The 126,237-nt window shown below is 42.8% G+C and overlaps 10 protein-coding genes across 11 annotated transcripts; 5 read left to right on the forward strand and 5 right to left on the reverse strand.

The window, feature by feature from the left end:
• Positions 1-11,430: 11,430 nt before the first annotated feature.
• On the reverse strand, positions 11,431-15,501 carry LOC128734102 (trimethylguanosine synthase). The gene is made up of 5 exons (XM_053828117.1): positions 15,426-15,501; positions 15,043-15,321; positions 13,624-14,977; positions 12,748-13,558; positions 11,431-12,681 (listed from the first exon to the last, which is right to left on the reverse strand). The coding sequence occupies exons 2-5, from the start codon at positions 15,233-15,235 to the stop codon at positions 11,989-11,991; spliced, it is 3,051 nt and encodes a 1,016-aa protein (XP_053684092.1). The 5' UTR covers positions 15,236-15,321; positions 15,426-15,501; the 3' UTR covers positions 11,431-11,988.
• Positions 15,502-19,214: 3,713 nt separating this feature from the next.
• On the forward strand, positions 19,215-20,333 carry LOC128737275 (transcription factor MafK). 2 transcript variants are annotated; one of them, XM_053831878.1, is made up of 4 exons: positions 19,215-19,353; positions 19,431-19,527; positions 19,692-19,721; positions 19,806-20,333. In XM_053831878.1, the coding sequence occupies exons 2-4, from the start codon at positions 19,489-19,491 to the stop codon at positions 20,169-20,171; spliced, it is 435 nt and encodes a 144-aa protein (XP_053687853.1). In that variant the 5' UTR covers positions 19,215-19,353; positions 19,431-19,488; the 3' UTR covers positions 20,172-20,333. The 2 variants fall into 2 exon arrangements, with proteins under 2 accessions (XP_053687853.1, XP_053687854.1); XM_053831879.1 differs by lacking the exon at positions 19,692-19,721.
• A 6,442-nt stretch (positions 20,334-26,775) lies between these two features.
• LOC128735288 (glutathione S-transferase) lies at positions 26,776-39,281 on the forward strand. Its single transcript, XM_053829780.1, has 7 exons — positions 26,776-26,849; positions 35,824-35,976; positions 36,917-37,084; positions 37,534-37,676; positions 37,747-37,911; positions 38,390-38,570; positions 38,627-39,281. The coding sequence occupies exons 2-7, from the start codon at positions 35,844-35,846 to the stop codon at positions 38,935-38,937; spliced, it is 1,101 nt and encodes a 366-aa protein (XP_053685755.1). The 5' UTR covers positions 26,776-26,849; positions 35,824-35,843; the 3' UTR covers positions 38,938-39,281.
• Positions 39,282-43,483: 4,202 nt separating this feature from the next.
• On the reverse strand, positions 43,484-44,532 carry LOC128737411 (enoyl-CoA hydratase domain-containing protein 3, mitochondrial). Its single transcript, XM_053832039.1, has 2 exons — positions 44,445-44,532; positions 43,484-44,387 (listed from the first exon to the last, which is right to left on the reverse strand). The coding sequence occupies exons 1-2, from the start codon at positions 44,460-44,462 to the stop codon at positions 43,575-43,577; spliced, it is 831 nt and encodes a 276-aa protein (XP_053688014.1). The 5' UTR covers positions 44,463-44,532; the 3' UTR covers positions 43,484-43,574.
• A 3,630-nt stretch (positions 44,533-48,162) lies between these two features.
• On the forward strand, positions 48,163-67,085 carry LOC128733887 (succinate--CoA ligase [ADP-forming] subunit beta, mitochondrial). Its single transcript, XM_053827737.1, has 8 exons — positions 48,163-48,340; positions 49,040-49,131; positions 49,817-49,969; positions 50,030-50,192; positions 50,261-50,389; positions 50,454-50,589; positions 65,581-66,005; positions 66,063-67,085. The coding sequence occupies exons 1-8, from the start codon at positions 48,275-48,277 to the stop codon at positions 66,237-66,239; spliced, it is 1,341 nt and encodes a 446-aa protein (XP_053683712.1). The 5' UTR covers positions 48,163-48,274; the 3' UTR covers positions 66,240-67,085.
• Positions 67,086-75,282: 8,197 nt separating this feature from the next.
• On the reverse strand, positions 75,283-80,395 carry LOC128733576 (transcription elongation regulator 1). The gene is made up of 6 exons (XM_053827259.1): positions 79,359-80,395; positions 78,216-79,293; positions 78,002-78,152; positions 76,411-76,683; positions 75,863-76,342; positions 75,283-75,800 (listed from the first exon to the last, which is right to left on the reverse strand). The coding sequence occupies exons 1-6, from the start codon at positions 80,329-80,331 to the stop codon at positions 75,507-75,509; spliced, it is 3,249 nt and encodes a 1,082-aa protein (XP_053683234.1). The 5' UTR covers positions 80,332-80,395; the 3' UTR covers positions 75,283-75,506.
• A 4,490-nt stretch (positions 80,396-84,885) lies between these two features.
• LOC128735289 (uncharacterized) lies at positions 84,886-94,036 on the forward strand. Its single transcript, XM_053829781.1, has 4 exons — positions 84,886-84,976; positions 92,816-93,416; positions 93,481-93,829; positions 93,899-94,036. The coding sequence occupies exons 1-4, from the start codon at positions 84,886-84,888 to the stop codon at positions 94,034-94,036; spliced, it is 1,179 nt and encodes a 392-aa protein (XP_053685756.1).
• Positions 94,018-105,123, reverse strand: LOC128733508 (insulin-degrading enzyme). Its single transcript, XM_053827140.1, has 8 exons — positions 104,968-105,123; positions 103,144-104,698; positions 102,729-103,079; positions 102,438-102,669; positions 102,134-102,340; positions 101,787-102,079; positions 101,510-101,719; positions 94,018-94,703 (listed from the first exon to the last, which is right to left on the reverse strand). Exons 1-8 carry the CDS (start codon positions 105,033-105,035, stop codon positions 94,455-94,457), a joined length of 3,165 nt encoding a protein of 1,054 aa, XP_053683115.1. The 5' UTR covers positions 105,036-105,123; the 3' UTR covers positions 94,018-94,454.
• A 3,976-nt stretch (positions 105,124-109,099) lies between these two features.
• On the forward strand, positions 109,100-114,910 carry LOC128735290 (uncharacterized). Its single transcript, XM_053829782.1, has one exon. The coding sequence runs from the start codon at positions 109,100-109,102 to the stop codon at positions 114,908-114,910; it is 5,811 nt and encodes a 1,936-aa protein (XP_053685757.1).
• A 7,926-nt stretch (positions 114,911-122,836) lies between these two features.
• LOC128737764 (protein regulator of cytokinesis 1-like) lies at positions 122,837-125,725 on the reverse strand. The gene is made up of 5 exons (XM_053832468.1): positions 125,703-125,725; positions 125,224-125,615; positions 123,837-125,167; positions 123,651-123,776; positions 122,837-123,148 (listed from the first exon to the last, which is right to left on the reverse strand). Exons 1-5 carry the CDS (start codon positions 125,723-125,725, stop codon positions 122,837-122,839), a joined length of 2,184 nt encoding a protein of 727 aa, XP_053688443.1.
• Positions 125,726-126,237: the final 512 nt, after the last annotated feature.

Consider the following 126,237-nt stretch of genomic DNA (forward strand, 5'->3'; position numbering starts at 1 on the left):
TGCCATTTTACGATGGCGTACTCATCATAGTTGGGTAGAGAAGCCATGTTTCTGGTTTTGGAGCAGACGCAGACTCTACTTGTGTTATCCACGTTATTTAGGAAGTGTCCCATGACCAAAGGAGCATAGGGTGGTCATTGTCGTAGCTAGAACAATTTTCCCCACTGGAATTCGAAAACCGGAAAACAATTCAGTGATTATGTTCCCACTGCGTAGATGCATTTTTGTAAACAAGCAGTTGGTATCGCCAGCAGCCTAGAGCAGAGGTGGTTCATGCTGTTTCAAGCAGTTGTCTCCAATCAACTTGATTTTAGGCCACTCGTCGCCAATTTCCTAGTCGTCTCAGAACAGAAGTCGCAAAATACTTTCGACCTGGTCGAGCCATTGTACGTTAAGTTCCCTTATTCCTGGTGCCGCACCGGTTGTTAAAGAGAACTATTTTCTTAGTACTGTCGTCCGGCATCTTGACGATGTGTCCGGCCCACCGCAGCCTACCGACTTTCTCCAGACTTTCGTCCGTTGATCACCTTACTAATGTTGTCCGCAGTCACCAGTGATTACAAACACACGAATTCAGCTACCACTTCTAGTTCGTCCCCGTTAATGTGGGAGGCACACATTTGTTTCCTTTGAGCCCCTTTATTTCATGTATTTGGTATTCGACGCATTTAGTTTTAGCCCAATCCTCCTAGATTCTGCTTTCAGTTTGGCGTAGAGAGCCGCCGCCATTCCAAAGTTCCTGGCTAAGATATAAAAGTCATCTGCAAATTAGTGGAATTAGTGAAAATCATGCCTCTCGTTTCGCTGCTCGCTTATCTGATTACCCGATCAAAAGCGAACAGCATGCAGGATAAGCCGTCACCTTGTGCCAATCCTTGTCGCGAATCGAAAGGACTCGATGGTGTTCCCGAAATGCGCTTGAAACACATCACTAGATCCAATGTAGCTCTGATCAGTCGCGTCAGTTTATCCTGAAACCCGTTGTAGCGGATCGATTAGTTAATTTGAATAAGTTTTGATATTTAATTTAAATCTCGTTAGGAAAAAACAGAATAAAGTAGGACGTAATTTTCATTAAACAGATCAGACAAAAAATGGAATTACTCAAGAAATTCTTTGTATCTAGACAGTAACAAAGATCACTTTATGAATCATACAGGCCAGGCAGAATAAAAGTTTTAACTGAACGTTCACAGAATATTAGAACAAAAGGGAAACAGACAATCACTAATGAACCAGTCTGCATCGGCACAGGTAGCCCGCTTTTGCGATAATCAGCCTGCATAGGGAGTTAGACTCTAGGGCGTAAATGAAAGTGAAATTAAACATAATTTAGGTAACCATTGTTGGAAGATATAGCTTACACAGACGAGTTTTATTACCCGCCAAAGGAGCAGGTAAAGAGAATTGATAAGACTAATCCTAAACAAACCTATAATAATTGAGTCCTTCATTTAGCTTGGGAAATACTTGTCTAACGACTTTGTTGTAATAGGCGTGGCTGCTGCGACCCTTTGAAAGGTTCAGTCACGGCTGCCCGATCGTCTCGGGCATTAGAAAACCAGTAAATGTTGTTTTCTCGTTCACCCTTTCTGGCTAGTCCGAATTTATGATTCCTCTAGGAAATTCAGGTTAGGTAAATTTTGTACTAATAAAGTTAGTCTTAATCGTAAACTCACGACCAGCGTTTCAATTATTTCTCTCTCACCAATTACCTACCTATAGCTTGTGCTGATAATCCGAAAGATTAGTCCGTCGTTAAAGACACTTCTAACTAGGTCTCTACGAAACAGTGCTAGAGAACCATTAGCGGTTAATTTCCTTAACGACGCTCTAATCCCTAAAAAATCAGTCAGCCATTTCTCAACACCCGTGTTCGTCCATTATCTGCCATAGCTGGCATCGATGGTCTGTATCGTATACTGCTTTGAAATAAATAATGATATGATGAGTGGGCATATTACACTCCTGACATTTCTGCAAGATCTGTCTATCACTATCGGTGCTATCGGTGACATCCACTGTTACAAGATCTGGGAGAATAACTTGTAGGCGTTTGCCAGCCGTTTATCACTCTTTTTGTAGATAGGAAAAACCACTCGTTGCATCTATTCTACCGGAGAAAAAAAGCCGGTAGGCGGTTTTTACCAAAGACTTTATTGGTCTTCAGCAATCCGATTTTTTGTTTATCTTCTTGTAGATCAGATGCTGAAACATTACTATTCGTTATGAGCACTCCTAGGTTAATTTCCATTCGGCCTCCTTCTGCAACTTCGCCAATGTGGTGTTCATCGCAGAACCTCGAGCTCGTTTATGATTAGATTCCCTCTCTCGTCCCTACACATATTAGGCTTTGGTGTGAAGCCCTTAGGAATTTAGTTCACGTTCTGCACACGAACTGCAAACTGAAAGTTTTTGCATTTGAGAGTTTTCCGCTGAGAACATTACATTTGTATAGTTACTAGTAGATCGATGTTTTGATACATAATGAAAAATTTTTTGGAAGGCACCCCCTGGTCCCCCTCGAGGGAAAATTCCTAGCTACGCCAATGAGGGTGGTCCGTCTTAGGATATGCTCAAAACAGCGCGTCTTCCCACGGATTGAAGGCTAGTACCGTACAACACCTACAAACCGTACAAAGTTCTTTTACTATATTCTCGTCACCATAAGCTAGAAGCAGTTTTTTAAGCGGTTTATTTTTTATGCGTATTTCGGAATTTACGCGGTTTTTTACGTTAATTTCGGAATTTTCGCAATTTTGGCGGATGTGCTCAACACGTCTATTTTTACACGTAGGTTTAGAATTTACAAGGTTTTTTTGAAGCGAATTTTGGAACATATCCTTCGCGTAATACGCGACTTGAGTGTAACCGTTTATGCACTGCAGTTTCTAAACTTTGGCTGTATGGTTGGAGTATCCTGTTCTGCAATGATTATTCTTACTTCTAATAGCATAGAGCCGGAGTGGCTCATGCCGCACAAAGCATCCACTATACTAGGTTTTGGGCTGCTCGTCGCCAATTCGTTGATCGTCTCGATACATGCAGGTCGGCTTCAACCTAGCCGAGCCATCTAGCATTCCTGATGCCGGTGAGTTTCTTGAAGAGAACGTATTTCACCGCACAGTCGCCCGGCATTCTAGCGACGTGGCCAGCCCACCGTAGTCTCCCAACGGTGGCCATGTGTACGATGGCAACCTCTCCAAGCCTGCCTGCAATGCCTGCAGCTCGAGCGCCACTCTCCGCTATAAACACCTTTCGTTCAAATACGGCAAGTGATGCATGTATGTCTTCCGTAAGCAAAGTTACAATCTCAATGCCGTACAGAACTACCAGTTTGATTAGTGTTTTATACATCGTCAGCTTTGTGCGGCGGCATATGCTCCTTGTTCGAAACTTCTAGCGGAGGGAACAGTAGATTCGACTTCCAGCTTAAATGCGTCGTTGAATCTCTTTATTCGTATCGTTGTCGCCGGTGACTAGAGAACCCAAATATACAAACGCATTAACGACTTCCAGTTCAGCAAGCATCTAGCTCCACAGAGGAAGGCAGAGCTTTATCCAGTACGCGTGAGTAGTTTTCGGCGACTCGCGGGTTGTCTAACTGCTTAATGTTTAACTGAAGAGGACGGCTTTGTCCCGAGATATAAACCATCGATAGTTTTGAACGCGCATGCACTGCTACTACTAGGTAGTGGTGCGTGCGCACCCCATAGGGAGCGTACGTTGGTGATGCTCGAGGAAAACCGGCCATCGATGAGAATATGGTCGATTTGGTTCAAGGTTCGTTGGTCAGTTGATCTCCAGGTGGCTTTGTGGATATCTTTGCGGGGAAAGAAAGTGCTTCTGACCAGCAGGTCTCGGGAAGCGGCAAAATTGGTGCATCGCTGGCTGTTATCATTGGAGCTGTAAAGGGTTTTGGAGTCTGCATTTTGTCCGCTGTGGCTCGAAGGTTCAATGCTACCAGCAATCGGCAGGGCCTGTGAGGACCAGTGGTTTCTAATCCGGTTATATTGGTTCCAATTATAGTTTATTGGCTCCCAATTATAGGTCCGATCCGCGGATCCTCCAGCTTGGATAAAAAGGAGCGACACACAACTTCTTACGGTTTCTTCAATGACCACCTCTTACCTAATTCACGCCTGGTCCCATTCTGTTAGATCCAATAAACATCTTTGTTTCACTACTTTCTCCTACCCAGGGATGGTTCGATCACTTTGACTCAATTTTGATTCATTTGACAGTACCGTCTCAGCCGAGCCAAATATGACAAAGTTATATATGGGACATTTGTAGAATAAGTTATCATCTATAATTTTGCTGAATAAAGTTTTGCTGTATCTTTTGTAGTTACGGCGCTACAATGCTAGTATCTTATTAGTGACTAAATGAACGTTCATTTAGGCACTGATGAGTTACTAGCATTGTAGCACCGTAACTATAAAAGATACAGCAAAACTTTGTTCAGCCAAATTGTAGATTAGAACTAGCTCTACAAATGTCTCATATATAACGTTGTCATATTTGCCTCGGCTGAGACGGTACTGTCAAATGAATCAAAATTGAGTCAAAGTGATCGAACCATCCCTGCTCCTACCGTTCCCTACTTTAATTATAAAATACTAACATTATAAAAATTTAATCTATAAATGAGCTGACCTCATTAAAGGTCAGACCACGAGGTCGGTCTATACATTGCTTCCCTACCCAAGTAATATTCCAATAGCAAATTGGTTTCAATCATTCCTTATGGTAACTTTGTCAAAGCGTTGTCGAGTTTGTTAGCCTTTTTTAATGGGTTTCCTCAAGCGAATTTTGTCTTATTTGATTATTAGTTCTGAGGTTTGATTGAAGAACACTTGAAGAATCGCTCATAAAATTGTATTATCAATAAGTATAACGTATAAGTATAATATTGTATTGACAATAGTTTTGACAAGATATATGATTTTCTTCTGCAAGATGGATTTATCTTAGCAATGCTGCCGTAAAATTCTCTTAAACCCTTATATTCTTGAGAAGTAAATCATACGTCTAGGGAAGAACATTCTAGCCAAAACAACTAATATGCCAAAATGAACGCCAAAGGCTGGAGGAAATTGAAAAAATGTGAATATTTGAAACGAAAATTAAGCGAAAATCTGTTCATAATTTTGAAGACGCCTTCATCTGAAGAATCACACGCTATGTTCGAAGGCACTTATTATTTAACTTTCAAGCACCTCAGGTTTCTTTTCACAGAATGTTGGTATTCGTCAAAACAATAAATTTAAAGCAGGTTTAAAATATTCTGTATTGTGTTTTTTTACAAAATCTTATTTTTTGAGTTTATATAGGGGTCACCCCATCTCAAGTGATCATATCCGTTGTAATCGACCACCTCCGATTTCAACTAAATTTGGTATAATTGCGCATTCCGACCCTACATTTAATTTCCCAAAGATTTTATACGAATTGATCAATCCCTCTTAGATAGATCATTAATGTTATAGGAAAACGGAGCGTATCGTGTCAGTAGGGCAAGGCACACAATAAGGATCATTAAGAAGCTTTAATCGATAATAATATTTAAAACGAATACGCTGCAGTCAACCACGCATTGTTTGGGAATACAATGACGGCATGATAAATCACACTAATATATCGCAGCTTCCCACTACGAGTGCGGTTTTAGTTGACCTGGAGTACTAATCGTTTACGAGCCTTAAAACATTCACGCAATGCTTATTTACGTAAATATCGGCGCCGTAGATCCGCGGAATTCAAACGTGAATATAAACGTACCAGTGACGAATATCGTCAGCTTGACGCCTCCCTGTATAAGTCATATGTTCTCCGTGTGCAAACTAACCTGCGAAGAAACTCGTAAGACTTTTGGAGTTTTGTAAACTCGAAACGCAAATGCAATTCTATTCCCGCCATCGTCTATCTTGATGGCTCAGAATCGTGCTCCACTACAGACTCCTGCGAAATGTTTGCATCCTTCTTCTCTTCGGTATTTGCAAATGAGTCCGCCTCCGAAACAGAAGCTGAATTGGCTGTAGTGAATGTTCCCGAAGGACTCGTCGACCTCGACACTCTCGAAATTACTCCAGCTCGTAGACTGAAGCGATCATTTTCCCCTGGACCTGATGGAATCCCAGCCGCTATTTTTTGTCACTGCGCATTTGACTTATGTCTACCACTTTGTTGTATTTTCAACAAGTCTCTTGCACAAGGCAAATTTCCTAGTATGTATTTGGAAACAATCCTTCATGTTTTCCGTTCATAAGAGTGGCGATCGTAGGAATGTTAGGAACTACAAAGGAATTACCAGCTTGTCTGCAGCTTCCAAGCTTTTTGAAATTTTTATGGGCACTGCCATGCTTAACCGTACCAAAAACTATATATCAGCCTACCAGCACGGGTTCATGCCTGGCCGATTGGTTTCCACCAACCTACCCGACTTTACCACCTTCTGCATCACGCAACTTGAAGAAAAAGCACGAGGCGACGTAGTTTACATTGACATAAAAGCTGCATTCGACCGGATCGATCATCGCATCCTTCTACGGAATTTGCATCGTTTGAGAGCCTGAGAGCAACTCAGAGCTCAGCCTCAGAGCTTGAATCATATTTACGCGATAGAGTCTTGCAAGTCAAGTTAGAATCTGCTGTTTCATCAGTGTTTACAAATAAGTCTGGTGTTCCTCAAGGGAGCAATATAGGGCCCTTGATGTTCATATTGTTCTTCAACGATGTAATTATGCTACCAGAAGCCGGATGCGCACTTATCTACGCTGGCGATCGTAAATTGTTTCTCACCGTGCGCTCCATCGACGATTGTCGCCGGCTCCAAAGATTGTTAGATGCCTTTGTGAACTGGTGCAAGTTCAACCACTTGATAGTGAGCATAGCAAAATGTGAGGTAATAACGTTCCATCGCACTCAAAACCCAATCATCTTTGACTACAATATTAACGGAAATTCTCTCCGGAGGGTAGAGTAAGTTAGCGACCTCGGCATCTTACTCAACTCTAAACTTATGTTTAACGCTCACCGTTCTGCTATTATTTCCAAAGCATCCCGGCAGCTAGGATTTATCTCCAAAATTGGAAGAGATTTTAGGGACCCTCACTGCTTGAAATCTTTATACTGTGCACTAGTCCGTCTTTTACTTGAAAACGCCTGCGTGACTTGGCAACCACACCAGCTCACGTGGATTCTAAGAATCGAACGCATCCAAAGACGATTCATCCGTATTGCCCCCAGAGATTTACCTTGGAGAGACTCAGAGAATCTTCCGTTGCGTGTTGTCTTCTGCTCGGTTTGGACACACTGGAACGGCGCAGAAAAGTTCAGCAGGCAACACTGATAGCACAAATTTTGAACAACGATATTGATTCTAATCTCAAGTTTTTAGTCTTTGACCTTGAAATGCGGTCATACATATATATTAATATTTTTTTGAAACGATGGTTCTACAATTGATGAAGGGACGGTAGGGAAAAGAAATGAAAATTTTTTGATGAAGAAGGGGAAGAGCGGAAAGGAAGGGGGGGGGGGGTATTGGTAGCTATGCTTGACAAGTAGTCATTTTGACTCCTACCTTTTGTCCAATGCTGGAAGGTGCATGAGGTTATAATCTCAGATTACAGCTTGGTTCGACTCATGCACCTTCCAGCATTGGACAAAAGGTAGGAGTCAAAATGACTACTTGTCAAGCATAGCTACCAATACCCCCCCCCCCTTCCTTTCCGCTCTTCCCCTTCTTCACCAAAAAAATTTCATTTCTTTCCTCTACCGTCCCTTCATCAATTGTAGAACCATCGTTTCAAAAAAATATTGATATTGATTCGCCGACGCTGCTTTCGAAAGTAAATTTCCGAGCATCGACAAGATCTCTGCGAACTACGGCACTCGGAATTCCACCGAACCACGTTTGGGTACAACGAACCAGTAACTTCAGCCATCCGGATGTTCTCTCGAGTTGAAGAACTGTACGAATTTGGAAAGCCTACTCGAATTTATTTAAAAATTGTCAAGATCTGATGCTTTGTAAGAGCTTGTGTGACCTACATTAAGACATTTACCCTTATTCTGCGAGGCGAGTGACGTGACTATGTTGCAGTCACCGCGAATCAGGTGACAATTGTCACCTAGGTGACTCGCCTTGTCACTTAGGTGACAAGGGTTTCTTACCTAGGTGACACGAGTGTCACTTAGGTGACTCGACTCGCCGTGGCGAGTCACCCAAGTGACAATTGTCGTATTGAGTCATGTGACTCGCAGAATAAGGGTGATTGTCAGACGAATGCATTAAATAAATAAAAAATGAAATAAGATAAATTTCTAGTGCCGGAGGGTGCTCCACGAGAACAGATTTCGCTGCACAATCGTTTGGCATCCTTGCAACGTGGCCGGCCCACCTTAACCTTTCAACTTTCAAGTGTACTATCACCAATTGCGAATCGATTTGTGGGAACTTATCAAGCCGGCTGCGTCGAATGTCGGTCTACAACGGATCAAATATTTACACTGCGGCAAATCCTTCAAAAGGGCCGTGAATACAGAGGTCCTACGCATCATTTATTCGTTGACTTCAAAGCCGCATGTGATACCATCGACCGGAAAGAGCAATGGAAAATCATGGACGAGAACAGCTTCCCCAGGAAGCTCATCAAACTGATTAAATCTACGATAGATGGTACACAGTGCTGTGTTCGGATTTCGGGTGGATTGTCAAGTTCATTCGAATCACACAGAGGGCTTCGTCAAGGTGATGGTCTTTCATGCCTGCTGTTTAACATAGCGCTACAAGGTGTTATGAACCGAGTGGATATTAACACGCGCGACACGATATTCAACAAATCTAGTCAATTCGTCTGCTTTGCCGATGATATGGATATTACCGGCAGAACATCTGTGGCCGTGGCTGAACAGTACACCAGACTAAAGCGCGAAGCAGAAAAGATTGGGTTAAAGGTAAATACGTCTAAAACAAAGTACATGCTTGCCAGCGGAACCGAGGCCGGACGACACCGCTTGGGCAGTAGTATATTGATCGACGGCGATGAGTTTGAGGTAGTCGATGAATTTGTCTACCTGGGCTCACTGGTAACGGCGGACAATGATACAAGCCGTGAGATTCAGAGGCGTATTATCAGCGGAAGTCGTGCTTACTATGGGCTCCACAAGCAATTGCGGTCGAGCAGACTAGGTCCCCGTACAAAGTGCACCCTGTACAAAACGCTTATTAGACCGGTTGTTCTCTACGGGCATGAAACATGGACAATGCTCGAGGAGAACCTGCGAGTGCTCGGAGGTTTCCAACGATCTTCGGCGGTATACAGGAGAACGGAGTATGGAGGCGGAGGATGAACCATGAACTCGCACAGTTTTATGGCGAACCCAGTATCCAGAAGGTGGCTAAAGCTGGACGGATGCGATGGGCAGGGCATGTTGCAAGAATGCCGGACAACTACCCTGCAAAGCTGGTGTTCGCTTCAAATCCGGCAGGAACAAGGCGACCAGGAGCGCAGCGAGCAAGATGGTTAGACCAGGTGGAGCGAGATCTGGCGGAGAGTTCTCGGTGTCCGAAGAATTGGAGAGCGGTAGACCTCAACCGAGTTGCATGGAGAAACTTTGTTCAACAGGCTTTGTCTTAGGACGGCAAACCACCTAAGTAAGTAAGTAAGTTAGGTAGATCATAGATGTTACAGGAAAACGGACGGTATCGTGTTAGTAGGGCAAGGCACACAATAAGGAACATAAGGAAGCTTTAATCAATAATAATATTTAAAATGAGTGCACTGCAATCGCTTTTTACGCGGTGCTTTTGCGGTATTTCTCAGTTTTACGCGAGTTTTGGAATTTTTGGGGAACTTATCCGCGTAAAAGGTGACGTGAGTGTATACACAGTTTATCGAAGATGAATATATGAGTAAAAATAAAAAAATCAGAGGTTAACCGACGTATTTGGGACCCCATTAGCAGCTTTACATAATTTGGACACTTCCATTTGATTTTGCTGGAAGTGTCCAAAATATGTACAGCTGCTGATTGGGACCAAAATACGTTGGTTACCCTATATGGGCAAAATTAGAACAATCTCACCAGCAATCCTTCGAAATATAATTGAGCCATTTGAGTTTCCTTCCAATTCAATATCCAATAATTAATTTAATTTTGCCTCCTGATATCCATGTGCATTATTTAAACTTGTTACGGCCAAAGTATTTACCTTACAGTAGGAGACGCCTAAAAGAGTTTCATGGTCGTTTTATCGGAGTTCTGTAAAATTACAAGTTTTCGTTTAGTTTTAAAGAGCAAGTGCTGAATATCTCTTCAAACCTACTTTGTTGCTTGGGCATGCTGACCTGGGCGTTCTATTTCTAGTGCCGGAGGGTGCTTTCGCTGCACAATCGTTTGGCATCCTTGCAGCGTGGCCGGCCCACCATAACCTTCCAACTTTCGCCAAGTAAACGAAGGGAATCTAGAAAAACTATTCTGAGCTAATAATACGCGCAAGTTTTACGAAAAGGTGATCCAATGTCGTAAGGGCTGCACACTGAGGGAGGGAAGCTGATCATACACGAGCGTGAGATAGTCGACAGGTGGAAGCAGTTCTTCGAAGAACACCTCAAGAAGCGGCGAAGATGCAGAAGGCAGCGGGACGGATTCTACACCGGCAATGGTTCTACAGCGGAGTATTTCCAAGATTTGCGAGAAGGGGAAGCTACCGTGATCGGATCGACTGGTCGCGATAATTGCACGCCGCCTACAAGGTACTCCATCTAACAGCTCTTGCAGAAATATCGGAAGTACAACGTGCCCGCGCAGCACATCTTTAGTAACTTCAAAGCAGCATACGATACAATCGCTCGAGACCAGCTATGGCGGTTTATGCACAAACTAGGGTTTCCGGATAAACTCGAGTCCCTTCGAGACGCTGCGAGGGTTGAAACAAGGCTTTTTCTGACTTGCCGAGCAGACTTCAAAACGAGAGGCACGATTTTCAGGAAAGGTGCGTTTAGACTGGACAATGTAAAATCGTGGGATCGTTGGTGACCACGGACAACGCAAAACGCAAACGAAGAAGCATACGCCGCCTTGCGAAGCTGACAATGTACAACATGTTCTATAACCCGGTAGTTCTTTATTGACTTGAAGCTGTGACGCTGCTCACGGAGGACACGTAAATCTGGTAAAAGTTGGTAGACTATAATGGGCCGGACACATCGCAAAGATGCCGGACGACAGTGCCTTAAATGCTGGCGACGACGACGACGATAGGAATTTCTTTAGGAAGTGTCTGTTGCAACCACAATCGTGCTCACTAGAATATGCATCTGAACTTTGAAAACTCATCCAAGACACAACTTTCACCTGTAGAAAGATTATATCATCGAAACGTTAGTAAAGGAAACAATAGACAATCAATTTCAGCTTATTTATTCATCGTACAGAACCGAGTGATGCGCTTGAGTGCCGTTTACATTGGTTATTTTTCGATTTAAGTTGGCCATAGTTTACCACACCATCTCTCGCGGTTTATGTAGTTTAGTTTAATGTAATAAAATTACAGTTTATACCGGTCGTACAAAAACCATGTACTGTCAGCATAGTTTGATACAATTCTGCCAAACTTTACTTTACTTTTACTAGGTATATTACGAATAAACCGAGACTAAACTGAGATTGTCGCAAAAATTAAGAATCAAGCAGCTACAAATCATACAAACTAGTAAGTTAAATGCGTTATTTTAACTAAAAAATTTGCTAAAATTTACGTTGACGCGTTGTGTGGTTCACAAATTTCGGCTATTTAAAATAAATTGGTTTGCATTTATTGCTATTGAATCGAGTGATAGGAAACACACTTCCGTAATTTGCGAATCCATTATAATCCTACTGCTGGATGTGCAGTATTGTTTTAAAAAAAGTTTTTATACTTACAAATCTAAAACATGTTTACTGTGCAATTGATTAAGTACCTGCTGGTTTCGATTATACGTTAACCAGATCTCCATAGTAAGCGGTGAGGGCAATCAGTTTCCGATCGAGGAAGCTCTGTTCCACCTCCACGGCATTGTTCAGTCCGGCCAGCATTGTCAGCTGCTGGGCGTTCGAATTACGCGGCAAATAGATGGCGATATTGCGGCTAACCTGCCGGGCCTTACGCATCAGCTCGGAAGCCGGAACCGGGATTAGAGAGCTCTCCAGATCGTAAACTTCATCCTTCATGTAGCTCGGACCGCCCCACGGGGGTGACAGATACACCACGTCTGCCCGAAGCCGGTCCGCTAGTTGTAGGAAATCTCCCGTGATGAACTCGATACGATCGGCTACGCCGTAAACGGCTGCATTGTGCTTGGCCATTTCAATCTTTTTCGGATCAATATCAATCGCAATCACCTTGCGACAAGTAAACGCAAATTGAATCGTATTGCCCCCGCAACCGCAGAATGCATCGACGATCAGATCCGTTCGACAACGTTCGGCCGTGTGTGCGGCCACCTTTTCCGGTGTAACGGAGAACCAGCTTTCTCGATCCAATTTTATGCCAGCGTCGAACAGAGAGAACAGTGAAAAGCGCTTGTACCAGTACTTGAGAAGTGACTTATCGTTCACGATTTCCGGTGGCAAGCTGGCCACAAATTTCGGTTTGCGCTTTTTCTTTTTCTCCTTTTTAGTTAGTGGCTAAAACAGAGCAAATGATGGAAGTAAAAAATAAAATTATTCAATTTGTGCGAGCAGTAAAATCACCTGAGCAACGTTAGTATCGCATACCGGTTCCTCTGGAGGATTTACATCCTGTTTGCGTTCGTCTTCATTTTCATCCTCTTGTGATTCGGACTCTTTGCCTTGCAGCTGACTGTAATCCAAAACGGTACTTGAACGTACACTGGATGAAACGCTACGTGGCGGGACAACCCCGCTACGATCATCATCATCATCCGACGACGTATGCATCAGTGCTTCCGGGGCGATGGTCTCCTCTTTTTCCGAGCCCGGTGGAACTGGCAATTCATTACCATCATCGTCAAAGTACGTGTGCTTGGGTTTGTGGTGCTTCATCTTGAGCACCCGGTTGTGCAGTCTTATGTGTTTCTTCCGATAGACCACCTCGCCAGTGATGTTGATAATCGACGTTGACGAGCTTCCCTCGCTGGTTGATTCCGGTCCATCACCCGGCGCTCGGTTGGCCGGATCGGAAAATGCATAACCCATCAGTTCAAAGGCTGCCTTCAGTCGATCATTTGGTGTTTCTTCGGTGTCACTCTCGTGGCTTCGTTTCATATTAACCGGACGTTCTTCCGGTGGGTCCCGATCTCCATCTCCACTGTTGGATCGGCCTCCCAGTTTTCTGCCGGATTTGCCAAATGTTGTCGGCAGGCCGTAGGCCTCTAGAGTACTGGCGAGATCTTCCACCAGATGGTCGCTGCCGGACTGCGTGTTCGATTTTTGCTCTTCTGCTTTGTCACCATCTACGGGTGCGTCCGGTTGGGATTTCTTTGTGGATAACTCTAGCTTCAGCTGAGCTACCATTTCAGGGAGTTGTTCAGTACCGGGTGGTCTGTAAAGAAATTTTTTTGTTATATTGCTAGTCTTCAGAAAACATTCTTCAGAACGATGACCTACCTGTTGTGCAGCCCACTCGAACCGCTGCTACTGTTCCGCTTGCGCTTGTGTAGCTTCGAGCGCACGTCGCAACCACTCTGTTCCCGGCTTCTTTCGGCCATAAACGAATTGTAGTGTTTGGCGTACAATTCCTGAAAATGTTTCTGCCACAGAATCTGCCAGTACTGCTCACCGTCCATGGTTGTCTCATCGTCTTGCATAGTTCCTAGAGCAGCAGCGGCAGCCCCGTGAGCACCGCTACTGCCCGCCACAAGACATTCCGTTTCCAGCATATCGGAACTATTAGAACTGTTTCCGCACGAGGACATCTGCTCGCTCAAGCTAGACTCGCTGAGGTTAGACGATTCCGAGCTAACTTTCGAACTGCAGAAATCATAGCTGGAAATAGTCATTCTTGTCACGTTGGTCATCGAATCGGTTGTGCCGATAGTCAGCGGAATGCTGGAAGTCACCGAGTCGCATCGTGGGCTCAATAAGGCTTCATTTTCAGCAGACCCGGAGCGATGAGCAGTCCATATATCACCATTGGTGGAAGAAATCAATGAGTTCCAGCCATCATTTCTATTATACGGATGTGGCGAACAGGATGACACTACAATCTCCGTAGTTGCCTTCGCATCAATCGACTCTCCCTCCATATTATCGAAAGAAAAACGTTTGGAAGCATCGTAAGTGGTGTCCGGTGTAGCTTCGCTTTTGGAATGTGATGAATTTTCGTTCGTTCCATGACGATAAGCTTCCTCCATGTACTCCGGATTAATATAGTCACTGTACTTCTCAATCCAAGACGCCCAAATAATCGACTCTCCGTGATGGCTCCAGAAGGTCTCCCATGCGTCCTGAAAATCTTCCCTGCCAAACACTTCCGGAAGACTATTGTTACGCTCCGCAAGAACCACCGAAGCAACATGACCCTCGTCGCCCAGCGCTTCCTTTATCTCAGCTAAGAATTCCTCTCTGTACCCGCCACTTTTACGTTCAAAATTTTTCTCCGAAATATCCGCTCCACTATCGCTCGAATGTAATCCGTGGTGACCCGTATGAGATCCGTGAAAAATATGCTCATGCTCATCAGTACTGCAGTAATTGGTGTCCGAATGGGATGCACTAGCACTAAAGTAACAGCTGACTTCACTTCCCGCGCCATCCCGTTCCCACTTTACAACACCTCTCCCGAAACTCAGTTGCTTCCTCACTGGCTCTTCGCTGAAAACGTCATCTTCTACCTCCTCTCCAGCATCACCAGTCGCAATCACTGCTTCAGCTTTTTCCTCTAGTTTCAAAGCGTTCCGCTCGGTTGCTTCTTTGGACTGCTGTTGCGGTTGTTGTTCAACAGCCGACGTTTCCGACATACCTTCAACAAAAAAACGAGAACTAAGTCAAACATCGTGTTACTTTCGAAACAAAAACCGAACTTACTTGGCTCTCCCCGTTCCAGAGTCGACACATAAACATCGTAATAATTCCTTATAAAAACTCGGCTGCATAGGCAGTAAATGCAGTTTTTCTTTTCCTTCCCTAGTCCGGAAACTGCTGACGGCTCTAGTGTTGTCGTGGGGTAGGACAAGTAGATCTCTGCTAAAGGTTCCCAATGAGCCTCGTTCGAGCTCATTTTGGCATTGTTCGTTCACAGGAACGATTAATGAAAGCCACCTCACTGAAAAATGGAGATTAGACACCCTGCTTGGGGCGAGGTATCTGAAAGAAGACAGTTATTATTGATAAAGAAAACAATATTCCAACATTACAAAAAGTCTTTTGCTAAAATAATTAGAAGTAAATTGATTTTTTCTATACTTTACCTAACATGGGAGGAGACACCAAAACAGAACGGACATTTTCACTTCTCTAGCCAATGGCTGCGATTTTGATTGGCCTCTCAGATTTTGACAGCTGATATTGACTGCGCGGCCTTGGCCAATTGCACCGTGGGCTTTTACACCGCTTTTTAAATCGAGTCACAAAGCGAAATGATTTTGCTTGCGATTTTTGATCAATCAGTCATTTTAGGCCTTAAAAGACCGGTCCGTTACCATCTATTTAAAAGTAATTTTGCGAAAAACCGGTTAAATGACACTGAGAGATGCGTTAACGCAAAATTTCTGTTTGTCTGGCATACACGTATAAGCGTAAAAGCACAGAGGGATGTCTGTTCTCTGTGCTTTTACGCTTGTACGTGTATGCCAGACAAACAGAAATTTTGCGTTAACGCATCTCTCAGTTCAGGAACAAATTTTTCGGGTATTCTTGGATAAAATTTCAAATTAAAATCATCTAGTATGCTAGCGTCACCACCACTATTTTTTCCCAACTAAATGATTCTTTTGATTTGCACACTGACAACCTTTGGTTCTTCTGGCGCTAGTATACATGGACTATAAGTGTTATGCTAGCGCCAGACGCTAGCTGTTGTGAGTTTAGTGCAGAATTTTATGCGCCTTTAGCGACATCATCACTATAGTTTCCCAACTAATTTGACATAAGTTTTATCCAAGTGGGGACCTTTCGCTTGGAGGTCTGTTCTCTGTGGTAAAAGTATGTATATCAAGGCATGTTGGGCTCGAGATCAGGAGTCTGACTTGAGCAGCGAAGCAAAGATTGAAACGAAACCCTACATCCTTTTGGAAATATGTCAACGAGCAACGGAAAGTTGACAGTCTACCCTCAGTTATGTTCCTGGGTGATATTTAAAACGGCGACAACTTTGAGCGGATTTGTGAACTGTCGACCAACATTTGAAACGTTCTGTCAAACAGAACGGGTGAGAGTTATTTTTTGCTGGAGCAGCAGTATTTTTCATATTAAAAGTTCTACAGTTGCTAAAAAATTGCTTTTTTGCTATGCTACATTCGGCAAATTTGTGTATTTTTACTATTTGTACAACTTTATAAAACATGGAAAAGCCACACAACTACAGTGGACCCCCGTTCGTTTGAACGATTCCTCATGCAAACTAGCGGGGTTACTTTTTAATTTGAACAATTGGCCACCCTAAATATGCTGACACTCGTATAAACTGGCCGCCCTGCTCTTTGTTATTGTTTTGATGGTTTGATTTAGTTAGCAGTTGCAAACAGCGAATATTTCATTCTCTGATCGAATTTCTATCGTAATCGTTGGGAAACAGATTGTGAAACTGATTAAACATGCTAGATCAGTACAAACAAATCGTGTTTATGTGCATTGTCTGCATAAGCAAATGATGCGATGTTGAGAATGACATTTGAACCATTTTTAATTTGCACATCGTGCAAACCAACGGGGTTCAAATTAAAAAGTGTTCAGATTAAAAACGGTCAAACGAACGGGGGTCCACGGTACTACAAAAAGACGAGGGGCAAGACACTGTTGAAAATATATTACTTTTCCCTATGGAAATATTTTTTCAACCTTAATATATTTACCTTCTCCACCCATAATATAACCTAAAGCCCTATAAAGTTATACATTTATAGGGCTTTAATAGGGCCTAATAAGTGTCTTGCCCCTCGCAAAAAGAGCTAATATAGAAAAACTGATTTCAATGATTCACAAATAAGGAATAGGATTTTTCTATCTTCACTAAAGAGATAGAAGGTTACTGTCTTCTGAAAAATTTCTTGTACTAATATGCTTTAAAACTTTACAGAACACGTCAATGTGTTTATTGAAACTGAAGAAAAGTAAATTTTTTATTTCACTTTTAGGGGAATTAATCAAAATTTTAATTTCACCAAACGATATAACTTTTAATTTCAAGAAACTCTTCCAAAAACTTCATAAACCTAAAATCAAGTTTTTCATCTCAAAACCGTAATGCGTACGTTTATTTGGTTTTGAACCACTGTGAAGCCCCACGGGAATATGTTCCAAAATGGCCATGCCGGGGCAAAATCATCAGATAGAGTTAAAACAATGAAAAACTACCTTCCGGTGTAATTTCATGAATTTAGATTCCCATATTGCCAGTGTTGCAATCCAAACAGTTCTGTGGCCACAGGAGGTCCCACGGGAACTTGTTCCAGAATGGCCATTCCAAGGATTAAAACAATAAAAAATGACCTTTCGGAGTTGAGGAATTTAGGATACCCATTTTACTATGATTACATCTAAAATCTTAAAAAGTGCTTTAATTCCGGAACACATCCTCGGAATACCGAATTTCCAGGAACCAAAAGGACCACTTCCGGTTCTGTTGTTACCGTCCTGGAAGTGAATAAGTTCCTGAATCTTTAGGTGGTAAGACGGTCCATATCGGTCGAATATTGCCAAAGTTACAAGCGTTTCAATTTGCGGGTACCCGGAAACCCTTGTCGAGCACTTAAAGGTGTTTTTTTTGTCGAACACATAACGGTTAAATTTGATTCCAAAATGATGTTTGAGTTTGTCTTGTTTGAACTAATATTTGCATTTTTAAAAAGTATTTCTCTGATAACCAATATGAGTTTATGGTTACTGAAACGAGGATCATGGTAACTGTTACCATATTAGAAGGTAAAATTCAGAGAAGACACCAGTGAAGCATACCTTGGGCAACTTTAGTCACAAGTTGATATTTCCAGCCTTGATTGTTGTTGTAGAACTTTCAAGCGTACGTGAGCGGAGTTCCCAAAAGCAAATAAACATTTTCGAAAAGGGTACCCACTAGCCGCCACGCGCGAAAAGGTGGATACAGCAAAGTTTCGTTAATTGGTGGTTCGTTAATTGGGCGGTTCGTTAATTGGGTGTTCGCTAATTGGGCTATGTGACAACTTGAATGTCAAAATTGTATGGAATTTTCGAGTTTAGAAATTTCTAACAACTGTCAGTCGGCCCAATTAGCGAATCAGCTAGAGTGCAGTCGTGGCCCAATTAACGAATTCAGGCTGTATAGCTTTTTCATTGTACTTTCGAAAAGCCAGCGTTTTCGGCGTTTTCAGAAAAATGGTACGAGAACACCATAATGGTTCTCAGGTTCTCGTTTCAGTGTGTATCTCCTGGAAAAAAAAGATGCTAACCGCCATTATTTCAAAAAAAATGATGAAAGTAAAAAAATCCACTAAACGCACAAGCAGACTTGCCGGATATATAAATTTTGCAAACTAATGGAGAAAACAATAATTCAAATACTTTTCGTTATTGCTAATTTCAAGGAAAATTGTACCATTCAAAGTGTGATATCGCTCATAAAAGTGCTATTTTACATTAATTCGTTTCGGTATCTTCGGTGCACTTTTTCGTTACATTCCAAGCAATAAGTGCGCCGAAGATACCGAAACAATTTAAGCTAAAATAGCACTTTTATGAACGGTTGCGCACTTATTGATTGGACAACTTCCCTTGCAATTAGCAATAATTTAAATGAACAATTATTCCATATGTAAAATACAATATTTTAAACCTTAGCAGTTTTTCCCGACGTTCCAGAAAAGTTTTCAGGTCCGATTTTTTGAATTCCTCCAATCGCTTTCATTTATATCATTTATATACTTCTAAAGACAAAAGTGTTAGAAAAGGTTAGAACTGGCATCTCTGTTGCCATTGCGCTTTTGTCTTTGTCGTCCTTCGTATCTCTTTTGTTCTGATCGTTTTGATGATATAGAATCATTCGCTGACTGAATCAGCGGAGTTCTTCAAATAAACAAAAACAATAATAAACACTAGTATTCTGAAAGTTTTGTGCATATTTTGCAGTAGATTTCAAATGAAATTGGTTTAATAATAAATTAAAAAGTGCAGAGGAAAGTTTCCCCACAAGCCACATCTTTGAATGTAAGTTCCATCCGTGTGTTGAAACTAATGGATATAAAATGACTTGCATATTTATCTTTCCCATTCTCTCGTTTCAGCTACCACAAAATCGATAAAAAGAACTGCACCCAGTTTCTAGAACATTTGCTCGTTGAAATGCCACAAGAAATCAAACGGGAACGCAAAGGTACCCAGGTAAGATAAGTTCGTCTATTGCTTGCCATCCTAGCTACCTAGTCTCCATGTTGCGTCCTTGAAGCAGCAGCATTTGAATAATAATTTGGTGACCCTCATCGCGCAGTACCGCTCTGTCATCGTTAGCCGAAAGTAGAATAAAGTTTCCATCTCTGTTCTTATAGATGCATTCGAAAAGAAGTCACTGGAATGAAGTAATTATTCGCCATTAGCACTGAAACCAAGGTTCAGTCCACTCAACTAGCAGTGTCTCGTTCGTTTGTACTATTTCTTTGCAGGTCCCCTTGTCGCCGTGCCCGATTCCGGACATAAGCGACGACGAGTTGGTTTCGATCTCGGTGCGGGATCTCAACCGGACACTAAAACTGCGCGGTCTCACCAGGGATGAAATCGTACGGATGAAACAGCGTCGTAGGACGCTGAAAAACCGAGGCTACGCCGCCAGCTGTCGCATCAAACGGATCGAGCAGAAGGATGAATTAGAAACGGAGAAATCCCAGGAATGGCGTGACATGGAGGACATGCATGATCAGAACACAAAAATACAGGAAGAGGTGGAAACGATGCGCAGCAAGTACGAGGCTCTGAGGAAATTTGCAATCAGCAACAAAATTCCGCTGCCTCCAGAGTTGGATGTTTTGTAAATTGTATAACTATATAAATTATTCCAGTACCTACATATATGTAAATTGTATATATAAGAATATACAGTGTGTTTAGTTCAAGGTTTGTGGTAAAAGGATAATTTTTAATAGGTACTGCTTTGGCATGGTAGCATCTGTTAGACCGAAAACCATGTTAAAATCTCTACCTCCTTATGTTTTAATAAATAGTTTATATACAATACAGATTAATTATTTTTCTTTCTTGGCGCTTTGAGGCTGGATATTTATCTTGGTGAATTATTTTCCATTCAGTACACGGTACCATACGACTAAGTCCTGTTTCCACCCCCATTGGCCATTGGTGCACTTAGTCTAAAGTTGGAGTACTGGGTTTTCCTCGTGATACATGCATAACGTATTCGAAAAAAATATTTGAAAGTATACCACTCTTTCAAACATTGTTGAATGCCATGTGCACCGAATTAGGGCCCCTCACGGTAAGCATTCTACGACGGGTCGGTCGTCTTAGATGGCAATCTGCATCCCTAATTGACAATTAAATAGCAGGAGCACCCAGGAACAGAATGTATGAGACTGTCTTCTTTTAATCCTTTAATAATCAGTCTTGTTCCTGATTCTGTCTAATCCAATCAAAGAATACCATTATCTACTTATGAATCGAAATATTCATAATTTTGGTTAGTCGGTCTAAATCATAATTTTGCTTCTGAGTTAGAAGTATTTCTTTAAAAACTTAATCATTTTAACCTAATCTTCGTGTATAGATTTCATGGGTTTTAATTAACTTCGATTGCAGAGTTTAAAAATATATGATTATTTTTTTACTTCTTAAAACAAGTTTAGCTTAAAATTGTACCAGATGACAGTAGAATTTGTTAATTTTTTGTACATTGTACCACGAAATTATATTTTCAAATCGCGGTTGTCTTCAAGAATTATAGCACGAAACTGAACGGAAATGTCTTCTCAGTTATCCAGGAAAAAATATCTGGAAAAAGTTTATAACGAAATTTTTACAGTAGGTAGTTGAAAATTCTGAAAAAACTGTTCTAAATTATGGAAAATTTCCCAAACATTTTTTTCCTTATTTATATATTCAATTAAGAATTAGATCAATTAAGAGGAAATTTATATGTATTAACCTTTAGAATTTTAAAAGCACACAAAATAAAAGTTCTGTTTTAAAAAATATATTCCCTGCATTATATTCTTGCCAATCTAAACACAGTGATTATATTTTAAGGACCAAAATTCAAGAAAACATTAAAATGTTGCCCAGGATGGTAAGTTGACTTAACTTGCAAGGGACGCTAGCCGCCTAAAGCATGAAATTCTGGAACTGGGTAAGGTCCGTTGGCCGGATACTGACAAACACAAGACAATACATCGTCCAGGCAAGTCTTACTCTACTCTGGCATACGAAGTAAAAATGCTACTCGAGAGAGGGATAAGTTGGATTTCTGTTGAACCCGGGGGCACTTGCGGCCCTTATGAACCGTTAAATGGGGGAACTGACAAACGAAAGAAAAATCGTGGCCAGATTTAGAACACGGGTTGAAAACCTTACTGCAATCCAGCGCTATGCGTCAACATGGTCATTGGTGGGTCGCTCTTTCTTCATAGACCAGCACATAAGGTCACGTGAGTTTCTTGCGACGGTCGAACAGAAAACCAAATTGACCACATATGCATCAGTCTACATTAAAGAAGGAGTGTTCTTGATGTACGCGACAAACGCAGTGCCGATATTGCATTCGACGTTTACTTTGTCATCGCTGAGATACGTTTGCGCGCCGTACGTGTTTAACAACGGAAGGAGAATGTTGGGTGTCGTTCCGACGTCTACCGATTGGAGAAACCGGGGGTGGAGAGGTCCTTTGTCGAATAACTTGAATCCTGAGCCTCGAAGATGCCACCTAGTGAAACCGTCAAAAAGCAATGGACCGGCATCAAGAACACATTCATCACGACCAAGGCAAAGTGCGCAGTGGACGGAGAGAACGCATCTCGGATAAAACTTGGAAGATGATCGACGAGTAGAGAGAGGCGAAAGCTACTGGTATTGAGCGCGCGAACCAGAGCGGATAAAACTGCTGCCCGACAACGATACGCCGAACTGAAGCCCTCTCCAGTTAGGTAAACAAGATTGTAGGCGGGACAAGAGAGCCTGGACTAACTCCCTAGCAGAAAAATGCCTCCCGACAATGGTGATATTTAGTGCCGCTTTAGTGGTACCCAGACGAATATGATGCCCCTAAAAGACAGAGCTGATCAGTTACTGTATTGACTGACCATACAGAATAGCTTAAGCGATGAACTAAACATTTTAACAAATCTATCGAGTTATAGATATCAGAGACCAACAAAACCAACAGCGCATAGCGCAATAATCGTGTCAACTTTGAGTTGCATTACTGGATGAAATTCAAGTAGCAATCTTACTTACTTCACTTTATTGGCGACGGTCCATGATCAATCCTGCGCCGAACTAATTATGGTCTTCCAGTAGTGTCGGTCCTGGGCTGCCGTTCTTCAATCCCCCGAACCCAGCTGAACGTTCCAGGAAGAGGCCGCGCCTCGTCCTCGACAGTGCACATCCATCGGGTGTGGGGTCTGCCACGAAGTCTACGACCTCTTCCAGGTTCTCTGCTGAAAATAGTGTTGACTACTCTTTCGTCGGGAATTCTGGTCACGTGCCCAAACACCGCAGCCTATCACATTGTACTACCTTCGCTATATCAGCATATGTATATACTTGACACCATAACTCAATTCGTTTGACTGAATAGTACACCGCCTTAAAGTCACCGTCGTGGAGCGACTCTCACGAAAACCAGCTTGGTACTCGCCGACGAAGAACTCCACTAACGGTCTTAGTGTACAGAACAGGATACGGAAAATCACCTTATAAGTTTTTTTCGTGCGCAGTATTTTAGGGTGATAGGAGATTTGAGTAGCGGGGATTTTCCCAGCCTGCGCACAGTACTTCGGATACACGGACGACTCGAGCTCTTAGGCACGTCCGATCGCATTGCTTGCAGGACAAAAAGTCTTGATCCGCTTGCCGTTCGAAGCAAATCGCACATTGCACGCTTAAGCGGAACTTCCTTGCGTTACGTAGCGGTAGAACTCTTCTGCTCTCGGTTGAATCGTGCGATGAAGCCAATGGTGACCGAGGCGTCTCAATAAGGGGATTTTATTTAATACTAGCTTAGCCGTCAAACTTCGTATTGCCAGAAATTAAACTGTGTTGTACATTAATTATGAATCTTGGTTGATCTTTGTCAAAATTTCCAGTTTTGCAAGTTTCTGAGGAGTTCAACCTTAGATGATTCATTTTGGCAGTTACGTAACTATAAGGTCATGGGTAGTTTAATATACAAATTTGCTATTTTTCCTCACAGTAAAGTATAAAACAACTCCCCCCATTGGTTAGCCAGAAAGCGGATAGCAATATTCGCCGTGATTGTACATATAACATTTCGCCGAAAACCATTTCGCGAAAAACCTTAAGCAGGGGTGATCCTCTCCTTACTCGCGGCCGCTCGTTCGGACTCAATTGAAGGAAAGTATAATAGAGGTCAGTAGACCTAGGAAAACAAATAAACCTAGACAGAGGTGATTTCTGCGGGAGGGCCATTGCAAATTATTTTTAAAGTTTTTGAAATTGGCGGGAAAAATCGGAGGGCAAAAAATAATTTTTTGGGATGCAAGTCGATTTTTTTTATTAATAAAATCAATTGGCTGTAGGTTCTACAGCCTAAAGAACTCGAAAAATGAGTGTCAAACAATAGAATTTGCAAAAATCGCCATTTTTTCTTTCTTTTCATAGATTTTTGCATGGAAAACAATAAAACATATATTTATGAAAAGCAAGAATAGACTTGGATTTCACGTTTAAACTGTAGGTAAAAATACATTATTTTTGCTCGATAAAAAAATCTACTTGATTAGTTTTCGACTTATGAGTTGGATTTTGCCAACAACACCATTTTGAGGGTAATTGTTACGTGGGATTAGAAATTTGCGGTATTATTGAGGAATATCTTGGTTTGTCCAAAAAGAAAGCTCTTGGTTGCAAAATTACAATTAAGCAAATCTTCAGCATTACAGGGTGGCAACTCGATACGAAAAATAAAATTCCCTGATTTTTCCAGGGTTTTGCAGGTGTGCTTAATAAAATTCCAGGTTTCATATTGCGATATAATGTTAACTAGAAACGTCTTTCGCTCATTCATATTTGAATTATTTTTCAATCAACGAGGAAGTGAGAAAAATTATCCGAAATTTTCTCGTCTAACTTTCTTCTATCTGTGCTTTCACATCCCGTATCTTCTACTAGAGCATTAGTAGCTGCTGTTCCTCCGCAATCTTGTTGTTACGAATTTCATTGTCTTGAATGACTATTGAATCTACGTTTCTTGCTTTCAATACAAGAGTCTTTAAAATGTTTTTCGACATTCTGAAATGACTTACACTTTCACGATCAAGTGGTTTTGGGCCCTATTCTCACAGTCACCTCACCTAACCTCACTTCTTTCACGCGCCCTATTCTAACAGTCACCCTCACCTCACCTTACAGACCCCAGTTGATTCGTACAGTCACCCAGGTGAGCGGAGTGACCCAGGTGACTCTCAGAATTGCAAATTGTCACCTTATCCAAAAAAATTTCATAGCTGACGAAGTGGCTTCAATTTCTCTTCGAGCTACATATTCGTTTTCCAGTCACCGATTTTAGCTAAACTTTAACTCTAAAATAAAGGCTAATGGGAAACTTTTACATTTTTTCCGTGTGCCAATCATCCTGCTAGAACTGTCAAGAACAACTCTCGTATATTTATCCCGAAATTCGTGACATGGAAGGTAGGATCGCTACACCCGTATTTCGGTTACAACTTGTAGCCTTCATCAGCCAGTTTAAGGACTGCTGTGCCGTGAGAGAGTGGAATTTCTCCTATATTTTTCTTGATTATTCGTGATTTTTACTATGACACTCGATTTGTAATTATTCTATAAAACGTTGTTTCGCAGAAACGTGGTTTTGGTCGTGGGTTTAAACATGGTTGATGAAGTTTTGGACTCTCTGTTCGGCGAAATTTTGCGTAAAGCCAAATTTAATTAACGATCATCCAATTTATCGCTTGTGCATCGTCCTTCTTTATCGATTTCGAAGTGTGCTTGGCTACTCAATGAATCGATCATAGCGGTTGTTTGAGAAGTTCCCTGATTTTGTTCAAAATTCCCTGATTATTCCAGGTTTTTCCAGGTCATTTTATATTCCCTGATTCCAGGTTTTCCAGGTTTTTCCAGGTATGCGATATCTACTGCCTTTTTAGAATGGCGTGGCTACGCGCGCCGGGGCCGTCTTGTAGAATATATAATCTTTTGCGTATTAGAACACTTGACATAAATTATAAACCCAGATATACTTTTGACGTCTAGTCATGTCTCTCAAAATAACAAATAATTTCAATCAGAAGCTAGAATGCAACCTTTGACACACCAGAGCAGCTAGCTGGGTGACTCTTATTTGGGCTTCGTCAAAATAGTCTTAAAAATGCGGTCAAATACATTTAGTTGACAACGAAAAATCTAATTTTAGTGATTGTCCACAAATTCAAGCCGTAGCCGTGATTTCGATTTCGCGCGTCGAACACGTTTTCCCCCCGATCATCGATCACGATTTTCCGAAGCGACTAGGGTAGGTAGTTGGTAAGTAGCATTTTATAGAAAAAGAAATAATGCGATCACAGATCTAGTGGCTTTAACCTCGAAAAAAGTCGGCCACCACAAACAACAATTCTAGTTAATGCATTGCGCTTTCGGGATGAATCGTTTTAGCGCACACCCACCAACCAACTGAAAACGACCGTAAGAAGATAAGTCTGATGCATCGTTTGAATCAGATGACTTATCAATCGTCGTTGCAGCTAAAATAGGCAGCGATGCACTAGCACAAACATCAGAGATTCTAACTTCGTTGGTTTTTTTTTGGTAGCGACTCTTTCGATAAATGGATGAGTTGCTCAAATTGTGGGTTCGGATACAAACATACACAAACCGTTATTATTTCACATGTATAAATTTAAGTACTGTCCTGAGCTCCACAAAAATTTTACAACAGTTTTTTTTTACTAAATGTTATGATAGAGATAATGTAAAAAATTAGGGACAATTTTGCTGATTTCCAAGATACTATCTGTCGTTTTCTTTAATTTAACATTTACCAATGGTTGTGCCGACCAATGTTATTCGGTTGTAATTTGGTAACCAATTTTATTTTTAATATTTTTTAAAACAGTCCTCAAGAGAAATTGTAAGTGAAAACCGGTAAAGTTGAAAAATGACTCAGACTACATCCAGGCGTAACCGTGTTCGTTGAATCGTGCACGAGCGAACTGCAACCGTAGAACGACTCGCGCGGGGCCGACAATGTATTCGCGATTGATAGACTACTCGGTGTATGGGATTCTTATCAGGTGAGTTTAAGAAGCTCAAACTCAGCGAGTAGGTATACGATAGGAACAAATACATAATCATCGCGGGTGGTTGGTTGATTCGATTCAACCGACGACGTCGCCCGATAGTGCAGATAGTCGTCGCCAAAAGCCGGCCGTATATAAATTGATGAGACGGCAGTTGATTTGTTTTAGTCTGACCAAACCTTTAGCATCAGTGGTACCGCACATCAACAGGTAGGTTTCGCCGGGAAGTGCCGTGCCGTGCGGCATTTTTGCATGTCGACGTGATAGTGTGTAATAGCCTACTTATATCGAGCGCTGGTGAAGATTGATTGATTGATAGTTAAATTACATAACAAATGAAAAAACGACTGAAATTAGATGGAAACTATTGTGCCAAAACAAGAATTTAATTCAAGTAAATCAAAAGCACAAGTGAATGGTATTTGGTATTTGAAGATGGAAAACTGTGATATCTGTGACTGTGCATAATCTGAAGAGATGGAATCATTCCATATTAAAGAATGAGGAAAAAATATGCCATATACCTTGCGGCGAATTGCGTCTCACATAAGAATTTAGCTGGAGCAATTTTGATTGACCTTGAGAGTGATGTCGATTTGTATTTTACCGAAGCAGCAGGAACGATACGTGCATTTGAACTCATATTAAATTTAAAGAAGTGTTTTACTATGAAAAATGGCTATAACAATACAAGTGGTGCCTCATTAAAATCTTCTCTTAACCATTATGAAAAGCAGAACAAATATACCGACCAAATTTATTAATTAATTAAATCAATTATCTGATTAATCATGCTAGTGTGGAATTTAAATTGAAATAATTTACACTACATGAAGTGCTTCTCGGTCGTGTGTTACTTACTATACTTATATTTTAGTCAGTTCTTCACATATTTTCAAGATTTTTGCATCAATTGATTGATGTTTTTCTACGAGTTAAATAGAGTTATTCTCCTGATGACATACCGGTGCATTGCCTCTATTGGTGGACTAATCAATTAAATAAAAGCACATTACTTACTTCCCAAACCCCTGATAATAATTTGATTAACTTTCTGCGGCTGAGGCGCCTTAATCTTATCGATTATGCTGACGTGGTAGTCTGCTGGACACCTAAACTTAACTTAATAATTCTTATTATAGAATTATCTTCAATTCAAATTTTAATTATTTTAGTATTGAGAACGAATATAGCAACCTATTAGATGTAATCTAATAATACCACAGATATGAGTCAGGAAGACACTGCAAACTTCAGTATCAAAATACAATACATAACTCATCTCTTGCATTTGTCTGATTTTCGGTAACTCGTGTCTGTCAGACTACCACCTCAGCAGGCGTTTATTATGGACCACTCACATACTGGACCACTGTGACACTTAATTAATGAATCATGATTGTGATTATAATGGAACAAAAACAATGAAAACCATTGTTAGGAAAATTCGGGAACACCGATTTTCTCAGCAAGCTCGAAAGGATTAGAATTTCTAGGGTATTGCTTATCAAAAAAATCAATTTTATAAACCAAGCAACGCAAAACAAAAAATTTGCTATGAAATTGTAAGAAAATTTTCTCAGTAGTCCAAAAAAACTTCACATCACACAATAACTGCGTCACAGAAAAATTTCCAAATATGTATCACATCTTTATTGTCTTCAAACCAGTATACTGCCCATAAATGCATAACAGTCCCATGTGACCTTTCACCGCTTTTGAGATAAACCTGGGAAACATCTTTGAATTATCCATTATTTCAATATTTCAAACTAAAAAGTTATGTTTGTTCCTAAAATTTTGAAAAAAATATCAAGCTATGTCAGTCCCATATTACAAATAAACGCATAACAGTCACAGTAGTGAAAATATATCAATAAGCATCTGTTTTTTGGAAATGCCTGGACTGATTCGACTACAACAACTGCCAAACGATTTTATAGCCTAAAAGAACACCATTGAAGAGAATTTGGATCGGTTGTACGGTTCCGAGGTCATAGTGGGAACAAGTTCCGAAATATATGGAACTTGAACATAGCAAAGCAAAACCTGGGTGCTAATTCCATTATCGAAATTTGACTTTCTGTTTTTTATACGACAGACTTCGCAACCAGCTGTTAGAATACAGGACAGTGCGGGGTCAGTGCTACGATCCTATTGACTCTAACAGCCTCTCCCAGCCGAGATTCGAGCATACGACGACTGGCTTATTAGACCAGCGTCTTAGCTCGAGGCCAACTCGAGGCTGAACTTGAACATAGAAGCACTTTTAATCACAACAAAACCATTATGTGACACCTATAAGTACACGAATTTGCAAATCTAGACTATTGGTAATCGTATAAAGTGTTCAAGACGTCATTGGCCACATCTAAACATGTCCGTGATTGTTCCGGATACCTTTACGGGGATCAGTTTCTGAATTTTTACTAAAATACAACATGTGACATCTCTAAGTCGGTACTCGGAAATTGCAAAACTAGTATGAATTAGTTCATTTATTATAATATATAGTATCAAGGATCACATTGGTCATATTCGGACACGTTCTGGGAGTGTTCCGGTCATACAGCAAAGCGACTAGCTTCTGAGTCGAACAAACCCCATCATGCGACCCCACTATAAACTCCAAATAACAAATTACAAATAAAACGAGAAAAGGCCAGGAAAAGATTTGAGTCAAAACGGACATTTTGAACAATTGAATTGAACGAGCACATGAACTTGAAAATACTGCCGAGTCACCGGCAACCCAAGGATCAAGGCATGCTGTGACTATGACTGTTATGCATTTATTATTGCTTATTCAAGCATAAATAAACGCATAACAGTAACTTCGGCAGTGTTTCTAAGTTTTGTAACAAATTTTAAGTCACTTGTAAACAAATTGGTTGTAAAGTATTTTGTTATGTACATCTAAGTGATATTATGATTTGGACGATTTGTTTCCAAAATCGATTCAATATTAAAGAAAAATCATCGCGGTTTCAACAGCGTTTTTCGAAGTTGCACGATTTTGCAGATGTGACTATCTTCTATTTATGGGCAGTATATATATAATACAGTCGATCTACACCAGCTCTAGCAGATAAAGGATGTCCCACATGAAATTGCACTACGGAAAAAAACGCTGTGAAAAAATACCTAATTTACCGATCCTTTCCAAACTTTCAGACAATAAAATATAACCCATTAGCGAGCTTTTGGGCTAGGGATGCTTTACCGGTTTTACCGAAACCGGTATTACCGGGCTATTTTCCAATGCCGAATTATCGGTTTTTCCACGATCGAAAACCGGTATTTTCGGTTCGGTATTTTCGAAATACCCCACCGCTATCAGCATACACTCTTAAATGATTCTACCTGTAAATAGGTCGGATTTAGTTAAAGCTAGGTTGAAACTACTCAAAATGCCCTTAAAGTGTACAAACTCAAACTTTGGGTAAAAATTTCAACCAATTTTGGCTACTTGCTACCAATAATTGAATTATTCTCTATGACAAATAACGCAATTTTAAGTTCCTACTACCAATTTTTTGGTTGAAAAACTACTCAAAATCTGAGTTTGTACACTTTAAGGGCATTTTGAGTAGTTTCAACCTAACTTTAACTAAATCCGACCAATTTACAGGTAGAATTATTTAAGAGTGTAGAGCCGGTGTGCCTTGCGCAAAGTCAAGTCAAACGGTGTGCCTTGCACAAAGTCGTATAGCTGCACGAAGCTTGTCGCGCTTAATCGGATCTTGTCGTATTGAAATACCTATATAAGTGTATCGCTCAAGATTATTCCTCAGTGCATATCTAGCCCCCAAAATGGTACGGATATACGGCTTTTGCGCGTCGAATACGATTTTGTTGGATACATATCAGTACGTAACTTTTATTTGTAATCTAATTACACATATGAAAATGCTGACTGGGATATACTCACTTTAGCCAGCTTACGATATCAATCTCTCCAAGAAGTGTATGCAGCTCGTGATTCATAAAACGTTTCCGCCACTCTTCGCTTTCAGTTTGTACTCCGCCAAATATCATCCGCAGCATCTTCTGGTCAAACACAACAAGGGCGCATATTTCCGTAAAGAACTATCGGTTAAATAAGGGTTTTGTACATTGTCAGCTTAGAACGGCGATGTATGCTTCTTGATCGTAGCGTTTTGCGAAGGGCAAAGTAGGTTCGATTTCATGCTTGAATGCGCCAATTAATTAAGAATATTGCGCAATACAAGAAATGTGCGATATACAGTGAAGCTGATCAGAAAACCTTCAGTGAAAATTAACGGATTACTCTAGAGAAATGTCAGAACACACCAAGGGTGAAGAATTTGTTCGGTTACTAGTACAAACTGGAATAAAAATTTGCTTAGAATAGCCTGTTGGCAGGGCTAAGCCAATTATACGGGTTCTAATCATCCCTTCGAACACCAATCTCCAATCCCCACGAACACCAGCTGGACATGCATCGTCTTCGACAGCACACACCCACCAGGTGCGAGGTCTGCCTCGCAGTCTACGGCCTCTTTCTGGGTTTTGGCAACTCTTTCATTGGACATTCTGGCAACGTGTTCAGCTCACCGCAGCCTGCCACATTTCACTACCTTCACTACATCAGCATATTTGTATGCTTGGTATAGCTCGTGATTCATGCGTCTCCGCCACACTCCATTTTCCATTTTGCCACCAAGTATAGATCGCAGAATTTTACGCTCAAAACCCCCAAGTACTCACCGATCAGCTTCCTTAGCGTCCATGATTCGTGTCCGTAAAGGGCCATTGGGAGGATTAGTGTTCTGTAGAGCGCCAGTTTTGTGCGGATTTGCAAACTACGGGACTTCAGCTGGCTGCGTAATCCGTAGTAAGCCCGATTCGCGGCTGCTTACATCGTTGTCAGATGTCACGAGTATACCAAGGAATATAAATTCCTCCACTATTTCATATCGTTCCCCATCTAACTCCACCTCGGCACCAACACCACTTAGGCTCCCACGTTCCCTACCAGTAACCATGTACTTCGTTTTGGCGGTGTTAATGGTAAGTCCCAATCTCGCCGCTTCCCTTTTAAAGGGACTGAAGGCCTCTTCCACTGCTCTACGGTTGATTCCGATGATATCGACGTCATCCGCAAAACCAAGAAGCATGTGAGGTTTCGTGATGATAGTTCCATTCCTTTCCACGTTTGCCCTTCGTAATGCACCTTCCAAGGCAATGTTGAATAGAAGGTTAGAGAGTGAATCCCCTTGCTTCAGTCCATCCGTCACGAAAGAAGCTGAGGTCTCACCCGCTATTCTAACGCATGATTTGGATCCGTCCAGCGTTGCACGAATCAGCGTAACTAGTTTCGTCGGAAAACCATGTTCTAGCATTATCTGCCACAGCTTATTTCGTTTAACTGAATCGTACGCCGCTTTAAAGTCCATAAACAGATGGTGTGTATGCAAGTTGTACTCCCGGAACTTGTTTAGCAACTAACGCAGGGTAAACATCTGATCCGACGTGGAGCGACCCTCACGAAAACCAGCTTGGTACTCGCCGACGAAGGACTCCGCTAACGGTCTCAGTCTGCAGAACAGGATACGGGAAAGCACCTTGTAGGCAGAATTGAGCAATGTAATTCCTCGATAGTTTTTACATTCCAGTCGATGTCCCTTTTTGAAAATTGTGCAAATGAGGCCATCCAACCACTCCTCCCAGATCCTGACAATGATCCGGTGGATTGCTTCGTACAGCCGCTTGCTCCCCGCTTTTAGAAGTTCAGCCGGGATACCGTCCTTCCCAGCAACCTTACCGTTTTCAGCTCACTGATTGCCTTTTTAACCTCCTCCTGTTTTGGTGGCTCCACAGCTTTACCATCGCCTACAATTCCTATCCTGTCCTTGCTGATCTCCGCATTTACCTCTCCATTCAACAGAGTCTGAAATTGCTCCTTCCACCTGGCTGCTACCGCCGTTTTGTCGGTAAGCATGTTGCCAGTACTACCATTGCACAGGCATGGCAAAATTCCTGCATCTCACCGTTTTATAGAAACTCCGTGTGTCGTTGCTGGCGTATCGCTCCTCTGCGCCGGCGAGCACGTGCTCCTCGTACTCGCGTTTCTTCAGACGATGGATTCATTTTTCCGCAGCTCTAGTCTCTCTGTACCTCTCTCTGTTTTGACGCGTTGTCGCAGTGAGCATGCGACTCCTGGCCTGGTTCTTTTCATCTGTCACTCTCTGGCATTCGGCATCAAACCAGCTATTACGCTGTCTTCCACGCGTCGTGCCTACCACCTCTCTCGCAGCTGTTTTGATGGCACCATGGATGTTCCTCCACAGCCCATTTATATCTTCTCCTTCTACCTGCTGTTCTGCAATTCGTTGGTCAAGTTTTCTAGCGTACTCCACTGCTACGCCGTCTGCCGTTAACCGCTGGATGTTGAAACGCAACGTCCTCTCAGTGCAAGCTTTCGTCGAGTTCGACAGCCTTGCGCGTATCTAACTCACTACGAGATAGTGGTGTAAGAGTCGATATTTGGTCCCCGAAAAGACCGTACATCGATAACATTCGAAAAGTGTCGACCGTCAATCAAGACATGATCGATCTGAGAGATAGAGTCTCCATTTGGATGCCTCCAGGTGTGTTTCCAAATATTCAAACGTGGAAAGTAGGTGGTACAGATGGCCATTCTTCTGGCCGCGGCAAAATTTATGAGCCTCAGACCGTTATCATTGGTCGACAGATGAAGGCTATGTCTTCCAATGACTAAACGGAAGAATTCCTCCCTCCCGATCTGCGCATTTGCATTTCCGATGATGATTTTCACGTCGTGTTTTGGGCACTCTCCACAGGTTGATTGGGCTGTAGTTGAAGAATTTGCCCTTAATCCTCAACACGCATATACGGTCATCTACGGGCCTCCACCGAATAGCTCGTTGCTTTTGTTTTCCCAGCACTACGAAGCCGACTCCATGTTCTGCTTTTTTGTCGCCATTGTAGTAGATGTGGTACTTGGAAGAAGTGTCTGCAATGGGGTCTACTGCACGGAACTCCCTTTCTCCGGAATTTGGCCACCGAACTTCCTGAATAGCAGCGATCTCCACTCCGAGTTGATGCAGCTCTCGACCAAGCAAGCCAGCCCGTGCCGGTTCATGGAGAGTTCGGACATTCCAGGTACCAAGTTTCTTTTTTTCTTCGTTATTCGTGGTAATTGAGTTTTCGGTATACTACCTCACCGGGGTCGCGATACCTACATCCCGCTGGTCTGCCATCTTAGGTATAGCTTGCCGGATACAGTATTTCATATTCAGCCACCCGTTTCGAGACAGACGCTGTGTGATCCGTCCCTCACCTGGAGAACAGGCGCTCTAGTTCGCACCTCCTAGCTTAGCTGCTTCAGTAAGTACATGAAACATTTCCGGGTAAGGCCATCGACCGTCATCATTTGACTTAGATCTGTGAGGAGGTGCCAGGTGGGAGCTTGACAGAGCCAGAACTATGTTTGACGCTCCTTCCAGGTAACTCTCTCCATTTTATACCCATACCCACTCTAAACTACTCCTACCCAAATTTTCAAGAGGAAATACCCAATGGGTAATTTTCTATCCGTGGTGCAATTTGATGTGGGACACCCTTTAATGCACGAAGAGCTGATGAGAGCTATATTGGATTGCTTCATGCGGCCAGCGTTGAGTTATGAGTCATGTAATCCAAAAAGCCGGCATCAAAACAAGAAGCATGATTTCTACCAAAGGTAGCCAATTGCTAGGCTTCACAGATGACTTTGATAACATAGCCAGGAACTTTGCAACCTGACGATGTACAAAACTTTCACTAGCCCGGTAGTTCTTTATGGACTTAGAGCTGTGATGCTACTCACGGAGGACATACGCGCCCTTATCGTGTTCGAGTGGAAGGTGCTGCGGACGATATTTGACGGAGTTTAAAATGAAAGTGGAGAGTTGCAAGCTACATGAACTGCTAGGCGAGATTCCCATCGTACTTTCGGTGAAAGTCGACAGGCTGCGGTGGGCTGGACATGTCGGAAGGATGCCGGACCACAATGCGACGAAAACGGTTCTCTTCAACAATCCCACCGACCCCAAGAGCAGGGGGATCCAACGTGCAAGATGACCCGATTAGATCGAAAGCGACTTGCGACTTCTGAGACGCCTGGGAAATTGGTGACGAGTGGCCCTAAGTGATTTGAATGGAGACAACTACTTGAAACAGCACGAGTCAAGATTTGTTCCTTATGACGATGACTTAAGTGGTTTTAAAGTGGGAATTCCTACTACCACATAAAGTCATATGAATTGAATTTTTTTACATGGAGTACATTTTTTTTAAATATTAGGGGGTTCTTGGACAAAAAAAGGCTGGGAACCGCTGATATAGGATGAAAATAAGCAAATTTGACAGTTAACTCAAAAGCAGTGAAAATTCGTATAGGACAGATATGCGACAGATAAACTTTTCTAAAAAATACAAACATTGCAATATCGAATTGTCAAACACATAAATTTATAAGTTTCGAAACAAATCAGAATCAAGTGATCATCAATTTTTTTACTCCAAAATCAAAAGAATATTCAGAATTTTATGGAATAGTTTCTGCGTTTTGGAACAATTAAAGGCCAGTTCCTCCCCAAACCAAGAACCCACTATCCAAGTCCCAGCTCATCGACGCTTTTTCGATTAAAGGTTTTCAAATGACTTGCTTATATTTGTATTATGAAATGTTTGTTTTACGTTGCCTCAAGAGTGATAATTTTTTGGAATAACTAAAGCCCTAGAAAATCGTAATTTTTTCATCATTTATCATTAATAAATAAATAATCATTAATTCATCATTTATTATTAAGTCCCTGCCCGTATACCAAATTTCGCCCCAAGCCTGTACGACAATGCCAGAAAACTATTATTTATTAGTGGTGATATTTTTTCATTTTTTATGTTTGTTCTTGAATAATATCTTGTTCTTGAGTAAGAACAACCGTTATCTTATTACGATGGTTTAGTTTACTTTCAGAATAACTATTTCTAAATACCCAAAGAATATGTAACAAAATTGTTATTTAAACAAACAAATTACGTTAACCCCGTTTTTTCCATCATTATATTCCTTGGGCCCGATTTGTAGCACAATTAGAAGCTTCTATTTATTTCTCGTAAAAAAATAATTCCAACATTTTATCGCACTTTCCAGCACATCCAGCCCGAATCACCATGCCGGATTACAAAGTATACTACTTCAACGTCAAGGCTCTGGGCGAGCCGCTGCGATTCCTGCTGTCGTATGGCAATCTTCCGTTCGACGATATCAGAATCACCCGCGAGGAATGGCCAGCACTCAAACCAAGTGAGTTTGCTATCAGTAACTGTAGACGGTTTTTTTTTATTTGTTGGCATGATTTGCAGTTTTCTTTTTTCGTAATGACATCATGTGTTTGTCCGCTTATCACTGACATTGTGTAACCAGAAAGCTTCTTCATTTGATTGCTCTAGACGTAAATAAATAACCAATGCCGGTGTAATTCAAGCGTTCAACATGTTTGTTTCGCTTCTATATGACATTATTTAACCAATCATCTCGTGTAATTGAAACTGCACCTGATCGCATGGTTCATGGTTGATTCACAGTATAACATAACTAGATTGTACTACTAACCATCAGTGTTGACTATAATAAAAGTAGTAAACTAGCAGTTCAACTGCCAGCTCAACTTCCACAGAACATTGCTTTCAGAATGGTCATATGCACGTGTTGAATTCACTAACCTAGTTTGATTTATTTTTGTCTCTAGTTCTGGTGCAAATCTAATTTTGTTATATTGCACGCGACTTTAATTGGTAATCGATAGCGTTGTATAATCCGGATCACTCAATCCGTCTAGTATTTTAAAATGCATGCATTTGAATAAATTTGTTGAAAAATAAATAGGTAATGTGCAGCAAGGAAAACTGATATAATTATTGTCTGAATTATATTGAAATTTTAATATATGCTGGATTTTGATTATTCACTCATGCTCACTCACCACTCAACACATAACTTACATAGCGGCTTCCTCGTCACCTGGTTACCCCTGTCCTGTCGCAAATTTAATTGACGTCCAAGCACGTCTTATCATTTATCTGCTATCGCATTATTTTGCTTGCTCTCTGTAGGTGATCACTTACTTGGTGGGAGGCGTTGATGTTATCACAGTGCTAGAAGCAATTAAAGTCTCCCAGCCAAAAGCAACCATAACCAAACAAACAATTTGCTTTTCTTCTCTTTTTCCCCAATTATTTTCCAGCAATGCCGATGGGACAGATGCCGGTACTGTCGGTGGACGGCAAAAAGGTGCACCAATCGGTTGCCATGTCCCGCTATCTGGCCAAACAGGTTGGCCTGGCCGGTGCCGACGATTGGGAAAATCTCATGATTGACACCGTCGTCGATACCGTAAATGATTTTCGCCTAAGTAAGGAATAATGCAATCCACGTGGTGGTCATTGCTCGTTCTCGTCGTCGGTTCTCTGTTATTATCTCAATTATTAGTAACTATTGATTATGAAAAACAATATCTAAAATCGTGCTACTTAACTTTTCATATAAAAATGACGGCTTTGACAGTTGTTGAATAAAATAATCAACTTTACAAACAAACAAAAAACTAATCGGAACGTATGGCCTACTGCCGTCCTTTTATAGCCTGTCGCAAAAACTTAATCTATCGATTTGAAACTCGTTCTCTGGCCTCAAATTTGCAATTTAATAATGAACATATGTATAAAACCGATTATTTTACCGATTATCAGGGAAAATCAGAGAATATGGCCGACATCTTCATGAAAACTGCCACTTGAACAGAGAATCGACGACGACGATCGAAGTCCTTTTCTAGGCCCTGATCACTTATGCTTTTTGCAGAGATCGCCGTTGTGTCCTATGAGCCAGACGACGACGTCAAGCAGAAGAAACTGGTCACGTTGAACAGTGAGGTCATTCCATTCTATCTAGAAAAGCTGGATGATATTGCCCGCGAAAACAACGGTCACCTGGCGCTATCGAAAGTAATTTTCCAATAAATCTAATTGGCAATTTTCCTAGACACGTAAGTACTACATTCGTTCTTCCTTTCAGCTGACATGGGCCGATATCTACTTTGTGGCCATTCTGGACTATCTCAACTATATGACCAAGTCCGACCTTGTCGCCAACCACCCGAACCTGCAACAAGTTGTTGACAATGTAACGAGTATCGATTCGATCAGAGCTTGGATCGACAAGCGACCGGAAACTGAAATTTAAACTATCCTCTACGTACGGCACAGAATACAGGAATGAAGCATTAAAACTCACATAACACCGCCAAACCAGCACACACTGCAGAATCATAACCGATTGAGTAGAGAAGCATCAGTTCATTTTGTTTGTTAAAGAAAAAGATTATAGAAAGCTGACGAATATGATTCAATAAACTAAATCATCACATTCTCACTGGCGAGCAGCCAATAAAAAACATACAAATTTTTCCTTGCTGCACTTAAACTGTACTAATCTGTTGATTTTTGATAGCTATATGTTCCCTGCTGATAACATTTCCGCCGCCTGAACCAGAGAGCAGTATGTAAGTCCGTTGTAACCGAGGAAAAGCTGTAACTTTCCAGACACACCCTCCAACAGAACACTCTGCCCCATCTTGCATAGATAATGCTGAATTTGAAACAAATCCAGCTCATATTAAAATTTAACAAACATTTTTCTGTTTTCTTGCCACACTCTCTGTGCCATTCCAGCAATGCCCATGGGCCAGATGCCGGTACTGGAGGTTGACGGCAAACGAGTCCACCAATCGTTGGCTATGTGCCGTTACGTCGCCCGGCAGATCGGTCTCGCTGGCGCCAATCCCGTTGAGGAGCTTCAAGTCGATGCAATTGTTGATACCATCAACGACTTTCGTTTGAGTAAGTCTCCCTTTACAGTGGTTTGTTCTGTATGTTCATCAATCGTCTTTCTTCAGAAATTGCCATCGTTGCCTACGAACCGGATGACACCGTTAAGGAGAAAAAGATGATCACTCTGAACAACGAGGTGATTCCATTCTATCTGACCAAGCTTAACGTTATCGCGAAGGAAAATGACGGCCACCTGGTGCTGGGTAAGACAACCTGGGCTGATGTATACTTTGCCGGCATTTTGGATTACCTCAACTATCTGACCAAGACCAATCTGCTGGAGAACTTCCCCAATCTACAGCAAGTCGTGAACAATGTCTTGGAGAACGACAACATCAAGGCGTACATTGCCAAGAGACCGGTGACCGAGGTCTAATACGAACACACAAATTTAAGAAAAAACAAACAAACATTACTTATCTATGGGAACGCTGCACGCGATGACGACAACTTATTTACGTGGGTAGCGGTTAAGGTTTTTATTTATTTTCTGTGCTGTTCATTTAGGGTAAGTCGCGCGTAGGAACCAACTGTTTGCAAGGAATCGATAAAACGCATCTATTCCTGCTCATGGTGGCATCTTTGAAAATCCGTATTTCACATTTCGTTGATCGTACATCTCCAAACAAACTAAAACCTAGCTAGTTAATATCCGTACTTTATAGAGGGTAAAGAAATATTTTAAGTTATCTCAAGGGTCATTAAATAAATCGTGTAAGTTCAAAGCCATGAAAAATGGTCGACTGTTCTGTAACAACTGAATCTCAATGTTTTTTTATTCAGTAGATTTAGCCATGTGATACCAAGCGTAGTGTTGGATGAAGGTGTAGAACCAACTGAAGAGGAAAAATATCCGAAATTTCGTTTGGATGCCCATCCGAAGGCTTTAGTTGAGCTGGTTTAAAATATTTTATTTATTACTTTATTGATTGAGACGGCGAGTGTTCGCCGGCGACCCACCGGTCGAAATCACCGACCGCTAAGCCCGCTGTCTCCTGTAAGCAAAGTTACTGTTTTAAGTCCCTAGATGATTACCGGTCTGATTAGCGTTTTATACAATTGTCAGCTTTGTGCGGTGACGTACGCTCCTTGATTGAAGCGTCTTGCGAAGGGAAAAGTACGCTCGACTTCCAGTTTCAATGTGTCGTTGAATCTCCTTATCACTCGTATTATTGTCGGCGGTGACCAGAGATCCCAAATATACGAGCTTACCAACCACTTCCAGTTCATCGTCGTCAATAGTCGCTATTCGTGGGAGGTAAACAATGTTTTCTCTGGAGTTCGTTCTTACCATATATTTGCCAAATCCTCCTAGCCTCCGTTTTTAGTCTGGCGTAGATTGCCCCCCCGCCATCTTCAGCTTGAATGAGGTTTCTAATAAATAATGATGTTAAGGTCGTTTGCGAAGGCAAGGAGTTTGTTTTATTTTATTTGTTTGTTTGCCCTTTCAATAGCGATGTTGACAGAACAGCCCATCCCATCCATGCTGCAACCCTTTGCGCAATTCGAAAGGACTCGAGAATGCCCCCGAAACATGCACATATCACTCATTTCGGGGTACAAAGCCGCTGATCAAAGTCGCGTCAGTTTGCCCGGAAACCCGTACTCGTGTATTAACTGACACAGCTTTTTCCACGAAAATATAATGCTTGGGCGCGTTGTACTCCCGATATTTCAGGAGGATTTGTCGGAGAGTGAAAATTTGATACGGCCCCCATAAAGCCCGCTTGGTACTGCCCTACGAATTCTCTTATTGGGGATAGATGACGTAACAAAATCTGGGAACCTTCAGCACCTTTTAGGCGCGATCAATGTAGTTCATTGTACGTTGGTCGGCTGATCTCAAAGAGACTTTGTGGATAACTTTGCGTGGGAAAAAGGTGTTTCGTATCATCAGGCTTCGGGAAGCCGCAAAGTTTATACATCGTTGGCGGTTATTGTTCGTGTCGTTATGCAGGATCTGGGGCCCTATCACCGGTCTATACATTTCTTCCCTATCGAAGATCTTAATGTCTCGTGGGTCGGGTCTACCTTCGTGCCAGCAGTGCATGTTGATGATGCTGTAAATGAATTTACGTTCCTAGAATTCGAGGATTTTTCACCCACACATGATCGGCCATCACGGAACCAGCTTGCTGCCGTCGGAGAGTAGCTTCGATTTTCTCCTAGATCCGTTTAAGGATCACATTGCAGAGTACCTTGAGAGCGATCACAGAACAAAATGCTACCGCCCCAGTTCAGATCTTCAGATAGGTACCGTAAATTCGGATGAAATCGATCATTTTTTCGAGTATTTTACTTTGAATACAAACATATTTAAGACGCTGTCGTCTGGCATTCTTACGACGTTTCCGGCCCACCGGAAACCCCTACCCCTACGGTAGCCTACCGACTTTCGCCAGATGCACGATGGGAGTCCATCGCACCAAGCAGTGCCTGTAGCTCGTGATTCATACACCTCTGCCTCTCTCCGCTTTCAGTTTGTGCTCCGCCAAATATCGTCCGCAGCGCCTTCCGCTCGAACACGGCAAGGGCGCGTATATCCTCCGTTAGCAACGCAACTACTTCAAGTCCATAAAGAATTAGGTACTGGTCTGACAAGGGTTTTGTGCATTTTCAGCTTCGTATGCGCGCTTCGTAGGCGACGTATGCTTCTTGATCGTAGCGTTTAGCGAAAGGCAAAGTAGGCCCGATTGTCCACTTGAATGGACCGCTGGATATCCTTACTATTCTTGTTGTCCGCGATTATCAGCGATCTCAAATGCACGAGTTCATCTACCACTTCTAATTCGTCGCTGTCAACGGTTACCGTCCATAGGAGGTGCGCGTTTGTTTCTTTTGAGCCTCTTCCTTTCATGTAGTTGATCTTCGACGCATTTATTTTTAGTCCATTCCTTTTAGACTCCGCTTTTAGTCTAGCGTAGATTGCCTCCGCCGTCGCAAAGTTCTTGGCTATGATATTTAAGTCATTAGCAAAGCCTATGCATTGGCTAGCCTTGGTGAAAATCGTGCCTCTCGTTTTTCGAGAGTGTCCCCGACATGCGCACGAAACACATCACTCGATTTAAGATAGCTCTGATCAGACCCTCGAGCCGAAGCATGTCGGGATAAAGAAGGAAGGTTCTTGACAGATGAATGTGAGGTGTGAGGGAATAACATGCCCAATATACAAAAAGGGTGCTATCGAGCGGTCACCGTTCTCAACGCTGTTGTTACCGTTCCCAACGCCTCAAGTTCTTTCTCAGACAATCTTTTGCCATCTATCGCCGCTAACAAGTAGATTCGTGGCAAGTTGTTAAGCCGGTTATGTAAACGGGTGATCGACTACGGACCAAATCTTTGTGCTGCAGCAGATCCTCCGAAAGTGTCGCGAATACCAAGTCCCAACACACCACCTATTCGTAGATTTTAAGACCGCCTACGATACTATCGACCGTGAAGAGCTATGAAAAATGATGGACGAAAACGACTTTCCCGGGAAGCTGACCAGACTGATTAGGGCGACGATGAATGTTGTACGGTGCTGTGTGAGAATATCAGCCGCATTATCGAGTTCGTTTGAAACATGCAGGGCACTTCAATAAGGCAATGATCTTTCCTGTTCAAAACCGCGCTAGAAGGTGTTATGCAACGTCTTGGTTTTATCGTGCGGGTCAAAAAAGCAAAGCCATGGGTATGAACGTCCTGTTAAGAACTTGACCCTTTTTTATCGACAGACTTCGCTACCTGTTATTACAGTACATGACAATTACGGGGCTAGGGCAACGATCCTACTGACTCTATACGGGGCATGATCTACAATAAATTTGGTCAATTTATCTGTTTCGCTGACGACGTGGACAATGTCAAAGTATATCAAACTACCAGTATATCAAACTGAAACGTGAAGCAGTGAAGGTTGGATTAGTGGTGAATACGTCCAAAGCCAAGCATCTGTTAATAGGAGGAACCTAGCGCGATCGAGCCTGCATAGGCAATAGTATGGTAGGTGGACGAGTTTGTATATCTCGGGTCATTGATGACGTCGGATAACAACTGCAGCAAAGCAATACAAAGACGTATTCTAGCCGGAAGTCGCGGTTACTACGCACTCCAGACCTTACCTTAAGATCTGGTAAGCTTCACCTCCGTAACAAATGTATCACGTACAAAACGCAAATAAGACCGGGTATGAAACGTGAACAATGCTCGACGGGGACTTGAAAGCACTGGCCATTTTTGAACGTCGTGTGCTTAGGACAATCTTTGGCGGCGTATCTGAGAACGGTGTATGGAGGAGAAGGATAAACCACGAGCTGGCGTAGTTTATCAAAGCTGTGTGACCCTCCTGTGCTCAACAGAAATTGCAGGCATACACGTGTTGCGTAAGTTTCCAAGGGTGCTCTCTTTGGAAAGTTTATTTATAAAAAATGTACGTACTTACTTATGCATCCATGTCCGCCGGTCCAACAGAACAAAGGGATGAAATCAGAGATCTCCACTGCCGACGGTTACCCGCCATAGCTTTTACCTGTCGCCAGGACAGGTTCTCGTCTACAACCTGGACGTCGTTGGTTAAGCTGCATCGACATGAGCGCTTCTCTATAGATCTCGTTCGCTCCTCTCCTTAAGGTGTGTCCGATCCACTTCCACCTACGTTCACAAATTTCTGTTATTATCGGTCCTTGATGACATTGACGATGGAGTTGAAAAGTAAAGTAATTGAACTACAGAATGTTTGATCTACATGGCAGGAAGTCACAGCATCTGGATCTTTTTTTTTTTTTTGTAACTATGCTTTAAAAATATTCGGCGCGGTAACACAAATTTGAATAATTTGTTGATAAACTACCCTTTCAAAGTCTTTGTTTCAGAGACAGCATATAAAATGATGAAATAGGGTCTTTATATAAAGAGTATAAATTTATTTTAAATGCATCAAAACCATTTCAGAAGTTAAACTTCAGATCACTTTAACATATAAAAACTATCAAAAACACTTCATAACAACAACCTCATTATCAGCCGTACTTATCACTGGTGTCTCCACAACGGCTTTCGTTTTTCTACAAAACTTCTGATGCCTTCCTGCCCATCGTGAATGGCCAAATTATCGGCCATTATTTTGGCTCCTTTGCTGTAGGCAGCATTGATGTCCATCGCAAGTTGTTCGTAGAAAAATTGCTTTCCCAATGAAATCACAGCTCGGCTTTTAGATTTAATTGCACTGCAAATAGTCTCAATCTCGTGATCTAACTGATCTTGCGCCACGACTTTACTAACTAAACCGGTTTCTAGTGCTTCTTGTGCACCAATAGGTAATCCTGTGAATAGCATGTAGGCGGCTTTCATTCGCGGAATTGCACGGGCCACAGCAATTCCTGGGGTAGAACAAAAAATTCCAAAGCTCGCTCCCGGTGTAGAAAAAGAACTTCGTTCACTGCATACCGCCATATCACAAGAAGCAATCAGCTGACAACCAGCAGCAGCCGCTAGACCGTCCACTTTGGCAATGATCGGGACAGGAGCTTTTAGAATTACGTTAATTAGTTGAGAACACTTGTCGAACACAAACTTGTGCGATTCGTATCCCTTATCCGAGGTAAGTTCCTTCAAATTATGCCCTGCTGAGAAAACATTTCCTTGCGCAGACAGCACAATGCAACGTACTGTTGGATTGTCCTGGTTATCCAAAATGTTACGCTGTATGCTGTCCATCATCTCAAGCGAAAGAGAATTACGGGTCTTGACATTGTCCAACACTACGTGTCCTACGCCTTCTACTTCGGAATAACTACTTAATTTTCGGCTGCAGGTCAGTGGAACCAATAAAGATCGCGTAGAAAGCTGGAATAAAAACTCATTTTACCCGAATTCAAAATGATCGTTTTCGTGTACACTAACAAAATGTCTGCAAATCATTTTAACTATCTATATGGTTTAAATACCGTTAAAAAATACGACACCCGCCTGAGAAATCGGAAAAACACCCGTATTGTGAAAATAGAAAAATAATCAACATGAATAAAACAAAAATAAAAATACAAAAAAAGTTGTGCCAACACATTTCCTCATGAAGTTAAAAGCAGACATGCTGTACACGATAAAGATGGTTCAAAACTATAACAAAGGTTTAGGAATTGGTCGAAAAACACGAAATTGATCCGAGGCCCGGAGAGCCGAGCCACATATACCAATCGACAGGCTTCGACGAACTGAGCAATGTCTGTGTGTGTGTGTGTGTGTGTGTGTGTGTGTGTGTGTGTGTGTGTGTATGTGTGTGTGTGTGTGTGTGTGTGTGTGTGTGTGTGTGTGTGTGTGTGTGTGTGTGTGTGTGTGTATGTGCAGGGCGCAACTTTTATATCGCCTGTTTCTCGGAGATGGCTGAACCGATTTGTTCGCTACTACTTTTGTTTGAAAGGTATTATTGCCTAGTGCGTGTGTGTGCGTGTGTGTGTGCGCGTGTGTGTGTGTGTGTGTGTATGTGTGTGTGTGTGTGTGTGTGTGTGTGTGTGTGTGTGTGTGTGTGTGTGCATGTGCATGTGTGTGTGCGTGTGTGTGTGTGTGTGTGTGTGTGTGTGTGTGTGTGTGTGTGTGTGTGTGTGTGTATGTGCAGGGCGCAACTTTTATATCGCCTGTTTCTCGGAGATGGCTGAACCGATTTGTTCGCTACTACTTTTGTTTGAAAGGTATTATTGCCTAGTATATCACTATTGAATTGCTTCGAGGTCCGACATTTCGTTTAAAAGTTATAAGTAAAAAAGCTCTTGTTAACGCTAAATTTTTCGGGTAAATTTTATTGAAAACAAACAAGTAGTTTAAAAGTTATGCTTAAAAAACCTGTTTTGACAAGGTAATAATTATCGCCTGTTTCTCAGAGATGACCAAACAGATTTATGCGCTATTAGTCTCATTTGAAAGGTAATATATCCTAATAGATCACTATTGAATTGTTTTTTGATTGGACGTTTAATTTGAAAGTTATGAGCAATTGAACAATACAATAATTGATAACGATTTCATCTAAGATGATTTATCTAGTTTGAATTATTTTGGCATCAAATTAGAGATTTTAATGCTGCAAATATATCTGAAAAATTTCAGAAGAATCGGTTTTGCCGATCAAAAGATATAAACCCTCCAACACTCGCGCCAATTTTTGTAATACGGTTACTCACACGCACAGTAGCCCAAAGCCAAAAAGACATGCGCACTAGAACCTTCGAAAGAATTTCTTGAAATTGAAAGTTCTATCGTCTGGTGCAATTTAAATTTTGATTAATCCCCCTACAAGTGAAATAAAAAAAATATTTTTGTGAAGTTTTAGAACATATTATTACAAGAAATTTTGTTGAATACAGTAACCTTCTATCTATTCAGCGAAGATAGACAAATCTTATTCATTGTATATGAATTTGTAAAATCAGTTTTTTCCATTTTAGCTCTTTTTGTAATTATTGTATGATGTTTTCATGTATTACAAAATTGTATAAATAGTTAAAAAAATTAATATTTTAATAATTCGCGACTACGAAGTTGCTGATGTTTTTTGTTTTCACGCAAGTTTTGACAATTCGGCATGGATTTTCGTGTAAGTGCGAACAGGCTTAACGGGAAACTAGCAGTCATTAACTTTTCGTCGGAAAGCCCAATTTTGGATGCAGTTTTTCGGTCCAAAAGCGGGATTCTGTTTATAAAAATGTAAATACTGCATTCTTTTTGTCAATCTGAACACAGCGAATATATTTTCATAAACAAAATTTTTGTTTTAAACAAAAAAACTGCTTTTGAAATTGGCACAATTGATGACGACTAATTTCACCTTAAAAATCTCTTTTACTTTCGTAGTCGCGAATAGGGATATGCATGTGGCGCTTGCCACACTGAGAAAACTTTTCGTATCCACCTTTTCGCGCGCTTAATGGTGGTTAGTGAGTACACCTTTCGAAGATGTTTTATTTGCTTTTGGCAAAGGCTCACGTACGCTGTACAACATTGTACAACAATAATCAAGGGTAGAAATGTTAAATTGACGTGAATAAAGTTGCCAAAAGCATGCTAATATTTTCCGAAAGTTGTACCCACCAGCCGCCATTACGCACGCGAAAAGGTGGATAGTTTCACTGTGTTCCACACATATATTTTTGCAATGTGCCCGGTAAATTAACTTTATGTGCCAAACATGATAATTCTCATCTTTGGTTGAAATTTGCCTTTCATTTGTAAAAGAGTCCCACTTTTCAGAGGTAGGAGTCTCGAAGGTCTCGAATTGTCATAGAAACATTTCCTGCCTTTAAAAAGCTTCAAATGTCAAATTTGGTTTCATTTGCTTGATTAGTTCTCGAGTTATGCAGAAATTTTTGTTTCAGTTATATGAGAAACTCCTCAACCCCCTTCCGTTCCACCCTTCCAAAGGATGGAAGGATCTCGAATCACCATAGAAAAAAATCCGGGCTCCAAAAACCCCCACATGTCAAATTAGGTTCCATTTGCTTGTTAGTTCTTGCATTATGCAGAAACTTGTGTTTCATTTGTATGGGAGCAGCCCCTTCCAGAGGTAAGAGGGGTCTCGAATCGTCATAAGAAGTAAGAACCTTCCTCGGTCCAAAAACCCATGCATACAACCGATTTCACACTGATCGGTTCGGTAGTTTCCGAGTCTATGAGGATCATGATCAGGGATGCCACATATAATTCTGTGTTTTTAGTTGGAAAAATCTTGCCATCTATACAGCGAGGAAAAATATCTGTGCAAAAATCTGTCCAATGCAAAACAATGAGAGTGAAAGAGACGGAGAGTCATTTTGCTGACTATTTCCGTCTCGTTCACTCTCATGTAAAAGTACAAAAATCTGTTTAATCTGTATAATTAGTATAATCAATATATATAGAATGCCAGTGTCGCTGCAGTGCGCGTGGTAAACATCACACATGTTCAGATAATGTATTTACATTATATATGCATATGTGTATGTGCCTGAGATTCATCAAAAGGGGAATCTCATTGTCAAACTTTGACAACCAGTTTGAAATTTCAAATATGGCTGCCAAGTAATGTGATTGGAAACTTCGCTTGCTTCAAATTTCTGAAAAAATCGGTGCAACAGGCCGCAGTTGTGGGATTCAATTCATCCGGATGCAAAGAAAAAGAACGTTTAAAAACATTTCACTGGCATGAAAACACAGCGATGAGCGCACTGATGACAGCAGCAACCAGCGCACAGATTTAGAACAGATCAAGAACAATGAGCAACTTTGACAATGAAGTTCCCAATTCACAGACTTGATACAGATTGTTAGCATCATGTTTACCACAATGAGTCCTGTAGAAAAACAGCGACACTGGCATTCTATATATATTGATTCTACTGTATAATTGGCGAAAATCTGTATTCTATGCATACAGATTCTGTACAGGCGATTTCATTCAAATATTTGTTAAACACAGAATAATCTATACATGTGGCAACCCTGATCATGATACGGATTACTTTTTTTAGTGCAGTTCACGACGTCGCATAACTTTCAAATCGGCTTGCATCTCGATTTACTGTCACGCAAAGGTGTCAGTTTAACGTCAAAATTGTTCGCTCTCGTCATTTTTTCTTCAGAACGAGACGGGCTTTTCTGTGTGCAGATCATTCGCTATTAGAATCCGCATTCATTCAAGGGCTAGTAGTAGAGAAGAAGTGTGTTGTCCAGTGTGGTATCAGTACCTTTAATTTGCTAGGAAAATGGCGTCAATACTGCGTAAATCCAGCCTTGCCCTGGTCGATCTGGCAGCAAAATCCTCTCCCAGGGTAAGCCACTCCGTCCGCGAAGGTCATTCAGTACGATTTGCACAAACGCATAAGTGAAAACCGTGGTCGAATCGGTTTGACTTTGAACGAACGACGTCCAGCCTTTATGTAACATACCACACGTCGCATTCGCGACTGCATGCAAAGCTCTCTTCACCGCTCCGCGGGTACTCGGACTGCTCTCAAGATTTTTATTCGGTGCTCTTTTTCTGTGCGCTAAATTTAAATATTTGTTGACAGATTCGCGCAATTTAGCAAGTGGCAGGGATTCAAGTTGTAAACAAAACAAAACAGCTGTTTCTAGTAAGTATAGTAAACCGAGGAACCAGTTAGTATCACCTAGTTGATAACCCCAGCAGATGACCTGCTCGATAGACTCAGGGGACAATTTGCAAATGTTTTGCTTACGCAATGTTTGCATACAATGTTGGACTAATAAGTGTTTAGTGAGTTGGTCAGGTGCCTCAGATTCCGCAGCTTGTGACGTACATTTGCCTATATCAAAACGGGATTTTGTTAACGCTTCACGACACGTATGTGATAAGAATAAATAGTATACGAAGAAAGTCGAAGTCTGAGCATGTGAGAATGAATCACCACATGTGTGTCGTCACGTCAGCATCGTGCATCAATCGTTTTGTGATCAACGTTCGTCGATATCAAAACCGCACACTAACGGGGGTTTTACGTTTTTTTTAGATTCTGGGAAACGCTGGACAAAGACGTCATCTTAATGTACAAGAGCATATCTCTTACACATTTCTGAATGAAGCAGGTATTCCAACACCAAAGTAAGTTCATTTTTGTTTGTTATTTGAACTAAAAATCCAAGTGAAATTAATGTTTTTCTAAAGAGACATTTAACCAAACGCATTAGTTCCAAAAGCCGGACGTATTTTTTTATATGGGCACAGTGCAAAGTTGATAAGTTTATCAGTGATTTGTATTTTTTATTCTATGAGCATCAAAAACCGATAGGAATATTGTGGCTTTGCAGTCCGAATTCCTCATAGTGACAAGTCAAAGTCCATGTACCAATTTTGCAGCTCACGGGGAGTTCGTCAAATTATCTCGAACTGACCTTATAACGTTTGCGGGTTCAACAAAGCTGTAAAAAACACTGAACGAGTCTGTCGTGCAGCAGCACGTTGCTCACTCTTTGGAAGGTATCACTGTCTCAACCAATTGGATGCCACGCACATCTAACAGCCGGGTGAACTTTGATCACGCAATGGTTGTTTGTTTGGACGCCGATAATGCTCTGCAGTGATAATAGAAATGCTGCGCTTGCGTGACTCTGTGTCATTACCCGCGCTAATCGTGTTAATACGATGTTTACGGTACGGTGATAGATGTTTGCAGAAGAAACCTGCCATTAATTGACCGAGTAAATTTAATCGATTGATCATCAAGAGACAAATTTAACTGAATGATACCTAAAAAAGTAAGCATTTCTAATATAAGCTAATTCTTCAGATTCGGTGTTGCTACATCGGCCCAGGAAGCGGAGAAAATTGCCAAGGATCTGAACACAAAAAATTTGGTTCTGAAAGCGCAGGTACTGGCTGGTGGCCGTGGCAAAGGAAGCTTTAAAAATGGTCTCAAGGGTGGCGTGCGGGTTGTTTTTTCGTAAGCTTCAATAAACCCGTATCAAAAACTGCCCAATGATAACGTAATTTTCATTTTCAGCCCACAGGAGGCCAAAGATATATCAGGGAAAATGATCAACCAGCTCTTGGTCACCAAACAGACGGGGGCTGCTGGTCGTATTTGCAACTCCGTAATGGTTGCTGAACGAAAGTTTCCTCGCCGTGAGTTTTACTTTGCTGTGATGATGGAACGTGCCTTTAACGTAGGTCACAAACTCAACTCTGTAAACTAACTTTAATACGAGTTTTTGCTCTGTAACCTTTCCTGCAGGGCCCTGTACTAATTGCCTCATCGCAAGGAGGTGTTAACATCGAGGAGGTGGCCGCTGAAAACCCCGATGCTATCGTTTACGAACCAATTGACATCAATACTGGATTACAAAAATCTCAAGCATTGGCGGTAAATTTACTTTCTTCTGTTAGCTTAATGTTTACTATTCTACATAAGATTTGCGACGTTTCAGATTGCCAATAAAGTTGGCTTGTCAGACAATGCGGAAGAAACAGCCAAAATGCTGCTCAATATGTACGATCTTTTTGTTAAAAAAGACGCTCTGCTTATCGAAATCAATCCCTACGCTGAGGACGCTGGAGAAACATGTAAGTGTTATTTTTCGTTTTCAATTTGTTCAAGAAAATCATATTTCGGGCGTCAAATTTCTTTTGTTTGACAAACCTATTTAATTGGCAACGAATAATTTATAAAAAAAAAATATTTTTTTCTCCTTTTCATGCACAATCATCATAAAACAAAAACATCGAACATACTCAAAATACATTACCACACGTAACTATTCAAACGCGGATCCTCTCAAACTCTTTTACTGTTATTACTGGGCATTGTGTCGTGTGGATGTGCTGCCTTTTTCGTTTGTGTGTATTTTTTCGTTTTGCGTTTCATGTCCCGCACACAATTGGCACCGCACTCGAACTTTCACGCATCACAATTTTACTCACGACATTTGGAATATCATGCACCAAAAATGAAAAATAAAACAATCATGGCACAGGTGCACACTGTAAGTATAGCTCGGCAATACGAGATACGGTGTTTTTGGGATGCTTCGCAGTGCCTTTTCGGTTGATGCTCACATTAGAATGCATGCCAACTTAATTTATTCGGCTTTAATGCTTTTTATAGTTTTGATTAGAGTAAAATAACGCGGTAGTTTTAAAATTTTAATTTAATTAAGACCGGTTTTTTACGCTGTTTTTTCATATAGGAAAACATCTCAATAGAGCGACCAGTGTAGTTTGTTGGCATAAGGCCACTCCGAATATTTTAAAACCACTTATAAACTCAACGAAAAACTTAAGAGAAAATTCTATTTAATTCTGCTATACAGCCCGGACTCGATTATCCGGGTGATCATTTTAATTTTCAACCCGGATAATCGAATCACCGGATAATCGAATCATCATTTTTGGTACAAATTTTTTTTGGTATGTCAAGTTTTTTGACTTTTAGGTATCAGAAATGTTTTATTTATTATTGATCTATCTTCCCAAAAGTCAGAAAAATCCTTTCTTACGATTTTTTCCACTGATGATTTTTTTGGCACAATATTATCTTTTGTATGTTATGTTTTTCAATATTTAGGTATTATAAATGTTTTTTTTTATCATTGATCAATCTCCCCTAAAGTCATAAAATTCTTTTTTTGCAATTTTTTTTATTGATGATTACGATGATGATGATGATAATGATGATGGTGATTGTTGCCAACATTATACACACGAATAATACAAACGTGCCAAACCCCGTAACCCTGGTTACCGCTTGATTTGGAAAATAACAAATCAAAGCAATCGGGAGTGAAAATTTTCACTAATTTTTCAAGCACTCTCGTTGAGATAAGATTGTTGTAAATTTGCTCTGCTTAAGATTGTTAAAATAAATTACTAGTTATTACCTAAGATTGTTACCTAATTTGCTAAAAAATACAAAATCGTGGTTTTGTGAAAAAGAAATCTTGAAGTCGCTGTCCTGAAAAACTGTCCTGTGCCTAGATTTTGGCCCTTCTCTCCCAGGTAAGGGAAGACTTCGTCCTGCTGCTAACTGTGCCTACATTTTTGGCCCTTCTCTCCCAGGTAAGGGAAGACTTCGTCCTGCTGCTAACTGTGCCTACATTTTTGGCCCTTCTCTCCCAGGTAAGGGAAGACTTCGTCCTGCTGCTAACTGTGCCTACATTTTTGGCCCTTCTCTCCCAGGTAAGGGAAGACTTCGTCCTGCTGCTAACTGTGCCTACATTTTTGGCCCTTCTCTCCCAGGTAAGGGAAGACTTCGTCCTGCTGCTAACTGTGCCTACATTTTTGGCCCTTCTCTCCCAGGTAAGGGAAGACTTCGTCCTGCTGCTAACTGTGCCTACATTTTTGGTTGCAGGTTGGAGGATGAAATGGACAATCAACTAGCCAGTTTAGATCCTGTCTTCGGAACCAAAAGACCGAACTACTCATCGAAACCAAAGCAAATGGTACTGAATGTTAACAACCGCGTCGTAGACACAACATCGAAGTGTCCTCTGTGCTCAGCTAAGACGCACTTTAGCCTGGATAAGTGTGATCAATTCCGTAAATTGTCAGTAGCTCAACGACGGTCTGTTTCAAATTCTTGCAAGGTCTGTTACATCTGTTTGAGGTCAGACCATACAAGACGAACCTGCAAATCGGATAAGAAATGTTCAATTTGCAGCCAAAACCACCATGACCTGGTCCATGACGATGAACTATCGAGATCGAAGCGTAACGATGTTCGAGTCAGTCAATCGAATGTATATAATGTGAACGGTAAAAACGTTAATACATTGCTGCGCGTAGGAAAAGTCAGGATTGAGGGTCCTGCAGGCGTCGAAGAAGTATTTGCTCTCTTTGATGAAGGTTCTACATTGTCGATGATGGATGCTGCTGTCGCCAAAAGAATTGGCTTGCGGGGACCGACTTCATCCGTGAATTATCGTTGGACAAATGGAATTTCGCATCAAGAGGAAAAATCCATGCTATTATCATTCCGAATTTCCGGACCGTCTACACAGGCTAAATGGTTCCAAGTAAATAATGTTCGAACTGTACAAAGCATGGACCTGCCTCCGATGAAGTTTGACGCAGAGAAGGTGAAACTGTTATATCCAATGCTGGACGAGGACAAGCTCGCTGCGATACAGAATGCTTGTCCCTGTATATTGATAGGTTCAAATAACGCTGGACTAATAGTTCCACTGAAGACAATCCAATACTCGTTGAACGGCTTGCAGTTGACTCGTTGCCATCTAGGGTGGACTATTCACGGCGTTATAGACTCAAACGTTTCTATCTGTGGTGATCATCATCATGCTTTCCTGTGTGCTGAGGACGATGATGTTGAGCTGACCAGCCTGGTAAAGCGTATGTATAAAATTGAAGATTTTGGTATTACTGATCATTCTGCAAAAATATCGGACGAAGATCAACGTTCGTTAGATATTTTGAGTCGTACGGTTACTCGTGTAGGAGAGCGTTTCGAAGTAGGGCAACTTTACAAATATAGCAATTTTACTTTTCCGGATAGTAAACCTCAGGCGTTGCATCGACTGCGCACAATTGAAAAGAAGATGGATGCTGATCCTGCATTCGCTGAAAAATACTGTAGTAAAATTCAAGATTATGTAGATAAGGGATATGCAAGAAAACTGTCACCTGAGGAACTAACTGAACCTGCCAACACTTGGTATTTACCACATTTTAGTGTGGTAAGCGGTGAAAAATTTCGTTTAGTTATGGATGCTAAAGCGAAATCGCATGGATTCTCACTGAACGACTTGTTGCTGAAGGGGCCCGATTTCGTCCCACCATTGATTGCGATTTTGATGCGTGCTAGAAGAAAGAAGGTTGCCTTTGTCGCCGACATTAAAGAAATGTTTCATCAGGTTGTTATTCGTAGAGAGGATCAGGAATCTCAACGATTCTTTTGGCGCGGTATGGACCGATCTGCTCCTCCAAGTGTACATATAATGATGGTAATGATATTCGGTGCAATGTCATCGCCGTCAATGGCACAGTTTATAAAAAATTTCAACGCTAAGGAACTCGAAGAGCAATATCCAGGGGTAGAACGAGCGGTGGTAGAGCAGCACTATGTAGATGATTATTTTGACTGCACAGATACAGAAGAAGAAGCCATCGAACTGGTCGAACGCGTCATCAAGGTACATGATCAGGGAGGGTTTAAACTTGTCAAGTTTTCCTCAAATTGTGAGGCTCTGCTGAAATCTCTTGAACCCGCTTTGATAGCCGAACGTGCAGAAAATTACACCCGAGTATTAGGTATCATGTGGGATCTTCAGACAGATCAATTCGTCTTTCCTTTGAATTTCCCTGCACTAGACAAGACGATTCGGACCGGTCAGCAAGTACCGTCGAAGAGGCAACTGCTAAGGTTTATGATGAGTATTTTTGACCCACTAGGTCTACTTAGTCCAATCTTGATACATCTGAAGCTTATTTTCCAAGAACTTTGGCGTTTGCAATCAGGCTGGGACGACGATATTCCTGATGGTCTCGTCACAAAATGGAAGGAATGGTTAAATGAAACTGAGAAGCTGAAAGAGATCCGTTTATTGAGGTGTTATTTCCCCAGACAAGACAACGTCTCAGGTATTGAATTGCATGCATTTAGTGATGCAAGTGACAAAGCTTTCGCCTGTGCGATTTATATGGTCTATCGTACGAAAGGTGAATCGAACGTGGCATTGGTATACGCTAAGTCTAGAGTCGCCCCGTTGAAAGCCCAAACTGTACCCCGACTAGAACTTCAGGGATGTGTGCTGGCCAGTCAAATGATGAAAGTGGTTCAAGATGAGTTAAAAATGGTAGTAACAGGTATATACTTTTGGACAGACTCTAAGATTTGCTTGAGTTGGCTAAACACAAAGCAAAAACTAACGGCGTATATTGGCTCGAGAGTTATGAAGATCAAGGATAATGGACATGGAAATGAGCTGTGGCACTGGATTCCGTCGCATCTAAACGTGGCGGACTTAGGAACAAAATCGTCTAAATTTGGCAATATGGATGAATGGATTAGAGGTCCTGAGTTTCTTCAAAGCAGTGAAGATGTTCGACAGTTGATTAGTGTTCCTCTAGAAATGTCATCTGCTGAATTGGTGAATTTCCATGAAGAAATAGTCGACTATGCATTAGGTTCATTTTGTTATACCGTTTACCACACAGAAATAATTGATTTACCCGATATTGAAAGGTTTTCTGATTTCAATAGATTGATTAGAACTACGGCGTACGTTTTAAAAATGAAAAAGATTTTGCTGTTGCCAAAACACAATCGACCACAGCGCTTGACGATTGATGTCCGTGATATAAGTGAGGCGAGAAATGTTTGGTATAGAAAAGTACAGCTGGAAGTGTTCAATGAAGAGTTTCGGAGTCTAAGCCAAACTGGATACGTCAAGAGTAGCAGTCGTTTGAAGTCCTACTCTTCGTTTATGCACAACGGAATCATTCGCATGAGAGGTCGTTTACAAAATGATGATAAACCTTTTGAAGTCAATAATCCTGTAATCCTGCCTAACAACCATCAGTTTTCAACATTATTGATTCGAATGTACCACATTGCCAATGCACATCAAGGGCTAGAAACCGTGATTAACAATATCAAAGAACGTCATCGTATCCTGAAGATCCGTTCGCAGGTGAAGAAATACGCAAAGTCCTGCATCAAATGTCTAGAGTTAAGAGGAAAACCGACTGTTCCGCAAATGGGTAATCTGCCTCCTGAAAGGACAACTCCCTTCGTGTTTCCTTTTACCAGTACGGGAATTGATTACTTCGGTCCCTTGTGTATAAAAATTGGACGCCGGTTGGAAAAAAGATGGGTAGTACTATTTACCTGCATGACTTCAAGGGCCATTCACTTAGAAGTCGTACCGTCTCTAGACACTAACAGCTGTATAATGGCGATCCGTTGCTTCATGTCAATTCGTGGTTTACCACAGTGCATTATGACGGACAATGGCACTAATTTCACCGGCGCAGATAAGGAACTAAAACAATTGGTAAGAACATTGGATCAGCCGCAAATTGAAAGTTCATTAAGCGTTAGGGGCGTCGAATGGAAATTTATTCCCCCTGGAGCACCGCATTTCGGAGGATGCTGGGAGCGGTTAGTGAGAACTGTGAAAACTGCACTTCGAGCAATGCTACGGGAAACACATCCAACGGAATTGGTCTTACGGACAGCTTTGTGTGAGGTAATGAATGTAATTAATAATAGACCGTTGACGCATATATCCAATGACCCTCAAGAGCCTGAACCACTGACGCCAAACATGTTGCTGCTAGGTCGAAACAATTCAATTCAATTTGATCACGATTTTGATGAGCGAGATCTGAACTGTCGTGCAGCCTATAAGCACGCACAGGTATTTGCAGATAGGTTTTGGCGTAAATGGATAGCTGCATATCGACCAGAGCTGATGAGGAGCCGGAAGTGGCCGGATAGTAGAAACTATCGTGAATATGGCATTGGAGATCTAGTAATGATCGTGGATGAATCTCTCCATCGTGGAAATTGGCCAAAAGGTGTGGTAGAAAAAATTTTTCGGGGAACAGATGGAAGGGTGAGGACAGTTTGTGTAAGAACATCGAGATCAGTGTACACGAGACCAGTTAGCAAAATTATACTATTGCAAGCGAACTCTGTTCCTGGCCCGGAGAATGTTGCCAACATTATACACACGAATAATACAAACGTGCCAAACCCCGTAACCCTGGTTACCGCTTGATTTGGAAAATAACAAATCAAAGCAATCGGGAGTGAAAATTTTCACTAATTTTTCAAGCACTCTCGTTGAGATAAGATTGTTGTAAATTTGCTCTGCTTAAGATTGTTAAAATAAATTACTAGTTATTACCTAAGATTGTTACCTAATTTGCTAAAAAATACAAAATCGTGGTTTTGTGAAAAAGAAATCTTGAAGTCGCTGTCCTGAAAAACTGTCCTATGCCTAGATTTTGGCCCTTCTCTCCCAGGTAAGGGAAGACTTCGTCCTGCTGCTAACTGTGCCTACATTTTTGGCCCTTCTCTCCCAGGTAAGGGAAGACTTCGTCCTGCTGCTAACTGTGCCTACATTTTTGGCCCTTCTCTCCCAGGTAAGGGAAGACTTCGTCCTGCTGCTAACTGTGCCTACATTTTTGGCCCTTCTCTCCCAGGTAAGGGAAGACTTCGTCCTGCTGCTAACTGTGCCTACAGTGATGATGATTTTCAAGTACCGTCATCCGGGGATACTTGCAACACTTTTGAACTTTGACTTGGTATAGCTTTCGAAGTGTACTGCTTAGGTCCAAGTGTAAGTAGCCAAAACATGCATAGTGGTCAGTACTTTTGATTTATGATTACGAGAAAAAATATCAGCTAAATGAATCTGTAGAATGAACCGAAAATAGGGGTGTTGCAAGTTACCCAGTAAACGGGGTTACTTGCAACACTTTCCTGATTTTGCATTTCTTATGATTTTTAACTTAATTTCAAACCGCGAATAACTATTTTTAGATATTTTGAGTGTATTTGTAGTAAAACAAGGGTTACTGGAGGCATGTTTTGTTTCCCAATTTCGTCTATCGCTTTTTAAAAGATATTCGGTGAAAATGCAGCATGTCAGCAAACTCCAAATTGCCGTTTCAAGGCACGTGGAATTTTTCACAGTTTTAATTTTTCTAGAGATGGCAGTAGACAAAATAACATCGTACAGGTGCAAACTTACTTTGTACATACTGTCTATTACGATAACTATCTATTTTACAAGTGCTGCAAGCTGCGCCATATTGGAAGTAACAACACGAATTCATCGTTTCTTCTCCAAGTTCAAAATATAAACAAAGCTCAAAGCTGCTATTTGTTAGCTCATATGATGCACTAATTGTATACAGGAACCATACGATAAAAAATAATTTCATGTCAATGAAATGGTGCAACTTTGCACATTCATTTTTCCTACTCTGAGCGTGAAATTACTTTCCAATCGTATAATAACAAGCAAAACAATGATATAATGGATTAGACTTAACTAAACAATAGGTAAACGTCCCTTCTTTAAAACGGCGTTGACCACAAATGGTTATATAAACAAACAAATGCGTTAGAGCTGTCAAAAGCACCATGCGCAAAGGTGTTGCAAGTAACCCCGGTGTTGCAAGTATCCCCGGATGACGGTAAAAAAATTGATTTCATCATCGCAGGATTTATTTTTGTTTTTTCGCCGATAAAAGGGATATAAGAAAGGAATTTTGTAGCTTTAGGGAGGTTAATCAATGCTTGTCTAGGTGGAATCATCATGTAGCATGAAAATTATAACATTTGGGTTTGAAATAAATCAGTGAAAAAAAAATATTTTTTTTTCACCCGGATAATCGAGTCTAAAAACCCGGATAATCGAATCCCCGGATAATCGAGTCCGGCCTGTACTACAGATATAGGTACTGATCATTTTAGATAGGCGTATTTCGATTATTACTTTTAGTTTTCTTCAGTGTGGATGGATAAATACGTTCCTTTTATTTTTCAAAATCTCTTGAATGATTTTTTTGCTATAACCATTCAGCGTCGCAATTTTGGAGATAAGTTGGAATCATTTTGATTTACCCGTCATTCTCATGAGGCAAATGTTTCTGTACGGCAGAGATGCTAGAAGTGAAGACATGTCTTCATTTTGAAGACATTTTTGTTACAAAGAAGACTTTTATTTTGAAATGTCTTCACTTGAAGACATGTCTTCACCATGCAATTCAAATGGGTAAAAAAATCTGGAAAGCCGGAAGAAGACAAATGAAGACATTTTTCTGGATTTGTGAAGACTTTTCAAAAAATCACCAGGCATCCCTGCTGTACGGTGAACCACATGGTAAAATGAGACTATTCTGTATTGAAAAGAACGCTTAGAAGCGTTGAGGATAAGTTGATGGACTTTTTTTTAACTAGGTATAACAACTCAGAACATAATTTTGCTATCCTGTTCTTGTTTAACATAAAAAGCCTGTCGTGGCGCAAACATCGATTCTGACTCACATCGATTTGGTTCGTTAAAGTGCACCAAAGACTATCCGTTGTTAATATTTTTTGAAACAATGGTTCTACAATTGATGAAGGGACGGTAGGGGAAAGAAATGAAAATTTTTTGGTGAAGGAGGGGAAGAGCGGAAAGGAAGGGGGGGTATTGGTAGCTATGCTTGACAAGTAGTCATTTTGACTCCTACCTTTTGTCCAATGCTGGAAGGTGCATGAGTCGAACCAAGCTGTAATCTGAGATTATAACCGGATTCGAACCCACAACACCCGCCAGGGCATGTGGTTCGCTGGCACTTGTACCTTGTCGGCATAGTGTCGTCGTCCTGAAAGTAAACAGTAGTTAGATTAAAACTTCTCGCTCGATGGTAATCTGCAATTGATGTAGGAAGCGGCACAATATGTGTCGATAACCCAACCAAACGCGTCGCTATTCTTGAAAAGTGGATTTTGCGGTCTCCTTTTGCCCAGCGCCTCTACGGTTCAAAGGTACCCCTACCGTCCCTTCATCAATTGTAGAACCATCGTTTCAAAAAATATTAATATATATGTCTGACCGCATTTCAAGGTCAAGATTAAAAACTTGAGATTAGTCTATCCGTTGTTACCAACATTCGGTACCGTTACCCGCCACGATACACTCTGAAACGACTCAAGTTACCTGAAGTCGCTATTGAATACGCGCAATACTTTGTGCCTGCGATGCTGGGTGAGAAAGATTTAAACGAAGTCACTCTTGAGGAACTAAAGAGAAGTCACGTTCGACGAGGATTGCCAAAGGATGTTAGATAAGAAGAATGCAACGCGGGCGTCGATGCTGAAGCAGGGGACCCGTCAAAACGTGGAACAATGTAGACAGAAACGAAGACAGCAAACAGAGTTTTTCCGGGATAAGAAGCGCAGTCTGGAAGAAATGGAGTGCGAGGACATGGAACAATTGTATCGTTCTTAGTAAATGCGTAAATTCCACAAGAAAGTGCCCGTATCCTCCAAAGGTTTTGTGCCGCGAGCCGAAGCATGGCGGGATAGAAACGGAGGGATCTTGTCGGATAAACGTGAGGTGATCGAAAGATGGAAGCAGCACTATAATCGCAGCGGATGCTATCAAGACGGGTCCGGATGGGTTGGTTACCTGTCTGCAACGGCTTATAGTCAGGATATGGTAAACAGAACTGCTACCGGAGGAGTGGAAGTAGGGAGTAATATGCCCAATACACTAGTCGACCATTCTCAATGCCGTCTATAAAATGTTTTCTCAGATCATCTTCCACCGTCTATTGCCGCTAACTAGGGCGCTAGGACGCTAGGCTAGGTACGCTAACAGAAAAAGGGGACACAGTGGCTCCCACCCACATTAAGATGGCAGCCCCATCAGCGGGATAAGGACTTCAGGTTAACAGCCTACTGTAGCGGAACACAAAAAGGTAATGAAAATGAAAGAAGAAATCTCTCTGGATTATTGGCAACGACCTTTAGCATGAAAACACGGACACGAATCGGAACATGGAATATACTAACCCTTGCCCAGCAGGGCAAGCTGGCTCAACTTGCAAGGGAAGCTAGCCGCCTGAAGCTTGAAATCCTGGGGCTAAGCGAGGTCCGCTGGCCGGGTACTGGCGAACACAGGACATCATCCGGGCAAGTCTTGCTTTACTCTGGCATACGAGGTGAAAATGCTACTCGAGAAAGAGGAGTTGGATTCCTACTGAGCCCAGGGGCACATGCGCACACGATAAAGTGGAAACTGATAAATGAGCGAATAATCGTTGCCAGATTCAGAACACGGGTTAGGAACCTTCCAGCAGTCCAATGCTATGCGCCAACAGATGCTGCCGACCTGCAGGAGAAAGAGTTTTTACAGCCAGCTGAACAGCGTGGTTGATAAAATCCCGAAAGGGGACATCAAAATTCACATGGGCGACTTCAACGCGAAGATTGGCTCAAACAACGCGGAACTTGAACGCGTCATGGGACGCCATGGGCTAGGAGAGATGAGCGAAAACGGGGCGCTGTTTACAGAATTCTGTGGTAATAACAACATGGTCATTGGTGGATCGCTCTTCCCCCATAGACCAGTACATACAGTCACGTGGGTTTCCCGCGACGGCCGAACAAAAAACCAAATCGACCACATCTGCATCAGCCGGAAATGGAGAAGGAGCCTTCTTGATGTACGCAACAAACGCAGCGCCGACATTGCATCCGACCATCATCTTGTTATCGCTGAGATACGTCTGCGCGTCGCACGTGTCCAACGACGGGAGGAGAAAGTTGGGTGCCGCTATGACGTCCGCCGATTGGAGAATCCTGAGGTGAAAAGGGCCTTTGTTGAACAACTTGAATCTCGAGCCTCGGAGTTGCCACCTGGTGGAACCGTCGAAGAGAACGCCTTCATCACGACCAGTGATGAAACCCTCGGCAAAGCGCGCAGTGGGCGGAGGAAGTGGATTTCGGATGAAACTTGGGGGAAGATCGACGAGCGGAGAGAGGCGAAAGCCGGCATTGATTGAGCGCGGACCAGATCGGCTAAGACAGCTACCCGTCAACGATACGCCGAACTGGAGAGGGCTGTTGTACGTGCTTGTAGGCGGGACAAGAGAGCCTGGACTAACTCCCTAGCCGAACAAGGAGAAACCGCCGCCGCCAATGGTGATATCCGTTTGTTGTACGAAAATTTTCGCCGCCTTAGTGGTGCCAGGATGAATACAGAACAGCTTAAGCGATGGACTGAACATTTTGAACAACTCTTCCGAGTTTCCAATGTCAGAGACCAACAAAACCAGCAGCGTACGACGCCTACAGTTCGTCGAATAAATCGCGTGAACTCGGAGGCGCCATCGCTAGATGAAATTGTAGCAGCCATCAAGAGTATGAAATCCAATATAGCGCCAGGGATAGATCGTATTTCAGCCGAAATGCTCAAAGCTGACCCATCTTTGTCAGCCCAGATGATGCATCAGCTTTTCAGCAATATATGGAAAACCACAACTTTTCCGGTGGACTGGATGCAGGGCATATTGGTCAAAGTTCCTAAGAAAGGAGACCTAACTGAATGCGGTAACTGGCGTGGCATCACGTTGTTCTATATTACTCTTAAAGTACTCTGTAAGGTAATCCTTAACCGCATCCAGAAGAAGATCGCGGCAGCAAGATGGATTCCGTGCTGGCCGATCATGTGTAGATCATATCACAACGCTCCGCATTATATTGGAGCACATCAACGAATTCCAGGACTCTCTTCTGCTGGTGTTCGTTAACTTCGAAAAGGCGTTCGACCGACTCAACCACGAAAACATCTGGGGTACACTTAGGCCTAGAGGAGTTCCAGATAAGCTAGTCCATCTCATCGAGGCTCAGTACGAGGCGTTCTCGTGCAAGGTTTTGCACGACGGCGTCTTGTCCGACCCCATAAGGGTTACTGCTGGCGTGAGACAGGGCTGCATTTTATCACCGTTTCTGTTTCTCATCGTTATGGATGAGATATTAGTTGGAGCAATTGACAGTAGACCAAATCGAGGATTGCCTTGGAATCCTCTAACGATGGAGCAGCTAAATGACCTCGACCTAGCCGACGACATTGTCTTGCTCGCACAACGCCGAAACGACATGCAGAGCAAGTTATATGACCTCTCCGAGAGCTCCCAAGCAGCAGGTCTCACAGTCAATGTAGCGAAAACTAAGTCTATGGTAGTGAACACTGACAATGCCACCAACTTCACAGTAGCGGGACAACAAGTTGAGCAGGTAGACGCCTTTCAATATCTTGGTAGCCAAACAACGCCCGATGGTGGTACCAAGACTGATATAGCCACACGGATCAGGAAGGCCAGGGGTGCCTTTGCAGGTCTGCGAAACATTTGGCGCTCAAACCAGATCACTCTACGTACGAAAACCCGAATCTTTAATTCAAACGTTAAATCCGTACTGCTGTATGTCTGCGAAACGTAGTGCGTCTCAGCGGAGACAACGCAAAAACTGCAGGTATTTATTAACCGGTGCCTGCGATATATCATTCGTGCCTGGTGGCCTGACAACTGGTTATCCAATGAGGAACTCCATCGACTGGAATCCACAAGGACAGCGTAGGAGAGACTCATGGCGACGCAGCTTAGCCAACGACATCCGGGCTGTAGACAAGAACCTGTCCTGGTGACAGATAAAAGCCATGGCGGGTAACCGTCAGCAGTGGAGATCTCTGATTTCATCCCTTTGTTCTGCCAGACCGGCGGACATGGACACAAGTAAGTAAGACAGACCCTCCAAAAGTGTCGCGAATAGCAAGTCTCTACGCGCCACCTTTTCATAGATTTCAAGGCTGTCTACGATACTATCGCCCGTAAGGAGCTATGAAAAATTATGGACGAAAACGGTTTTCCGGGGAAGCCTACAAAAATGATTAAGGCCATGGTGGATGGTGTACAATGCTGTGTGAGGATTTTGGGCGCGTTATCAAGCCCGTTTGAAACGCGCAGGGCAAGGCTATGGTGTTATGAAACGTGCGATCTTCAATGGCCGATCTTTATCTGTTTCGTTCATGACGTTCCGAAGAACCGAGCGCGATCGAGCTCGCCTCTTCTTGCAGAAAATCGTGCTTATTATAGACTCCTAAAGACCCTATGATCTGGCCAACTTCATCCCCGTACCAAATGTACCATGTACAAAACGCCAATTAGGTCGGTAGTTCTCTACGGGCACGAAACGTGGACAATGCTCGACGAAGACTTCAAAGCACCGACCATTTTTGAACGTCGTGTGCTTAGGACCATCTTTGGCGGTGTATTTGACAACGGTATATAGAGAAGGATGAACCACGAGCTAGCGCAGCTTTTCGGCGAACCCAGTATCTAGACTAGAAAGTCGCTAACGCTGGAAAGGTATAATGGGCGGGACATGTTGTGAGATTGCCGGACAACAACCCCACCAAAATGGTGTTCGCTTCGCGTTCAGTTGGTGCGGAGTGTAGTTGATGGTTAGATCAAGTGGAGCAATATCTGGAAAGTGTGGGACATTCGAGAAATTGGAGACGGCCAGCCAAGGACCGAGTTTGTTGGCGGAACATTGTTATGCAGGTGAAATCCTAAAGAATATCGCATCAGGACAAACAAGCAAATGACAATATTGCTTGAAAAATTAACTCAATCCTCACAAGTTCCAAAAGGCGCATGAAAGTAAATGCGATATATTCCCAGGAAAGTGTTCATCGGGAGGCTATTTTGAGGCCGTGTGAAAGTGTTCTGGAGGCTATTTTGAATTCCCATGTGTTGCGATCGAATTTCGATTATTTCGAATGGTATATCGAAATTTGTCCTGGTAACCACAGGCTTCAGTTGAAAATCGTAGATTCGTAGGTTATTGGTTTTCTTTGTCGTTAAAATAGATCCTCCCAGTTTTGCTGTTATTATATGGTTGGTTAGCATAAGTATGTATCCAATTAACAACGCACTTGTCAAAACTCTGTTTTTCCATTCCTTTATTGAATTGTAAGAGGTGTTGTCAAATGCTCCCTCAATATCAACAAAAGCTGCAAGTGACATTCCTTTATCGTTCAAAGACTTCTCTATTTTTGAAACCAACCTACATCACAACAGAGTTATTAATATGTTTGTTATAGATAATAAACTTGGCTGAAGGATCCTAGTTAGTTTCATTAACACTAAATGTACCGACTGAGTTCAACGAATATTACGTTTTAAATATATTTTATTTTCTAATAAAAATAGTTAAGCGGAATAGTGTTATGACGATGTAACAACTAGCCAAAAAAGCAAGTCTACAGTCGAATCACGCCTTTACGTTATGTTTAGTGCACATAGTTGCTAGTTATTATATAGAATAATTTATATAGAAGTTAGTTTTCTAGTTTAAAGACCATATTTAACAGATCGGGTGTGAGCGAATATTCATTACAAAATCGGTGTGTAGTAGAAGGGAAAAGTTTATACATTCCAATCATATCGGAACCCGTAATGTAGTTTAATTGGTGCTGGTTGTGAGTGTTTGTACGTGAATATTTCTATTTGCCCCATTTTCGCTATTTTCCAACATACAACTAACTTTTTATCTTAAACCTCATGAAACCATGGAAACCATAGGACCACCTCTCACTGATCATTTTAGTCCTATAAATCGATCAACTTATTTCTAAGTTTCTAAAAGAAAATTCGCTCTGTTTGCATATTGTTTTATCTAACAAGACTCGTCAAGAAATAGGTCGTGATCGATTCGCGGCGTATTTTTTCCACACATATAATATATCTCATACGTAGATTTGTAAAGTTTATACGCTGTATGAGTTTTTTAACTTTACCGTTTCTCGAGAAAAGAAATCGTCGTTTGTAGAGTATTAAATTATGGTGCAACTATTCTTTCACTTTCTAAACCAATTCCATGTTAAGTTTGTTTTACTAAATTCTACGGTTTAATTTCATATTTATCCAATCTGAAAATAGGCTAAAACTTTTCTGTTGCAAAGCTGTACAGCATCTGCTTTCGAAAAGAAACACTATTACGCTATGATTCTAACAAGTTTTTGTCTCCGCAAGACTTCGCACTGGATGCCAAGATGCGCTTCGATGACAATGCCGAGTTTCGCCAGAAGGAACTGTTCGCCAAACGCGATCTGTCCCAGGAGGACAAGAAAGAAGTGGAAGCATCCAAGTTCGATCTGAACTACATCGCGCTGGATGGTTCGATCGGGTGTCTGGTGAACGGTGCCGGCTTAGCCATGGCCACCATGGATATCATCAAGCTGCACGGTGGCGATCCGGCCAACTTCCTGGACGTCGGTGGCGGTGCCACCGTGAAAGCCGTTAAGGAGGCATTCAAAATTATTACCTCCGATCCGAAGGTGCACGCTATATTGGTCAACATTTTTGGTGGCATTATGCGTTGTGACGTCATTGCCGAAGGTATTATTCAGGCTACCAAGGAACTGAACATTAAAATGCCCATCATTGTTCGACTTCAGGTAAGTTTTACGTATTAACAGTGTCCATTCGTTACGATTGATTGTTTTTTTCGACAGGGCACCAACGTAAACGAAGCAAAGGATTTGATTAAAAAATCTAAACTACGCATCCTTCCGAAGGACGATCTAGACGAGGCCGCTATGTTGTCCGTTCATTTGTCACAGATAGTTCACTTGGCGCGTGAAGCTCATCTGGACGTTAGCTTCGAGCTGCCTGATAGCTACGCAGCATAAATCTTTCGTTCGTTCGTTCAGTCAAATCGATGTAGTACAACCACACTACCCAGCAGCAACTCAATCATCTTTTATTCATCTCCAGTAACACCCAAACGAACCGACATAGGGTACATTTGCAGCCTTTAGCCTATCTCAAATTTTAGGTTACATGTGAGTCCTAATTTATTTAAAACTGAACTCCAACGCCTTGAGTTAGTTAATTTAGCGAATTGTTGTAACAGATGTTTTATTCCTGCTCAGAGAATAGTAAAAGCAAATAAGATTACTTGAAAACTGCCGTTGCGCGGTTACGCACTTTACGAGGAGGAGCTAGCGAAACCAACTCCAAATTTAACTCGAGTCTATGCCTATTATAGATGTATGTGAAACTATCAGCACCAACGTATTAAAAAGCACCATGGACGTGACACTTGTAGAGCTAAAACCGACAGATTTTGTGTACGCAAGAGAGTGAAATAAGCTGTCTCGCCCTTTACTACCGTAATCACTCACATTTTTAAATGGAATAAATTATTGTTGACATTTAACTTTCGGTTTTGTGCAATTTAGTTGTTTTTCTATTGCGCTAAAATTCTAGTTTTGGGAATGACTTCTAACTGTCTTTGCACAAAACACCTTTCGAACACATTTCGGATGGAAGCAAAAAATCAGCCAAAAGGCCTTAAAAACTAGTAGCTTGTATACCTACTCTAGCGAAAAGCAAAAACGAAATTTTGCCCAATACACAATGGTGCGATTGATTGGACTTACTATTGGAAGCGCGCGTATATCTACATGTGTTTTGAAATTTTTTGTATATTTATTTAACTAAGCCAACATGATGTTACGGAAAATAATAAAAATACAAAAAAAATTAAATTTTATTTTAATTCCTTTAAAACTATCCGTAGACATCCATGTAAATGTCATATGCATTAAAAATGGACTGATTCTAGCGATTTTCCTATGCATCCCCATTCCCCATTCTACCTCGTTGTCGCGGTGCTACTGGAATGTCTCTCTGAAGGTTAATTTGGTCGAAACTTAACAGGACTCTTGTGTGCATTGATACTTATCGGAAGGTGTATTTCTTTCAGGCACTCTTCTTTATAGAACTTCCGGTTCATAGGCTGATTTGTAACGAAAACCTCGTTTTTATGGCCGCAACAACAGATTCCTCAGATGTCAGATCAGGTGTTTCTTGCAAATTTATCAGCTTACTTATTTAGGTAGCTTGCCGTCCTAAGACAAAGTCTGTTGAACAAATTTTCTCCAATTTACTTGGTTGTAGACTTCCGCAAACCAATTTCTCAGACACCGCGTACTTTCCGCCATATCTCACTCCACCGGGTCTAACCATCTTACTCGCTGCTCCCTTAGCGTTCTGTTCCAACCGGATCTGAAGTAAACACCATCGGTTGTACAGCATTCTGTCCTTCATACTCCATTCTCCTGATACGACGCCGAAGATCGTTTTTAATACTCGTTTTTCGAAAACTCCGAGCACCCTCCTCCTCGAGCATCCACGTTTCATGCCCGTACAGATCAACCAGACTAATAATACGCCTCTGAATCTCACGGGCGGATTGTAGTGCCAGGATTTGGTTTGTGCACTACATTCTTCCGTCCGACAGATCTTGCAAAAATGTCGGGAATACAACGTGTCCACGCATCACATCTTTAGTGATTGCAAAGCAGCATACGATACAGTCAATCAAGATCAGAGCTACATTGGATCGAGTGATGTATTTGGTGCGCATCTTGGGGACATTCGAGTCCGTTCGAGACACGGCAAGGATTGAGACAAGCACCCCTGTTCTGTATTTCGAACGGGTTTATGTTTCGTTCGAAACTGATATTTCGTTCGAAAAAACAGCGGCTCGAACGAAAGATCTTCATATGAAAAAACAACTCGAACGTCCAAGTCGATCGAAATATTTCAACTCGTTCGAAATACAGAATACCCCTAGAGGTGACGGCTTATCTTGCATGCTGTTCAACATCGCTCTTGAGGGGGTGATCCGACGAGCGGACATCGAAATGAGAGGCATGGTTCTCACCAAGGGTAGCCAACTACTAGGCTTTGCAGGTGATTTTGATATCACAGTCAGGAACTTTGCGACGACGGAGACAATCTACACCAGAATGAAGGCGGAGTCTAGGAGGATTGGGATTTACATCTGAGACGACTGGGAAATTGGCCAAACGTAAGAAAAAAAATGAGCTTAGGAAAATAAAGCTTACTTACTTAATTGGCCTAACGTCTTACGACAAGGCCTACGCAGTATAATTTCTCCATCTGTTTCGGTCCATGGCAACTGATCTCCAGTTCCGCGGGCACCCAGTGCTCGCCAGATCTCGCTTCACCTGGTCTGGCCACCCGACTTCCGCTGCTAATAAAACGCCTTTTAATCTCACGGCTGGTATTGTTGTTCCTTGTTACCAGTGAGCCAAAGTACGAACTCGTCGACTACCTCGAACTCATCCCCGTCGATTACTACGGTACTGCTCAAGCGGGCCCTGTCGCGCTCGGTCCCGCCCGCCAGCATATATTTCGTTTTAGACGTATTTATCTTCAATCCAATCTTCTCTGCTTCGCGTTTTAGTTTGGTGTACTGATCGATCCACCGCCTCAAATGTTCTGCCGACTGCATCCACGTCGTCGCAGATAAATTGACTGGATTTATTGAAAATCGTGCCCCGCATTTCGATCGCCGCTCGCCTTATAACACCTTCAAGCGCAATGTTGAATAGCAGGCAGGAAAGACCATCTCCTTGTCGAAGTCGCCTGCGAGATTCGAATGGGTCCGACAATCCCCCCGAGATTCTCACACAGCACTGGATCCCATCCATCGTAGCCATGATAAGTCTAGTAAGCTTACCCGGAAAGCCGTTTTCGTCCAAAATTTTCCATAGTTCTTGTCGGTTTACGCTATCATATGCGGCTTTGAACATGTGATGCGTGGCACTTCTGGAGGATCTGCCGCAAGTTAAAGATTTGGTCCGTTGTAGACCGACCCTCCATGAAGCCGGCCTGGTAGCTTCCCACAAATCTATTGGTTATTGGCGATAGTCGATGGAAGATGACTTGGGATTGGGACAGCACTTTGTAGGCGGCATTCAGGCATTTCCACTCCTCCGGTAGTCGTTCCGTATCCCAAATCTTGACAATCAGTTGATGCAAGCAGCCAGCCAACTTGTCCGGGCCCATTTTAATAAGTTCCGCTCCAATGCCATCCTTTCCCGCTGCTTTGTTGGTCTTCAGCCGCTGGATAGCTCTTTAACTTCCCTTATCGATGAGGGTGGCACATCTTCGTTCCTTGCTACACCAATGTGGTCACTTCCTCCGCTATCATGGTCTTCCGCCTGTACGCCATTCTGATATTCATCGTAGTGCTGCTTCCACCTTTCGATCACCGCATGGTGGCACGGTCGTCAGTCAAGATACCTCCATCTTTATCTCTGCACATTTCGGCCCGCTGCACCTTTGCAAAACCTTTGCGAGATTCGTTGAGTCTCTGATAGAACTTCCGTGTGTCGTGAAAGCGGTGCAGTTGCTCGAGTTCTTCGCACTTCTTCACCTCTTGGTGGCGCTTCTTCTCCTTGAAGAGTCGGGTTTACTGTCTCCGCTTCTGTTTGTATCGCTCCACATTCTGACGGGTGGCTCTACACAACATTTGTACCCGCGCTGCGTTCTTCTCAGCCAATATCTGCTGGCATTCTTCGTCAAACCATTCGTTACGTTGATTCGGTGCAACACGGCCTAGGACATTCTCCGCTACGCTGTTAATGGCTGTTTTCACGGCACTCCAACAGTCCTCACGAGGGGCTTTTTCCAGCTCACCCTCTTCCGGCAGCGCGGTTTCGAGATACGCGTAGCTTTCGGTGACATCCGGTTGCTTCAGTCGCGCTAGATTATACAGTGGCGCCGGTATCGTAAGCTGTTCACAACAGATAGTTTTTGACGTATCCTTACCATCACTAGCTAGTGATCCGAATCAATGTTAGCGCCCGGATAGGTTCTGATATCGATAATGTCTGAAAACTACCGACCATCTATCACAACGTGGTCGATTTGTGATTCTGTCTGGTTGAGTGATCTCCAGGCGGTTATGCTGGAAGAAGGTACTACGTATGGCCATGTTTTAGGAGGCGGCGAAATCGACAAGTCTTAAGCCGTTTTCGTTCGTTTGCGGGTGTGCGCTGAACCGTTCAATCACCGGTTTGAATTCCTCCTCCAGACCAACCTGAGCATTACAGTCCCCGATGACAATTTTAACATCATGTCTTGGAAAGCGGTCGTATTCACGCTCCAGCTGCGCGTAAAATTCGTCTTTGTCATCTTCGGTACTTCTGAAGTGAGGGCTGTGTACGTTAATTATGCTAATATTAAAGAATTCGGGAGCTGATCGGCCACCACTCGCTCACCTGCTTCTGCGTCTCGCCCATCACTGTGAAAGGTGAAAGCTGTGCCCAGCTCGTGTGTATTGCCGCAGCTCTGGTAGATGGTATGACCATCTTTGTTTATTTGTTTGTTTATTTGTATAAAAATATCAACAGGCCTACTGGCCCTACTGATACACTTAAACTAGAATCTACGTGCTAGTGCCAGGAAACGAGTTTTCAGTACCTCGCGGCTGACGTTTAAATCGAAGCAATGTGTGAATCGATTGAAATGGCGTTGCAGACCGATGATTGTGCTAAATGTGCTATAGTTGGTTCGCCGATGCGGTACACGCAGAAATGGACCGTTGCGTAGAACACGACTTTGGGCGTATATGTTGAGGTTCGCGAGTAGACATGGGCAATCCACTCTCGAGGTCAGCATGTCGGCGACTGCCATTACTCTGATCACGTCGCGACGAGTGTTCAACGGGTTAAGATCGACGAGTCTGCAGCGCTGTTCATAGCAGGGCAGCTAAAAGGGGTCGTTCCAGGGCAATCTTCGAAGTGCAAAACGTATGAATCGGCGCTGCACTGACTCGATTCGGTCAGCTCCATTTTGGTAGTACGGACTCCACACAGGAGCACAGTACTCAAGGTTGGACCGGACAAGAGCACAGTAGAGAGCTTTGAGGCAGTAGATGTCGTTGAAGTTCTTGGCGATCCGCATGATAAATCCCAGATTCCTGCAGGCCTTATCGACAATATATGCGATGTGCTGTTTGAAGTCGAGCTTAGAGTCAAGCAGTATTCCCAAGTCCTTAACACAATTTTCGCGGCGTAGAGGCACGTCTGATAGAATGTAGTCGAAAACGAGAGGGTTCAATTTCCTTGAGAATGTAATTATTTCACATTTGTCGGAATTTAGCAGCATGCGGTTGTCTGTGCATCATTTTGCAAAAATCAGCAGCTGCTCTTGCAGGAACGCGGCGTCGGACGGACTATCGACTTTAGCATACAGCTTCAGATCGTCGGCAAAAGAGAGTCGCGGGCATTTAAGCAGGAAGTTGACATCGTTGAAGTAGATGAGGAAAACCAAAGGTCCGAGATGGCTACCTTGTGGAATTCCAGAACTAGCAGTGAAAGGTCTGGAGGTGAACCCGTCGTTACTAACTTCTAGGTGGCGATCGGAGAGGTAGGAATTAAACCATCGTAGCAACGAGCCTCCGATTCCGAGTTTGTCCAGTTTGGCGATGGCGATTCGATGGTTCAATTTGTCGAAAGCAGCGGAAAGGTCCGTGTAAATAACGTCCTTCTGCGACCGGTCGTCGAAACTTTTTATCATGTCGGACGTAAGAGTTAGAAGATTGGTTGTCGTGGACCGCTGGGGCATAAAGCCGCGTTGATCGTCTACGACATATTGCTTAAAGAATGCAAATACAGGTGCATACACAACAAGCTCGAACAGTTTTGATATTGAGTTTAGTGCAGAGATGCCGCGATAGTTATTCACATTTCTCCTATTCCACTTTTTATGAACAGGAAACATGTATGCCGATTTCCATATTGTTGGGAAGACACCTGTACTGATTGATAAACTGAACAGGTGGCTCATCGGAGCAGCCAAGGCGTTGATACACTGTTTCAGCAGAACAGACGGAATACCATCCGGTCCAGAAGAACGAAAGGATTTTAGCTTCGCGGCGGCTGATATGACCATCGCGTCGTCGATGGAAAGGTGAGTTAAGCAATTGCTAAGTACGGGGATGCACTGGATGGCTGCGGAAATTTCTTCTCTTGTCAATCTTTCATCAGTAAATACGCTGGAGAATTTCCGCGCGAATAGTTGGGAAATCTGTTCTGTGTTACTGGCAGGCACTACCCAGGAACATTACCGAAGGAAGCCCGTTGTCCTTCCGCTGTTCGTTGACGTGCTTCCAAAAGGATTTGGGATTCCTTTTCAGTCTACGTTCGATGTTGCTCAGGTAATTCCGGAAACAGGAGCGACTCAATCGTTTGTAACGCGTGTTGATCGACAAGTAGTGGTTACGGAGTGGCAACGTTCGATATTTTGAAAATTTCTTGAAAGCGGTCTTTCTCTCGGATTTCAGACGTCGTAACATAGCGTTTACCCAGGGTATCTGCTTCAGAGCGGGCATGGTTCTTTTTGGGACATGTCGATCGATAGCGTAGTTCAGGATGTTGGAGAAAGTCATTGCGGCAGAATTAACATCATCCTTGTCCAAAACTGCATCCCAATTGATGCTAGTCAGGGTTCTTTGGATTTCCCTGAAGTCCGCACGGGCGAAATCATAGTAGACGATCGGTGGTGCACTAGTCACGTCAAGACGTATTTGTTGACGGATAGTAACCAGCAAGGGTGGATGATGTGGAACGTCCTTAACTAGAGGGGAAGGAGCCATCGCTATTATACGTACGTACCATCGCTTCTTTCCAGCATACCTCCTGCAGCGCTACGATGTCGAAGTTGCGGCTCTTCACTTTTTTAGAAAGCACGTGGGTACTTCCGAGGAAATTAAGGGACCGACAGTTCCATGTTCCTAATTTCCAATCGTTAGTCAGTTTTCGTCGCCTGGGTCTTTGCCGATTGTTTCGATTAGAGTTATTATTATTACTTACGGAGTCCAATGTGACTACCGAAACCTAGTACGAACAAAAAAATCCAAGCTCCTGGCAAAACTCTATAAACATGAAATGTACTTCACTGAATAATTATTGAAATTTGGAAGAAAGGAGTATCTACCGGAGAAATGGATGGAAGGGGTATTTGTCCCATCCACAAAATATTCGATCGCTTGGCGTGCTGTAATTACTGCGGCATTTCGCCAGTTAACGGCACAAACAAGGTGCTCTCCCAGATATGGCTCTTTCGGTTATCTCCAAAAGTAACAGAAATCGTTGGACAATTTTTCACACTTCAACAATTCTTTCAGGAACGTCGAGAGTACATCGTGCCCATGTATCATGTTTCGAGAATTACAGGGTAACTTACAGCCGAACGCGAAAAGCTGGAGAATGGATTTCCAGATAAACTGAGCGGGTGTAAAGGCAAAAAGCAGTAGATTCTGCAAGAGTAGCCAACTTCTAGGCTTCGCGGATTATTTCGACATTGGTACTATAAAGAAGGTTTGTGAGAGCGGAAGCGATCTCCGCTAAGAATTTGACTAAGAATCAATATGCCGAAATCCAAATATATGATGAACAGATTTAGCTCAAGAGGAAATGGCGTTCGCCTCTCACGGGCACTGACTATGTACTGTCATGAACTTAAAGTGTTTGAAGAGTTCATATATTTGGAATCTCTGGTTTTACTTTACTTTATTGGCGTCATCGTTTTTGCGCCGAACTCCTCCAGTACTGTCGGTCCTGGGCTAGCGTTCTCCAATCCCGTCGAACACCTGCGCATCTGTCCGTGCGTCGTCCTCGACAGTGCACATCCATCGGGTGCGGGGTCTGCCCCGAAGTCTACAGCCTCTTTCTAGTTCTTTGCTAAAATAGTTTAGGCTACTCTTTCGTCGGGCATTCTGACCACATGCCCAGCCCACGTAATCCATAGTAAGTCCGATTCAGCGCAATTCCTCGTTTCACTTCGCCGCGCACATCGTTGTCACATGTCACGAGCGTATCAAGGTATAGGAATTCCTCAAGTAGTTCATATCGTTCCCCATCTACCTCCACCTCGGCACCAACACCGTGGGAGTCCAACGTTCTCTTCCAGCAGCCATGTACTTCGTTTTGGGGATGTTGATGGTAAATCCCAATCTCGCCTTTTCCCGTTTAAAAGACCACTTCCATTGCTCTACGGTTGATTCCGATGATATCGACGTCATCCGCAACACCAAGAAGCATTTCGTGATGATAGTCTCGTTCCTTTCCAAGTTTGCTCGTCATATTGCCCCTTCCAAGGCAATATTGAATGGCAGGTTAGAGAGTGCATCCCCCTGGTTCCGTCCGTCCAACATCACGAAAGCGGCTGTGGTTTCACCCGCTATTCTGACGCATGATTTTGACCAATTCAGCGTAATTAGTTTTGTCAGAAAACATTATCTGCCACAGCTTATTTCGTTTGACTAAATTGTACGCCGCCTTAAAGTCCATAAACAGATGATGAGTCTGCAAATCGTACCCCCGGAACTTGTCTAGTATCTGCGCAGGGTAAACATCTGATCCATGGAGATAACGAAAATCAGCTTGTTCTTCCTCCCAGATCTCGACAATAGTCAATGCTTTGCACAGCAGCACGCTCCTCGCTTTGAGAAGTTCAGCTGGGATACCGTCCTTCCCAGCAGCCTTACCATTACCAGCTCACTGATTGGATTGCCTTCTTCTGCATCTCTGGTTATCAGCAACATTACGAGTAAGGAGATTCTACGACATATTTAAGCTGGAGATTACGGGGGGCTGACCGAACTGGACCGTCAGGTTCACACAAAACTCGCCATGATTCTATCCTTTGGCCATGAACCATATAATTGAAGGATGCCAACCGTATCACGGATAGTTTTGGCACTGGGTCAATAAATGGCCTGTTGCAGGCAAATTAAAGTGAGTAAGCCTATTTAATGATCAAGGCTAATCTCATTCGTAAGAATGTCATCGCAAGCAAAAACTGTCTTTTTTTCAATTCTGTTAAAAGAAGACCCTCCTCAAGCCAAGGATCTCAAGCAGTTTATTGAATTACCGAAACACACCGTTGCGCTGTTTTCGCTAGAAAACATGATTAATTAGTCTAACTTTGTAATCGTTGCCTATATGTTAGATAGATTTTTATTGGGAGTCATTCTCATGTCTTTACCGGCTGCACCCCGACGGACCCCGATGGTAAACATGTAATGAAAATGTAAACGTGGAAAAACCTACTTACAAAAAATTGCGTGCACATTATTTCCTCCGTGACGACTCGCTTGCAGTCGGTGGTGGCGGCGGACCGCGTTTATTTAAATCTTCCAAATAACCGAGAATCATCTGCGTTCTCTCCGGGTGCATGTGGCTTAGTACAAGGTAGCGTTTGTCGTTGCGCAAAATATCCTCCACCTCGCGCAGGTGGTTTGGGTTGTCCCGATAGGTATCCCAGCTCTTGTGGGTAATAAACTTACACTCCTGTAGCAGCTCACGGAACGAAATTTTTGCGTTCATTGTCTTGTCCTTAATGTACTCCCGAAACTCGCGTTCACACTGAAATCATACGGAAACGTAAAAATTGGACTTTTATCTATGCTAGAATACCAACGACTCACTCTCTCGCTGCTGTTATACTTCAGATAACGTGGATCTTCGCGAATGCCCTTTTTAACCTCTTTCCACTGACTGGTCAGTTCTAAGGAAGAAATTTCATCGAGCATTTCGCGGAATTTATCACGCTTCTTCTTAGCTAAATTGTTGATATGGTCGCTGAACAAGCGTTCACGATCGTCCCGATCCAGTAAGGCAACCAGCTCCCAGCGGTGGTCCTTCTTGAGCTGCTTCTTCACCTCCTTCCAGGTAAGATCAGCATTCCTCACCAGATCGGCCAGCAGCGCGTTAAAGTGACGAATCGCTTCATCCCGCTGATGGTGCTGCCGTTCCTTGTCCCGATCCCTAAGATGAGTGGCCAGCGTACGCTGGACTTCTTTCTCTCGCTCTTTAATACTTGCCTCGGCGCGGAGTCTCTTCTCGCGCTCCTTCTGCTGGCGCTCCACCTCGTCGTCCGACGTCTGCGGATGTTCACCGTCTTCGTCCTGCAATTGTACAGTTTATTTTAATTCTTCTGCTAGGGGAAGGCAAAAAGTTCCAGTTGAAATCTTACCCAATTTTGCTCCCTCGACACGCTACGCTCACGAGATGGACCGCGCCGATCGCTGGATCGCTTTTCGTGGCGTTTTTTGTCCTTGTCTTTCGATCGCTTCTTCTCGTCTTTCAGGATTTTAATGTACTCCTCGAACAGGTCCTCGCGGAGGGCCGAATCGCTGATGGCTCGGTAGCGACCGTCCGATTCCAGACGCTTGCGCACGTCGTGAAAGCGGGTGTGTCGGCTGATTTCGCTATGTTCGCGCAGCATAGCCATAAAGTCCTTGCGTATCTATAGGATAGGTGGATGAATGTCCAAGGATTCGAAAAAAATAGGAGAGAAAATAAAAACCAAGAAAAATGGGAGGATTAGTTTATCACAGTCAACACAAGGAACCTTAGCCTAGTCGTAAAACGATATGATATTTAGTGTTTGAGCATGAAAGATAACTAAAAATGTTTGAATGCATTTGCTGGGTAAGAGCATTCAAACATTTGTCTGAAACTTAAGAAAGACAGTGAATATTAGGCTGAAACAGGTAAGGATTACTTCCTGAAACGAACAAATATTACTGAACATAATGGCAACATCCAGCGTATGTTGGCAATAAAGCTTCTGTTGGTGAACAATTTGTACGAAAGCTATTTGCGTCTCTGGTCTCTGTCTCTCTGGCTGGATACTCGATGCTGAGTTGTGTACTGCAATTTGAGAAAAATTCGTTCCGGACAATGCTTTAAGGGAAATAAATAGAGTGTCATACTTGTTTTCAAACTCATGAATCAACTTAAAAAAATTTAGAACTTGAAAATCCAATTTGATTGTAAAATGATGGGCGATGGCGACACAACTCAGCCCCCGAGTATTCCGCAAAACATTTGAATCACAGATTTAAAAATGGTACTATCGTGCTCCCTCGGAAGAGACGCAGGATATGCACCGTTTTTAAAACGATCGATTCATATGATTTCAGCACTGATAGACGATCACTTCTCTCATTAATACAAGACATTGTTCGAATAGTACCATTGCATTTCTTCCTAAACACGCCCGTCCGATCGGAAGCACCTTCAAAAGACAACCTCGATCCCGGATTGGTTGATTGGTGGTACCACTGGAACTGGATTTGCGACTATTAGCCTCCAGACAGCACCCACCACGGACGAAGCGCTGGATCGCTTGGTTGCTTGTGGAAACTGTTGCACCTGCTGGAGTTACATAACGTTGGATAACAAAAGTTGGCATAAAAAACAGATGGTCAACGGTGAAGTAATATTCAGTTAGTCGAGACTATAAATGGTAGTTGGTGAAACATTTGCTAGCAGACTGCATTGAATTATAGCGACTGGAATAACTGCTGCTTATTGCAGAGTGCTATTCTTTCAAAGCAATATTTTTTTAAAATTAAAACAAGCACAGCATCGGATTCTCCGATGTCGCTATGATTCAAACAGCCGCACGCATCTTGTATGGCAAGTCAACACAATAACCAACTAATGCTTTTGCCCTTTGTTCTTTGTTCAATGCAGCTCTAAACGTTACTTCCTAATAAACCACGGCAAATTATAATAATTAGTAAACCCGGGAAGTACCGCCCAACCAAAGCACTAACCTGTTCGCGTTTGTTCTGCTTGTCCTCCTTTTCGCGCTTACGCACTTCCACTATGTACTCGTTGAACAAACTTTCCCGCTCGCGTATTTTTTCTATCACTTTAAAGCGATCATCTTTGCCATACTTTTGAGCGAACTCACTAAATGATGATCTGAAAAAAAAAACAAATAAATTACAAATATGCCCCATTCTTTACCCGCTAACAAACACCTACTTTCCATGCAAATGAGCTGCCTCCAGCAGCGACCGGTACTCGTCCCGCTTCTGGCGCATTTTATTCTTCTTTTCCTTGCGTTCCTCTTCGGCCCTATCTTTGACATACTTCTCGAACACCTGCTTCCGTTCTTTGGACGTCAGCAGCAAATATCTGGGATCGAACACGATTTTGTGTAGTTCCTTTTCCCAGGTGCTAAACGCAGACACCTCTTTCTCCTTCAACATTTCCTTGAACGATTTCATACGCACATCCAAAGGAACCAGGGCTCGCTCACGGGAAGCGCGGGCTTCCGCTTCCATTGCCAGGGCTTCCTTCTCCGGATCGCTACCACCCTTAGAGCTTGCAGCCGCGGCAGACTGCGAAGTTTTGATGGCAGCTTCTACATCGGTTTTAAATTTCTTACTAGGTATCTCCTCACTTTCCTCTGTACTTGACTCCGAGTCCGAACGTTTCTCTGCTATATCGTTCGTAACAGCGATTGGAATGGTTTTGGAGCTCTGCGCCGGCTCATTTGCTTCTTTTGGCACGTTTCCAAGCAACTGCTGTGGGGGAACAGAAATAGCTTTATCGACGTCGGCTCTTTCTTTGAGATCCTCCGGTCGTTCCCACACGGAAGTTCTTGAAGAAGGATTGTAGAAAAACACCCGACCATCACCGGTCCACACCACACACCAGGGTGTCCCACTAATCGGCGTACTAGAGATTGGACGACTCTTGTCCAACGGTTTAGCAGCTTTAGCCTTTTCCTCTTCCTCCTTTTTCTTTTTCTCAGCTTCAGCTTTTTTCTTTTTTTCCTCTTCCTGCTTATCGTTTTTGCCATGAGCCATAAAATTAATCTGGTCAAATACCAAGCCTGGTGCTCCGGCTATTTGCTGTAACCGTATTGGAGCACCGGCAGTAGCGAGCTGTGGGGGAAACTGTTGAATTTTCACACCAGGTCCCAAAGCTTGCGGCTGTAGCTGACCTCCGCCGGTAAGTGGCGGAATAATAGGCATCTGTGGTGGTATTGGTGGAGCAATAAACGGTGGGAGTGTTTTTGGTTTCTGGCGTGCATTATACACAGCTAGTTTGGCCACTAAAATAAGAAACGAATTAAAATTACTTCTCCAAAGTCTAAAAAAACATATAATAAAAACTTACTCTCCATATCCTTAATGGCCTGCGGTTTCTCCCATACACTTTCACCTTTAGAGGCATTATAGTAGTACGGTCTACCATCCGGTGCCTTGTGCTCAGTCCACTCTACGGCTTTAGCAGCAATAATTGGATCAATTTCATTGATCTTGATCTCCGCGATGGCTTTAGACGGGTCCATCAGCGGTGATTGCATTGGGGGCCACTGACCGGCACTGGCCGCTGCGGCAGCATTCCATGGTGGAAAATTTGGAAACGATGGCGGAGGCATTCCGAACGGGGGAATACCACTCATAAGAGCTGGCGGAGGTCCCGAAAATCGTGGTACGGAAGCCGTCATGGTAGGAGCAGTTGTAGCTACAGCAATTTGAGCAGTTACTGGCACTGGAACTAGTCCGGCTATTTGGTCAGGCTTTTGTTCTATCAATGGCTTCTGTTGAGCAGCTGACGCTACCTGCTTGTTCATGGCTTCAACCTCGGATTGTGTCATAACCTTGATGTTGGGACCATCCGGACGGGTCCATGTTGTTTCCCGTGTCAGAGCATGGTAGTAATATGATTTTCCCTCTGCGGTTTTGGTTTCAACCCACAGTTCCTGAGGTTGGTTCGAAGGCGTGGCTAACAGAGGGGGAGGTGCATTCATACTGTTTGTTATACCCGCAACTTTATTAACAACTGGTGCCGCAGCTCGAGGAAAATTCGAAACAGCTCCAGTCGGTTTCAACAGTGACGGTGGATTAGCCAACAGTGGAATTCTTTCCCTCGTTTCAATTGGAACCTGAACATTCGGAGTTTCAACAGCAGCACCTGAAACTTCTTCAGTCGTTTCAGGTTGCTGGGGTTTTGCATCTGATACTATGGGGGCAGCTGAGTAGCTATCATTACTCGGCGTTTCCTCTTCGATGTCCATTGTATCCATCTGTTCTACTGGTTTTTCCGGTATTTCCTCACCTGGTGCATCGTTTTCACTTGTTTCCATCTTAATTTTTACAATTAAACTTGTAAATCGAAGCGAAAATTCACACTGCACTAGTTTTTTTCAGCACCGATTTTCAGGTTGTCAAAATAAAGTTTACGCCCAGGTGGTATTTTAAGAACAAGACAAAATGGAGCCAATGTATATAAAAGTGTAGGTATACGATATACTACATTAAATTTAAATCGCGATTCATGATGAATACTGGATGAATACAGAAAAATATTTATTTAAATATTAAACTAAAATATGCTCGTGTTTTACTCAAAGCGGCAATTCGGTATGCGGCGGAGGCGAAGGGGATAGGCGCTCTTAAAGTTTTACATTTTTACCTAAATTAACCGATTTGATTTTTACCTAAAAGCAGGCTCCATATTTGTGAACTACCTAATTATTGTCAATTGCAAGGAAAATTGTACCTTCCAAAGTGCGATATCGCTCATAAAAGTGCTATTATGCATTAAATCGTTTCGGTATCTTCGGCGCACTTATTGCTTGGAAGATAACGAAAAAGTGCGCCGAAGATACCGAAACGATTTAATGCAAAATAGTACTTTTATGAGCGATATCGCACTTTGGATGGTACAATTTTCCTTGCAATTGACAATAAAAGTTATTACGTTGAGTGTCTTAGCAGAATCTCGAATCCAAGTTAAGTTTGGAACTAAACCAAAATTAACTCGGATTAATTAAAAAAAATTAAAAATTATTAATAGAATAAAACGGAAAACCTTCCAAACTTAACTCGTATTCATATTTGTGGTTTTTTGCTCTGTAGGTTAACCAACATATTTTCGACCCCGTCAGCAGCTGTACATAATTTGGACGCTTAAAGCAAAATCAAATGGAAGGGTCCGAATTATGTATAGCTGCTGATGTGGCCCAAAATAGGTTGATTACCTTATTTCATGCTCATTGGACTATAGACCAAATCAAGATGACGTCATCTGGCAGATACTGGCGCCCTTGTTTACAAACAGACCGCAGAATCCAAAAAAGTTTCAACTGTTTAAACAGCAAGTTTGTTGTTTAAACCGAGTTTAAACAGCATTAGGACTAAATCTAAAAGCCATTATGCCTGTAAAATGTTAAAAAACACGCTACATTCGCTATAAACGGAAAGGAAAGTTTTCTAAAATGTAAACAAGGGCGCCAGTATCTGTCAATTGACGGTATGATGATTTGGTCTATAGACCAAATCAAGGTGACGTCATCTGGCAGATTCTGGCGCCCTTGTTTACAAACAGACCGCAGAGTCCAAAAAAGTTTTAGCTGTTTAAACGGCAAGTTTGTTGTTTAAATCGAGTTTAAACAGTATTAGGACTAAATTTAAAAGCCATTATGCCTGCAAAATGTTAAAAAATACGCTACATTCGCAATAAACGGAAAGGAAAGCTTTCCAAAATGTAAACAAGGGCGCCAGTATCTGTCAATTGACGGTATGATGATTTGGTCTATAGTGCCAGCGCCAGTAGTGTAAAGGTCAATAGACCAAATTTTATTTTCAAATTCAAAACGCGAATGTAGCGTATTTTTTAACATTTTACAGGCATAATGGTTTTTAAATTTAGTCCTAATGCTGTTTAAACTCGGTTTAAACAACAAACTTGCCGTCTAAACAGCTAAAACTTTTTTGGACTCTGCGGTCTGTTTGTAAACAAGGGCGCCAGTATCTGCCAGATGACGTCACCTTGATTTGGTCTATTGTAGAACTAATTATCAACTACATACAATATTGTTGAAGAAAGTATAGTTTTATCTTTTGTATTTATGGCGCCATGCGGCTGCTACCCCGTTCTTTTAAATCACCCCATCGGCAGGCAACCATGTTTTTGGCGCCAACATCTCGTGTGTGCGAAAATGAGATAGCCTGTCAGCACTGCGTTTCACTCAACTGCCAGCAGTCTGATTTGGGCCCACTGTCAAATTTTGAGCCCAGGACATGCTGTCGCTGACGTTCACTGCAGCTCGTTATAGAGGTGTTTTAAATTCATGAAATTGTTCCAAAGGCTCAACGAATCATGGTTTCGTAATCAACACTTAGACGATCTTTTATTTCGATTTTAAACCACTGTGGGCGTATGGCAACATGCTTCCTGTCAGTAGTGCTGCATGCTGCGGGACAAATCAGATTTCCTCATTAGATCCGCGGTCCGGAATGATCTTTGATATTAATAAATTTCACCTATAGTTCCCGTGCACCATAGATCAGGTCAGTTCGCGAACCGCTCAAAACTTTGAGCCGCCACAAGTTATATTGCTTGCATGGCTTGGCTATTTCTGGTTTGCTATTCAATGTTACTAGTAATGTAACGATTTCTACTGAAAAACATTTAAAATCCTCAACTGGATGCGGCCCAAATGGCGCTCCTTTCATAGTATCTCGTATCTCTCGCTCTCCTGATCAGCATGGATTTATGTCAAAGCGCTCAATGACAACCGATTTAATCACCTTTACGTCGTTCATTATTTGTGCAATCGGTGCAATCCAACAAGGATATCAAGTTGACACCATATCACCTCTATTCTGCATTTTGAACAGATTGGTTTTTCGAACGAAAGTGGATGGATGGCCGCCCGCAGAATGGGCAAAACCACTCGTTCGAAAAATAAGTCGAAGGAAATAAAAATCCGTTCGAAATAATCATTAAATAGGGATGAATATACCAGCCTTTCCGCAGCTTTCGACCACATCATAAACCACGAGATAGCCATCTCCAAATAACGTTTGCATTAAAAAATAAACTTTTTTCGGATGGTGACAAAAAAACTAAGACACCAATTGAGTTTGCCCATGGAAGGTAGTTAAATTAGCTTACTTGCAAAAAAATTCTACCCCCTTGCAAGTGGCCTTCCAGTAGTTAACCGGAACATTCGCCATGGCGGACGAAAACATGCGTGTAGGCATGTTTTGGAGTTCTTTCTTCGTTTTGTTTATCAATTCCTCCTCAGTTTTCGCGACAAAATTGTTGGTAATATAAATTTCCCCGTCCACGGCCAGTCCGAAGCAGAAGAAGAGCGGCTTTGACATCCCCTTCTCGCTGATTGTCAGCCACAGACGTTACCACAAAATGGCAATTCACGCCAATCGGCTGACTTATAGCTTCGCTCCTACCTCACTGGCAGAAGGATGTTTATCAAAATCGGTGAATACGCCTCCTCGCCCTTCGTAGTTGCATCCGGCGTCCTGCAAGGCAATCATTTAGGATCGTTCCTGCTTCCGCTGTACATGAATGACGTAAACATGATTTTCAAATGTTTAAGATTATCATATGCTAACGACTTGAAAAGAGTATACTGCATAATATAGTAAAAAAAACCCTAATAACGTCCACTTTCTGCAACAGGATCTAGAAACCTCTTACCAATAATGGTAATGCCTAATTAACAAGATATCACTGAATGTGTTCAAGTTCAATAAGTGCTCGGTCACCTCTTTCGGTCGTAAACGTAACATTAATCTGCATGATTACATCTTTCGTGAGACGCACCAAGAACGCGAAACAACTGTAAAAAGCTTGTAGGTTATGCTTGACTCGAAATGTGGTCCTTTCGTTGTTTTCTCACAACTACAGAATTTCTGTTCCGTTTTGCTAAAAGCTTCACGGTCTTACAGGACTTGTATATTGCTTGGAAACTTTGTATTGTTCGCTGGTTCGCTATTCTGGAAAATTTGAAGTTCTTCCCAAGTCTGTAATATTTGTTGCTTTTTTAGACCTCCCAGTTGATCTCGTGGGACGACTCTAATGTAACTAGCCAGTCGTCAAATGCTTGAATCTCGACTGGGGGAAACTGCTAGAGTCAATCGTAGCAATACTCTCCGCAATCGTCCTCTGAAAATCAAACAATCACCTGAATTCTACTTCCCGATCGGATCACAATCAGAAACCATATATTCCGACCGTCGTATATTACAAAAGTTTGATCGGAGAGATCGCCGATCGAAGTGAAATTTCTAATCGGAACAGGTCCGATCGGTATGTACATCAGAAAGCGTATGTCAATTTCCGAGAACGTAATGAATGTTGTAATTTCACGGTAAAATGGAGTTTTCCATGAGTATTCGCAAATCGATGATTAAACCATATAAACAGGTCAGGCTTAAACCATTAAATTTATTAAATTTTTTTGTTATAGTTATAATTGAAATAAAATGAAATATAAGTACGCCACCTGACCAAATAGGATGCAAGAAAATATCCTACTTTCACCTTCCTAAAATGGTAGCATACTGGATGAGCATGGATTTAGTATTAGCGTTGGAATACAAGTGAACTCGAAATAAGTTCCATTCGTTCAGTTCTAATTCTACCGCCAAACAGGGAAGTTTGTTGTTGGCAATCACGCGTGAGTGATTCGACGAGTAGTGTTCATTTTTCGTGTGCGCTTTAAGCCGTAGCACACTCGAAGCGTGAAATCGCAAAACAAAAGAAAGCCTAATAGCTTTGTAATTTAAATATTTATTCTGGTCAACCCAACGGCGAAAATTCCATTAGTAGAGGAATAATCAGAAACTAATTTGAATCTTCAATCGTAGCTGCCGGCGGGGTCAAGATCATGACCACACTTGCGAAAACAGTACCATTCGGTTTCGCCATACTCATCGCATTTGCAGCATTTACCTGTACTTCCGGTGCAGACCTTCAAGGTAAGGAAAGACGTGTGAATCCCACGAAAATCGGAACCGGTTTATTGCTAATACAACTGCAACTCACATATAATGGAAATAGCGTAAACCCCCTTGTAACTAGTGCACAACATATTGAAAGATTACACCCAATCCAATCCGAGCGTACATAAAATAAAGAACTATACATTCGCCGATGAGCTAATAATAACAAAACCTAAGTATGTAGCACCATTAGGTATTTATAGATCAAAATAAACATTCCTGAATGTATCAAAAGCATTACCGCTTTCTGGCGATTCTCACGTGTTTACATATAACAAGACATCTGCACCTTGTACGATGTAAGCAATTTGATAAAAAGTTGTGGAAAGTTGTTTGAATGTGCGGAAGATGCTCAGGAAGAGACGCTATAGTTGAACCATTGCGTGATGCTGTGCTCGAGATCGATGGAAATATGTTTAATCGTTATTGCCCATACTAGGTTCTTCGCTTTGTTACTTTTAGAGACAGTATAGAATTCTTATAAACAATATTTATCGAGCGTCTTAGCAGAGTTTTCAAATTAACAAAAAAGTTTGAAGATAATTTCATTGATTTCTACTATATTAGTACTTTTTTATTGTAGTAAAATTAAATGGAATTTTATTCTAACCTCGTCGTCGAATATCAGAAGAACAATGTATATCCGCGAAAAAGTAGTTCTGCTTAAGAATTTTTCTGACAGGTTAGTTTGGTTTGGATCAAATGGTACAACTGGTAAACTCGAAATCTCGCTGAATTCGTCGGATGGCGGTTTGATTTCATATCAATAAAACTCGTTTTCACCGGACGTGACACTCAGTTGATCACTCAACTATCCGATAACTTAACATCAAACTTTGAAGATCGGAATTGTCGTTGGCTCGTACTCTTTCAAGCAGTCGTTACCATTCAACTCAATCTTGGTCCACTCGTCACCTATTTCCCAGGCGTCCCAGAAGTTACCAGAGTCGCTGTCGACGTGTCGACGCTGCATCGTTGCGACGTGTCCGGTTCACTGGAGTCTACCGACTTTCGCCAGACCTACGATGAGAATCTCTCCAAGCAATTCGTGTAGCTCATGATTTATACGTCTCTTCGTTTTCAGTTTGCACTTCGCCAAATATTATCCGCGTCCGTCACTGCTTCAAGTGCATAAAGAACTACCGGTCTAATGAGGGTTTCGTACATTGTCAACTTCGTACGGCGGCATATTTATGCTTTGTGTTTTACGTAAGGCTAGTGTTGTTGTCAATGGTCTCCAGCGATCCCAAATATATGAATTAATCTGGTTCGTCGCCATCTACGATTACCGTCTATGGGGAGCGCATGTTTGTCTCTTTTGAGTCTCATCTTCCACATAGAGGACACATTTATTTTTAGGCCAATCCTCCTAGACTACGCTGTTCTACAGTTTTAGTCAAAACTGTCAAAAACATCTGCGAAATTTAGGAGTTTATTAGCTTTGCTAAAAATCGTGCCGTTCGTTTTGACACCCGCTTTTCGAATCACCTCCTCAAGAGCTATGTTGAACAGCATGTAGGATAAGCCATCACCTTCTCACTAGCCTCGCGTCTCGAAGGGACTCGAGTGCTCAGGAGATTCGCGCGAAACACATCACTCGATCCAATAATCAGTCGTGGCAGTTTCTCCGGAAAATCGTGTTCGTACATTATCCGCCACTGCCGGTCTCGATGAACTGGATCGTATGCTGCCTTGAACTCAATAAAGATATGACTTACGCATCACGTTGTATTCACCGCGAATATAGATCCGTCGGACGGTAAAAATTTGGTACGTAGCGGCACAAGCTCCCATGAAGCCCCCAAGGGTGTCCCACATCAAATTGCACCACGGAAGAATCGCTGCAGTAAATTACCTAATTGACCGATCCTTTTCAAACTTTCAGATAACGAAATAAAACCCATTAGTAAGCTTTTGGCATATTTGTTTCATTCAACTTCAATACCATAACCGTATGCTCGCCCCTTACGCTTAACTCCACTCAAAAAGTTTTGTACAACCTAGCTGCGGCTTCATCTGTACGGAAATTCACTTTTTCTTCATGTCTTCCTCAGACTTGACCTCCTTGGGTTCTTGGGATGCTTCCGTAGAGCCTGCTTCATAATAGCCTAGTATTTTTCGATGGGCCTTAGTTCCGGTGCGTTGGAGGCGTTCATGTCCTTAGATACGAAAGCGATTCCGTTGGCTTCGTACCACTCCAATACATCCTTTGAATATTGGCACGAAAATAAATCCGGCCAGAAGATCTTAGGGCCCTCGTGTTGCTTCGATAGAGAAGGCAGATGCTTCAGTCTTAAACACTCCTTGATGTAGATCTGCCCGTTTACAGTCCCGGTAGACACGAACAGCGGCCTCCGTTTGCCACATGATCTATTTCTTGGCCAAATCATGTATTTTTTGGCAAACTGTAAATTTCTGCATCCTGACTTCCTCCGGAACATCAAACTTGTGCTAGGCGGTGCAGTACAGTAGCCCCGGAAGCTGCCGGAAGTCCGCCTTAACTTAGGTCTCATCATTCCTGAGGAGAGAATAGAGGATTTTCCCGGTATTTGCGCAAAATAAATTCGCGACGTTGCTTTTCGGGTGACGCCATTTTTTCCAATTTTCAAAAAACTGATCGCGATAAAAATAGAGTGTAAGCAATACACTTTAAACTACTTCTACTCAAATTTTCAAGAAAAAATCAGAGGGGTTGTGCACAAGACACGACCGCATAGGTGACGTAGGACCACGTAAGTCTCTTTCTAGCGATAGTAGGATGTATCCATGTATGATGAAATAATATGATTCTTCATATATACAAGCTATATACGTAACGTTTATCAAAGTAGAAACATTGTATACATTCAATCCTCAACCGATTTTGGAGTTATATCCATGAATTGATTGAATCTATTTTATTAAAACGAGCCCAAGTCAGTAACTAAACCAAACAGTAAATAAATTTTTATGATATGTTTCTACGTTGAACAGTGCTTTTCCTCTGGTAATCGGTAGACGGTACGCGCGAGTTTTCAAAAAGTTAAAAATTTTGCGCAAGTTTTCTGCGGCTTACAAAGGAACACTGATAAAGCATTTACAACCTGCAGACGTTTTGGAAGTCGCAGAAAATGTCGCCCGTGACCAGAAAACTTATTTCCGTCATTTGTTGGTCGTCCGCAATGGCGAAAAATTCAACTTTTCCCTCGTTGACTGTGTTAATTATGGTATTAACTGGGCAAGAAGATATAATAAACTCTTCAATCATTGTGTGATCCTTAAAAGAACCGATTGTTTGATTATCATAACTCCTGCTTGCAATAAACTTGCACTAACGCATTTAACGTAATTCTCTGTTCGGTAAATTGGAGTACCGATAACCGCTAACCAGGCACGGCGTGTTGCAACGGACCAACCGGAAAGCCTCAGCAGCTATGCGATCAACGAAACCGTTCGTGTATGGTCCTAAATCACGATGAAATACCACTCCAAGTGGCCAGCTGCAAGTGACGTAGGATGCTTCTGGTCGTTTTGTTGCCGCGAGCAGCATATTTCCTGCCAATTCCAGAACTTCAGCAGCCAGATATGCCATCACGGCAACGAAATGAACCACCAGCAACAAGCGAACAGAAGCGCGAGAGGTGATCGGTTAAAATTATTTGATAAGAAGCGAACATTCAGATCAATCTAAATTAAATAGAATTAAAATCAGTGAGTGAAAAATCCTTAAATCTTCATGAACATATGTTTCGTTCTTAAAAGAACGGTTTTTCGACGTGATATGCTGGAAATTTAAGCCTTCTTTTCCGTCTTCTTGGGCAGCAACAAAACAGTTTAGATGTTGGGAAAGACACTTCTCATAGCAGTGCGGATTGCCAGCTGCAAGTGACGATAATTCTGATCGTTTCGTTGTCGCGAGCAGTATATTTCCTGCCAATTCCAGAACTTCAGCAGCCAGATATTCCTTCACGGCAGCGAAACGAGTGCTCCAGCTTCAACACCTCGCTTGGTGAATTTGCTTGTTTTCGTTGCCTTCTCCGTGGGAAGCAGCAACAGCTGAAGCTCAACAATTTTCGATTAGATTCTATAGGGCGCAAATTAAATACAATCATAAGGAAGCTTAACCCATAGCTTATATCGAATATATTTCTGTCATCCGTGCTAGGGAAGCACTGACGAGGGAAGGCAAAAATATGAAAATAATTCAAATTTTCAAAATCAATTCAAAAACAAATTTTTTTCAAATTCAATTTCAAAAACAAAATCAATAGTTTTCTATATTTTCAATCGATTTTCCGATCAATTGGTGTAAATATCTTGGAAATCTATTGACTGAATTATAAGCCGAAGCGTGAAAACGCGTTTCTACTTTGATGACGTCATTTCCAACAACCAATCACGAAGCGAGAATTTTGGTAAAACATAGGTTCATTATTTTCAATTTTTCAATAGTTCAACATCAAGAATCCACACTTTACTTTATTTGGGTCAATTCTTAGAAGATTTTCCAATCGATTGGTGTAAGAATATTGAAAATCGATCGGAAAACCACTGAGCTATTAGCGCTCAAAACCTTTCATTTTTCGTGACGCTCGCATTTTTCGATTTTTTGGAATGACACCCTATCTCAAAACTTGCCGTAAGACGTAGTCCTACGTCAAAATAGTTTTACTTATTTTTAATTACTTACGAAATCTTATGCTGTCGGTGATAGTATCTGGGACGTTTGAGGCGACGTACAGCGTTATGCCGCGATAGTTGCAGCAATCGAGCCGATCACCCTTTTTGTAGATGGGACAAATGGATCCTTCCATCTCTTTCTTCGGTAGCTTCTCATCCGCCCAAATATTGAAAACACCCTAGTATAGAGCCATTGGAAGCGTTTCTCGATCGTGTTTAAAAATCTCGTTCGACTGCTTGAAGATCGAGCTTGGGAAAACTTGTGCCTTGCGCGTATCATTAGTCCGGCACAGTTGTTCTGATTCTTCTCTATCCTCCTTCTGGCGCTTTTTATTCCTCAGGATCGTGATCACAGACTTTAGTATGAAAGAGGATGAGCATTTCCATCTGTTACACCTGTGATGGCTAGATGCGGTCCGCAGAATACTTTGTGGAATGATGAGGCACTAGGTATTGAGCTTCGGAGTACACAAAATGATTGGTTTGATGGAGAATGCCAACAAGTGCTAGAGGGGAAAAAACTGCCTGGAAAAATTATCTAGGTAGTGCCACTAGAGAGAACCTGGCCAAATACCGACAAGCTAGGAACCAGTTGACCTCGATCCTGGGGAGGAAAAAGCGCCAAAAGGAGGACAGAGATCGTGAAGAATTAGAACATTTATTCCGAGCTAATGACACGCGCAAGTTTTATGAGAAGGTGAACCAAACTCGGAAGGGCTCCACACCGAAACCTGACATGTGTAGAGACGAGGGAGGGAATCTAATCACAAACGAGCGCTAGGTGGTCGACACATGGAAACAGTTCTTCGATGAACACCTCAATGGCGAAGTCGCAGAAGGTGGCGGAACGGAAATTAACCTAGGAGCGCCCATGGAAGATAGTAATGTCCTCGGCTAGAAAGGTGATCGGCTAGACTGCTGCAACTATCGCGGTATTACGCTGGTAAACGCCGCCTACAAGGTACTCTCCCAGATCCTGTTACGCCGGCTGTCACCGATAGCACAAGGTTACGTAGAGAATTATCAGGCGGGTTTCATGGGGGCTCGCGCAACTACGGACCAAATGTTTACTATCCGACAGATCTTGCAGAAATGTCGGGAGTACAACGTGCCCACGCATCACATCTTTATTGATTTCAAAGCAGCATACGATACAGTCGATCGAGCTATGGCAGATAATGCACGAACACGGTTTTCCGGACAAACTGACGCAACTGATCAGAGCTACATTGGATCGAGTGATGTGTTTCGTACGCTTCTCTGGGACACTCTCGAGTCCCTTCGAGACGCGGCGAGGGTTGAGACAAGGTGACGGTTTATCCTGCATGCTATTCATCATCGCTCTTGAGGGGGTGATCCGACGAGCGGGCATCGAAACGAAAGGCATGATTTTTACCAAGGGTAGCCAACTTATAGGCTTTGCAGACGACTTCGATATCATAGCCAGGAACTTTGCGACGGCGGAGGCAACCTACGCCAGACTGAAAGCAGAGTCTAGGAGAATTGGGCTAAAAATAAATGCGTCGAAGATCAAATACATGAAAGGAAGAGGCTCAAAGGAAACAATCGCGCGCCTCCCACGGACGGTAACCGTTGACGGCGACGAACTAGAAGTGGTAGAGCCCAGGTAACCAATAAGCATTAGTATAAGCAGTAAATCAATCGTTTATTAACATCGCTGGCGGTTTATACTGCAGGTTGCTGTTTATCAGCCTTTTGACTGCATAAGTGTTGTAAATTGGCATCCACAATTCTATTTAAATTCTTCTTGTCGGTAACTAGCTGCAAATAAGCATTGCCAGCACTATATGAGGGCTAGCAGCAAAGTAGCCGCATATTTTGCAAAAATAGCGTTTAAGTAGCATTTAGGGCAACTGAAATGTTGATTGGCTTGCATTTAAATTGCATCGGAAATGCTTATTGGTGACTTGGGAGGAGTTCGTGTATTTGGGATCGCTGGCGACCGCGGACAACAACACTAGTAAGGAGATCCAGCCGCGCATCCAAGCGGGAAATCGGGCCTACTTTGCCCTTCGTAAAACGCTACGCTGGCCACCATGTTTTCGATGATATGTTGGAATGCGCCTAGTGCTGACTTGACTCAAGAAGGAAGTCGGTTGTATTGAAAGAGTCTACTATATGCTTAAGCAGTACCACAGGACAGTAGACAGGACGTGCATCGGACTGCAGGTACAGCTACACTTGCGTTTTCGTGCACTTACCCAGTGTGCTTTGAAACACTTCCGGAAGTGGTGCTTGATATGGTTGATGAACTGATCTTGCGTTTGTTGGATAGCGTTGACGTTGACCACAGATTGAAAAAATCCATAGCCTCGATTCCCAAAACGTTGAGTTCCGAAATGAAGATGCGACCAGTTTTGGTGACGTCGCCGATGGTGTTCTCGGTCTGACACTCAGATAAGAAGATTTAGGATACCTCCGGGAGCTTGTGACTGCTGACTCTATCGTCGGTTGAGTGGATGGTTGCACGATGCTAATCCACGTTTAGTTCGAAGTGATGGTGATGTCGGATGAATGATAATAAATAAAATAACATTATTATCATTGATATAGGACGCCGTGTCTTGTTGAAGCTTGACTGCTACGCTGTTGAGCTTAACCGGAACGAGCTTTCGCTTGCTTCCAATTTTGCAAACCGTGAAAATAGCTCACGTCTTGTTCTCTTTGGGTTTTGACTGCTTCGTTGGGCCGTTGAAAATTCAGCGATTTATGAAGGACCTCAAGATGCTTCCCAATTTTTCTCTGGTCGTCAATTGTTGTAGCCGTTCTTACCATCAAGGCAATCACAGATTCACTTGGCGCATATCATATTACTCGGAAGCTTTGAAATTAAGTGATGTAACATCTCATTTGTTCCTCGTGCCGATTCAGGGGTAGCATCAATCTGCAGATTTCTCCGTTTTAAAGCTACTATTGCTCTATATCGCTCTGAGAACCGCTATTTTTAAATAACCTATAGTTCAAATCTGAATCCAATCGGACTTCGCGGCTTTTAATCAACTGTTTCACAGCCGCCACACGTGCTAACAGGCGGGATTTTCAAATGCTAGATGGGACAAATTTACCTATTAACATAGACAGTGAGTGGCATTTTGGAAGTTATCTAACGAGCTTTTCTACATATATTTCCTATAGTTACCAATACAACCAACATCGACGATGGTACCCCAGAATCTCCCTATGAAACCCAAACCGCTCAGTGTACGATCACATCTGGCGAAGTGGAAGCCAGTGCTCAAGCAACAATCAGCAAAACTCTCGTTGGTGTTTGCGGGACAGAGGAAATGCTGACCTCATTTCGTACTCTGGAAGCGAAACTGCTACAAGAGCTGATGAACATCCGAAGGATGATACGGGATCCTAGTTTCAATCCTCCGCCAATATCAGCGTCTGAGTTTAAAGCAATAAAACGTACCAACACCAACTTAGGAACCAGCACCGGTACAAAACTCACATCTCAGGAAACCCCAGCGGTAATTACTAGTAGTAGTACTACCGCTAAACCAGCGACGAATGGCGGTGATGTCTACTTCCCCTCAGACGATCAGGAGGATTCGTTTTCCAAATCAAATGCGGATTTAGTTAAAGAATTGTCTCCACCTGGACCACGTAAACCTGTTTCACCCCTCATCCGCGTCGGAGATCCTCAAGATGATAAAACGAGCAAACCTACCTCGAACTCACCTGTGCTGGATTTCAAGCCAATCGACAAGCCCGTACAGACGAGATTTCTAACGTTAGTAGAAACTGACGAACCATCTAACTTGGCTAAAATAACTTGTTTTTTTTTCGTTTTTCAGTGGTGGCCTACGTGATTACGAAGTGTATCGATTCAATAACACCATCGTATCGAGCGGGGATGCCAAGGTGTTCAAGTACTTCTGGAAGATCGAACACTTCACCGAGCGGCTGCAGTCGAATGTGAGCATATTAACGAGTCCGGTGTTTGTGATTTCCGGTTTGAATCTGCGACTGAAAGCTACACTTAATCACAACGGAAAGGACAACATATATCTGCAATTGGAGCAACTTTCCCCGATGGATGACGAACTCAGGAAAAAGCCGAACGTGATTCTTCAGGAGGGTTCTCTGTATGGTGGTGTCGAAACGAAGAAATACCTTCGCCACAAGATTATTCTATTGAACCAGGTAGGTGTCGCACTCGCTGGTTGGGTGATTCGATTTCTCCACCTTTGTCATACGTGTCTTCTTTTACAGGGAGTACCGTTTAGCGATCTGAATTCTCACGAATTTTGGAACACAAATACAGGGTTTACAATTCCTTACCGGGCACTTCTGACTAATTCTTATTTAAAGCAGGACAAAATACTTGTTGAAGTAGTCATTTATCTATAAGTAGTGGGACCAAAACAGGTTGTTTACAATTTTTTTTTCATGATAGTAGGTGTAATGTGTGCAAAACTGTCTATACAGTTTTAAAACAATAAACTGATAAGTACCTACACAATCTGTTTGAAATATTTACTTTCCATGATCAAACAAAGCAGCCTTGCAACATAGAATTTACAATAGAACCTATAGTGCCATAAAAGAGTATACTGTGTGTAACTAATAACTGTCCTTCGTAACTACATAGAAAATTTCAACAACTATAATACCTACTTTTAGTACAATTAGAAAAGTAACTATAACATACACACATTTCAACGAAAAGTTATTTACAAATAGAAAGTGCTGTGGTGAGATTGTGTTCACAGTTCCGGTCCCACAAAACAAATCAACAGGATTTCTTCGATAACCAGTCAACTGTCGATTACAGTTTGCACTTGCTACCCTTTGGTTTTATGTCGACGTATGGTTGCACCACCGGGTACAATGCGCGAGCCGATTTGAACCCAACTAGGTCGCAAATTTTAACGAAGTCCTTCACGTTTGTGGTATCATTTGCATTTTGTTCGACGGTTTCGGCCGGCGCATCCTTACCGGCAGCACCACCCTCCGCAGTCGAGATCACATGGATGGACAGTGTCCGCCGTGATGGTGCGCCCAGGACAATGAATTCCTGAAAGGAAACGGAAAAAGGGGATTCATATTATATTAAAATCGTTTTTCTGGACGCATGTCCTAGCATGCATAGCTGAGCATAAAATGAGCATCAAAATATTGCCATTAACAGTGTAGCAGAGGACATTATCGGGCACATGGCCCGAAACAACTGGTATGATGATGAAGGTAGGCTGATAATAGATGAGGAAAGCGCTGCGCGGTCGGCATTACTATACAATGCCACTCGTCAGAACGTGGAAAGACACAGACAGAGGAAGCAGCGAGCTCACATCTTCCGGGAGAACAAGCGCTGCCTGGCAGAGCAGCAGTATGCGCAGTTGGCGCAGCAGCACCGTTCTCGAAAAACGCCAAAGTTCTACGAGAAACTGCAAAGGTTTTGTGCCGCGAACCCAAATGTGCAGGCGTAAGAATGGTCATATCTTGACGGGCGATCATGAGGTGACAGAAAGATGGAAGTAACCTTCGATGAACACTCCTACCTCTACCTCCTCGTGGTACCATCCGGGATACGTACCATAGTGGAAATCGGACAACCGGTGGTATCTAGGGTCGTATGCGGATAGAGGGGGTACTCATGCGAAGGCTGAGTGTAAACTCTCCACCTGCAAATGATGGATCTCGGTAGAAGCATGTTCAATGAACCTGAAAATACTGAGAACCTGAGCAGAGGGTCCAAAGCCCCCAAAGGAGGATGGTTTTGATAGCTGTTATCGAGGCTAAAAGTAATAACGTGAATGAATAAACCCCTAATCCAAGGCGTCATGCGACCCGTGGCGAGGGGTAAATTGTGAGGGGAGGGGGTTCTGTAAATACTCAGCCTCAAACGGAGCCTGTGGAGTACCAGAGCGCCCTCCACAGTAATCAGCCCTTTCCGCATCATGAGGGGCCCTGATGCGGCGGACTTTTCTTTCCCCTCAGCTCGTGGGATTCTATATGAACAATCATAACAACCAAACTGCCCATAAATGGAAGACAGTCACATATGCAAAAACTTGCAGCGGTGAAAAACGCATTTGAAACCGCTACATTTTTTTCTTTAATATTGAGTAAATTTTGGAAACAAATCGTCCAAATCATCATAATATTACTTGAATGTACACTATAGAATACTTTTACAAGAAATTTGTTCACAAGTGACCTAAAATTTGTTCCAAAACTTATAAAAACTACCGAAGTTACTGATATGCGTTTATTTGTGCTTGAATAAGCAAGAATAAACGCATAACAGTCACACTCACAGCATGCCTTGATCCTTGCGTTGCCGGTGAACCGGTGACTGCCGGTGGAGTATTTTCACGACCACGTGCCGTTGTTGTTTTGATAATTCACGTGCACGTTTAATTCAACTGCTTCAAATGTCTGTACAGAACTATTTGAAATTTTACGGGAGTAAGGATAACTCTGAAGATAAATTTCCAGTTTCTAGCATTTTCTGCTTTTATTTGTAATTTGTCAACGTGGGGTCGCATAAGGGGTTTTGTTCAACTCAGAAACTGGTCGCTTTCCTGTGTCAGGAACACTCCCAGAACGTGTCCGAGTGTGACCAATGTGTTCCTGGACATATTATATGACGACAAATGAACTATTTTGAGCTAGTTTTGCACTCTCGCGTACTTAGAGATGTCACACGTTGTATTTTAGTTCTATTCAGAAACTGATCCCCGTAGGGGTATCCGGAGCATTTTCGGATATGTGGTTAGATATGGTCAATGACGTCTTGAACAATTTATATAACTACCAATGGTCTAGTTTTGCAAATTCGAGTACCTACTTAGAGGTGTCGTATAATGGAATTATTGTGATTCAAGGTGGTTCAAGTTCCATATATTCCGGAACTTGTTCCGACTATAGCTTCGGAACCGTCTCTCCGCTCCAAATTTTCTTCAATAGTGTTCTTGTAGGCCATAAAATTTTCGTTTGGTAGTAGTTGCAGTCAAATCGGTTAAGGAATTTCTAAAATCAAATGCTTATTCATATATTTTCACTACTGTGACTGTTATGCGTTTATTTGTAATATGGGACTGACATAGTTTAATATTTTTTTCAACATTTTGGGAACAAACATAGCTTTTTTGTTTGAAATATTGAAAGAATAAGTATTTTAAAGATGATTCCCAGGTTTATCTCAAAAATGGTGAAAAGTCATATGGGACTGTTATGCGTTTATGGGCAGCAAAATAACTTAAGATGAAATTAGTCGTCATCTATTCTGCAATTTTCAAAAGCAGTTTTTTTGTTTGAAACAAAAATTCTGTTTATGACAACATATTGGCATGAAGAATGCAGTATTTAAATTTTTATAAACAGAATCCCGCTTTTAGGCCCAAAAACTGCTTCTGAAATTGAGCTCTTTGATGAAAAGTTAATGACTGCTAATTTCCCGTTAACTTCAGTGAGCGCGTACGGATTAGACAATCCGTTCGCAAGACGCAAGACGCAAGAGATCCAGAGATCTCCGCCGATGGATACGAGTAGAAGCGCCAGCGTAAGCGGAAAGGGAAGCGGGACACTTGTCGCTCCAACTGCATCTACGCCGGACGCAGTGATGAACGGCCCGTCGCTAATAAAAGCAGAGGAAGGAAAAAGCAGTATCATGTCACCAAGAGTGGTAGCGGCGTCTCATCAGCTCGATGCCATTATCGAGTTCGTGGCAGGTCGCAGCACCCTGGCGAAGGACCTGAAACCAAGTCTGCTCATGCTTCGAAGCACCATGCGTGCTGCGACGAAGCAACACAGTGAACTCGAAGCGCGAGTAAAAGTGGCAGAGAAAGAGACCGAGAAGGCGTTTGAATCGAGGTATGTACAAACGGATGCCTGCCTGTCAACGACTGACCACACCGTATCCACCAAACGTGCAAGGCAGTCCCCAGGGGAAGAAACCCCTACGGGCCCGAAGAAGCGGCGCGATCGCTGAGGGTCACAAGCCAACTGAAGAACCCACCGAGGGTAACAAGACGCAGTTGGCATCCGACAATTAGTGGGAATTAGTGAAAAAGAAGAAGGCCAGGAAGAAAGAGGAGGGTCGAACTCCACCGAAAGTGGTCAGAAAAAAGAGGAGCAAAGGCGATAACCTTATCCTTAAAACTGATGGGCTGAGATATTCAGAAGTTTTGAAGGCCATGAGAGGGGACGATCAGCTGAAGGGCCTTGGCGCGGATGTGCGGAGCATCCGCCGCTCCCGCACGGGCGACATGATCCTTGAGCTCAAAAAGAATGCCACTGAGAAGGGTTCTGCCTACAAAGTGCTGGCAGAAAAGGTCCTTGGTGCTAGGGTACAGATCCGCGCACTAACGCCTGAGATGTCTCTCCAGCTAAAAATCTGGACGAGATTACTGAAGCGGTCGAACTGGCACGAGTTTTCAAGAAGCAATGTAACGTTGTGGTGACTACCGAAGCAGTTCGCCTGCGAAAGGGACCGGCGGGAACCCAGGTAGCTACAATAGGACTTCCACTGGTAGACGGAAACCCGTCTTGAAATTGGCTAAGCTGAAGCCACCTGTGTAGGAGATGTGCCACTGCGGGCCATATAGCGAGGGATATATGCCTGGGGTCGGATTCTGCTTGAGGCTCTGGCAAAGCTCAACGTAGATCTGGCCAACGTCAGCACCACAAGTACCTTCAGTAGGAATGGTGCAGAGTCTATCATCGACGTGACATTCGGCAGTCCTGGTCTGATAGGAGAGTGGAGGGTAGACAATGGCTACACTCACAGTGACCATCACGCGGTCCGCTATGGGGCGGTCAGATAACGAGGCGGCAGACGGCGGGTAGAGCCAGCACTCCAACCACCCGTAGATGAAAGACATCATACTTCGATTCCGAAGTATTTGTGGAAGCGATCCGAAGAAAGTGCGGTGATCGCGATATGCCCGATCCGAGCGCTGATCTTTTGTTTGAGGTGCTGTCGCGAGCGTGTGACGCCACCATATCTTGGAAAAGGCGACCTGGTATGGTAGGTCATCGGCTTACTGGTGGACAGAAGAAATTGCGGAACTCCGAGGAGCCTGCTTTCGTGCAAGGAGAATTATGCAAAGAGCTCGTTCGGACGAGGGCAGAGCAGATAATCGAGGAGCACTAGTTATGTGCTAGTGCCAATGCGAACCTGTGGGGTGATGCCTACAGGGTCGTAATGGCAAAGACCTAGGGCTTGATGGCGCCCGCAGAGCGATCACCAGAGATGCTGGAGCGGATCATCGAGGGCCTCTTTCCGAACATCCAAAGTAACGTGGGCGACAGCGGTTTAGAGGTCGGGGAAGAAGCGACGGTTACGAACGAGGAACTCATTGAGATCGCTAAATCCCTAAAGGTCCGGGTGTCCCCTCGTCATATAGGCCGATCTGTCTGCTGGTGCTGGAGAGGGTTGTTCCACAGACAAACAGACGAGACCTTCGCGTGAATTCCATCGTCCAATCAAAAACCACTCATTTTTCAAAAAATCATGTTTCGCAACATGGCCACACCGCGGCACGCGAGTGTTACTTCGAGTTTTCAGTATAAAACCATACAAATGTAAAAACCCTACAGCATAAAGCCCTGCAAATGCAAGCTACTCCGCAACATGCATAACAGAGGGTGCTAGTGTGCAAGCAAAATGTGTAGTACGATGGTTTTTAATAAAGGATTTTCTTCTATGTGGCATGTCAGTTCGTCAGTGGTTATTCTTAACAGTCTCCTACAGTACACTGAGGGTACAAACGGTCTGTCAAGGAACCAATCCGGCTTCCGAAAAGGCAAATCTACGGTGGATGCTATCTTGCCTGTCACTAAGACAGCCGAGGTGGCGATCCAGCGCAAGAGGACAGGTATCTGCTATTGCGCAGTTGTCACGCTCGACGTGAGAAATGCGTTTAATAGCGCTAGCTGGGACTCCATAGCCAACTCGCTTCGAAACGTCTAAGTTCCGGTGTCGCTGTACAGGATTCTGGAAAAATATTCCCAGAATCGTGTGCTATGCTACAACACGGAGGTCAGAAGTGCGTTCCAATTACCGCAGGGGTTCCGCAAGGTTCCACACTGGGCCCGGTGTTATGGAACGCCATGTATGACGAGGTGTTGAGGCTAAGTCCCGATAGGGGTGGTGATTGTCGGCTTTACGGACGACATCACCTTAGAAGTCTACGGTGAATCTATCAGAGAGGTTGAGTTGACGGCTGCCCACTCTATACGCATTGCTGAAGATTGGATGCGATCCAGGAAACTGGAGCTAGCGCATCATAAAACGGAGGTGATCGTGGTGAACAACCGCAAGTCGGTGCAACAAGCAAATATCAGCGTCGGGGACTGCACTATTTCGCCAACGCGGTCCTAGAAACTCCTGGGAGCCATGGTCGACGACAAGCTCAAGTTCGGGAGCCACCTCGACTATGTCTGAAAGAAGGCTTCCACAGCTATTTCGACATTATCTCGTATGATATCTAATAGCACTGCGGTATATGGCAGCAAGCGAAGGCTATTAGCCAACGTGGTCCAGTCCATACTCAGGTATGATGGGCCGGTATGGTCATCGGCGTTAGGTGGCAAAAGCTATCTAGCCAAGCTGGAAAGCACCAATCGTCTCATGTGCTTGAGAGTGGCGAGTGCGTATCGCTCAGTTTCACATGATGCAATCTGCGTCTTAGCGGGAATGATGCCTATTGGCATCATCATCAGCGAGGACGTAGAGTGCTTCAACCATTTTGGATTGAGGCTCGAGTAGGGTTTTAGTGGGATCCTCACGCCCCATTAGGGGGTCGGGATACCAAACCCCACTCCCTGAGTTGTCTTCTCTGGTGTCTGATAGTACCGTATTCTAAGGTGCTCAGCAGATTTCCCTACTCGTAAAAAAAATGCCGCCTGCAAAGTAGGTCCCATGTTTTGTATTTATGGCCCTATGGGGCTGCTACTGCGTTGATAGGAAAAAGAGCGTCCATTTGGCTCATTTCAATACTTTTGAATAGCTTACCGATGTCACCGAAGTTTCCATTAACTTAGTTTCCGAAGCAGTTCTGGTCGCTAGCTTAGCTTCTTCTTTTAGATAATTGCGCGAGTAATATCACCAAAATTTGTCAGGCCACTGAACTAGAACGCTCGGTGCCAAAACGTCCAGTAACGAGCCTATTCTGGAAATATGCTTCGCTCCTGTTTTATGGAGTGATGGCAAAGGCAGAGATATCGATGGCCTTGATCACTTGACCCATCGACAGTCCAAACTAGAATGAGCATAAATTCACACTCATAGTTATAGAACCGCAATGATGCTTATGTATGTTATGGATTTTTAAGCTATGGCAAATCAGCAATGCTTATTCCAACCAATCACAGAACCGCATTTATAGTTAGAAAATACCTATTATTTGTCAGTTTTTTAAAGTTTGTTAGGGAAACATACATTGGCGTAACTAGGGGGGGGCTAAAGGGGGCTAAGCCCCCCCTAGAAGACATTTAGCCCCCCCCTAGAATATTTAAGCTAGATTTTTAAATTTAAGAAAAAACTTTAGTTAGATAACTTTACATAATAAAAACCTAAGAGTAATTTTTATATGCATCACAACTTAAAGTTCCTATGCATCAATGCACATTTAATCTTGATATGCAAGGAAATAAAATGGGCGAAAAAATGGCAGGGGCTATAGCCCCCCTAGAAATGAGCGCTAGTTCCGCCAATGGAAACATATAATTTAACATGTTGTAACAGAAAAATTTCCTATCGATTGATTCTAATAGCATGTGTGCAAAACGTAACCGCTTTTCGTTACATATAGTTCTCTTCTCCTTCTTCTAAAATGCACCCCAGTATAGAAATCAATGCTGTATAAAACTTACCTTATAGTAATCGATTATCTGCTGCTTTGTTAACGTTTTCAAGAAAGCGACCTCAACCTGAGCACGGTTAAAATGGAACTGCTGTAGAGAGATTTCGTTAAGAAACTTGGCAAACTGAGTGGACAGTCGTTTCGGTTTTTCTAGCTTCTGTGCTGCAAGCGCTTCCTTGTGGCGGTCGAACTCCTCGTCGGTCATGGTTTCCAAATAATTCTAATATATAGTAAAAACATGGTTACTATTGCATAAAAATGCGCATAATACCGACGACAATACTTACAGAAATTCCGTTCAAGAAACTCTCTATCCGATCCTCAACGTAAGCAGGATGCTTTGTTGATTGCACTATTATGCGGATTCCTTGTACACCGTTGGATTTACGCGACCCACAAAATACAATGTAACCTAGCTGCTCTTGCGTGCGCAACTGGTTGTAGCAGGGCTCGCTAATAATTTGGGAAACCAGATCAATATACACGTTGGACTGATCGTTCTGCATACCACACTGCACATACAGTTCCGCACAGGAACTCTTATGATATTCGTTGTTGGTTTCAAATAAGCAGTTTTCGCCTAAAGCGTTAAATTATAAAGAGCATGTTCTGGAATGTGTTTTCTGATGCTTACCTGTATTGAGTTTATACTCCCGTTTTAGCATCAACTGGCGAGCCAGAAGTGGTGCCACGCTAGCATCTGTATTCTTTAGCCTATCTTCTACTTTTCGAGATATCTCCATCGCTTGTTCCTTATTGATATTTCCGTGTATAAAACATTCTACATGCATTCGAGATAGTAATTCATCTATAAATGACCGCAGCCGTTCCACAGTTATTACTAAAAGAAAAGCAAAGTGTGAAGGTCTTTGCCTAGTAGCAGGAACGCGTTCTACAATAAAAGTTATCCAATGATCAAAGGGAACTAATTTACTTACATTCCGAAGCATCTATAAGCTCCTGTTTTGACCAAGCCTGTTCGCTCAACAACAGAGCCAAATAGTAGACGGCGTGGTGGTACGGCTGTTCCGCATTATAATTTTTCAAATTGCGAACATACTGCTCCTTCAGAATTTCAAAACGTTTTTCGTCAATTTCAAAATTATACATGTCATTTAAAACTTTTTCCAGCAAAATATGTTGCTTGTGATTGTATCCTCCAATTGATATCTGCCGGAAAAAATAGTATTCAAGGCCTACTTCTCCATTGTCGGCGTTCAAAAACTTACACTAATTCCATGCGTAGTGTTGGCAACCATCAATCGCAAACCGGCCAGATCGGCATCATAGAGATACTCGTTCAGATGGTCCCTGAATAGCTGCACGTACAAATGCGTCAAGTTACAATTTAAAGGATCAGAGTACACGATCGGGCTGCAGAAATCGAAATTCATTAACGTTTTAGGCGTAAGATACTCGACATCCTGTTTGAACCAGACGCGCATCATCGGTGTATTGTAAATAATAGCTGGAAAATTTTCAACATCAGCGTCGACAGGAACCAGCTCAAAATCGGTCGGAATAAATGGGTTGGGCTTCGGCAGATGCAATTTTTCGTTCATATCAGCTTTAGCCCAACTCTACAAACAAAGAGGAATAGATTATCAAAAAGCCTCAAATTACACACATTATTCATTCACTAACATCCAAAACACTTTTGGGTACTTTTTCCGATGCATATTTGGTTCCATACCATTTCTCTACGCGATTAGCCTTTTCTTCGCACTTTTGACCAACGATAACGATTCGACAATTTTCTGGTCGGAAACTATTCCACAAATTCTCGATCAGATCCGGCCGCCACTCAGACATCAAGTACGGTGCCGCAAGAACTTCCTCTAGCGGATAACTCTGCATCGCAAGCACCACATCGGACACCAACGACTGCGGATGTTCCTTGTCTTTGAAGCGGAATTGCATTTCGCACAGGTTACGATATTCATCAAAAATCCACCTTTGCGGTCCCTCCCTTTTAAGCATATTGATATATTGAAACACAATCGCAACGATGTCATCAATGTGCTCGAAACCATCCTGAGTCAGATCAACCATAACATCGAAAACTCCGAACCCCCGGCCAATGGTTTCATAGCTACCGATAAGATTATTGCACCAACCTTTGGCCTTCAACTCCGACAGTATGCTACCTTTTCCCTCGTGGCCTATCAAATGACTACAATAAAGTTGCGGTCCGGCCTTGTAGTATTGGTCCAGGTCTTCCGTCTGAAAGGCGATTGTTAACGAACGCGTATCCTTCACAGGAACCACCATCGTCTTGGTGGCCAGTTGCTCCTCACCAAAGGGAAACTTCCTCCAGGACGGTGCTTCTACTTCTTTCCGTTCAATGTCGGAGAACATCTGCACCACCATTGATTCCAGTTCATCAAGCGATTCCTTACCGAACACCGCTAGATGCATGAGGTTAGCCGAGTACCATTTAGTATGAAATTTTATTAGTTCATCCCGAGTGTTAATTCCAGATTCCTTGGGATCGTCTAGTAAACTTTTTTTGTTACCTGTGCCAAATTTTTTATAAGGATGACTGGGATCGCACAAAGATTTGTTAACCTGTCGTAGTCGCCAACCATCAATCGACAGATTTTTCTCATGTTCGGAGTGAACTGCATTGATTTCTCGCTCGGTGGCCTGTTCGGTAAAGAGAGGGGCGATGAAGAATTGCGAAAAACGGTCCAGTGCTTCATGCAGTTTCTCTGGGACCACATCGAAATAATACTTCGTGCTGTCAGCGTAGGTGGCCGCGTTTGAGCTTCCACCGTTCGACGACAGAAACGCCATATAATCGTTCTCGTTAACATACTTCTCCGTTCCAAGAAACAGCATATGTTCGCAAAAGTGAGCTAATCCGGGTATTTCGTCCGGATCACTCAGATGCCCTACTTGCACTGACATGGCAGCAGCCGATTTATCGGTAGTTGGATCCGAAATTAGCAGTACTTTTAGGCCGTTCTCAAGTTGCAGTCCACGATAGTTGCGATTGTCCTGTTGCGACTTGGTGATATTGTCGTATCTAGTTAGTTTCGCGGCGCCCGCAGCAGCTGTAGCAGCAGCCAGCTGCGAAATTGGCACATTATGCGCCAGACCAGCATTCTCCATAATGTTTAAGCTTTTCTGATTGCTACCGCCACCCGGCTTACCGTTGTGCACCAATCTAGTGGATAGTCGTATGCGCAAAGAATTCCTGCAACAGCGAAAAATAACACTTTACAAAAATGGAATTACAAGAGTGCCTGTCAATAGCGGACCAGCTGAATTTATTTTATTTGTACAATTGGTATCAATCTGAGGCATCAATGTGTATCATTAGATGCGGAGCAAACAACCGAACAAATGGTGAATTATGACCGCTGGACAAAGTTTGATTTGGTGACTTAAGAGTGTTGCTTAGTATTGCACAAAATTCAGAACGGTGTTACGTTACAATACCAAGGTGAATGTCCTCAAACCTACCTTGATATTTTCAACGAACTTCGATCACGAATAGTCCATGAAAATTGGCGAAAAATTTGATGATACATGAAATAACGCTAATTCTGCTATCCGGGGGTCACTTTTTATCCGAAACAATAGAGCAAAATAATACTTTTTTCTTGAATAAAAATTTCTCGTTTCTTTACGAAACAGCACCTATATGCAATTTGCGAGAAACGGGAATGACAAGGAGAATGATGATGATTTGATAACTGACAACAGAGCTGACCGATATTAAAGAGTGCCAAAGAGCATCATTACCGCCTTTATTGACAACAACTGACCCAAACGAGCTTGAATTGGGTCCTAAAGCCCTATGTCGTTTTTAGCTTGAATCGATGAGGTTAGGGTTAGGAACACATATTTTGATATTCAATTTTATATTTTTAGGCTATTGCCGTTAAAAACCTTTTTTTTTTAATTTTGTGAAATTTTGAACAAAAAATAAACATTTGGGCAACCTTATATAGACAAACTATAGTTGTACATGGTTGTGTCAAGCGGTGTCTAGACAACACGAATTATAAAAAGAAACCATAGTCTTGAAATGTCACGGAAAACTTTTTGTTTACCTTCACGCTCATGTGATAGTGTGTCAAAAAGTCAAAAGTTGCAAAGTCAGGAAATGGCTTGGCAATCGCGACCTAAAACATTTTCTGAGTTTACAGCTCATTTTCCGGTTCCGGTCATCTCAGTTTAATTAAGGCCTTTGTCAAAATCAGCAATAAACGTAGTGACTGCACTTGGTCACAGCGTGGATGGCTTCAGTTTTCAGATGCAACACCCGCCATCGAGATGCGACCGTGTTTGGTTAGAAACGCACAGAAATTTTTGGTCTGCCGTTCGCCCTACTGCTGATTCACATCGGAGTAGCAGAACATACCAATCTGATTGATAATACGGTGCCAGTTTCGGTTGGCGTTTTTTTTTCATACTGTTCTGCGGGGTCGATTGTACCGAGATTATACTGTTGGCCATCAGTTTGACATCGTTTAGTCATTCTTAGCGCAAACTAGATTTGGACAAAGTCTAGCACCGTGAATCGATGGATTGGAATACATTGCCCGAATCAAAACTTTTATCCGATAACTAGTACAAATTTGATGTTCCACTTCCTCACGACCAGCAAAACGCAGACAAGCACAAGAGACAACTGCGAAGCTGTAACTGTCAAAACGATCAGCTGCTCTAATGTCAAACCAGAGTTGCCAGTGAGAAAAAGTTATCATTGTTGCCAGAAACGTGTTATTTTCGTTATGTCAAGGAAGATCTCTAATGTCAAGGGAGAATAAAATACAATATTTTTGTTTTTTAATTTTTTAGTGCTCTGCATCTTTTTAAAAAAGAAAAAACTATACTCTGGTAGTCATAATGGGAAGCTTTATCGTTCCTTCTAAAAAAATCATCTTTTTATCACAAATTTTAGGACCCAATTCAAATTTTGCTTTTCCGCAACCGCATCCGCTTCACTGCCACATAGTCAATCAACCGACCTGCTGTACGGGCAATCCACCCATAATCACGAAGTGGTTCACAGCCTAAGAACGAGTTCGTGCGAAAGCAAAGGGAAAGAGATTGGAAATGACGGATACGCTGGAGGTTTGCCAACTTTGAATGAGAAGAAAGTATTTATATCGTTTAAAAGCCAAACCTGCGTATTGGTTGGACGGTCTCAGCCAAGCAAAATTTAAGCACTTTTTGTGCACCACCAGGCGTGCACCGTATCCAGCTTTTCACGAGCCATAATGGCGGACGTGTTGGTAATATTTGAACGGCATCTTTGACATTTCACTGATACATCGCACGTCTTGTTTCCGTGCGTTCACGGTAAAACTAAGGCTGTGAACCATTTCGCGAAATTTTTAACTTTTTAGTTAAAATTTGACAGTTCGATGGTTATATCTCCTCGAGTGGTTAAAATCAATTCAGAATGCGAACCATTTCATATTTGACGGGTTGATAGTTTTTTTGCTCAATGAGAGCATATAAGGTGAGGATGAAAATATTGTTTATTCTTTCGAGTTAAAATTGGATAAATTTTTAATGTTCTTTGCTTTTATTTGATAGATAAAATTCATCTCATTTCAACCCGGGTTGTTTGAACAAATTTATTATGCGATAAGCATCCATACCAATGTAAAAAAAATGCAACAAAAATCAGTGAAACACGTCGAAGCTCTCTTCCTCACCTGTGCATATCTCATTGGCTCTCAGATGCGAACCATCGAACTGTCAAAACCTTGGTCAAAACTAACCATGCTCCCGAGCAGGGTTATTTTCGAAAAACCATCGAACTGTCAAATTTTAACCAAAAAGTTAAAAATTTCGTGAAATGGTTCACAGCCTAAAGGAATGTACGGAAAGAAAACGAGCGATATATTAGGGAAATGTCAAAAATGCTGTTCAAATATTACGAACTCGTCCGTCATTATGGCTTGTAAAAAGGTGGATACACCAATCAGTGCTTGAGTCAGCAATACTATAGATAATTATATGGTCCTACAAATATTTCATAGAGAAATTATTTGCTTAGCTGAGGCTGTCCGCCAAATAAGTAAAATCGGAGCAAAAAGAGCAAGATAGTACTGGTTGAAGCGACTCCCCAAAAAAACATTTTTGTTGCATAACAGCATATCAAGGCTTCTTAGGTGTAAAAACCAGTCAAATAAAATGTTTGTTTGGCCATAAATCCCACTTACAAGAAATACCAACTGTTAGATAATCCCAAGTTGAGCTTCGAACATACGATTGGCTTGTTACACCTGTATCATGATTCCTGTTCAGTGTGAGATTGAGCTCTTCGAAGAGGTCCTGGTCCATTAGAGTTAACGAAGAGCCATCGTCTAAGAAAGCGTAACAGTGTATTGCAATTCCGTTGCCGTATACTATAACCGGGGCTGGCAAAGGGTGAACATGTGCATTCCATAACCTCTGTTCATTAACTCCCTTCCTACCTTCAGGAGGTGCCGGCTGGGATACGCAACTTCGGTTGTCGTATGCTAACAGGAAAGGAGGCACAGTGGCTCCCGCCCACATTAAGATGGCAGCCCCATCCGCAGGTGTCACACACCTGCGGCGAGTGCCGATACTCCGCCGACTGGCAACCGTGACCGACCGAACGTCATCTGCATGTCATCCTCTGATCTGGACGATTGAGACCGTCATTTTCTTTCTCTAATCGCAAGCAGTACATGTGGAGTAAGTGCGGTGAAAAAATTTACTTAAAACCTAGTTTTTTTTCCTTATTATTAATTTCAAAAGTGCCTAAAATAGTATAACTTATATTAAATCTAAAGGGGATTTCTTACGCTAAACTATTATCTACTTATCTAAAGACATACAGGTAAAATTGTTACATCATGCCAGGGATGGTTCGATCACTTTGACTCAATTTTGATTCATTTGACACTACCGTCTCAGCCGAGCAAAATTTGACAAATTGATGTATGGGACATTTGTAGATAATAACTAGATCTACAATTTTGCTAAATAAAGTGTTGCTGTAACTATTGTAGTTACGGCGCTACAATGCTAGTACCACTTTAATAACTAAATGAACGTTCATTTAGTTACTAATGAGGTACTAGCATTGTAGCACCGTAACTATAAAAGATACAGCAACACTTTATTCAGCAAAATTGTAGATCTAGTTATTATCTACAAATGTCCCATACATCAATTTGTCAAATTTTGCTCGGCTGAGACGGTAGTGTCAAATGAATCAAAATTGAGTCAAAGTGATCGAACCATCCCTGCATCATGCACATACGATACAAAACTAACCTAAATTAAAACTATCTAGATCTAATCTACAACGCATACGGTTAATTATAATTGCTGCAACAAAAAGGCACTAAACGTGAGTAACGATAAACAAATTTATTATGTTAAAAATATTCTACACAAGCATATTGTTAAAATTTACACGAAAACTAGTTAAAACTTAAAACTAATGTATAATTGATTTGATTTCATCCCAAAGGGATTTTATAACCCTGTCACACAGTACAACAATAAAGTCGGGTTACGAAACCGGAAAATCGTCGCATTCTTGTTTGCTTACGCAACAATTTTATAAAATCCGTTTACGCGATCGGGTGGCTAGTTCGGTATGTCTAAAAAGAGTGATAGTCAAAAGCGGGGAGTTTCTCCAGCAAATCAACTCGCGGAAATAAACTGCGATATATGCAGAATGCCAGACGATAGTCGGATGGTAGCGTGTGATCTGTGCGGAAAGTGGTACCATTTTGTGTGTGTCGGTGTGGACTCAAGTGTTCAGGACCGTGATTGGAGCTGCGAGAATTGCACCGGAATCGGAGCGGCAGCTCAAGTCCCAGCCGGAACTTCAACACCAGCCGCCACGGGAGGTAAACCAAAATCCGGAAGCACGAAGACACACGATGTTGTTCCGGTTGACAGTCTTCAACGGCAGCTAGCAGAGATGCTGAAGAAAATGGAAAGGCAGCAAAAGGAATTCGAACGGGTTATAAAGGAAAAAGATGATCAACGTCGAGACGCTCTCAGGGAACAACGAGATAAATACGAACGAGAGCTACAGGTTTCTGATCGACGAGTACGTCAACAGCCTGTGACAGCAGCACTTGGTGGTGTACCAACTGCGAATTCAACGAGTAATCCCCTCCCGTCAGTTCATGTCAGCGGTATCAGCCAAGCAGATGTTCTGGTTCAAGAGCTGCAGTTACTAGAGGAGAAGCAAGCGCTAGAACAAAGACATTTGGAAGAGAAAGGTCGACTATTGAAGCGATTTGGAGCGTTCGACGGAGGTGCAGCCGAAGGTGCTTCCGGACTCAATCCTCAGGCGAGTGCAGTTCAACCACCTAATAGTAGTTCGTTCGGAGTTTCTCTGTTAAACCAGAGCCAAGTGTCAGCGCGCCAAGTTGTCAGTAAGGAGCTTCCAAACTTCTCGGGGAGTCCTGAAGAATGGCCACTCTTCTTCACAAGTTACGAGAACTCAACCCGAATCTGCGGTTACAGTGACGAGGAGAACCTTCTACGCCTCCAGCGAAGCCTGAAAGGGAGAGCATTGGATGCGGTGCGCTGTCGACTGCTGCATCCGTCAAACCTAGCAGGCGTGATCGCTACATTGAGGACACTATTCGGAAGACCGGAAATCATTGTCCACTCGCTAGTTGCCAAAATCCGTGATATGCCTGCACCGAAAGCAGAAAAGCTGAGCACGTTGATTGATTTTGGAGTCGCTGTTCAAAATGTCTGTGCCACTATTACGGCGTCGGGTCTTGATGAATACCTTTGTAATGTAGCTCTTTTACAGGAGCTAACGGAGAAATTGCCACCTACCGTCAGGCTCAATTGGGCATATCATCGTCAAACGCTGGCCAGCGTTACCTTGTCGGACTTTGGTGATTGGCTAGGAAAGTTGGTGGAAGCCGCCAGTATTGTTACCATTCCATCCATTGGCGTCTCGAAACCGGAGAAACACGGTCGCAGGGAAAATAATTACCTCAACGTTCATTCGGACAGTACCAGTGAAGAACTCATCCCGAAGAATCGCTCTGTGGCTGCTTCGAAAAGTTGTACAGTGTGCTTAGGAGAATGCAGCGGCCCTGAATCGTGTCGTAAATTCCTGAACATGAATATCGGAGATCGATGGACAGTAGTCAAGGCGAAGAAGCTGTGCCGAAAATGTCTACAAAAGCATTTCGGCGCCTGCCATGTTAAAACGCCGTGTGGAAAGGATGGTTGTTCGTTCATGCATAGCAAGTTGCTACATGACGACAAACGGTACAAACCCGCAGTGTCCGAGATGCCAGCTTCGTCGAGTGAAGGTTTGACAACGCAGAGTTGCAATACTCATTCGGATACGGCCGGTAAGATACTTTTTCGCTACGTGCCCGTGACCATTTTCGGAAAGGGAAAGACAGTGAATACTTTTGCCTTCCTCGACGATGGATCGTCGGCCACCTTCGTGGAGCACAGTCTAGTGGAAGAATTGGGCCTCGAAGGGATACCACATCCATTATGCCTCAATTGGACGGGTGGACAGCAAAGGGAAGAGAATGAATCGGTCAGATTAGCGCTGAAGATATCGGGAACATTCGATTCAAGCAAGGTCTACGAACTCTCGAAGGTTCACACGGTACGCAACCTTTCTCTACCGAAGCAGTCGGTCTCAGTGGAACAATTAGCATCCAAATACAAATATCTGCGAGGACTGCCACTAGACTCGTACACTGACGTATCTCCCAGGATCCTGATAGGAATGGACAATTGCCGCCTTGGTAACGTACTGCGGAGTTCCGAAGGAGCCGAAAACGAACCTGTAGCATCCAGAACCCGTCTTGGATGGCTTGTGTACGGACCTTGTACGACGATGTCAACAAACACGACCTATAGCGGCTGCCATAGTTTTCACATTTGTCCGTGCAATACTGAAATAGATAGAAGCTTGGACGGTGCTTTGAAGGAATATTTCTCAATTGAGTCTTTGGGAATATCCGGATCGTTTAAGCCGCTGCTCTCGAAGGACGAAGAGCGAGCGATGAAAATCTTATCCACAGAAACGCATCTGAATGAAAACCGCTATGAGACTGCACTGTTGTGGCGCTACGACAATGTGCGGTTGCCTGATAGCCGAGCAATGGCATTGAAGCGTCTAGCGTGCTTGGAAAAAAGGATGAAACGGGACCCCGAGCTAGCTGTAGCGATGAACACCAGGCTGAAGGAGTATGAAGAAAAAGGGTATATTCGAAGACTTTCAGCGGTCGAGCAAGCGGACAGGCGTCCCAACGATTGGTACTTACCGGTATTCCCGGTTATCAACCCGAACAAGCCCGGGAAGATACGAATGGTGTTTGACGCAGCCGCGAAAGTGAACGGCGTGTCCCTCAACTCAGTACTTCTTACGGGACCGGATCAACTGGTATCGCTACTTACGGTTTTGTTTAAATTCCGTGAATTTCGTTTTGCTGTAGTTGGGGACATACGCGAAATGTTTTTTCAAGTGCGGATGAGGGTGCAAGACCAGCGCAGCCAGATGATTTTGTGGAACAGTGGGAACCCCAATGAAGACCCTGTGACATATGTAGTCAGCGTCATGACGTTTGGGGCGGCATGCTCCCCAAGCTGCGCACACTATGTGAAGAACCTGAATGCAGACAGATTCGTGGAACGGTTTCCCCGAGCGGTTGAGAGCATCAAATACGAGCATTATGTAGGCGATATGCTGTGCAGTGTGGAAACCGAGGAGGAAGCCGTACAGCTGGCCAGGGACGTACGTTTTGTTCATTCGCAAGCGGGTTTCGAAATCCGGAACTGGTTGTCAAATTCCAGCAAGGTTACGGCATCGCTACAGGAAGATACCACGACGGAGAAAAATATCAACCCGTGTACAGAGATGGCAACGGAGAAAGTGCTTGGAATGTGGTGGGATACTGCCAGCGACACGTTTACGTTCAGATTATCCCCCAAGCACGATGCGAAACTGTTATCCGGGGCCAGGATGCCCACGAAACGGGAGGTACTCAGAACGCTAATGGCGATATACGATCCGATAGGACTAATCGGAAATTTCCTAATGTATTTGAAAATTCTTCTGCAGGAAATTTGGCGCTCTGGATGCGCCTGGGACGATGAGATTGCAGGGAGTTTAGCTGAGAAATGGTTGACCTGGATCGCAGTGCTACCTGATGTACGGAACGTGCGTGTTCCCCGATGCTACCGAGTCATCACGTCCGCTAATACCACGAACGTTCAGCTGCATATCTTTTGCGACGCAAGCGAAAACGGAATCGCCGCCGTTGCATACTTTAGATTCGAGGAGAATGGTGTGATAGAATGTGCGATGATAGGATCGAAGACGAGAGTTGCGCCGCTGAAATTCCTGTCGATTCCGCGGTTAGAGCTACAGGCTGCTGTAATTGGAGCCCGGCTGGCCGGTAGCATTGCTGGCTCGCACCGAATTAAAATCTCACAACAGATATTCTGGACAGACTCCCGGGATGTGGTATGCTGGATACGCTCCGACCACCGTTGCTTTAGTCCGTTCGTGGCATTTAGGGTGAGTGAGCTGCTGGAAACTACCAGAGTAAACGACTGGCGATGGGTACCCACCAGATTAAATGTAGCTGACGACGGAACGAAGTGGCAGAGGTTGCCGGACTTACGACCCACAAGTCGCTGGTTCTGCGGGCCAGACTTTCTACGAAAACCAGAAAACGAATGGCCAGGAGAAGGTTGTGACCCAGGGACGACTGTAGAAGAGATGCGTTCAAGCGTTCTTCATCACATGGTGGCAAAACCGTTAATAGATTTCGTACGTTTCTCCAAATGGAAGCGCTTACTGAGGGCGGTAGCATACGTCGTTCGATTTGCCGCGAACCTTCTTAATCGTCGTAACCGAATACCTACTAAACTAGGACCGCTCGAGAAGGACGAGCTTAATCGTGCAGAGCAAATCATCTACCGAGAAGTCCAGCGACAAGTGTACCCTGACGAAGTTCGGCTTCTAAGCAACGTACCTTCGGACAAACCATCCTGGCAATACAATGTTCCAAAGACCAGTCCGCTACACGAGTTTAGCCCGGCCGTCGACGAACACGGCGTTCTACGAATGCGGGGAAGAATCGATGCATGTGAGTGGGTGGACGAGAGTGTTAAGCACCACATCCTGCTCCCGAAACAACACTTTGTGACCGATTTGATAATCGCCAGCTACCACGAAACGTACCGTCACCGAAACCATCAGACAGTGTTGAACGAATTTAGGCTCAAGTACTGTGTTCCTCGGTTGCGGTCAGAGTACAATCGTGTACGCAGAAACTGCCAGTATTGCAAGATACACCGAGCGGACCCGGAGCCCCCTGCCATGGGAAATCTGCCTCCTGCACGCCTGGCGGCTTATCAGAGACCGTTTTCATATTCCGGGATAGATTATTTCGGCCCCATGTTGGTATTAGTCGGCAAACGAGTTGAAAAACGATGGGGTGTCTTACTCACCTGCCTGACGACTAGAGGAGTCCACATTGAACTCGCCCACTCGCTTTCGACGGATTCCTGTATCCTTGCTTTGCGCAATTTTATTGCGAGAAGAGGAACACCTCTCGAGATCATTAGCGACCGAGGCACCAATTTTGTTGGGGCTTCACGAGAGTTACGAGAAGCTTTGAAAACCGTGGACGAGGAGAAATTGATGACCAGCTTCACTGGGGCAAACACCAAGTGGATCTTCAACCCGCCAGCCGCTCCCCATTTCGGAGGTTGCTGGGAGAGGCTAGTGCAGTCGTTTAAAAAGGTTATGAAGGAGTTCAAGCCACCACGTCTACCATCCGACGAGATCCTCAGATCAATGCTTATAGAGATCGAGATGATCATTAACTCTAGACCGCTAACACATGTATCACTAGACACCGAAACTGAGCCCCCCTTAACACCTAACCACTTCTTGTTAGGGTGTTCGAATGGAAGCAAGCCCCCGATCGCATTCGACGACCGACCCATGGTGCTGAAGCAGTCGTGGAAGATGTCCCAGCTGTATGCTGACGTATTCTGGAAGAAATGGGTGGCTGAATACTTGCCCACCCTGACCAAGAGGACAAAATGGTTTCAACCTGCAAAACCGATAGAGGAAGGTCAACTGGCTTTGATTGTGGACAACGGACTCCCAAGGAACTGCTGGCCGCGGGGCCGCATCGTGAATGTCGTCCGCTCTAGCGATGGGCAAGTACGACGAGTTACAGTGCAAACTGCAAGCGGATTGCTGGAGAGACCGGCTGTCAAGATTGCCATTCTGGACGTCGATCCAATGGAGAATAAGCCGTTGCAACTCCAACAGCGTACTCGGGGGGAGTGTCACACACCTGCGGCGAGTGCCGATACTCCGCCGACTGGCAACCGTGACCGACCGAACGTCATCTGCATGTCATCCTCTGATCTGGACGATTGAGACCGTCATTTTCTTTCTCTAATCGCAAGCAGTACATGTGGAGTAAGTGCGGTGAAAAAATTTACTTAAAACCTAGTTTTTTTTCCTTATTATTAATTTCAAAAGTGCCTAAAATAGTATAACTTATATTAAATCTAAAGGGGATTTCTTACGCTAAACTATTATCTACTTATCTAAAGACATACAGGTAAAATTGTTACATCATGCACATACGATACAAAACTAACCTAAATTAAAACTATCTAGATCTAATCTACAACGCATACGGTTAATTATAATTGCTGCAACAAAAAGGCACTAAACGTGAGTAACGATAAACAAATTTATTATGTTAAAAATATTCTACACAAGCATATTGTTAAAATTTACACGAAAACTAGTTAAAACTTAAAACTAATGTACAATTGATTTGATTTCATCCCAAAGGGATTTTATAACCCTGTCACACAGTACAACAATAAAGTCGGGTTACGAAACCGGAAAATCGTCGCATTCTTGTTTGCTTACGCAACAGCAGGATAAGGACCTTAGGTTAACAGCCTATTGTACCGGAACACAAAAAAGTTACCGAAAATGATAGAAGAAATCTCTCTGAATTATTGGCAACGACATTTAGCATGAAAACACGGACACGAATCGGAACATGGAATATACTGACCCTTACTCAGCAGGGCAAGCTTGCTCAACTTGCAAGGGAAGCTAGCCGCCTGAAGCTTGAAACCCTAGGGCTGATCGAGGTCCGCTGGCCGGATACTGGCGAACAGAGGACATCATCCGGGCAAGTCTAGCTCTACTCTGGCATACGAGGTGAAAATGTTACTCGAGAAAGAGGAGTTGGATTGCTACTAAGTCCAGGGCACGGTCTAGGGGCACATGCGGCCCTGATGAAGTGGGAACCGATAAATAAGCGAATAATCGTTGCCAAATTCAGAACGTGGGTTAGGAACCTTACAGCAATCCAGTGCTATGCGCCAACAGATGCTGCCGACCTGCAGGAGAAAGAGAGTTTTCACAGCCAGCTGAACAGAGTGGTTGAGAAAATCCCGAAGGGGGACACCCAAATCCACATGGGCGACTTCAACGCGAAGATTGGCTCAAACAACGCGGACCTTGAACGCGTCATGGGACGCCATGGCCTAGGAGAGGTGAGCGAAAACGGGGAGCTGTTTACAGAATTCTGTGGTAATAACAACATGGTCATTGGTGGATCGCTCTTCCCCCATAGACCAGTACATAAAGTCACGTGGGTTTCCCGCGACGGCCGAACAGAAAACCAAATCGACCACATCTACATCAGCCGGAAATGGCGAAGGAGCCTTCTTAATGTACGTAACAAACGCAGCGCTGATATTGCATCCGACCATCATCTTGTTATCGCTGAGATACGCCTGCGCGTCGCACGTGTCCAACGACGGGAGGAGAAAGTTGGGTGCCGCTACGACGTCCGCCGATTGGAGAATCCTGAAGTGAGAAGAGCCTTTGTCGAACAACTTGAATCTCGAGCCTCGAGCCAATAGACCGGCATCAAGAACGCCTTCATCACGATCAGTGATAAAACCCTCGGCAAAGCACGCAACGGGCGGAGGGAGTGGATTTCGGATGAAACTTGGAAGAAGATCGACGAGCGGAGAGAGGCGAAAGCCGGCATTGAGCGAGTGCGGACCAGATCGGCTAAGGCAGCTGCCCGTCTACGATACACTGAACTGGAGACGGCTGTTAAACGTGCTTGTAGGCGGAGCAAGAGACCTGGACTAACTCCCTAGCCGAACAAGAAGAAACCGCGCCGCCAATGGTGATATCCGTTTGTTGTACGATATTTCTCGCCGCCTTAGTGGTGCCAGGATGAATACAAAGATGCCGCTAAAGGACAGAGCTGGGCAGCTTTTGACTGACCGTACAGAACAGCTTAAGCGATGGACTGAACATTTTGAACAACTTTTCCGAGCTTCAAATATCAGAGACCAACAAAACCAGCAGCGTATGACGCCTACAATTCATCGATTTGATGATTAATTATCAACTCGGAGGCGCGATCGCTGGATGAAAATGTAGCAGCCATCAAGCGTATGAAATCCAATAGAGCGTCAGGGACAGACTGTATTTCAGCCGAAATGCTCAAAGCTGACCCATCTTTGACAGTCCAGATGATGCAGCAGCTTTTCAGCAAATTATGGGAAACCGCAACTTTTCCGGAGAACTGGATGCAGGGCATATTGATCAAAGTCCCTAAGAAAGGAGACCTAACTGAATGCGGTAACTGGCGTGACATCACGTTGCTGTGCATTACTCTTAAAGTACTCTGTAAGGTTATCCTCAACCTGATCCAGGAGAAGATCGACGCTACTCTCCGGCGGCACCAAGCTGGATTCAATTTAATTAACCGGTGCCTGCGATACATCATTCGTGCCTGGTGGCCTGATAACTGGATATCCAATGAAGAACTCCATCGTCGGTGTCATCAATGGCCGATAGCCACAGAAATTCGTGAACGTAGGTGGAAGTGGATCGGACACACCTTGAGGAAAGGAGCGAACGTGGTTTGCAGAGAAGCACTCGACTGGAATCCAAAAGAACAGCGTAGAAGAGGCAGGCCCATTGGCTCATGGCGACGCAGTCTAGCCAACGACATCCGGGCTATAGACGAGAACCTGTACTGGCAACAGGTAAAAGCCATGGCTGGTAACCGTCAGCAGTGGAGATCTCTGATTTCATCCCTTTGTTATGTTGGATCGGCGGACATCTATACCTATAAAGAAGGATTTCTGTCTGTCTGTCTGTCCGTATGTTCCTTATAGAATCGAAAATTACTGAACCAATCGGCATGAAAATATGCATGTAGAGGTTTTTTGGGGCCAGGAAAGGTTTTAGTGATGGTTAGAAACCCCTCCCACCATTAAGAGGGGGGGCTCCCATACAAATGAAACACAAATTTCTGCATAACTCGACAACTAATCAAGCAAATAGAACAAAATTTGGCATGTGGGTGTTTCCGGTGACAAGAATTTATTCTATGGTAAATTGAGACCCCTCTCCTCTTTATAAGGGGAATTATAACTCCTCTCCTCTTTAAAAGGGTGGGCTTCCGTACAAATTTCCTCATAACTCGAGAACTAATCAAGCAAATGGAACCAAATTTGGCATGTGAAGGTTTTCGAGGGCAAGAATATTTTCTATAGTAAATTAGGACCCCTCCCTACTTTAAGAGGGGGGGCTCCTGTACCAAAGAAACACAATTTTCCTCATAACTCGAGAAGTAATGAAGCAAATGGAACCAAATTTGGCATGTGGGTGTTTTAGGAGACAAAAACTTTTTCTATGATAAATTGGGACCCCTCCCCGTTTTAGGAGGGGGGATCCTATACACATGAAATTCAAATTTCCTCATAACTGAAGAACTAATCAAGCAAATGGAACAAAATTTGGCACGTGAAAGTTTTCGAGGGCAAGAATATTTTCTATGGTGAATAAGGACCACTCCCCACTTTAAGAGGGGGGGCTCCTATACAAACTAAATACAAATTTCCTCATAACTCGAGAACTAATCAAGCAAATGGAACAAAATTTGGCATGTGGGTGTTTTTGGAGACAAAATTTTTTTCTATGATGAATTGGGACCCCTCCCCACTTTAGGAAGGGGGGCTCCTATACAAATGAAATGCAAATTTCCTCATAACTCGAGAATTAATCAAGCAAATGGAACCAAATTTGGCATGTGAAAGTTTTCTAGGGCATGAATATTTTCTATGGTGAATTAGAACCCCTCCCCACTTTAAGAGGGGGGGCTCCTATACAAACGAAATACAAATTTCCTCATAACTCGAGAACTAATCAAGCAAATGGAACCAAATTTGACACGTGGGTGTTTTTGGAGACAAAAATTTTTTCTATGATGAACTGGGACCCCTCCTCACTTTAGGAGGGGGGCTCCTATACAAATGAAATACAAATTTCCTCATAACTCGAGAGCTAATCAAGCAAATGAAACCAAATTTGGCATGTGGAGGTTTCTGGAGGCAAAAATATTTTCTATGGTGAATTGAGACCCCTCCCAACTTTAAGAGGGGGTGCTTCTACACAAATGAAATACAAATTTCCTCATAACTCTAGAACTAATCAAGCAAATGGAACCAAATTTATCATGTGGGTGTTTTTGTAGGTAAGAATATTTTCTATGGTATATTTTCTATGAATTTCCCCACTTTAAGAGAGGGGGGGGCTCCTATACAAATGAAAAACAAATTTCCTCATAACTCGAGAACTAATCAAGCAAATGGAACCAAATTTGACATGTAAATGGTTTTGAACGCAAGATTTTTTTCTATGGTGAATTGAGACCCCTCTCTTCTTTAGAAAGCGAGTTATGGCCCATCTCCCCTTTAAGAGGGTGGGCTTCCATACAAATGAAATGCAAATTTCCTCTTATCTCGAGAACTAATCAATCAAATGGAACCAAATTTGGCATGTGGGAGTTTTAGATGGCAGAAATTTTTTCTATGGTGAATTACGACCCCTTCCCCTTTTAAGAGGGGAGCTCCCATACAAATGAAATTCAAATTTCCTTATAACTTGAGAACTAATCAAGCAAATGGAACCAAATTTAGCATGTGGGAGATTTTGGAGCCTTGAATTTATTTTACGATAGTTAGAGACCTCTCACCCCTGTGGTAGGGGGATATGGACTCTCATACAAATAAAACAGAAATTTTTGCGAAACTCAAAAACTAATCGAACTCGAGAAATTCGACTCTTCCATAAAACATTAGTCAATACAAGACCACAAAAACTATCTATAGTAACACTAGATCATTCAGGACGAGACGGTCGCGAGTGTTGCCGGTGACCCGCCCGCCGGAAGCGCCGCCCACTGGGGGGCTTGCAAAACTCGAGATTGTGACAAAGATCATCCGAGATTCATGATTTATGTACAACACAGGTTAATTTGTGGCAATACGAAGTTTGTCGGGTCAGCTAGTAACCACATAAGTAATAGAGATGGTCGGGTAGCGGGAAATTTACCCGAAACCCGCTCCCGTACCCGTACCCGCCGGGTTCGGGTCGGGTTCGGGTATTGAGAAAAAATAATTTGCGGGTTCGGGTCGGGTACGGGTTTTTAATTTTTGTTTTTGAAACCGGGTACGGGTCGGGTCGGGTATCACTATTGTCCACATTTAACACTAAAGATGGTCGGGTACCCGGGCCCGTCCAGTACCCGACGGGTTGCGGTCGGGTTCGGGTATCAAAAATAATAAACTTGCGGGTTCGGGTAGGGTACGGGCTTTTAATTTTTTTCTTAATCGGGTACGGGTCGGGTTCGGGTATTCAAATTTTCATACCCGACCATCTCTAATAAGTAAGTATACCATAACCGGGATATAACTGAACAACACGGCACTGGATTCCGCTTGATGAGTGTTGCAAGACTGCGACTTACTCTGTAGATTATTGTCAACGATCTGCGATTCCGCATTCAGCTCTTTATGAAACAGCGGGTGGTGCCCAAATGTGCATCCGCTTACACCGCAATCCTTTGAAGGGCAACCTCCCTTGTGCTGCTTCAAACACTTGTGACACACCCTAGCCTCGCCAGCTGTCGCCCACAATCCGTCGTAAGATAAATCTAGAAATCGTCTGCATTATGCCAATGTGGCACAAGTACCTTTACAGTCCATGAAAATTCTCTGGGGGATCTGCTTTGGCTCATAGGCCGTATTTTGCGTACTGCCACTCGACTCGGATGAAGCTTGGCTCCAGCTTAACTGTTCAGCATGCGTGCTAACGCAGCCTTGTGGTGCTTTGCGTGGCTCCGACACTAAACAAGCATCTTTGTATATTTGGCATATTTCATGATACATGCGCCTGCGCCACACTCCTAATATGCCACCAAGAATTGATCGCAGGTTCTTACGCTCAACAACGGTAACAGTTTTGTGACCGTAGAGTACCACCGGGAGAATCAGCATCTTATAGATAGAGCACAAAGTTTCGTATCGAGTTGCAAGCTATGCGACCTCTGCTGACAGTCGCTATCCGCTTTTACTGCACAGGTTCATTGATTTCCAACACCCGAAGCTACCACGCCTTCTCCTTAGTTTTGGTAGAATTTATGATAAACCCCGTCCTCGCAGCTTCCACAACTCTACGGTTAACGCGATGGAGGGATCTTCTGCTGCTCTACCTCCAAGGTTCAGCAGCGACCGTTTCAGCGTATCAACGAATATTTTTGCTTGACCGTTGGACTTTGGGTGATAGGGCGTTATTCGCAGATGCTGTCGAACATAGCATAGTGGTAACATAGTGGTTTACATAGCAGGTGCCTCCTTGGTCCTTGATGAGTTCTCCCAGAGTGATTGAACAGGTCAGTTCTTCGATGAAATGAAAGGATTTGCCGGACGCCATTTTCGCTTGATTGATGGTTGGTTTCAGCTCCGGTGATTCGAGGTTTTCCCAGGTTTGCCTTGAAATGGCGGTTGTGTCGAAGTGCAACCGAATTTTCAGGCATCAGAAACTTCCTGCGATCGCTGCTCATCTGATTGACTTCAAAAACGCCATTCACAGTGGACTTCTCCCTATTTTTGTTTCCTCCATTGTTGGGCTTCACAGAGTTGCAGTAACTTTTCTTGTGCCCAACTTTCTTGCAGGATTTACAGGTGTGGCTCATAAAAGGATATTCACGAATCTAGTGCATGCCACCACAGACTGCCAGCATGGTGTCTTCGGAACGCTTGACTGCTTGCTGCCTGCATCTTTTGCTTGATGGCACAGACTGATGTGGTTGCAAACGTTGATAATTGTCTTCAATTTCCATTCGCCTTCTCCTTCAGATTCCAGCTTGGGAAATAGGCTGGTTTGGACATCAACTTTTTTACGTGAACGTGAAGCCCACAGATGAAGAATAGGGATTTGAATACTTGTCGTACATGGATATTGGACACCAATGATTCGATGAACTCGGGGCTGCTCGCTGCCCGAGCCGGTGCTTCTCCTTCATGGCCATGAGACGAATGGTGCCCTCCTCCGCTCTTTCAGGTTCCAAGGTGTTAGGTGAAGAATCAATTCTCATCGCCGAATTGTTACACCCCGAACACTTCCGGATAAATGGAAAGAACACAAACTGTTCAACTATTCCAGCAAACTTGTTATTCAAACTTGGTGGTTTGGAAGGTGAAACAAACAAGAATGAATCGAATTTTCACGTTTCTTTAGTTGTCATCGCAGGCGCGGCTACTTCGATGGATGCTACCAGCGGGTTGCTCGTGGTAACAGTTGTCAGCTCCATCTTGTTCACCATTCAACAGTACATTGAAATGTTGTTCCCAACGCCTGGCCACCTCTGATATTTCAATTATCAAGTTCCCTTTCTTGTAATTGCATATAACAGGAATTCAGCACGTTGCGGTTTCTGATTCTGTTGATCATTTCAAAGAAGCTTCGCGTATCGTGCCTCTCGAAGCAATTCTTTAAGAATTAAATAAAAACCCAATTTAGTTGTGTTTTATGTTATCATTAATTATTACATTTTTTTATTAACAGGACGTTATGATTTATAGGTAAATGTAGAGCTTTGTACATGAATGAGATTTGTTGTTTTTAAAATGTAGTAGAACGTGCTGCATAGCAGACACATGTGGCATTACGAGTAGAGAGCTGGAATTAAACGATAGCATTTTCCGCTTACGTGATTGATACTCAATTGCAAAAGCAAAAATTCACTAAAAAAAGTTGATATTTCTTAGTATAAAACTGAACAAAATATATTACAGTCAGTAGAATACGGAAAACAACAGATGTTCCAGAGTTTAAAATAACTTATCAGGCGGCAGCAGCCGCTTTCACCCTTGGGGTTCACGAAACATAAAGTATTAACGTCACAAATATTGCCACCTAAATAGAAAACGATCGTCGTACGAGCGCGCCCTGCCGAAGTACCTAGAAAATAATGGGACAGTTTTTCGAGGTCGCTGTAAGCTTTTTACCGCTAGAGGTGATGTTGTTTACCATCCCCGGTGACCGGAGGGTGGTCGCCAGCATGGTACTGGATGCGGAAGGAGCCGTCCGGAATGTTATCTTCGATGGTGTACCGGTAGCGTTGCTGGTAGAGCTGAGCAGCGTTCCATTGTTGCGCAGATTGCGTCGATTCATGGTTCGTGATCCAACGGAGATCATTGTAGCTTCCCGCACTGCGGCTCGTCGGCTCGGCATGAGCGACGAACGGTTGGGCGTGTTTTGTTCGAAAAAGTTCTAAAAGGAGGAAAATGGTTAATGTTATGCTCTATAGTAAAATAATGCGAAGAATAATTCAACAAAAGAGCATGTGTATTCACTGTGAATAGAATGCTGATCAATAAATAGTCGAAAACGTTATCGGAAAACATCTTTTTAAATAAAGTCTACACAGAGAATTTCGATTGTAAAATAATTATTCTTATCTATAATTAATTAGTTCAGTTCAACTTTATTGATCACACATCAGGTAATATAAAAGAAAATATTTGAAATACAAAACTATGCTTCGCATAGACCAATTCAAAATTTACGAACATTTCTAAATTTGTAGAAATTTTATTTGTGTCGAATAGACACTTGTTAAAAAATAAACATCTGAAGCTTAAAACAATAATATTGATCTGGATAACGATACCGTTTTAGGCTCAGACTAGTACGATTAAGTAGAGTATTGGTTCTCTTGGAAATTTGTTTAAAAAAGACAAAGCAAATGATAAGATCAACTTCTCTACAATACCTCGAAATGTTCATATGATACTGATTCCGATTGCATAGTATTCTCAGAGCTTGATGTGATAACAATTTCTGGCCGGACTTTCGATACACTTCGTCTTGCTTTGTTCTGTGATTTTCTTCGCGAACGCTGCGGAACATAACACATTGTTAATTTCTCGTTAACAGCTAAAAGCTGTCGAAAACTTACCCTCTTCTGAGCAACCGACACACCACCTTTTGTTTCGTAAACTTTGATGGTGGGTATTCTGCCCGGTGATTTGGGGTTCTGACGATTTTTGCTGGCAGAAATCGGTGCACCAGGTTTCAGGAAACCCTTGCCCGAGCCGTTTAGGTCCTTGAGCAGGGAGCGTTTAACTGCTCCTGTGGCTTTCGGAGAAGGTAGCTTGCGTTTCAGCCCAGCGGAGGACAGTTTCGCCGGTGAATACTTCTTGCTGGAGGAACCTTTTGCTCCTGAAACAACAAGCCTAGATCGACTGATTATGCTCGACTGTTTCAGCAGCGTTTCCGCAGTTCGCGGAGTTCGTGCCATAGCACTGGTTTTGTTGGCCGTATTCGGAGTTCCCATGTTAGCCTTCTTGCGAGCACTGGAAATCTTAAGCTTCCCCTCCTCTCTCTTCTTCCACTGTTCTTGAATGACATCTTCGACGTTTTCACCAAAAATGGTAAACTTATGTTTTGTTTCTTCCTCATACCGTCTGCATGCTTCCAGCAAACGAGTCTCAATTTTCGGCAACTGAATGCTAATGCGTTTGCGCTCCTTTTCCTCCTCCAGTAATTTCCCACCTCGATTATTGTACCGGGAAGGGTCGTTTGATTTCTGCTCAAGTAGCGTCATTTTATCCCACATCTCTCTTCTTTGTTCCACCAATTGAAAAATTGCTTCATTTTTGCGATAATAGTCCTTTAAATCGTTCAATTCCATTTCGTGCAAAGTCAACAGATCTTCGTTGTATACGTCGCTCTTAAAGGTTGAGAATCTAGCCCTTTCCTCGGCTGATTTGAGACACTTGTCCCACCATTGCACAATCTCTTCGCGTGTTCGATCAACAAACGCTTGTATGTTCTCACGTCGCATAGTTTCGCACCTTTCCAATTCGGCGAACAGTTTGTCGTACGTTGTCTGAGTGTAATCGTCATACTTTTCGAATTTCTTTACCACTGAAGGACGTATGGCCAGATATTTCCACAGTTGCTGCAACTTCACTCGCATCCGATCAATGTTATCCTTCAAATGTTCAAACTGTGAGCGAATCGATTCGTGTAGATGACGAAGATCTGTCAAATTTTGTCTGGTAGGGGGAAAGTTTCGGGCATTAACCAACTCGTCCTGGCGGTCTGTTTGTGCTATAATATCCAGGTGGCCCATCAAAATCTTGATTTCCCGTCGCATGGACGCAATATCGTCAAAGCGGTGAAGTTTCTCCTCTCGCAGCCCATCCAAGTAGGCGCGAAAGTTTTGCATTTCAGTCTCCGATGGGAGAGGGTCTTTTGATAACTCCCGGGGACATTCGCCAAGCTCTGGAAATCACCATAATTACATATTTTCCAAAAAAAAACTAATTTAATTACTCTACCTTCACAAAGTGTTTCCTGTTCGAATAGATATTCGTCTATTTGATCGTGTCGAAGTTTCAACCGTTCACGCATGCTTTCCAAACTACGATCCAAATTGATTTGAACCGCCCGCAACGGCATATTCATGTCGCAATCCAGCTCCAAATCATCTTCACGCAACAACCGTTTTAAGTTAGTTGCTTCTTGGCGCAGCCGATTGATCGCTTCCAAAAATTTCCGTTTACGAATCTCACTCTCCTCGTACACCTCATTAAAGAAAGTCTGAATATGTTCCGGAAGAAGGCTCATGTGGTTCTGACATGTATGCTCGTCGAAGATCTCTGACCACAGATTTCGCATTTTATGAATTGAAATCGAAGCGATACTGTGAGCTTCGTGGATAACATTTTGCCTGAAATTATTCGAATCGTTTATAAACAGTTGCAATCGTTTCGTTTACCTATATAGAACATTGGATTAATTCTTTGTAACAACTTACTCTATTTTATCCAGCGAATCCATTCCGATAATAAAAACATTCAAGTTCAAACGATGATTGTGAATTAACTTTGTGGGCCGTTATATTCGCACCAAACACTTCTAAACTATATTTTCGATAAAATTCAGATCACCAATTTTGGCCAGGAATAAATACTAAAATAATAAAACGATTCCAGCGGCAATGCGCGTCTTTTCCACTAGTTTTCACGTTCCGCAGCTAGAAAAGACGTTGGAAGCAGGCAGGTCGAATCGGTTTTACAAAAGAAAATCTTAAGTTAAAAATGGCTTCAAAATAGTTTTAGTACAGCCGTCGAACTGAAATTGAATTCAGAGTTGCCAGATCGTTGAAAGCATTTTACTGCTTGATAACCTTGATAACCTCCACAATTTCGATAACTGGAACGAACATATCTGACGCAATTTTTAAGGATTTTACGCTAATCTTAAGTTATTTAGGTACAATTTTGTACGCATTCTTCAACAGCTGCAAATAATAATATATGCATTTGATGAAAATCTGCTCACAGAATCTA

This window comes from Sabethes cyaneus, chromosome 2, assembly GCF_943734655.1.
Source record: "Sabethes cyaneus chromosome 2, idSabCyanKW18_F2, whole genome shotgun sequence".
Taxonomy (NCBI): domain Eukaryota; kingdom Metazoa; phylum Arthropoda; class Insecta; order Diptera; family Culicidae; genus Sabethes; species Sabethes cyaneus.

Excerpts from the sequence above, each read along its gene's own strand:
- LOC128733576 (XM_053827259.1), bottom strand. The coding sequence starts at position 80,331 with ATGGAAACAAGTGAAAACGATGCACCAGGTGAGGAAATACCGGAAAAA. Across the intron at positions 76,684-78,001 it reads AGCAGAACAAACGCGAACAG|ATACGCAAGGACTTTATGGC; the intron begins GTTAGTGCTTTG and ends CCTATCCTATAG. Across the intron at positions 75,801-75,862 it reads AGTATAACAGCAGCGAGAGA|TGTGAACGCGAGTTTCGGGA; the intron begins GTGAGTCGTTGG and ends GTATGATTTCAG.
- LOC128735288 (XM_053829780.1), top strand. The coding sequence starts at position 35,844 with ATGCCGGATTACAAAGTATACTACTTCAACGTCAAGGCTCTGGGCGAG. Across the intron at positions 35,977-36,916 it reads ATGGCCAGCACTCAAACCAA|CAATGCCGATGGGACAGATG; the intron begins GTGAGTTTGCTA and ends ATTATTTTCCAG. Across the intron at positions 37,677-37,746 it reads GTCACCTGGCGCTATCGAAA|CTGACATGGGCCGATATCTA; the intron begins GTAATTTTCCAA and ends TCTTCCTTTCAG.
- LOC128735290 (XM_053829782.1), top strand. The coding sequence starts at position 109,100 with ATGTCTAAAAAGAGTGATAGTCAAAAGCGGGGAGTTTCTCCAGCAAAT.
- LOC128733887 (XM_053827737.1), top strand. The coding sequence starts at position 48,275 with ATGGCGTCAATACTGCGTAAATCCAGCCTTGCCCTGGTCGATCTGGCA. Across the intron at positions 48,341-49,039 it reads CAGCAAAATCCTCTCCCAGG|ATTCTGGGAAACGCTGGACA; the intron begins GTAAGCCACTCC and ends CGTTTTTTTTAG. Across the intron at positions 50,590-65,580 it reads TGAGGACGCTGGAGAAACAT|ACTTCGCACTGGATGCCAAG; the intron begins GTAAGTGTTATT and ends TGTCTCCGCAAG.
- LOC128737764 (XM_053832468.1), bottom strand. The coding sequence starts at position 125,725 with ATGGATTCGCTGGATAAAATAGA. Across the intron at positions 125,168-125,223 it reads ACAGGAAACACTTTGTGAAG|AGCTTGGCGAATGTCCCCGG; the intron begins GTAGAGTAATTA and ends GGTGATTTCCAG. Across the intron at positions 123,149-123,650 it reads TATCATATGAACATTTCGAG|AACTTTTTCGAACAAAACAC; the intron begins GTATTGTAGAGA and ends TCCTCCTTTTAG.
- LOC128737275 (XM_053831878.1), top strand. The coding sequence starts at position 19,489 with ATGCCACAAGAAATCAAACGGGAACGCAAAGGTACCCAG. Across the intron at positions 19,528-19,691 it reads GGGAACGCAAAGGTACCCAG|ATGCATTCGAAAAGAAGTCA; the intron begins GTAAGATAAGTT and ends CTGTTCTTATAG. Across the intron at positions 19,722-19,805 it reads AAAGAAGTCACTGGAATGAA|GTCCCCTTGTCGCCGTGCCC; the intron begins GTAATTATTCGC and ends ATTTCTTTGCAG.
- LOC128733508 (XM_053827140.1), bottom strand. The coding sequence starts at position 105,035 with ATGTATCATCAAATTTTTCGCCAATTTTCATGGACTATTCGTGATCGA. Across the intron at positions 102,670-102,728 it reads ACACTACGCATGGAATTAGT|ATATCAATTGGAGGATACAA; the intron begins GTAAGTTTTTGA and ends TTTTTCCGGCAG. Across the intron at positions 94,704-101,509 it reads AGATAATCGATTACTATAAG|GAATTCATTGTCCTGGGCGC; the intron begins GTAAGTTTTATA and ends GTTTCCTTTCAG.
- LOC128735289 (XM_053829781.1), top strand. The coding sequence starts at position 84,886 with ATGACCACACTTGCGAAAACAGTACCATTCGGTTTCGCCATACTCATC. Across the intron at positions 84,977-92,815 it reads TTCCGGTGCAGACCTTCAAG|TTACCAATACAACCAACATC; the intron begins GTAAGGAAAGAC and ends TATTTCCTATAG. Across the intron at positions 93,417-93,480 it reads GTACAGACGAGATTTCTAAC|TGGTGGCCTACGTGATTACG; the intron begins GTTAGTAGAAAC and ends TTCGTTTTTCAG.
- LOC128734102 (XM_053828117.1), bottom strand. The coding sequence starts at position 15,235 with ATGAGCTCGAACGAGGCTCATTGGGAACCTTTAGCAGAGATCTACTTG. Across the intron at positions 14,978-15,042 it reads TCTGGAACGGGGAGAGCCAA|GTATGTCGGAAACGTCGGCT; the intron begins GTAAGTTCGGTT and ends TTTTTGTTGAAG. Across the intron at positions 13,559-13,623 it reads TCGAGTGGGCTGCACAACAG|ACCACCCGGTACTGAACAAC; the intron begins GTAGGTCATCGT and ends ATTTCTTTACAG.